At 39.6% G+C, this 138,463-nt stretch overlaps 38 protein-coding genes across 38 annotated transcripts; 18 read left to right on the top strand and 20 right to left on the bottom strand.

Annotated features, from left to right (window-relative positions):
• Window positions 1–38,514: 38,514 nt before the first annotated feature.
• EAF02_010718 (uncharacterized protein) lies at window positions 38,515–40,825 on the top strand (the record flags this gene model as incomplete). Its single annotated transcript, XM_038906766.1, has 8 exons — window positions 38,515–38,712; window positions 38,782–39,207; window positions 39,272–39,328; window positions 39,502–39,596; window positions 39,727–40,282; window positions 40,347–40,470; window positions 40,529–40,696; window positions 40,803–40,825. The coding sequence occupies 8 exons, from the start codon at window positions 38,515–38,517 to the stop codon at window positions 40,823–40,825; spliced, it is 1,647 nt and encodes a 548-aa protein (XP_038753636.1).
• Window positions 40,826–41,048: 223 nt separating this feature from the next.
• Window positions 41,049–43,553, bottom strand: EAF02_010717 (uncharacterized protein; the record flags this gene model as incomplete). The annotated part of the gene is made up of 8 exons (XM_038906765.1): window positions 41,049–41,514; window positions 41,575–41,758; window positions 41,851–42,090; window positions 42,142–42,285; window positions 42,337–42,540; window positions 42,593–42,768; window positions 42,821–43,176; window positions 43,234–43,553. The coding sequence occupies 8 exons, from the start codon at window positions 43,551–43,553 to the stop codon at window positions 41,294–41,296; spliced, it is 1,845 nt and encodes a 614-aa protein (XP_038753635.1). The 3' UTR covers window positions 41,049–41,293.
• Window positions 43,554–46,389: 2,836 nt separating this feature from the next.
• EAF02_010716 (uncharacterized protein) lies at window positions 46,390–47,045 on the top strand. The gene is made up of 3 exons (XM_038906764.1): window positions 46,390–46,609; window positions 46,681–46,777; window positions 46,831–47,045. The coding sequence occupies exons 1-2, from the start codon at window positions 46,460–46,462 to the stop codon at window positions 46,774–46,776; spliced, it is 246 nt and encodes an 81-aa protein (XP_038753634.1). The 5' UTR covers window positions 46,390–46,459; the 3' UTR covers window position 46,777; window positions 46,831–47,045.
• Window positions 47,046–47,550: 505 nt separating this feature from the next.
• On the bottom strand, window positions 47,551–48,647 carry EAF02_010715 (uncharacterized protein; the record flags this gene model as incomplete). Its single annotated transcript, XM_038906763.1, has 5 exons — window positions 47,551–47,658; window positions 47,720–48,024; window positions 48,082–48,251; window positions 48,331–48,469; window positions 48,524–48,647. 5 exons carry the CDS (start codon window positions 48,645–48,647, stop codon window positions 47,551–47,553), a joined length of 846 nt encoding a protein of 281 aa, XP_038753633.1.
• Window positions 48,648–50,687: 2,040 nt separating this feature from the next.
• EAF02_010714 (uncharacterized protein) lies at window positions 50,688–51,188 on the bottom strand (the record flags this gene model as incomplete). The annotated part of the gene is made up of 1 exon (XM_038906762.1): window positions 50,688–51,188. One exon carries the CDS (start codon window positions 51,186–51,188, stop codon window positions 50,688–50,690), a length of 501 nt encoding a protein of 166 aa, XP_038753632.1.
• A 1,705-nt stretch (window positions 51,189–52,893) lies between these two features.
• On the top strand, window positions 52,894–53,696 carry EAF02_010713 (uncharacterized protein; the record flags this gene model as incomplete). Its single annotated transcript, XM_038906761.1, has 2 exons — window positions 52,894–52,896; window positions 52,956–53,696. 2 exons carry the CDS (start codon window positions 52,894–52,896, stop codon window positions 53,694–53,696), a joined length of 744 nt encoding a protein of 247 aa, XP_038753631.1.
• A 1,907-nt stretch (window positions 53,697–55,603) lies between these two features.
• EAF02_010712 (uncharacterized protein) lies at window positions 55,604–56,599 on the top strand (the record flags this gene model as incomplete). Its single annotated transcript, XM_038906760.1, has 1 exon — window positions 55,604–56,599. One exon carries the CDS (start codon window positions 55,604–55,606, stop codon window positions 56,597–56,599), a length of 996 nt encoding a protein of 331 aa, XP_038753630.1.
• Window positions 56,600–58,329: 1,730 nt separating this feature from the next.
• Window positions 58,330–59,956, top strand: EAF02_010711 (uncharacterized protein; the record flags this gene model as incomplete). Its single annotated transcript, XM_038906759.1, has 5 exons — window positions 58,330–58,453; window positions 58,691–59,124; window positions 59,190–59,329; window positions 59,385–59,401; window positions 59,625–59,956. The coding sequence occupies 5 exons, from the start codon at window positions 58,330–58,332 to the stop codon at window positions 59,954–59,956; spliced, it is 1,047 nt and encodes a 348-aa protein (XP_038753629.1).
• A 2,500-nt stretch (window positions 59,957–62,456) lies between these two features.
• On the bottom strand, window positions 62,457–63,017 carry EAF02_010710 (uncharacterized protein; the record flags this gene model as incomplete). The annotated part of the gene is made up of 2 exons (XM_038906758.1): window positions 62,706–63,017; window positions 62,457–62,527 (listed from the first exon to the last, which is right to left on the bottom strand). The coding sequence occupies exons 1-2, from the start codon at window positions 62,941–62,943 to the stop codon at window positions 62,457–62,459; spliced, it is 309 nt and encodes a 102-aa protein (XP_038753628.1). The 5' UTR covers window positions 62,944–63,017.
• A 784-nt stretch (window positions 63,018–63,801) lies between these two features.
• EAF02_010709 (uncharacterized protein) lies at window positions 63,802–66,971 on the top strand. The gene is made up of 2 exons (XM_038906757.1): window positions 63,802–64,428; window positions 64,478–66,971. Exons 1-2 carry the CDS (start codon window positions 64,321–64,323, stop codon window positions 66,866–66,868), a joined length of 2,499 nt encoding a protein of 832 aa, XP_038753627.1. The 5' UTR covers window positions 63,802–64,320; the 3' UTR covers window positions 66,869–66,971.
• Window positions 66,972–71,743: 4,772 nt separating this feature from the next.
• EAF02_010708 (uncharacterized protein) lies at window positions 71,744–73,108 on the top strand (the record flags this gene model as incomplete). Its single annotated transcript, XM_038906756.1, has 2 exons — window positions 71,744–72,923; window positions 72,984–73,108. 2 exons carry the CDS (start codon window positions 71,744–71,746, stop codon window positions 73,106–73,108), a joined length of 1,305 nt encoding a protein of 434 aa, XP_038753626.1.
• Window positions 73,109–73,971: 863 nt separating this feature from the next.
• EAF02_010707 (uncharacterized protein) lies at window positions 73,972–75,671 on the bottom strand (the record flags this gene model as incomplete). The annotated part of the gene is made up of 2 exons (XM_038906755.1): window positions 73,972–75,062; window positions 75,131–75,671. The coding sequence occupies 2 exons, from the start codon at window positions 75,669–75,671 to the stop codon at window positions 73,972–73,974; spliced, it is 1,632 nt and encodes a 543-aa protein (XP_038753625.1).
• A 792-nt stretch (window positions 75,672–76,463) lies between these two features.
• On the bottom strand, window positions 76,464–77,363 carry EAF02_010706 (uncharacterized protein; the record flags this gene model as incomplete). The annotated part of the gene is made up of 1 exon (XM_038906754.1): window positions 76,464–77,363. One exon carries the CDS (start codon window positions 77,361–77,363, stop codon window positions 76,464–76,466), a length of 900 nt encoding a protein of 299 aa, XP_038753624.1.
• A 413-nt stretch (window positions 77,364–77,776) lies between these two features.
• Window positions 77,777–78,845, top strand: EAF02_010705 (uncharacterized protein; the record flags this gene model as incomplete). Its single annotated transcript, XM_038906753.1, has 3 exons — window positions 77,777–77,987; window positions 78,047–78,419; window positions 78,473–78,845. The coding sequence occupies 3 exons, from the start codon at window positions 77,777–77,779 to the stop codon at window positions 78,843–78,845; spliced, it is 957 nt and encodes a 318-aa protein (XP_038753623.1).
• Window positions 78,846–79,585: 740 nt separating this feature from the next.
• Window positions 79,586–80,233, top strand: EAF02_010704 (uncharacterized protein; the record flags this gene model as incomplete). The annotated part of the gene is made up of 2 exons (XM_038906752.1): window positions 79,586–79,636; window positions 79,784–80,233. 2 exons carry the CDS (start codon window positions 79,586–79,588, stop codon window positions 80,231–80,233), a joined length of 501 nt encoding a protein of 166 aa, XP_038753622.1.
• A 726-nt stretch (window positions 80,234–80,959) lies between these two features.
• Window positions 80,960–81,859, bottom strand: EAF02_010703 (uncharacterized protein; the record flags this gene model as incomplete). The annotated part of the gene is made up of 2 exons (XM_038906751.1): window positions 80,960–81,716; window positions 81,777–81,859. The coding sequence occupies 2 exons, from the start codon at window positions 81,857–81,859 to the stop codon at window positions 80,960–80,962; spliced, it is 840 nt and encodes a 279-aa protein (XP_038753621.1).
• A 1,463-nt stretch (window positions 81,860–83,322) lies between these two features.
• Window positions 83,323–85,216, top strand: EAF02_010702 (uncharacterized protein; the record flags this gene model as incomplete). The annotated part of the gene is made up of 3 exons (XM_038906750.1): window positions 83,323–83,544; window positions 83,657–84,619; window positions 84,849–85,216. 2 exons carry the CDS (start codon window positions 83,323–83,325, stop codon window positions 84,218–84,220), a joined length of 786 nt encoding a protein of 261 aa, XP_038753620.1. The 3' UTR covers window positions 84,221–84,619; window positions 84,849–85,216.
• A 3,795-nt stretch (window positions 85,217–89,011) lies between these two features.
• On the top strand, window positions 89,012–89,830 carry EAF02_010701 (uncharacterized protein; the record flags this gene model as incomplete). The annotated part of the gene is made up of 1 exon (XM_038906749.1): window positions 89,012–89,830. The coding sequence occupies one exon, from the start codon at window positions 89,012–89,014 to the stop codon at window positions 89,828–89,830; it is 819 nt and encodes a 272-aa protein (XP_038753619.1).
• A 1,835-nt stretch (window positions 89,831–91,665) lies between these two features.
• Window positions 91,666–93,665, bottom strand: EAF02_010700 (uncharacterized protein; the record flags this gene model as incomplete). The annotated part of the gene is made up of 3 exons (XM_038906748.1): window positions 91,666–92,544; window positions 92,594–92,958; window positions 93,017–93,665. The coding sequence occupies 3 exons, from the start codon at window positions 93,663–93,665 to the stop codon at window positions 91,666–91,668; spliced, it is 1,893 nt and encodes a 630-aa protein (XP_038753618.1).
• A 1,143-nt stretch (window positions 93,666–94,808) lies between these two features.
• Window positions 94,809–95,578, top strand: EAF02_010699 (uncharacterized protein; the record flags this gene model as incomplete). The annotated part of the gene is made up of 2 exons (XM_038906747.1): window positions 94,809–95,151; window positions 95,205–95,578. The coding sequence occupies 2 exons, from the start codon at window positions 94,809–94,811 to the stop codon at window positions 95,576–95,578; spliced, it is 717 nt and encodes a 238-aa protein (XP_038753617.1).
• A 171-nt stretch (window positions 95,579–95,749) lies between these two features.
• EAF02_010698 (uncharacterized protein) lies at window positions 95,750–96,600 on the bottom strand (the record flags this gene model as incomplete). Its single annotated transcript, XM_038906746.1, has 2 exons — window positions 95,750–96,059; window positions 96,116–96,600. 2 exons carry the CDS (start codon window positions 96,598–96,600, stop codon window positions 95,750–95,752), a joined length of 795 nt encoding a protein of 264 aa, XP_038753616.1.
• A 761-nt stretch (window positions 96,601–97,361) lies between these two features.
• EAF02_010697 (uncharacterized protein) lies at window positions 97,362–98,762 on the top strand (the record flags this gene model as incomplete). The annotated part of the gene is made up of 1 exon (XM_038906745.1): window positions 97,362–98,762. The coding sequence occupies one exon, from the start codon at window positions 97,362–97,364 to the stop codon at window positions 98,760–98,762; it is 1,401 nt and encodes a 466-aa protein (XP_038753615.1).
• A 416-nt stretch (window positions 98,763–99,178) lies between these two features.
• On the bottom strand, window positions 99,179–102,748 carry EAF02_010696 (uncharacterized protein; the record flags this gene model as incomplete). Its single annotated transcript, XM_038906744.1, has 9 exons — window positions 99,179–99,354; window positions 99,440–100,542; window positions 100,595–101,282; window positions 101,332–101,367; window positions 101,416–101,518; window positions 101,567–101,799; window positions 101,893–102,199; window positions 102,259–102,534; window positions 102,632–102,748. 9 exons carry the CDS (start codon window positions 102,746–102,748, stop codon window positions 99,179–99,181), a joined length of 3,039 nt encoding a protein of 1,012 aa, XP_038753614.1.
• Window positions 102,749–103,911: 1,163 nt separating this feature from the next.
• EAF02_010695 (uncharacterized protein) lies at window positions 103,912–104,599 on the bottom strand (the record flags this gene model as incomplete). The annotated part of the gene is made up of 2 exons (XM_038906743.1): window positions 103,912–103,983; window positions 104,126–104,599. The coding sequence occupies 2 exons, from the start codon at window positions 104,597–104,599 to the stop codon at window positions 103,912–103,914; spliced, it is 546 nt and encodes a 181-aa protein (XP_038753613.1).
• A 165-nt stretch (window positions 104,600–104,764) lies between these two features.
• EAF02_010694 (uncharacterized protein) lies at window positions 104,765–107,355 on the bottom strand. Its single transcript, XM_038906742.1, has 4 exons — window positions 106,470–107,355; window positions 105,578–106,393; window positions 105,230–105,518; window positions 104,765–105,177 (listed from the first exon to the last, which is right to left on the bottom strand). Exons 1-4 carry the CDS (start codon window positions 106,518–106,520, stop codon window positions 105,110–105,112), a joined length of 1,224 nt encoding a protein of 407 aa, XP_038753612.1. The 5' UTR covers window positions 106,521–107,355; the 3' UTR covers window positions 104,765–105,109.
• A 553-nt stretch (window positions 107,356–107,908) lies between these two features.
• Window positions 107,909–111,619, top strand: EAF02_010693 (uncharacterized protein). The gene is made up of 3 exons (XM_038906741.1): window positions 107,909–108,589; window positions 108,661–110,703; window positions 110,753–111,619. The coding sequence occupies exons 1-3, from the start codon at window positions 108,462–108,464 to the stop codon at window positions 111,039–111,041; spliced, it is 2,460 nt and encodes an 819-aa protein (XP_038753611.1). The 5' UTR covers window positions 107,909–108,461; the 3' UTR covers window positions 111,042–111,619.
• Window positions 111,620–111,858: 239 nt separating this feature from the next.
• On the bottom strand, window positions 111,859–114,054 carry EAF02_010692 (uncharacterized protein; the record flags this gene model as incomplete). The annotated part of the gene is made up of 4 exons (XM_038906740.1): window positions 111,859–112,073; window positions 112,336–113,143; window positions 113,401–113,687; window positions 113,952–114,054. The coding sequence occupies 4 exons, from the start codon at window positions 114,052–114,054 to the stop codon at window positions 111,859–111,861; spliced, it is 1,413 nt and encodes a 470-aa protein (XP_038753610.1).
• Window positions 114,055–116,431: 2,377 nt separating this feature from the next.
• Window positions 116,432–117,574, top strand: EAF02_010691 (uncharacterized protein; the record flags this gene model as incomplete). Its single annotated transcript, XM_038906739.1, has 1 exon — window positions 116,432–117,574. The coding sequence occupies one exon, from the start codon at window positions 116,432–116,434 to the stop codon at window positions 117,572–117,574; it is 1,143 nt and encodes a 380-aa protein (XP_038753609.1).
• A 607-nt stretch (window positions 117,575–118,181) lies between these two features.
• On the bottom strand, window positions 118,182–119,833 carry EAF02_010690 (uncharacterized protein; the record flags this gene model as incomplete). Its single annotated transcript, XM_038906738.1, has 5 exons — window positions 118,182–118,832; window positions 118,990–119,118; window positions 119,205–119,312; window positions 119,379–119,748; window positions 119,810–119,833. The coding sequence occupies 5 exons, from the start codon at window positions 119,831–119,833 to the stop codon at window positions 118,429–118,431; spliced, it is 1,035 nt and encodes a 344-aa protein (XP_038753608.1). The 3' UTR covers window positions 118,182–118,428.
• A 762-nt stretch (window positions 119,834–120,595) lies between these two features.
• Window positions 120,596–121,060, bottom strand: EAF02_010689 (uncharacterized protein; the record flags this gene model as incomplete). The annotated part of the gene is made up of 3 exons (XM_038906737.1): window positions 120,596–120,682; window positions 120,760–120,893; window positions 120,919–121,060. The coding sequence occupies 3 exons, from the start codon at window positions 121,058–121,060 to the stop codon at window positions 120,596–120,598; spliced, it is 363 nt and encodes a 120-aa protein (XP_038753607.1).
• Window positions 121,061–122,569: 1,509 nt separating this feature from the next.
• On the top strand, window positions 122,570–123,553 carry EAF02_010688 (uncharacterized protein; the record flags this gene model as incomplete). The annotated part of the gene is made up of 1 exon (XM_038906736.1): window positions 122,570–123,553. The coding sequence occupies one exon, from the start codon at window positions 122,570–122,572 to the stop codon at window positions 123,551–123,553; it is 984 nt and encodes a 327-aa protein (XP_038753606.1).
• An 881-nt stretch (window positions 123,554–124,434) lies between these two features.
• On the top strand, window positions 124,435–125,348 carry EAF02_010687 (uncharacterized protein; the record flags this gene model as incomplete). The annotated part of the gene is made up of 3 exons (XM_038906735.1): window positions 124,435–124,614; window positions 124,757–125,084; window positions 125,236–125,348. The coding sequence occupies 3 exons, from the start codon at window positions 124,435–124,437 to the stop codon at window positions 125,346–125,348; spliced, it is 621 nt and encodes a 206-aa protein (XP_038753605.1).
• A 345-nt stretch (window positions 125,349–125,693) lies between these two features.
• EAF02_010686 (uncharacterized protein) lies at window positions 125,694–127,470 on the bottom strand. Its single transcript, XM_038906734.1, has 4 exons — window positions 127,126–127,470; window positions 126,761–127,044; window positions 126,478–126,709; window positions 125,694–126,428 (listed from the first exon to the last, which is right to left on the bottom strand). Exons 1-4 carry the CDS (start codon window positions 127,295–127,297, stop codon window positions 125,788–125,790), a joined length of 1,329 nt encoding a protein of 442 aa, XP_038753604.1. The 5' UTR covers window positions 127,298–127,470; the 3' UTR covers window positions 125,694–125,787.
• Window positions 127,471–128,003: 533 nt separating this feature from the next.
• On the bottom strand, window positions 128,004–128,318 carry EAF02_010685 (uncharacterized protein; the record flags this gene model as incomplete). The annotated part of the gene is made up of 1 exon (XM_038906733.1): window positions 128,004–128,318. One exon carries the CDS (start codon window positions 128,316–128,318, stop codon window positions 128,004–128,006), a length of 315 nt encoding a protein of 104 aa, XP_038753603.1.
• Window positions 128,319–129,542: 1,224 nt separating this feature from the next.
• EAF02_010684 (uncharacterized protein) lies at window positions 129,543–130,591 on the bottom strand. The gene is made up of 3 exons (XM_038906732.1): window positions 130,105–130,591; window positions 129,978–130,042; window positions 129,543–129,909 (listed from the first exon to the last, which is right to left on the bottom strand). The coding sequence occupies exons 1-3, from the start codon at window positions 130,266–130,268 to the stop codon at window positions 129,692–129,694; spliced, it is 447 nt and encodes a 148-aa protein (XP_038753602.1). The 5' UTR covers window positions 130,269–130,591; the 3' UTR covers window positions 129,543–129,691.
• A 1,628-nt stretch (window positions 130,592–132,219) lies between these two features.
• Window positions 132,220–134,212, bottom strand: EAF02_010683 (uncharacterized protein). Its single transcript, XM_038906731.1, has 2 exons — window positions 134,030–134,212; window positions 132,220–133,974 (listed from the first exon to the last, which is right to left on the bottom strand). Exons 1-2 carry the CDS (start codon window positions 134,107–134,109, stop codon window positions 132,489–132,491), a joined length of 1,566 nt encoding a protein of 521 aa, XP_038753601.1. The 5' UTR covers window positions 134,110–134,212; the 3' UTR covers window positions 132,220–132,488.
• A 356-nt stretch (window positions 134,213–134,568) lies between these two features.
• On the top strand, window positions 134,569–136,506 carry EAF02_010682 (uncharacterized protein). The gene is made up of 4 exons (XM_038906730.1): window positions 134,569–135,200; window positions 135,259–135,988; window positions 136,041–136,090; window positions 136,146–136,506. Exons 1-4 carry the CDS (start codon window positions 135,036–135,038, stop codon window positions 136,344–136,346), a joined length of 1,146 nt encoding a protein of 381 aa, XP_038753600.1. The 5' UTR covers window positions 134,569–135,035; the 3' UTR covers window positions 136,347–136,506.
• On the bottom strand, window positions 136,487–137,653 carry EAF02_010681 (uncharacterized protein; the record flags this gene model as incomplete). The annotated part of the gene is made up of 3 exons (XM_038906729.1): window positions 136,487–137,336; window positions 137,385–137,430; window positions 137,482–137,653. 3 exons carry the CDS (start codon window positions 137,651–137,653, stop codon window positions 136,487–136,489), a joined length of 1,068 nt encoding a protein of 355 aa, XP_038753599.1.
• Window positions 137,654–138,463: the final 810 nt, after the last annotated feature.

Below are 138,463 nucleotides of genomic sequence, written 5' to 3'. Positions count from 1 at the left end.
GAATACTGAAAAGATCTTGAAACTAATAGAAAGCTAAAATAGATAGACTTGTTTGTAAACTTTGATGATCTTATAGAGATTATTTTATTTGTCATCGTCTTTTTTTATTGATCGATTAATCTTTATATTCTTAATACTAATCTATACTCTGTTATCCTCTTTGTATAAAGAAGTATCGATACAAGTCTTATTAATATAATCTTCATATTTCTGAATAGACTGAATAGCTAAAGCTTTCAATTTTGTTAGAATAATATCAAATCGATCTATAATCTCATTAGCTTTCAGGAACTCGTGCCTACATTGATATAACAAATTCAGGAGAACAGATAAAAAGAACTCAACACTAAAGCATAAATGAAAACCATAGTTAGCAAAGAATAAAGATATATCAATAGTCTCCAAGATTGTATTATTGAGCGCAAACTCTGCAAGCAGAAGCCAATTATACCAATCGTCTTAATAAAAATTCATAAAAACTCGAAGATATTGTTTCATCATAACATTTATTCTCTCTATTTATCCATCAAACTCAAGATAAAACGAGAAGAACCATTTCAAAATAATCAATAAGCGCTCGGATAGATATTTCCAAAATTCTGATACAAATTGCGAACCTCTATCGAATATAATATTATTAAATAAGCCATATAAACAATAGACTTTCTTAACAAACCGATCGATAAGCTCCTCTATAAAGAGTCCTATAATCAAAATGAAATGACACATTTTCATCAGACAGCAAACGATTATAACGATATGTTGATACTTCTTATTATAGCATTCGCTGATTGATAACGGTGTAATATAGTTAATGGAGATATCGGACCAGAAGCGAAATGATACAGACAGAGGTTCTAGGAATCCAGATACAGCAAGGCAGGAGACTTTAATTCAGAAACAGAGTTGACAGGCTTATATATAAGTTTCGATTTCTCTCAATATATTGAACCACTAATATATGCAGGAGACAAGATCAATAGTCTTAACTCGGCCAGAATGCCCGGCGGGTCCGGTAGAGTGCGTTCGGTATATGATCTGGGTGCAGAGTTTAGTGGAGAAAGGGACGAAAAGGTGGTTATAATAGAAGATCTTATTATTGATTAATCTACAATCTTGAAGGGCAATTCAAAGGTCTTTTCGGATAGATAGTGGCCAATAGCGAGCAACTGAGTTCCGAAGGGTTTCGCATATAATAGTAATCAATTTAGATGATTTGTATACTATATTGATAAGATCGTTCATACACAACAAATTTCGAAGAAAACTTTTTCTTCGAAATATAACCCTTTCGCAATCGATTTAGATTATAATTATTAAACCAAATTAATTACAATTGCTTCTAAGTGATTCTGACTAGTAGTTATTATAATATTATTATTATTATTATTATTATTATTAGTAATTTTCAACCGGGCCGTATAGGCGAGCCTCCCAGGGGGCATTACGGTTGGGCTAACTGCGGGATGATCTTCTAGTTTACATGATCCCCCTTTCCTAGGGATGGGGTCTCAATACCCTCAGTAGCCTCCCAAGCGATGGCTAGCGCACTTGCGCCTTTGTCTCCGATCCTCTGAGCGCCTCCGTGCGCGCTTTCCGATCTCCTATATAGTATTTGTTTGAAAGCTGCTTTATCCTGTAAGGGTAGCTTTTGTATACATTCTATTGCAACATGGTATGCCGTGTGCTTCAATTTTCTTCCACGTAGCTTTTCTAGATCTATCCCCTCCTACTCCCTGCTTATGTTCGTTATAATATTATTGTCAGCATTCCAAATACAAAATATATATAAAAATTCGTATAAAATTTTCACTTCAAATTATTAAAATAAGAATAAGATCCTCAATATAAATTGTTTCGATAATCCATTAACACTTAGAGATATAGTTATAATAAAGACTTCTTCTAAAGCCTCCATTATATCAAATACTTATTCTATTATTGTTCTAGATACCCTAATACCTTCAAGCCCTCCCCTGCCTTCTGAAAACCCTCAATTCGAAATCTCTAGCCCTATTCTACCAATCAACTAATCAATTAGTTCTAAAAGAAGAATTGAAGAATTCAATTTACTTAGTAACTCCTTCATTACTCAAGATATAATCAATACTATCTATATATTCAATTAGAATAAGAAACAATATCTTACAATATCTCTTAGTAATTAAAACAAACAATCTAGAATACAAAACAAAGCAACTACACTAAAGAAAGCGATCCTAAAAGCAAGAGATCTTATAATACTAGCCTCAACTCTTTCTCAATCATATAATGAATAATTGAAGCTATTAGATTTCCTAGAGATTTTTAGAGAATATACCGAAAAAGGAAAGCTCATTATAGCCTTCAATATTATCACATCCCAAATCATTTATCTCGAATCAATTATATGGAAAATCGAATCCCAAGCTAAAACACTAGTCAAAAACCCAATCCCAATTACTATAATATCAACTAAATCAACTTTTATAATTATAGCAAAAGAAGAAGAATGGAATCTAGTTAATAAAGGAAAAGCTATTAAGCCCATTCCAATAGACAAAAAGATTGAAATCATTTAAAGACATTTAATTCTGATTAAATCAGAGATTACGAATATTATTTTCTTCTTATTTATATCAATACGAGACTAAATAAACAAAGCATTTTAGAAAACTGGAATCAAAGGCCTAGTTGTAGTAGTAATAATCTTATCTCTAAATAGTAATATAATAATTACTACAAATACTCCTTTTATATTACAACTTCTAATAGAAAAGAAGACAATTTGGAATAATCTCATTAAATTCGAAAGAATTTAAAAGGATTAAGAATAGTATAAAGTTATTATCTACAAAATCCTAATAAAAGAATTCTCAGGATCGAAAGGAATGGATTTCATTTTAAAGGAAATCAAAATCTTTAATCCGGATTTCAAGCTTATAGGAATCCCTTTTTAACTTATATTATTATCAAAAAGAATTTATCAACAAAAAGGAGCTATAGTGATTGCTTTTACAATAAAATCAAAAACAGAGCTAGCTATTCGAAAACAATTATATATTACTAATATTAATACAAAAATAGAAAAGTTCTACAAATCCAAATCAATTATACAATGCCTAAAATACCAAGAATTTGAATATCAGAATATATATTGTAAAAGGGATCTTTTCTATAAACTTTGTGAAAACAAATATATAATATCAGTATACTTATATATAATATATAATATCAAAGGAAAATTCTATTAATATCTTACTATTCAATATTCGAATTATTAAGGAAATTATATAGCAAATTCAAAAACTTATAAAATCTACTAAACAATCTAATAAAAAACAAATAACATCAATATATAAGCTATATTAATATTCAAATCCTTTAAATAAATTTTAATAAAAGTTTATAAACTATAGAAAACATTTTATAATTTGTAATAAAACTTAATATCAATCTTATTATAATTTAAAAACCTTGAATTATTAAAAATAAAATCGATTATTCAATTTCAAGATTTATTATATATTCCAATTTCATATAAATACTATTAAGATTCAATTCTAACTTTCAATCTTGTATATTATTTTATATTTCAAAAAATTTTAGATTATAATCAATTTAATTTTTAATTCTTTAATAAACTCTAATATATAAATCTTTAATTATTAAAATAAAAATAAAACCTTTTAATTATTAATATATATAATGAAATTAATTAAATCAAAAAAAAAGATTTTATAATTGAAAAATATCTAATGTAACTTGACTAGAAGTGGGTCATGTCATGATATGGGTTACAAAAATCATATTTTCCTATTTGACCTTGTCCTATATACTACAAGGTGATCTACAACTATCACTAATCCAACTAAACTATTACTATCCTCTTCCTCTTCCATCTCCCTTTTTACCTGATCAATTTGATACTTGGATGGTCTACTACGTCGTCGTTTTGGTAAGGGTATCTGTTCAGCCTCTTCGATAATTTTCAATACTTTTTCAGTACTAAATACAAATTCACCTTTTAACTTTATTCTCTTTCCACTTTTTCATTTCTTTCGTATTTCAAGTAACTCTTTATGTTCTTGAAATTCCTTTCGAAGAATAGCATTTTCAGCATTTAAGCTTTCAATCTGATGAGTTATTCACTTTGCATATCTTTGTACTAAAGAAGTAGGCAGATTATTAGTAGATAAAGCTAAATTGAATACCTTATTTGCTTGTCACAGCTCAATATCATTTGGAGGAGAGTTATTAAGTAAAGAGAGATCTAGATCTTCTGGATTTATTAATATATTTGGAATGGAAGGTAGTAGTAAAAGCAGGATTAGAAGATTATTTAGAACTTGATGAGGATTAAATAGATTCAAACCTGCTCCTTTCCATCTGCTTTTGATATTTTGATAATTAAAATCTTTTTCTTTTATTTTTTGAAAAAGCTGTACCCAATCAGATTATTGTATTCGTTATATTCCTGCTCAAGAATATCGATCAACCTTTTAGGCATAATATTGCTTTATTGGTTTATACATTTCAACATTCAATAACTAAAGTAGATACAAACAATGAGATAATAGAATAAGAAAATCAATCTCCTTCTCAATACAAAAAGCAATTAAACTTCCTATAATATAATTAGAATGATTATCTATAATCAATAATCGAAACTGATCTCCTAATATTTTTCGAGATTCTGATTCAAAAACCTTACATATCCATTTAAAGCCATAACTATTAGAAGTCCATTCATTATTGCTTGTTGAGAAATACCAGTTTGGAGAAATATTAGTTGGAATCTATGCAATATTGGTATTCTGAACCTTGAAAATAATCATAGAGGGCAAAAAGCCTCCATCTGCATTCACACATTCCAATATAATTATCTACTCTTGCCTTTCTACTATAACCTTCCAATTCGATTTGAGAATAGAATCCACGATTATATATGTTGATTTTGTTTCTCTAATTGTATATCCTATCTTATCCATGTTATATATATTCTTGAGTTCATAATGTCGTTCTTCGATTTGTACTTGAAATATTAAAAACCACACTGAAATTATTTTAAATGTAGCTTCTTTATGCCTTACAGATTCCAATTTACAAGAATAAATTCCTTTAAGTTTAAAATATCGATTTAAAAACCTATAAATCCATCATTGATCTATATAATTTAACTAAAAGAATGGAGAGATAAATGGTGACGCGAAAATGACACATTGATTTAGAATTTCTTGAGCCATTTCTTTCAACAACCCAGAAGTTGCAGAATATCCAATAGCTATCAATTATAAGATCCATCATACTAGAATCTTTTTTTTCGCATTAGAAAGTTTTTAAAAGGATTCGTAAGATTGAAAGCATAATTGTTGTCCAATTATTCGATTTATCAAGATTGATTTTGGAATCTTAAAATAAATAGCAATACTTCGAATTGAAGTAAATTCTTTATTTTTTAGATTTTCTATAACCTTTTGAATATTATCTTCCGATTCACTACGATTTAATGACTTTCGATCCATTATATATTGAATAAACGTGTAAAATAAAGAAATGAGAGAGTGATTTTGACCCATATCATGATATGACCCACTTCTAGTCAAGTTACGTTATATAATATATTTATTTTATAAAAAATCATTTTATTAGATAATTTCAATATTCATTATTTCTAATAGAATTTCTTTTCAAAGAAAAGCAAAAACGCTAATTGATTAATCGAATGATTTGAAGATCAGAATTTTATTTTTTTGAATAAATTTAGAATTAATACTTTCTATCAAATTAATCTCCTTAATTCAAATATCTTTGATTTAATATTAATATTAAAAAGAATCTCTCCCCAAATTTACAATTAATAAGCTCTTTTAGATATAAAATCCAATTATACAGAAATACTATTCAAATTGAAAGAAAAAGAAGATTTAAATACCTTTAATTTAGAATTAGCAACCAGATTCAATATAAAGCTAATCAATTAAGAAAAATTTAAATAAATACTAAAATTGAAATCCCTATATTTGTCACGGTGTGAGCTCACGTGATATGCTGGTCCTATCGGAGAGGACCGAAAGGAGCGCTCGCACCGGAACGCAAGCGAGCTAGGGCCCGATCGGGCTAGTTCGCTGTGAAAATTCTGTATATCTTTAACTCAGAAGATTCTGTATTATAGCTCTTTGAGCTATATCTTAATCTTCAATCTAAACCTATTACCTGAATCAATATAACTTTGCTAGATTAGAGTAAAATTATTAGAATTCTATTCTATTTGTTTGTTTTGTGATATTATATAGTTTTTATTTATTAAAATATCGCTTTCACAATAACTATTTTGTATTTGCCTAACCGGTTTGGGAACTTTTTAGAATTTAGTGTTTTTGTATTAAAGGATCTTCAGGTTTGATATTAATATCTTTAGTCGATATTTATGTATTATACCGAGTTAAAGGAGATTAATAAATTGTTTGAATGCGAAATTTCCAAATCCCTAATTTGTGAATATATCCAAATTGTTTTGCACGAGTAGGTTACTATTTAAAATATCTGTTTATTCGATTGCTTTGCTAAATCCATACCTATTATATTTATTCATTTGAAAACCATATCCCCCAAAACTCCCACTAACTCTATCCCCGAACCTACTATACCTGCTTCGATTACTCGATTGAGTAAGCACATCCCCAATTCGAAAGAGTTTGATAGTATCTGCTCCGATTTGTATAGATTTGTTTAATAGATATACGGAAAATTGAGTATGAATAATAATAGATTTCCAATGATTTCTGTCTAATTGATTTACATTATTGAAAAATTCACTGAAAAAGCATACAAGCTTATATTATCTAAGATTTCCTATAGAATTCTCCAGTTTACTGATTATATTACACTTTTCGAATATTTCGAAAATATTTTTGAAAATCCTGATTAAATATAAAATGTATAGAATAAATTATATATACTAAAGTAAAAACACCTCGATTTTAATACCTTCTTTACAGAATTCCAGAGATTTGTTTTGAAAGGGGAAATATCTAATGACGCTCTAATTTTACTTCTATTTCAAGAAATCTCTTACAAACTATAAGATATACTATTACATAACCCTATTCCAATCTATAAATTTCGTTAATATACTAATTATTTATAATAACTCAATAATCGATTTCATTAATATTAATAACAAATTCATTATATTCATCCTATCATTTTTGAAATCCTATCTTGGAAAATAATTGTCACCCCACTTCTACAACCCACTAGCCTGAAGTTTATTTCAAGAGATTCAATAAACCTAAGCTTAGAAAAAAAGGAATATATTACTAAAAACCTAGATTCATAGTGGGATCACAGCGAATACTATTATTACAGCTCTACCAGCTATCTAATACAAAACTGTCTGTATCCCAATATTTATTCTATTCAACTTCGAGTTACTATTACTATAACCAGCCCTACAAAAACCAATCCTATACCGAACAATCCTTTAAGAGACTGAGTCCCTGTCCGTTTCCCACCTCACTCTCCTCCCCGCTCTCCAACCAGCTCTACCAGTTCGGGAAACGGGATACACCTGACTTAAACTGCAATCAGAATGATTCACTACATACCTTCCACTTGTTTGCTGTTGCTATTTATAACCTTTTTTTGGAAGATGAATTAAACAATCATGCGGATCTGATAATCCTATCTGTTACCCTGCTTTTGGAAAAAGATATTTTCCCGATATATGTTATAGTCGATAGCGAATATAAGAGAATTGTTTTTACAGATCAAAACTAAATGTTTTCCTAGAAAATATTAGTATACTAACTATCTACAATGTTCGAAGTTATAGAATTCGATAGAAACGTTTTACCCGATAATCGAGTTACCTTTTATATCTGAATAGGATTCAGAATCAACGATTATATTGAGAAGAAGATTGTTTTGTATATAACCAAGCTAGTCTATTATCCTATTATACTAAGGATAGCTTGGCTTAAGAAATACAACCCTCATATCGATTTTGCATCACACACAACAAATTTCGAAGGAATTATTTTCTTCGGAATACGACCCTTTCGCGATCGTTTTAGATTATAGCTATCAAATCAATTCCATTGCAATTATTCCCAATTGATTCGAACTAGTAGTTGTTGTGATATTGTCGTCGGTATTCCAAACACAAAAGTTACACAAAAAATCGCATAAAAATTTTCTTCAAAAACTTTATACTCTAAAGATACAATATCAATATGAATCGCTCAAACGATTTTATAATATCTAATAAGATAAAAATGGAAGGAGCTATTCCTAAAGCCTTTAACCCATTATCCTTTTATTCTACAATCATTCTAGACATTCCTGTTTCAGCAAACCCTTTTTGTTCTTTTAAAAAGCTATCAATATCGATTCCTAGTTTCTCAATTATATTCAACTTTATAGTAAGAATGGAGGATCTCAATCTATTTAGCGACCCTTTTATTATTCAAAGCCTAATCAAATCAACTCTATTCATTCAAAATAAAAAAAAAGACTCTTTGAATTCCTTTTACAATTCAAGTAAACAATTACGAATTCAAACTATATCTATTACTTTAAAAGAAGTTATTCTAAAAGTAAGAAATCTTATTCTCTTAGTTTCTACCCTTATTTAAACTTACGAAGAGCAATCTAAACTATTAGATTTTTTGGAAATCTTTCGAGAATATATTGAAAAAGGCAATTTCATTATAGTTTCCAAAATCATCACTTCTTAGATTACCTATCTTGAATCTGCAATTCGAAAGATCAAATTACAAGCAAAAGCTTTAATTAAACCCCCTTCGATTAATACTAATCCAATCTCGAAATTCTTTTATGTTAATATTACAAAAGAAGGAGAATGGAATCTAGTTTTTAAAGGAAAAAATAATAAATCTATTTCAATAGATAAAAAGCCCAAAATTATTCAAAAAAGACTTTTTGTCACGGTGTGAGCTCACGTGATATGCTGGTCCTATCGGAGAGGACCGAAAGGAGCGCTCGCACCGGAGCGCAAGCGAGCTAGGGCCCGATCGGGCTAGCTCGCTGTGAGAATTCCGTATATCTTCAACTCAGAAGATCCTGTATTGTAACTCTTGGAGCTACATCTTAATCCTCAATCTGAACCTATTACCCGAATCAATATAGCCTTGCCAGATTAGGGCAAAGTTATTAGAACCCTATCCAACCCGCCTACCCTGTAATACTACATAGCTCCTACCTATTAAAATATCGTTTTCACAATGACTACTCCGTACTTGCCTAACCGGTTTAGGGACTCCTCGGAATTTGGTGCTTCTGTATCAGAGGACCCCTAGATTTAGTATCAATATCTCCAATCAGTATCTACATATTATACCGAGCTAGAGAAAACCAACAAATCGCTCAAACACAAAATTTCCGAATCCCTAATCCGCAAACGTATTCAAGCTGCTCTGCACGAGTAAATTGCTACCCAAAACGCCTGTCTACTCGATTGCTTTACCGAATCTATGCCTACTATACTTACTCGTTTAGAAACTATATCCCCCAAAACTTCCACTGACTTTGTCCTCGAACTCACTGTATCTGCTCCAACCACTCAATTGAGTAAGCGTATCCCCAATCCGAAAGAATTTGATGGTATTTGTTCCGACCTATGCAGATTCGTTCAACAGATATACGGAAAATTGAATGTGAATAATAATAGATTCCCAACAACTTCTACCCACTTGACTTATACTGCTAGAAGATTTATTGGAAAGGTATACAAGCTTATACTATCTAAGATCTCCTGTGGGATTTCTTAGTTCACCGACTATACCACACTCTTTGAATATCTCGAAAACGCCTTTGGGGATTCTGATCGAATACAAAATGTACAGAATAAATTATATGTATTGAAGCAAAAACACTTCAATTTTAGTACCTTTTTTACAGAATTCCAAAAACTCGCCCTAAAAGAAAAGATATCTGATGATACTCTAACCCTGCTTTTATTTAAGAAATCTCTTACAAACTACAAAACATACTATTACATAACCCCGCTCCGACCTGTGAATTTCGTTAATACACTAACTACCTATAATAACTCGATAACTGATTCCGTTAATATAATAACAAGTCCACCGTATTCGTTCTATCACTTTCAAAACTTCATTCTGGAGAATAATCACTGCTCCACCTCTACAACTTGTTAGTCCGAAGTCTACTTCTAAAGACTTAATAAATCTGAACTTAAGAAAAAAGGAATACATTACTAAAAACCTAGATTTGCAACAGGAACACAACGAATGCTATCACTACAGCTCTACCAATCACCTAATACGAGATTGTCCGCACCCCGATATTCGTTCTGTTCAACTCCAAGTTATCATTATTACAATCAGCCCTACAAAAACCAGCCCTATACCAAACAGTTTTCCGAAAAGCCGATCCCTATCCGTTTTTTACCTTACTCTCCTCCCCACTCGCCAACTAGCTCAATCAATTCAGGAAACGGGATACGCCTAACCTAAACCGCGATCAGGACAATCCTCCACATACCCTCCATTTATCTGCTGCTACTACTCATAGCCTTCCTTTGGAAAATAAACTAAACAATCATACGGATCTGATAATTCTACCCATCACCCTACTCTTAGAAAAAGATACCCTTCCGATATACGCTATAGTTGATAACGGATGCGAAGGAATTGTCTTCGTAAATCGAAATTAGATATCTTCCCAGAAAATACCAGTACACCAATTATCTACAGCATTCGAAGTTATAGGATTCGATGGAAACACCCTGCCCGATAATCGAGTTACCTCCTACATCCAAGTAGGACTCAGAATCAACGATTATATCGAGAAGAAGATCGTTTTATATATAACCAAGCTAGCCCACTATCCTATTATACTGGGAATAGCTTGACTTAAAAAATACAACCCCCATATCAACTTTGTAACAAACTCGTTTTAATTCGATAGTTCATTTTACTACAAATTTTATAACACTCTGTTCCACCTGTTTCGTATAAAAGCTCTGCCAAATATTCCTCCAAAAGCCTGATCTGTACACCTGCCTGCCCGCCCAAAAGGTTAAAGAATAAGGATATAACTGTGATCTCTCTGAAAGCCTGTTCGACTTACACCCACCGGAAATATGAAATGTTCTAGATATCGATTGAACAAATCGATGATATTCTAAATAAAAAAAAAAAGTATTCGACCCCAAAGATCTATTACCCGAGTTCCGAAATTGAAAAGATATCTTCTCCCCAAAAAATGTAAAAAAGCTACCCCCTCATCGACCATACAACCATAAGATCCATCTTAAAAAAAAAGCTGTTTCTCCTTTTGATACCTTATACTCCATATCCCGCCCCCGAATTAGAAGCCCTAAAAGAATGGCTGGAAAAGAATCTTAGAAAAGGATTCATCTAGCCGAACTCCTCCCCCACCACTTCCCCTGTTTTGTTTATCAAAAAAACCAATGAAGGCCTCCAATTTTGTATAGATTATTGTGCTTTGAACAACTTGTCAATTAAAAATCGATACCCCTTACTATTAACGAAAGAATCTCTAAACAATCTAAAAGAAATAAAGTATTTCAATAAGATCGATATTATCTCTGCCTTCAACAATATAAAAATAAAAGAAGGGTAGGAATATTTGACTGCGTTCCGTACCCGATTCGGATTATTCGAATCCTTAGTTATACCATTCAAGCTAACAGGGGCTCCCGCAATTTTCCAGAGGTTTATTAATGATTCCTTACAAGAATACCTGGATATATTTTACACCACTTACCTGAACGATATTCTGATATACAACCGAACTCGAAAGAAACACATCCGCCATATCTAGAAGGTCCTGCAAGCATTGAGGGAAGCCAGCTTGTTTGCTAAATTCAAAAAGTACAAATTCCTGAAATCCGAAACTAAATTCCTAGGCCTTATTGTAGGAAGTGATGGTATTCAAATGAACCCAGAGAAAATCCGAACAATCGTAGATTGAAAACTGTCTACTAGCATAACCGACATCCAAACATTCATTAGGTTTTCGAACTTTTATCAACAATTTATTAGAGATTTTTCGAAAATCATCAACCCGATAATAAACCTGACCAAAAAGAATGTTTCATTCCTGTAAAGCCCTGCCTGTCAAGAAGCATTCGATCGATTGAAGCAAGCGTTTACCGAAGTACCTGTCCTGGCTTCCTTCGATTAGGAAAAAAAAATGATTGTAGAAACCGATACCCTCCGATTACATATCCGCCGGAGTACTCTCCCAATACAACAATAATAAAGTATTTAGATTTATTGCATTCTTCTCTAAAAAACATTCAGCAACTAAATACAACTACGAGATTTATAACAAAGAACTGCTAGCTATTATCCATTGCTTCGAAAAATAACATCCCAAATTGGAAGGCGCCGCATCACCAATTCAGTAATCACCGATTATAGGAATCTGGAATACTTTACCACAACGAAACTATTAAACCGCCATCAAGCCCGCTGGTCCGAATTTCTGTCTCGATTTAATTTCCGAATCACCTATCGCCCCGAAAAGCTAAATGCCAAACCCGACGCGCTAACCAAGAGATCAGAAGATCTCCCTAAAAAAGGAGATGAACACCTCCTGCACCAAAGCCATATTATCCTGAAACAAGAAAACCTAAATCCCAACCTGTTTCTTATTACTATTACCCTAATCGAACCCAAGATTGTCAAGAGAGTATGCTTCACTATAACCATCTATAGCTAGAGAAACCCCAATTCTACCGATACCACCAACCACTTAGATTCCGACAATACCGTAACTTTGCCAGAAAATGGTAAAGTTATAAAGTTTGCAATTCTATGTGCTATATTTATACCCAACCCTGCAATACAACTAAAGGATCCAGAAAACCCTCTAAACCTTCCTGCCAACCTGCTTATCCTGTTTCACGAAGGCTATCAAGCCGACCCTGTACCCGAATCTATCCTGAAATCCCTATGAGAGGGATCCCCGAAACATTTGAAAATCACTTTTGCTGAGTATACCGAAAACAACAATCTGTTGTATTACCAAGAGAAACTATACATTCCCGATCATGATCTTCTGAAAACCTACCTGCTCTGTTTATATCATGAATCGCCTGCTGCTGGTCATCTGTATCGTATCCGAACCTTCAAATTACTGTTCCAAAACTATTATTGGTCTGGATACTATGATTATGTTACGCAGTGGGTCTGTAACTACCATAATTGCCACCGCACTGCCCCGAATCGCAAAGGCCAAAAGGGAATTCTCCACCCGCTCCCGATCCCGCAGAGAGCTTGGCAAGATATCTCAATAGATTTCATTACGCACCTGTTTGAAAGTACCGGTTTCGATGCTATTATGGTAGTAGTCAACCAATTAACGAAAATAAAACATTTCTTGCCCTGCTATAATACCTGCAACTCCAAAGAGGTCGTCTGCCTATTCCAAAAGAATATCTGGAAGTTCTACAACTTACCCCTAATTATTATATCTGATTGTAAAGCTTAATTCGTTTCTGAATTCTAGAAATATATCTGTAAACGTTTGGGCATAGCCGCCAAGCTTTCAATTGCTTACCATCCTGAAACTGATGGACAAATTGAAAAGGCTAATGCAATATTAGAACAATACCTTTGGTTGTATATAGCCTACCTACAAGACGATTGGGTAGAATAGCTTCCACTCGCCAAATTCTTTATCAACAACACCTAATCCGAAAGTACCCGAATGATCCCATTCTTCTCGAACTACGGGTTCTATTTTCACCTGGGCTTCAAGCTTGTATTGTCTTAAAGTAATTATCTTGCCGTACAAGATACCGAAGAATTTGTTACTAAAATAGAAGCTATCTCTTTACACCTATAAACCAAACTAACTATCAGTCAAGCCTGATACTCAAAAAATACCAATGCCCACCGTTCCCCTGCCCGTAGATATTTGCTCGGTGATCTAATCTGACTGAATACCAAAAACATCAAGATTCTGTGCCTATAGAAGAAGTTTGATTAAAAGAACCTCGGGCCCTTCAAAATCCTGAACCTGATAAACCCCTATACCTATAAACTGAAGCTTCCGGTTTTGATAAAGATTTATCCTGTTTTCCATATCAACCTGCTATATCCTGTATATGATGATTCTGTTCCTAAACAACATAATCCGTTACCACCCCTTATAGAAGTAGACGGCCTTGAGTGTTTTAAGGTTGCCAAAATCCTGAACTCCCGCTGAGAAAGAAGAGGTCGTGGAAGACCTCGCCTGAAATACACTGTCCGTTGGGTCGGCTACAATACACCGACCGAAGAATCTGCGAGCTACCTGAAAGACACACAAAAACTGATCTATAACTTCTATTGTAGATATCCTAACAAACCCGGTTCTGTTTGATTGGGCCCCGTTTGTTTGTAGATTGTAAACCATGACATACCGCCTCGACAGAGTTCGACCCTTAGAAGAAGGGTAATGTTACAGTATGAGCTTATATGATATACTGGTTCTATTGGAGAGGACCGAAAGGAATACTCGCACCGAAGCGTAAGCAAGTTAGGGCTCGATTGGGCTAGCTTGCTGTGAGAATTCTGTATATCTTCAACTCAGAAGATCCTGTATTGTAGTTTTTGGAGCTATGTCTTAATCCTCAATCTGAACCTATTACCCGAATCAGTATAGCCTTGCCAGATTAGGGCAAAGTTATTAGAACCCTATCCAGCCCGCCTGCCCCGTGATACTTTTCTTAATCAAACTAGAAATCTTCAATTTCAAAACCTTTTTGTTTCTAATAATACAAAACAAGATTAATAAGGTTTTTCAAGAAATCGAAATAAAAGGACCAATAGTTGCTGTAATAACATTTTTCTTTAATAACAATATTATTATTACCATCAATAATCCCTTTACATCACAATTTCTAATTGAAAAGAAAGTTATCTGGAAGAATATCATCAAATTCGAAAGAATTCAAAAGGATTAAGAATGGCATAGGGTTATTATTCACAATATTCCTATAAAAGAATTTTCTGGATCTAAAGGAATGGATTTGATTATAACCGAAATCGAAACCTTCAATACAGACTTCAAGCTAATAGGAATTCCCTTTTGGCTTATTCTATTAGCTAAAAAAGTTTATCAAAAGATAGTGCTATTATAATAGCCTTTGCCTTGAAATCAAAAGCTGAATTAACTATCTGAAAGTGGTTGTATATTGTAGACACTAATATTAAAATAAAGCAATTCTATAAATCCAGATTAATTATTTAATACCAAAAATGCCAGGGCTTTGGGTATTAAAACTCGTATTACAAAAAAGATTCTTTTTGTAAATTATACAGAGGTAAATACATTATAGCAATATACCTTTATATAGTTTGTAATCTGAGAGGAAAAGCCTGTTCCCATATTATTATCAAATACTCCAATTATCAAGGAAATCACATAGCTAGTTCTAAAAACTATGAAATCTTTAAAGCAATTCAACAAAAAGCTAATAGCACTAATTAATATATTACAATAAGATCAGATTTCTCCAAATAAATCTCAATAAAAGCTTTCAAGCTATAGAAAATACTTTACAGTTTGTTTTTGAGCTCAATATCAATCTAATTCTAATTCAGAAACCTTGGATTCAAAAGAATGGAATTAATTTCTCTAATTGTAGATTGATTATACACTCCAATTTTATATAAATCCTTTTTAATTTCAATCCCGAGTTCAAATCTCGAATCTTTTTATATATCTTCAAAGATCTTCAAGCTATAATCAATCTAGTCTTTTATTCGCTAATAGATCCGGATATACAGATAATAAATCTTCAAAATAGAAATGAAATCTTTTAAATCATTAATATATACAACAAAGCAGATTAAGTAAAAGTTTAAGGATATATAATCGAAAGATTCTTATACAATACTTCCTTAAGTCAATATATTATTTTATTAGGCGACTTCAATTCCTATTATTCATTATAGGACTCTTTTTCAAAAAAAAGCATAAATACCGATCAGCTAACAGAGTGGTTTGAAAATCAAAATCTAATTCTATTGAATAAACCAGGAGCTAGTACCTTTTTTCAAACTAATTTGACAAATCCAAGTATACTCGATCTGATATTAGCTTCTGAAAGCATCTCTTTAAGGATACAAGATTGGCAAACAATTTCTAATATTGGATTCGATCATTCAGGAATTCTATTCGAATTTAAGGGAAAAGATAATCCAAATATTTCTTTCTAAGAATCAATTATCAGATATTATACAAAACTAGCTAACTGGGAGCTATTCGAATCTATTCTATAATTCAAAGTTAGCTATTTGTTTATTTTAGCCGAATTAAATATGTTTATAATAATTATATAAGATTTGATTGATTTCCTTTAAGAAAACAATATATATCATTCCAAATTAGATTAAGCTGCTAGCAAACTTATAAGGATTATCCAAAAGGCAATGGAAAGCTATATTTCAAAGGTTATAATAAATAAAAGAGCTAAGCTATAATGATCACTGGAATTAAAAGCTTTCCGAAAAGAGCTAGGAAAAGCAAAATAATAAGTTAAATCCGATCTCGAAAACAATAATTCAAAAGAAGTCCTTCGGATTACTAGAAACAAATACTTTCAAGCTATTAAAACAGCAAAGAAGAATTATTGGAATGATTTTCTAGAAAAAGAGAGTATTCAAACTATTTTCAAAGCAATGGCCTATATAAAGGATTATCAAAATCAAAGGATCCCTGATATTGCTTCAAAAACCTTTTTTGAAGGAAAATGCTCTGTTTTCCGAATTACCCTTTTCCCTCAACCCCCTATTACCTTGGAATCAGAATGGGAAGGATATCGACAATCTAACGAGTAGGAATAGCCTGTTCTTTTTCAAAACGAACTAAAGAATGCCTGTTCGGCTAAGATTTAAGGAAAAACCCCTGGTTTAGATGGTATTATTTAGGAAATCATTATAAAAGTATATAAAGCTATTTCACAAATCTTCTTTACTTTATATAACAAACTTCTCAATATCGGATATTATCTACAATGCTGGAAACAAGCTATTGGAGTAATTCTTAAAAAGCTTTGAAGCCAGATTATTCGATATTAAAAGCTTATAAAGTTATTATATTTCTCAATTATTTAGGAAAAATAAGCGAAAGGATTTTAGTTCAAAGATTAGGATATCTAACGGAAACTATTTATCTCTTACATTATAGCCAAATAGAAGGATAATAAAAGAAATCAATAATTGATATAGCTCTCCTTTTGAATATAGAGATTATTATTATTATTATTATTATTATTAGTAATTTTCAACCGGGCTGTATAGGCGAGCCTCCCAGGGGGCATTACGGTTGGGCTAAATGCGGGATGATCTTCTAGTTTACATGATCCCCCTTTCCTAGGGATGGGGTCTCAATACCCTCAATAGCCTTCTAAGCAATGGCTAGTGCACTTGTGCCTTTGTCTTCAATCCTCTGAACACCTCCGTATGCGTTTTTCGATCTTCTATATAGTATTTATTTGAAAGCTACTTTATTCTGTAAGGATAGTTTTTGTATATATTCTATTGTAACATAGTATGCTATGTACTTCAATTTTCTTCCACATAGCTTTTCTAGATCTATTCCCTTTTATTCCCTGTTTATGTTCGCCTGGATCAATCGATCCCTTTCCTTTTCTCTTTCTATTCTTCTGATAGTGTTTTAGGGCATATGCTTTTATAGAAATCTGTTATAGCAATGAATTTAGCGAATTTGGCTAGTGTATGTATTAATTGTTTCAGTAATCATTCTTGAACTGTTTGATTGCAGAATAGGTATTTGGACTTGATATCTAGAGGCCAGGTTTTATAGGTCGCGAGGATTTTGCGGCAATATATAATATGCTTGGGGGATTTGAATATTCTATATAAGCAATGGATTGTTACTTCCTTGTATTTAAATCGTTAATAATAGCTTTCAAAGTCACTATATGCTGAACGGATTGCTAATATGCGATAGAGAATTGTTTATAAGAGTTCTAATTCCTTAGAGCATTTGTTTGTACTCTTTGAATCCCATTTCTGATATTGTTTGGAAAGTATTAATATTTATTTAATCTATTATACCTGTACTGTCGATTCCATAGCAGTTTTTGCTATAAAGTAGATACCGTTTGTTATAAGTCGATTCGTATATTCTAAGGCTGATTTTCTTATCCCTTTATCAACAAGTATATCCGCACACTCATTCCCTTCAATCCCTATATGGCCTAACAACTATTTGATCTAGATCAAGTGCATTTGTATTAGTTTGTAACATTTGAGAAAAGCCCATTACGATATAATAGAGGCTGTACCTCTCATTCCCCATATCACCAATATGCTATCGATACATATATAGATTTCCATTTATTTTATATCAATAATATTTCTAATTACTACTTAAAAACCTCGATATACCCTAATCGCTTCTATATCAAATACATAAAAGTTGTAATACAATCTACTATTTCCTTCATATATTATTGTCTATCCTCTATATACAATATATCCATATCCTACTCGCCTACCATCCTTATCAATCTGTTCCAATCTATTAAAGAATATAGTAATCTGATTGTATATACACTTGTTCCATTATTCCTGAAACTGCCCTGCCGCTACCTCTTTCGTAAAGTCTTTAATGGGATTCATTCGACACCCTAATATATAGTTGGGGCCCTGCTAAGTCGTTTCCTTGATTTGGGAAAAGCACTGACGATCACCTGAACCTTTGTTCTGGCTGACTGCAATTAGTCTTCCCTACTGCCAAAGAAGTAGGTAACTCTTATTCTGATAATAAAGCAAGTATTTTGGATTAATAGTTTAAATATAAAAGGCTGCTCTCTATTTTATTTATTTTAATATTACTTCTGCTAATAGAAGAGCGCTATCTCTTATTATTACAATCCGATTCTGAAAAGAAAATCTTTGTTTCAGCTTTTCATCTATCTAAAACACAGATTTCACACACGAGCTTATAACAACCATATCTACGGATATCCCGAAATCATATTATACAATACATACCAGCGCGATCGCTGTAGCGCTCCGAGCTGCTTGGCTCGAGAATGCTGTCGCAGCAGAATCAGAGAGGGCCGGCGAGCCAGCCGTCACCTACAGGGACAACGGGCTCCCCGATCGATCTCGATGACCGCTCCTCAACCATCGCTCCGAAAAGAGCGCGGATTAGCAACAAAAGCGCTGGTCCCCTCTCAAGCTCATTCGAGAGCGGCCAGAACACCATTGAAACAGCTGTGAAGACAGCTATTCAGAAGAAGATCGATACACAACGGAAGCGTACTGCAGACGAGGCTCTAGTACTCACCAGCTTCGAGACGATCCTCGTACAGTTCGCAGCGCAATTTGCGGAACAGGATCTGAGCCGACTGGCAGGAGAACTGGTACGCAGAGCATTAACAGCCATCACAGACGGTACAAAAGGGACCTTCAACTCGAAGCTAGCAATAGAAAGCGTGAAGCCAACTACGCAAACGTATGCGGGGATGCTTCGAACCCCCAAAACCGCGACTGCTACTCCCTCCGGTGCAACTGTGGAAGCAGGGGCTGCAAACGGGCCCAAGCGGGGGATCAGTGGAGCACCGAGATTAGAACGCACAGACGAAAGACTCTTCCTCCGACTCGACGAACGAACCAAGATGGAGTCGTCCTCATGGGGGATCAGACAGGCGCTAGTAAAGGCGGTCCCAGAGATTGCTACTCTAGGGGCTAGAGCTATTGCGGCAGTAACATCCACCCGAACTGGGTGGGCAGTCACAGCTTCCCCAAAAGCCCGTATAGTCCTTCTTGCGAACAAGCAACAGGCTATAGCAGCTACTAAAGCTACAGATCTTGCGATCAGTGAGCCATGGTATACATATATAGCACCAGGGGTCCCGATGATCATTACCGATCTCCTGGGAATGCCCACAGAGATTGGGGAAAAACAAATGAGGAAAGAAATCTGGTATCAGACGGGACTACGTCCAGTACGGGTAGCGAGATCCAAGCTCGGAGCAGATGAGCAGAATCGGATCACCTGGATACTATCCTTCCAGGAGCAGCCACCTCGTTGTAACCTATTCAACGAGATCCGAATATTCCCAGCAAGTAGAAGACGAGCCTTGGGAAGACACGACCCAGGGTGTCAGCAATACTGTGAAAGCTGGAAATGCAAAAGAGAAGCGGTATGCAGAAAGTGCGCACACCCGCTATCTACTCATAAGCCAATCGGGGATTGTAATTACCCAACACAATGCGCAGGATGCCGCGGGCCCTTCCTAGCGGACCATAACAACTACCCTATTAAGCCCCAGCGGGTGAATAGCAAGACAGTGCGCCCGGATCGAAAGCAGATCCAGATCATCCGACGAGCAGGGGAAATCAGTACTACTATCGCCTCAGTACCAGCAGTAATAGTTCAAATACCGGTGATAGTGTAAGGAAGGAAAAGGAAATCTAGAATGGATGCAGTCTCCCGACACGAAGATGGCAGCAACTCGGAAAGCGATACTGGAAGAGAGCAAGCGAACGATATCTCGGGGAGCTCAACGGATGAGGAGCGGGATGCACAAGGTCAACGTATCACCTGTAGTAGGGCAGCAAAGATCAACAAGAATCTCAACCTTGAAGCTCTGAGTAATCAGGCTATGACTGGGGGACATGATACAACAATGGAAGATCTATATGAATAGATCGAATCCGCTATCTATTGCCTAAATAAACATACGGAAAAGCCTCGCATTGCATACAGCAGCATTGCAGCGAGCGTTTGAGGAAAAGATCGATGTAATATGTATACAAGAGCTCTGGGTATCCAATACACATACTCAAACACATAACGGATACCAATGTCTATCCCCAGTGACCTCCTGGAGGGGGAGCGGGACATACGAGGAAGGGTAGGGACACCTATGAGTAATGATATATATCAAAACTGAGACTAGATTATAAATACTACAATTAGTAGGAAAGGAGTATAGAGATTATATATAGCTTTCTATAAACAGAATTAAACTACTAAACCTATATAGAGAACCGAATACCTCAAGAGTTCTGGAGATGATCCTTGACCTAATATCAACTGGGGACACGATCATTGGGGGAGACTTCAATGTTTACCATACACTATTCGAGCCAGGTATGAATACAGTGCATGGTAGTAATCGGCTTGCGGAATGGTTCAGCGATAGAGGCCTCAAGTTCATGAATATCCCGGGTCAAGCAACACACAGAGCAGGACACGTAATCGATCTAGTCTTTTCTAATATCCCAGGAATATATATAGAAGTAAAGGCTGATATACATTGTGGATCCAATCACAATACCCTTCTCACCATTATACAAAGAGCAAGCTCAGCACCGAGATCCCAATATGTATATTGCATTAGGGAGGAAGACCTATTTTTATTTCAAAGAATAATATCAGCTAATATAATAGGAATCAAATAGGAAGCACAAACAATAGTTACAAGCATAGCCCTAGATCGAGCTGTCGAAAATATACAGAAGGTATTACAACAGGTAATCAAAACAACAGAAAGATCGGATCGGAAGACAGGAAAATCAGCCCCCTGGTGGACACCCAACTATACGATCGCTCGAAATGTATACCTCTGGAGCTGCATAACCAATAGCGATTACTCTATAGAATACAGAGCATTCTTATTGTGCATACAACAGGCCAAAAGAGGGTACTGGAGGAAATTCCTTAATGAGATAAAATCAGATCGAGACCTATATAGAGTGATCGGATGGCACGACCTGAGCCTTACATACCGCTCTCTACCGATTATAATAGACAAACATACTGCTATATCGAATAAAGAAAAGGCTGAGTTGCTATGCTTAGAGATTCTATAGTATTTCAAAGCCACCAATAATCTCCCGGACTCTGAATACAATTAAAGTAGGGAAAAACTATTTTGGGGGGAGTCTATCTCTATAAAAAAAGTGGAATGTAATACTATAGGGGTTTCGAGTATATTCCTGGGGATAAACCGGATCACAGTAAGACTACTGAAGGTTATCTGGATGGAAATAGACCCAGTTCTATATACCATTTTCAATAAATGTCTATAGCTCAATCACTTCCCTATAGTATAGAAGTAAGCAAAGATAGTTATACTATCAAAAGTGGGGAAGACAGACTGAACATCCCTACGATCATAATGGCCTATCGCTCTCCTTTTTTATATTGGAAAGGGCCTTGAAAGGATTATAGCAAGACGTCTAGCGTGGATAGCCCTAACACAAGAAATACTTAGCCTACAATACTACAATACCCTTCCAAAACGATCGGCTATAGACTTAGTAACATCGTTTGTTCACAATACAGAAGTAGCGCTCAACAAAGGCCACGAGATCATAATGGTTACACTAGATGTACAAGGAGCGTTCGATGCTCTACTTAAAAACAGACTCCTGAGACGAATGAGGGGATAGGGGTTCCTACAGAACCTGATTGCTCTGATCGACTTCTTTTTAACCTAAAGGCAACTCAGAGTTAGACTTAACAAAACAATAACTGGCTACAGCATAATGGAATGTAGTACCTCACAAGGCTCACCCCTCTTGCCAATCCTGTATATACTTTATCTCGCAAAACTATTCTAGCAAAACCCTAAACTTCGATTCGGGTATACAGACAACATCTATCTATACCGATCATCGGCAAGCATTCAACAAAACGTCGCAATACTAGCAAGAGATATGAAAAGCATATTCCGCTAGGGAGCTAGGAACAAAATAATCTTTGCATCTGAAAAGATGGAGATGATCCATATAACATAGCACAAGTATTCTATCAACCCAGCATACGAAATAAACCGCGATTGCATCATTTCTCCAATCACACCAGGATCAGCTTTATAATAACTAAACATATAATTTGATTGCAAGCTTACATTCAAATAGCATATCGAAACACAAACAGCCAAAAGCCGGAAATTGGTTTATCACATTCAAGAACTAGCTTGGATTACAAATGGACCCCCAGTAGTATCCTTATAGAAAGCAATAATTATTTGCTTATACCCAGCCCTATTTTATGGAGCAGAGGTATGATACACAGGACAAATAAAAATTACTGAATAGCATTGAGATGGGATATTAGTAGTAATAAACACCCAATTAGAAGAAGCAATTCTAGCTATCAATAAGATTCTACGAATAGTGATCAGAGGAGTCCTCCCAGTCTGGCAAACAATCCCGAATACAGTAATAATGAGGGATAGCGCTCTCCCACCAGTAGAAATAGTACTAAAACAAATAAAATGAAGAGCAGCCCTCCATGCCTAAACTATTGATCCAAAACACCCTCTTTATTACCAAGGGATAAGAGCCACCTACTCCTCCGGCAACAGGGAAGGCCAATTGCAGTCAGCCAGAACAAAGGTCTAGGTGATCAGCCAATGCCTTCCCTGAATCAAGGAGACAACTTTAGTAGAGTTCTATTATATACTAGGGTGTCAAATGAATCCTATTAAAGGTTTTATGAAAGAGGTAGTGATAGAATAATTTCAAGAATAATAGAATAAGTGTATATATAATCAGATCACTATATTCTTTGATGGATTGGAACAGACTGATAAGAATGGTAGATGAGTAGAATATGGATATATTGTATATAGAGGATAGATGGTAGTATACAAAGAAAACAATGGATTGCATCACAACTCTTATATATTCAATACGAAAGCAATCAGGGTATACCGAGGCCTCCAAGTAGTAATCAGAAATATTATTGGTATAAAACAAATGGAAATCTGTATGTGTATCAATAGCATATTAATAATATAGGGAATAAAAGGCATAGCCTTTATTATATTGCAATGGGCTTTCCTCAAATATCACAAACTAATGTAAATGTACTCAATCCAGATCAAATGATTGCTAGGCCATACAGGGATTGAAGAGAATAAGCGTACGGATATATTTGCTGATAAAGAAACAAGAAAATCAGCCTCAGGGTATACAAATCGATCTACAACAAGCAGTATCCGCTTTATAGCAAAAACTGCTATGGAATCAGCAGTACAGGTGTGGTGGATCAAACAGAAACCAATGCTCTCCAAACAATACCAGAAATGAAATCCAAGGAGCATAAACAAATACCTTAATGAACTAGAACTCTTATGAGCTACTCTCCATTGCATACTAGCGATCCGCTCAGCACACAGCGATTTCGAAAGCTATTACCGATGATTTAAACACAAGGAAACAACAATCCATTGCTTATGTGGCACATACAAATCCTCCAAGCATATCGTGCATTACCACAAAGTCCTTACGATCTACAAAACCTGGCCCCCAGATATCAGGCCTAAATACCCACCCCGCAACCAGGCGGCTCAAGAACAACTACTGAAACAGCTAATACACACACCAGCCAAGTTCGCTGAATTTATTGCTATAACAGACTTCTACAGGAGCATATGCCCTAGAACGCTACCAGAAGAATAGGAAGAGGAAATGGAAATGGATTGACCGATCCAGGTAAACACAAATACAGAATAGGAGGCGATCGATATAGCAAGGCTATAAAGAACAAAATCGATATATGCAATACTCTGCGCTGCACTAGAATACATATAAAAGCTACCCTTACAGGATAAAGCAGCTCTCAATCAAAACATTATATAAAAAATCGGAAAGCGCGCACAGAGGCGCTCAGAGGATCGGAAACAAAAGCGCAAGTGCACTAGCTATCGCTTAGAAGGCTACTGAGGGTATTGAGACCTTATTTTTAGGAGAGGGGGATTATGTAAATTAGAGATTATCCAGCAGTTAGCCCAACCGTAATGCCCCCTGGGAGGCTCGCCTATACGGCCCGGTTGAAAATTACTAATAATAATAATAATAATAATATCTCTTATTATTACTATATTCGGAATCGTTCGCCAGACTGGGAGGATTCCTCTGATTGCTATTTATAGGACCTTATTGATAATTAAAATCGCTCCTCCTAATCAAACACTCACTATTACTAATATCCCATCTTAGTATTGTTCAGTGGTTTTTGTTTGTCCTGCATACCATATCTTTGCCCTATAGAATAGGGCTGGGTATAAGTAAGTAATCACTATTTTCCATAAGAATACTACTAGAGGTTTGTTTATGATTCAGGTTAGCCTTTGAATGTGATAAGCCAATTTCCGGCTTTTGGCTGCTTGTGTTTTGATATACTATTTGAATGTAAACTTGTAATCAAACCACACACCTAATTATTATAGAGCCGATCCTGATACGATTGGAAAGATAATGTAATCGCGATTTATTTTGTATACCGGGTTAATGAAATACTTATACCGTGTTATATGAATCATCTCCATCTTTTCGAATGCGAAGATTATTTTGTTCCTAGCTCCCTAGCGGAATATGCTTTTCACGAATATAGAGATTGAAAGTAATAAACGAGTCAATATTAAGATCTCAGTCTTATTTATGGATATAAAAGGTATTTTTGATTATATTTCGAAAATCGGCTTTTAGAGATTTATAAAAAATTACAATTACCTACAAATCTCATTACTTGGACAGTCTCATTTCTACAATATAAATAACTAAAACTATTCTTTAATAATCAAACCGAATTTTTCAAACCGATCTTTACAAATATACCACAAGGTAATCCGATTTCGTCGATTCTCTTCTTAATATATATCCAAGATCTCTTTTAATATAATTCAATCAAATTCCTTTTCTATATTGATAATATTGTATTTATCATTAATTCAAATATTTGAAGAAAGAATATCAATTTATTAAAAAGAGCTACAAAACAGTTATACAAATTTAGCTCAAAGAATGTAATTTAATTCGATTTAACTAAAACAGAGTTAATGTATTTCTCATTATCTAAATTAACAATCCAATACCCAATTACTCTACCTAATTTAGTATTGTTTTTATATAAAAAATAATATAATAATATATCTTTTTATATATATATATAGTTCTATATTCATATAGTATACTAAGAGCGAATCACAAGATCACATGATCAAATCACATGATCGTCGCTTAAGAGAGCTCTTAGCCTAGAACGGCCTGAAAATCAATTCTTTATTAGCTCTTTATTAGTTCTTTCAATCCATTCGTAGTAAGATCGACATAGTACTAGCGAAATCGAATAAGGAATAAGAAAGAAAAGCTTTATTTGATGGAATGGCCGGATTAGGAAGAGATCTACGAGAAATAAACGAAAGTGGAAAACTAGATTAGTAGGAAAAAGCATAAAATAAGGCCTTTTCCCCTCGAATATAGAAAAAGAAAATAAGAATATCATATACTGTTTCATGAAAATCACGTGTTTCATAGCTATTTAGTTGTTAATACGAGCCAGCTTCCCATAATAGACTAATATTAGTCTATTCCCTCTTATATACTATATACTCATATACTAGCTCATGACCTACGATATTTAGAAATAGTAATACTTTAATCTTTAATTAGATAGCTTGATATCTGATTCGATCTGAATCTCAAATTTGATTAACATATCAATATCAGAGTAGTACAAGCAAAAAGAGCCTTTCAACAAATGGCCCAATTAGTTAATATAGAAAAGGATCTTAGCCCTAGAACTATAAGACAGCTATATTTAGCCTATATAATAAGCATTGTGGATTACGGATTAAAGATCTAATAGAAAGGATAGATCAAATTTAAGGATATCCTTTAATCACTTCAAAACCTAACTCTTCGAAAGATATTTGGAATCTTTAAAACTACTCCAATCTTTTTAATAGAAATCGAAACAGATTTAAAGCTAGCAAAAATCCGTTTAGATTTAAATATAAAACGATACGCTTTCCGATTAATAAAACTTTCTCCTAATTATTTAATCAATATCAAAAAAGAATTACTATTTCAATACAAATTGGATTCAGAAATAATAGCTATTTTTTGAAGGAAACAATATAAATCACTCCAATTAGATAAAATTAGAAAATCAATAAATCAAGACTTCAATCCATCCACTCTCGAAAAGATTATACACTTCAATTTCCCCCCTTAGAAAAGAGAAACTTTTTACAAAATCAATATTAGTAAAACCTCAAAAAAAAATACAACTACTCTCCATAATATTATATTCAAACACAAAAACAACAATACAATTTATATATATATCAATACATTTTTTACTATAAAAGGAATTGGAATAAGAGTGGGGATAGTTGCAATACAATCAAACGAATCAACTTCTTATCGAAAACAAATCAATATTAGCCTAAATCAATTAGTTTATAATAGAGAACTCTTTAGAGTTATAAAAGCTATTGAATATACTAGTATTATAACATATAAAGACCAGAAATTTAAGATCTATTTGGATAATCAAATTAAACTTTATTGTTTCAAAATTCTTTTTGATTATCCAGGGCAAGTTTATCAAATAAAAACAATCGAAGTGGCAAAAATTATTAGAGCAAAAGGAGTCGAAGTCTTCTTAAATTGGATTCCAGGCCATACCTCAATACAAAGAAACGAAATAGTGAATAAATTGGCAAAAGAGGCAACTTCGATACGGGTTATTTCAAGTGAAACCAGTATAGGGCTATTTGGTATGATAGTAAAGGAATACGATTCCAATCAATGGCTAGAGATATTCAATCAATACGAATCTAGATCGAATTAATCCGATACAATCTATTCGAAACTCTTTTTATGGAAAATTGACTCCAAAATCAAACTACCAGAAAACACCAAGCGAAATACCACTAGCACCTTTTTTTAATTTAAAATTGGCCACAGATATATCAAGTCCTATTTATATCGATTCAAGCTTTCTAATAATAAATATATTTACAACAATATCGAAACTGCCACTCATCTCCTGATTGAATACCTGATATACAAAAAAGAAAGGAAAGAAATTTTCAAGAATCTATCAATATTCCAAATCAATCTACAATTCCTGTTATATACAAAAATAGGTATCGAACTAACAACCAAATTCATCAATACTACCAAAATTACTATAAGAACCTAACATCTAGTTAGAGCCGAAATTTAAAACAAAACAATTGAAGAGGAAGATTCAATAAACAAAGAAAAGAGAATAATTAGAGAGCTAGAAAGAGAAATACAAAAGAGAAAAAAGAAAAAAAACAAAAGAGAAAAAAAAAAGAAATAAAATCCCTTTCAAAACCTATTATATGGATTATATATAATAGTGGGCGCTATACCCCAGTATTTGTTTTCACTTCCCCCATTATTTCATTCCCATTATATATTTCAAAAGTTATCCGCTAGCGCTCTTATAGCCTAACCGTCTTATATAGTCATGGACTGAAGCGGGACGTTAAATTAAATCAATCAATCAATCAATCAATCGATTTTGCATCAAACTCGTTTCAATTCGATAGTCCGTTTTGCTATGAATTTTGTAATACTCCATCCCACCTATCCCACATAAAAGCTTTACTAGATGTTCCTCCAAAAGCCCGATCTGTATACCTACCTACCCGCCCCGAAGGATTAAAGAATAAGGATATAACTGCGATCTCCCTGAAAACCTATTCGACTTATGTCTACTGGAAATATGAAATGTTTTAGATATCAATTAAACAAATCGATAATATTTTAAATAAAGAAAAGAAAATATTCGATCCTAAAGATCTATTACCCGAATTCCGAAATTGGAAAGATATCTTTTCCCTAAAAAATATAGAAAAGCTATCCTCTCATCGATCATACAACTATAAGATCCGTCTCAAAAAAGAAGCTATTTCTCCTTTCAGCACCTTGTATTCCATATCCCGCCCCAAATTAGAAATCCTAAAAGAATGGTTAGAAAAGAATCTTAAAAAAGGATTCATCTGGCTAAACTCTTTTCCTACCGCTTCCCCTATTCTGTTTGTTAAGAAAACCGATGAAAGCCTCCAGTTTTGTATAGATTACTGTGCTCTGAACAATCTTTCGGTTAAGAACTGATACCCCTTACCGTTAACAAAAGAATCTCTAAACAATCTGAAGGGAATAAAGTATTTCAATAAGATTAATATTATCTCTGTTTTCAATAATATAAAAGTGAAAGAAGGACAGGAATATCTGACCGCGTTTCGTACCCGATTTAGACTATTTGAATTCCTAGTTATACCGTTTGGGCTGATAGAAATACCTGTAACCTTTCAGAGATTTATTAACGATTCCCTATAAGAATACTTGGATGTATTTTATACTGCTTATTTGGATGATATTCTGATATACAGCCGAACCCGAAAGGAATATGTCCATTATATCCAAAAGGTTCTGTAAGCATTGCGGGAAGCCAGTTTATTCACTAAATTCGAAAAGTACGAATTTCTGAAATCCGAAACCAAGTTTCTAGATCTTATTGTAGAAAGGGATAGTATCCGAATGGATCTAAAGAAAATCAGAATTATTATGGATTGAAAACCGCCTATTATTGTAACTAATGTTCAAGTGTTTATTGGGTTTACAAACTTTTATTGACAATTTATTAAAGATTTCTCAAAGATTATCAATCCGATGATAGATCTAACCAAAAAGAATATCCCATTCCTATGAAGCCCTGCCTATCAAAAAGCATTCGACCGATTGAAGCAAGTATTCATCAAAACTTCTATCCTAGCTTTCTTCGATTGAAAAAAGGAAATCATTTTAGAAACTGATGCTTCTGATTATATATCTACCGGAATATTTTTTCAATATAACAATAAGGGAGTATTGAGATCTATTGCGTTTTTCTCTAAAAAATATTTAACAACTGAATGTAATTATAAGATTTATAACAAAGAACTGTTAACTATCATCCACTGTTTCAAAAAGTAACATCCAAAACTAAAAAGCACCACCTCCCCAATTCAAATCATCACCGACCACCAAAATCTGGAGTATTTTATTATTACAAAACTATTGAACCGTTGTTAAGTTTGTTAATTTGAATTTCTGTTTCGATTTAATTTCCAAATTACCTATCGTTCCAAAAAGCTAGGTATCAAATTCGATACACTGACTAAAAGGTTAGAAGATTTTCCTAAAAAAGAAAATGAATACCTTTTACACCAAAACCATACTATCCTGAAACGAGAGAATCTAGATTCCAACCTGTTTCTGCTGCTATTACTCTAACCGAACCTAAGATTGCCAAGAAAATACACTTTGCTATAATTACTTGCAGCTAGAGAAATCCCAACCCTACCAACACTACCAATCATTTAGATTCCGATAATACCATAACTTTACTAAAAAATAACAAAGTTATAAAACCTGCAATTCCATTTACTATATCTATACCCAACCCCGCGATACAATTAGAAAACTCAGAAACCCTTCTAAACCTTCCTACCAACTTGCTTATCCTGTTCCACAAAGACTACCAAGCCAACCCTGTACCCAAATCTATCCTAAAATCCCTACAAAAGAAATCCCCGAAATATTCGAAAATCATTTTTGCTGAATATATCGAAAATAATAATCTGTTATATTACTAAGGGAAACTATATATTCTCGATTACAACCCCCTGAAAACCTATTTATTCTATTTGTACTATAAATCGCTTATTGTTGATCACCCGCATTATACCCAAATCTTTAAATTATTATTCCGAAACTACTATTGATCTAGATACTACAATTATATTATATAATAGATTTGTAATTGTTATAATTGCCACCATACTGCCTCTAATCGTAAAGGCCAGGAAGAAATTCTCCACTCGCTTTTGATTCTATAAAAGCTTGGCAAGATATTTTGATAGATTTTATTATATACCTATCCAAAAGTACTGGTTTCAATATTATTATAGTAATAATTGACCGATTAATGAAAATAAAACATTTCTTGTTTTGTTATGGTACCTACAATTCCAAAGAAATCGCCCACCTATTCCAAAAGAATATCTAAAAGCTCCACGATTTACCTCTAACCATTATATCTGATCGTGAAGTTCAATTTGTTTCTAAATTCTGAAAACATATCTATAAGCGCTTAGGTATAGCCACCAAACTTTCAATCGCTTATCACCCCAAAACTGATGGATAAACCGAAAGGGTTAATACAATATTAAAGCAATACCTTCGATTGTATATAGTATATTTATAAAATAATTAGATAAAATAATTCCCATTTACTGAATTCTTTATTAATAATGTCTAGTCTGAAAGTACCTGGATAATCTTGTTCTTTTTGAACTACAGATTCCATTTTTGCCTAAACTTCGAGCCTATACCATCCTAGAGTAACCATCCTGCCATGCGAAACGCCGAAGAATTCGTTACTAAAATGGAAACCATCTCCTCACATTTACAAACCGAACTGATTGCTAGTCAAACTCGATATTCGAAAAATGCCAATGCTTATTATTCCCCTGCTTATAGATATTTGCCCGATAACCTGATCTGACTGAATACCAGAAATATCAAGACCCTATGCCTACAAAAGAAACTCGATTGGAAGAACCTTGGGTCCTTCAAAATCTTAAACCCAATAGATCCCTATATCTATAAACTAGAGCTTTTGGTTTCAATAAAAATTCATCCTATTTTCCATATTAACCTGCTATATCCTACATACAATAATCCTATTCCTAAATAGTATAATCCGCTACTACTCCCTATAGAAATAAATAGTCTCGAGTATTTTGAAATTGTCGAAATCCTAAACTCCTATTAGGAAAGAAAAGGTTGTAGAGAACCTCGCTTGAAATATACTATCTGTTAAATCAACTACAATATACCGATCGAAGAACCTACAAGCTATCTAGAAGATATATAAGAACTGATCCACAACTTCTATCATAAATACCCTAACAAACCCGATCCCGTTTAACCAAGCTTCGCCTACTTATAGATTGTAAATCATAATGTGCTGCCTCGACGGAGCTCGACTCTTAGAAGGAGGATAATGTTACGATATAAGCTCACATAATATACTGGTCCTATCGGAGAAGACTAAAAGGAGCACTCGCACTGGAGTGTAAACAAGCTAGAGCCCAATCGAGCTAGCTCGCTATGAAAATTCTGTATATCTTCAATTCAGAAGATCCTATATTGTAACTCTTTAAGCTACATCTTAATTCTTAATCTGAACCCATTACCTAAACCAATATAACTTTGCCAGATTAGGGCAAAGTTATTAGAACCCTATCCCGCCCGCCTGCCCCGTGATAATATTCCCTTATTTTTTTTATTTTAAATTCAATAATTTCTATAAAAAAGGATTCACTAAATTTTTTAAAAAATAAAAATAATTATTATTTAATTTTAAATTAAATAGTAAGCAAATTTATTAAGATTATTTAAAAAGCAATAGAAAGATATATATTCAAAGTTATTTTAATCAAAAAGATTAAATTATAATAAATATTTGAATTAAAAAATCTTTGAAAAGAGTTAGGAAAAGCAAAGTAATTAATTAAATTAAATCGAAAGAACTTTAACTTTAAGAAAGAATATTGAATTGCTAGAAACAAATATTTTCAAGTTATTAAAATAACAAAAAAGAATTATTAAAATGAATTTCTAGAAAAGGAGAATATACAGATAATTTTTAAAATAATAGTTTATACTAAAGACTTTTAAAATTAAAGAATATCGAATATTATAATAAAAAGCTTTTTTGAAGAAAAATACTTTGCTTTTAAATCAATTCTATTTCTTTTTCCTTTTATTATTCCAAAATTATAATAGAAAGAATATAAACAATTCAGAAAATGGAAATAGTCTAATCTTTTTCAAATCGAATTAAATAATATCTATTTAGTAAAGATATAAGAAAAGATCTCTAATCTAAATAAAATCATTTAAGAAATTATTATAAAGGCTTATAAAGCAATTCTATAAATCTTTTTTATTTTTTTCAATAAACTTATTAATCTAGAATATTATTCTCAATATTAAAAACAAATTACTAGAATTATTTTAAAGAAAACCTCAAAACCAGATTATTCAGTTCCAAAAGTATATAGAGTTATTATATTATTAAATTATCTTGAAAAAATAAGTAAAAGGATTCTAGCTTAATAATTAGGATATTTAGTAAATGTCACGGGATTATTTCTGGGAGTATTCAGAAGCTTTACCGCTGAGCTAAACGCCCAAAAGACTAGGAGGTAGAACTGGAAGTTCTACCTTACTCTCACATATATAGCAGGACAGGACAGGACAGAAAGGGCTTAGTGTCACCCCGTGACAGTAAAAACTATTTACTTTCTATATAAAAATCAAATAAAAGATTATTAAAAGAAATTAGTAATTAATATTATATTTTTATTAATTATAAAAATCAAAAGAAATAAATAGATTAACAAAAAGATCTCAATATTATTTATAAATATAAAGAAAGCCTTTAATTACATTTCGAAAAATCGATTATTAGAGATTTATAAGAAACTAAAACTGTTTACAAATCTCATAGTCTGAATAGCTTTATTTCTCTAATAAAGATAACTAAAACTATCTTTTAATAACCAAATCGAATCTTTCAAGCCAATTTCGATCGAAATATTACAAGGCAATTCAATTTCTCTATGTTATATGGATATATATATAGTAGTAAGCTATCAGGAAACAATCCCTGATACTGTGCCTTTTGGACAGATTGCGTGTGTGGCGTAGTGGTAAAGCTTACAACTCCTATTGTGTCCGCTTACGTAACACTCTAATCCTTTTTCTTATATATATTAAAAACCTCTTTCTATTTAATTTAATCAAATTTCTTTTTTATATTAATGATATTACTCTAACTATTAACTTATCTATATAAAAAAAGAATATCAAATCGTTAAAAAAAGTTACAAAACAAATCTATAAATTCAGTTCAAGAAATACTATTCAATTCAATCTAGTAAAAACAAAACTAATATATTTTTTATTATTTAGATTAACGAAAAACTATTTAATTATATTATTTAATTCAGAAATAATTATATTTCAATTTCTAATTAGATAATTAGGAATATAATTCGATCCAAGCCTTAAATTCAATCAATATATTAATATTCGGATTATATAAGCGAAAGAAGCTTTCTACCAAATGATTTGATTAGTTAATATCGAAAAGGGCCTTAATTCTAAAGCTTTTAAATAGCTATATATAGTATATATAATTAGTATAGCCAACTACAAATTAGTAATTTAATAAAAAGATCAAATCCATTTTAAGAACATAATATAATCACTTCAAAACCCAGCTTTTCGAAAGATATTAGGAATATTCAAAACTACCCCAATCCTTTTAATAGAAGTAAAAGCAAATATAAAGCCTACAAAAATTCAATTAGATTCAAATATTAGATAATATATATTCTATTTAATCAAACTAATATTAAACTATTCAATTAATATCAAAAAAGATATATTAGTTCAATATCAAATTAATTTAAAAATGATTTTTATTTCTCTAAGAAAACAATATAAGCCTATTCAATTAAATAAAATCAGAGAATCAATAAATAAGAATTTCAACCTTTTCTTATTCGAAAAGATTATTTATTTTAACTTCCTCCTATAGAAAAGAGAAATTCCTTTCAGAATTAATATCAGTAATTTGTTAAAAAAAGATATTACTATTTTTTATAATATTGTTTTTAATTATAGGAATAAGGATATTATTTATATTTATATTAATATTTTCTTTATTAAAAAGAGAATAGATATTAGAATAGGTATAATAACTATATAATCAAATAATCAAATTTTATATTAAAAGTAAAGTAATATTAATATTAATCAATTGATATATAATAAAAAGCTTTATAGAATTACAAGAATTATTGAATATATTAACTTAATTACTTATACTAATCAAATTCGATGGTGGAAGGAAAAGAGAGGCCTGATCTCCGAGACATACGATGCATGGAAACCAGCATATGATACCTCGGAACCGGGGAACCTCAAGCTCCTCCACGGGGTACTCTACAGACTCATAGCGATGAGGATTGGATATAATGACTTTGCAGCCTATCATATTAAATTTAATTACGAAAATAGCATGAACACCTGTACATACGGGACTGAGAAAAGCTTATTATATTTCTTTCAATGCCCGATCAATAATCAGATATGCAGCGACTAACCGCTTACACCAAATCATTTTCGATCCGAATGGGATACGATAATATACATCAACCGTATCCTGCAGATACAAAACAGTTTCACTGACCTCCTCACCAGATCCAAATTCTATATTAGGATATACCCAAACTACACAAAATCACGCAAACACCAACTTGCTCCGACACCTCGAGGATGAGCTCTCCACCCCGAACAACCTAAGACCCACACCGACCAGCCATACACACTCCAAGCACACTCCCGATCGATAGCGATCGACCTGATCATCCGCCAACATCCGAATGATATACGAAACAAGATCCTCTAAAAGAGAATCACAAACCCTTAAACAGAACAACCATAAGATCGCCACAAGCAACACTAAGCGAAGGAACACCAGAGGCAACAAACTTCTGATTAGCTAACATTACACTACTATGAGCGGCGGGAACGTCAGCGATCCGTAGGCCCACTCCTTAGTACGTCTAGAATACCCTTCGGGAGGTCAGACATTAGACGTTAATCACTATAAATAAAATAAAATAAAAATATACTAATCAAAAATTCAAAATTTATTTAAATAATCAAATAGATTTATATTATTTAAAGACATTTTCAGATTATCCAAAATAAATATATCAAATAAAAACAATTAAAATAATAAAAGTTATTAAAACTAAAGAAACTAAAATATCTTTAAATTAGATTTCAGGATATATTTCAATTGAAGAAAATGAATTAGCAAATAAATTAGCAAAAGAAGCAATCATAATATAATCTATCTCAAATAAAACAAGCTTTGAATTATTAGATATAATTATCAAAGAATATACTTCAGATTAATAACTTGATATTCTCAACCAATACAAATTCAAATCAAATTAATTCTTATCAACTTACTCAAAACTATTTTTATAGAAAATTGGCTCGAAAATCAAGTTATCAAATAGAATTACTTGAAATATTATTAATATATTCTTTCAACTTAAATTAGATTATGAATATATCAAATTCTATTTATATTGCTTTAAACTTATTAATAACAAATATATTTATTTATTTATTTATTTATAGTGATTAACGTCTAATATCTGACCTCCCAATAACAAATATAGATATAATAATATTGAGATATCTTAATACCTCCTTATTAATTATTCGATATATAAAATAAAAAGAAAAAAGATCTTTAAGAAAATACTATTATTCAAAAATACTATACAATTCCTATTATATACAAAAATAGATATCAAATTAACTATCAAATTTATCAATATTATCAAAATCGCTATAAGGATATAGTATTTAGCAAGGACTCTTGAATAAGAAATAATAGAGAAAGGAATAGTAATAAAAAAAGAAAGAAAAGAAGAGAATGAAAAAGAAATAGTTAAGGAAATAAAAGAGGGATTTGATTTCCTTATAATTTCTTGATTTTCAAAATTTTTTTATTATATATAATATATATAATAAACGGATATTATTCCCTAGTATTTATTTTTACTTTTTCAATTAGATTATATTCAATATTATAAATTAAAAAGTTACTTGTTAGGCCCTTAGGGTCTAGCTGTTCTATATAGTCTTGAACTAAAGATGGACGTTAATAAAATCAATCAATCAATCGATAAGATCGTTGATTAACTTCTCGATGTCGGGAATGATTATACCCATAGGGATTACGATAAGGTTGATATTATTATTAACTTGTTAAATGAGGTTTTTGAGTATAGCATTATCAAACACTTTTTCTAGAAAAACTATCTATAGGCAATTTTTGATCCAGTCGTCGTTAGGATCGATATGAGCAAAGCAGTCTTCTGCCTTTCAGCTTAGTGTATTAGGGTGAACTGTCTTATAGTTAGGATGATATATAATACGAAAGTTGAAGCTAGATAGAAATTCAGTTTATTTAGCTTGTTTTTGATTCAGTATCTTTATTAATATAAAGTACTCTAGATTCTTATAATTAATAATAATTTCAAATGACTTTTGGGTTTTATATAATTCGGATTTCCATTCTTCTAAAAACTTGATAATAGTGTCACGGGGTAACACTAAGCCCTTTCTGTCCTGTCCTGTCCTGCTATATATATAAAAGTAAGGTAAAACTTCCAATTCTATTTCCTAATCTTTTGGGCATTTAGTTCAACAGTAAAGCTTCTAAATACTCCCAAAAATGATCCTATAATATTAAATAAAACTACCTTTGATTATAAGTAAAGCTGTATGGGGAATCCACTTATAACTTACAAGCCTTCATTGGTTTGAGAACTAATATATATAGATCCTGTCTGCCTGTTTGAATACCTAAGGCATTAAAATCCAGAATCCTGAAACCTTCTAATAGATAATGGTATGAAGATTATATCTTAAGGAGGGGGGTAGTATTACAGGATAACATTAAGCCCTTTCTGTCCTGTTCTGTCCTGCTATATATATGAGAGTAAGGTAGAACTTCCAGTTCTACCTTCTAGTCTTTTGGGCGTTTAGCTCAGCGGTAAAGCTTCTGAATATTCCCAGAGGTGATCCTGTGACAGCCTGCCCTGTGATAAGCTTATAAGAATATACTTTTGAATATAAAGATTTATATATTTCAAAAAGCAAATAAAGCATTAAGCAAATATCGATATACAAAAAAAACTCAATTATATTAAAAAGCAATATTTATTGAATAAAAGGCTTTTAATATATTATTTCAATAAGAGGTTGATATTTAGATTCAATATAATGAATATCAAAATAAAAGGAAATCCTAATAGGAAAGCATTTTCTAATAAGTATTGTAGTAAGTGTGGAAAATCAGGTTACAATTTAAGAATTTGTTAAAATAATATAATAGATCTTAGATTATTAGATTCTTAATAGTTTCAATTAATTGATTTAATGGTTGTGAAATAATATGGATTTGAATACGATAATTGAGGTGAAAGTGGCCTATATGATGATATGGCCCACATGATGATAAACCACGTTATACAAATAAACTGAGTGAAATAGTTTTAGTAATCATGGGAATGAGTACTCTCCGAAGGAGTACTAGGATTAATACTGTAGGGTTTATACTATATGGGTGAATTCCGTGACAGCAAATTTTTATAAAAATTTAGAATTTTCAATTTTAACTTCTTTAAATCCTATTTGAAAAATTAAAATAAAATTATTCATTTTTTTATAAGATTTGATTAATTAAATAATATTTTCTAAAAGAATTCCTAATTTTATCTTTTATAATATAAATAAACTAGAACATAAAAAGTTGAATAATCCCATATTTTAGTCAAAAAAGCATTACATATACAATGAGCAGAAACCAGAACTCTTACTTAAAGAAAGATAATCGAATAATAAAATCTTCTATGGGTCAAACCTCAAGTCGAGGTCCGAGCAGATCATCATCACGTGATAACGTCTTCACCTTCTTTTCCAACTCTGCCAGGGCAGAATCACTCTTGCATTCACGCACAATTATCAATCATTTGGGGTTTGCTTCTCACGATCGTAAATTATGGCCACGGTACCTTCTAAAGTAATTCAGGACTTAGTCACTATTCTACGCCACGACTTCACTGTCGAATTGAACGCTTCATTAGCTTCGTTGCCACCTCAAACTTCCACTTTTCTGAAGATACATGCTGAGATCTGCATCGATCCATGTGTGCCACAGGATCAACTTGGAGGGTACAAGCCCCAGCCAATTTATTTAGTAAGATAGATTATCTAGATCACATCTGTTCAATTATTCCATCAGCAATTTTTCTAAAATGAGGCTTAGGGCTCAATTTCTCTAGATCAAACCGAGTCACATGAATATTTAAACCAACAATGCACAATACCTGTGGTTATAGGTCCTTCCCTGTTGCGTGATGATACAATAATGAAGGGGGTCGAATTAGCTAATAAAGTGCCTGAGCTGCCCAGCATTCATCAATCCTCCTCCCTTGAGAAGAGGCGAAAGACCATCGGAGGACTAACGATCAGAAGAGGCGGCTGTGATGAGATGCCAGATGACTCTAGTACATCTTCACAGGCAGGAAATTCGACTGTGAGACAGTTACAGACAGAATCCCGAGTGTTCCCTCAAAGAAAAAAAAGGAATGACCATGGCATTCATCAATTGCAGCCATCCTCGGTTGAAAAGTTTGTTGCTGGAGTATGGAAACAAATATACAGTAACGTCGAGCTTGCACCCATTTTACTGGTATTTCCTCCACCCTCAAATCACCGATTAATATGCTTGAAGTCTAGACTGATGAGTTTAACAGGATAGTGACTGTGTACCAATAATCGCAACCGGAGGGCCTAATATCGAGGTTAGTCTGGTGAGTTAATATCTAGTTCAGCTTCCTGACATTTCAACAGGACGTTCCGAGCCATCAACTCGCTCTGTCTAAAAATCACAACAGTATCACGCCGGTGTCGCTCCTTAGAAACGATCATTCAAGCTCACTGGGTCGACTGCTTTGATTATCGAGTCAAAGAAATCGGAATCCAGAACCCATTTCTATCCAACACAGATACCAAAATGCTTGCTCTCCGGGAGGCCTGTACAATCCTTAAATGGTCAGAAAAAGAGCTGAGGAACAGACTGTGCGTATTACCTGACGTCTACATTTTCATATCCAAGATCGATGATTGCATTATATGTGTGATTACTCACTTGGCACCAATGAATTACCAAATCCTTCGATATTACGAAACAATAACTGACATTTGGCAGAGCAATCTGGCGAGGATACAAAGAAATCAAGGATGCAGGTGGCTGGGCCTGCTTGGCCTTTGCCGGCTCCGGAATTTATCGACTCTGCAAATATCGTGTAGGCTTCGAAAAGAATCTCACAACAAGACTTGAACGACTCCAATCTGGCCTGGAAGTAGCAGCCGATACAATCCATCCAGAATGGCGCAAACTCCTAAAATTCATAGGCATAGAATCTCAATCGGCATATACTGGACATCCACATGACTGGGTTGTCTGCGATACAGCCAAACCTGTTACGCTCAAATCCACATACATGCAGTGGGACCCGGATTTTGAGTTTTCCCACATTGAGGAGTCCGTAATGGATCAAGCTGCTTGGGGTGTTGAAGATCCGCGTATGGTGGAAAATTCTAGTACTGTAACTTGTCGTGATTGCGGACGCTTGCAATCGAACAACTCTTCTGTCAATGAATGCCGTTGTTTTCCAGAGTTATACGGGTGCTGCAAAGCACCTCCTCCTGTACAGGTTTTTCGTACTCCACTGGGAATGAACAACGGGATTATCGCACGTTGTGTAAGTATTTTGCTAGCATAATCTCAACTTATTCAAAGTCCCGCTGACAATACATGCGCCCTAGGAATTTGCTCGCGGTTCGGCAATTGGCGAGTTCGTAGGACTGGTTACTAAGGGAATGGAAGGTAAAGATGTAATGCAAAGCAAAAGCACTGAAAATCAGTACCAAATATACCAAGGACGAATGGGTTTGTTAACCTTTGCCTCAATTCTTTCCTTCTATATCTAATATATTTGTTTCAATAGGTAACTACACGCGCTTTGTTAACCATTCCTGCGCACCGAATAGCCAATTCCAGAAATTTTACTGGCTGGGAACTGAACGTATTGTCTTGGTCTCTAAAAGAATTGAAGCTGGAGAGGAGATAACGGTAGACTACTCACATGAGTATTGGAAGGATCTCGATAAAGATTGTTTGTGTGGAGAGTTATGTTGTCGGTACGCAAGAAGGCGGGCACGTCCATCTGCCACTTGATTTGGTTTACTTCAATCTTCATTACTAGGTATACAAGGATTTAGATTCATTAGAGGTCAAAGTTTAAATATGACACGTGAATTTTTACGGGTTTGATCACATGTTATGTTGATCAAGAGATGCCCTTTCCAATGTTCGTCCGCGAAGGCTTAAGGAAAATCCCACATTTCTTTTTCTCCTCCTTTTTATTCCTACCTTAATTTCATATTCCAAGGATAAATTGGAGTAACCAATTCGCTTCGTCACATGTCTTCCTATCTTCTTTGGTTAATTTAAAAGAGGATAATGAGCTTTATATTTATTCTATTTCCAAAGTCAACGAGAAGGTAAATTAACCCAGGTGCGTGTAGGAGTCTACCACTCCTGAAAAAGTCTGTCTAAAAGTAAATTCTATGTTTATCCTAATCTTATTCCGGCTTTCATGCAAGAGGGAGAAAACTATCGAAGTTCTTTGACCCTTCAACCACTAGAATTATCTATCTCTCACACACTCTTCGGCATCATTCCTAACCTAACGATGACAGCTACCCTCCCTCTATCTTGTTATCCCGCTCATCCTTTCATTATATCTTCCCTCTAAATTATACTCCCCATGCGTCGGTTTCTCGGTAAGCTTCGGTGCACCGCCTAAACTTGCCAGAACGACTTTGTTATTGGCTGTTAGGTCGTCCATGACCTCGAGCTCTGCGACAGTAAAGAAGCGTGGCATTACGGCCCATCGGAAGGGAATGAGAATGCAGACTAGGATTGGAAAGCCTATAGAAAGATTGTTGTTAGTGTGTTGAGTCTCTTGGAGGTCGTGTGATGGAAATATACCAATTGCAGCAATAGTTAGTGAGATTGCTACTGGGGCAGCTACACCAACTATTTGACACAGTAAATAGAGCCAAATCTTGCTCCTTTTGACTCGTAGAAGAGGCTCCCCTTTCTGAATGAAGCGGCGTTCACTGAAGAGAAATAGTAGCTTCTGCGTTATGCCGTTGGTCTCAATTGAACCCCACTATTGGTATTGGATTATGGTTAGATATCTTAAAACAGGAAGGGAAATTTCGAAGTGGAAAGAGTTTGTGTTGAGAGAAGGATGCTTCTTACACCGACAACAAAGAAAACACCACTAAATAGTGCTCGTGGCATCGTGTGCAGCACGATTAGGAGGGGTCCAGTCATGGTGCCAATTATGCCGAGACCCATCAAGAAATGCGAAACGCGCTGCTCAACTACACTCGCGGCTCTGACGATTGGGCGACGGATCTCGTTATCCGAGCCTTCTTCGATAGCAATAATCTTCACTTCGGTTTCGTAGACTGTGAGTGATTCTGTGTGTACAGGTGCCTGCCAATGAGGTCAAAGATTGATGTCTTCAAAGGGTGGAATCTAACTTACTTGTGGCACGAGGCCATTTGGAAGCGGTATACCTAGGATCCCTGCGATAAATGTTGTGCAGCCGAGCAGGAAAAAGTCCCAGTGAAAGCCGCCTGGCTTCTTGAGAGGGAATTGCTTTGCTTGTGCAGTCAGACTACTCACGTTCTATTATAAAAGTCAGCTCTGTGAACCAAGATTCGAGGAACAAACACAAACATGATCGTAATAGAATAAAAGCATAACCAGGAATCCAAAGGGCATAGCTGCAAAGACCCATTTCGCATCGAGATTCCAGAAATCAATAAGCCAATTTCGAGGCTGCGTCGGATAGAAGGAGCGACTGATGGGTAAGACACTGATATTTGCTCTTTTGATTGTTCCTGGAATGTGTGAAAAGCCAACCCAAAAGATGGTAGCAATCTGGAAAGGATATCAGGAAACAACTCAAGGTAAAATCCTTACTGGAACTCACAGGGTATGCATAGTCAGCAAGTATACCTCGAGCCCATGGCTTTGCCAGTGTTCCACGGCCAATTTTCTCCAAGGCATATACGGTGCCAAAATATAGGATTGCAATAACACAGCTCAGATATCCATCCGCGCTTCCGTATGAATCAAACAAGCTGACCAGCTCCTCGACCCCCTTAACTGAATTACCCTCAGCATCAAGTTTAAAAGAGGAAAATGCCGGAAAACTCACTCATATAGATAATGCCGACATACATGCCAAAGGCTTCGCTAGAGAAATCGGTGACATAACGCATGTAATCACAAAGATTCCAGATGGCGACTAGCCAATGCCAAATTGCAGCCCAAATAGCGGTCCATGCCATAAACTGAGGATATATAGAGACATCATACATCTTTATTATGTCGTATATAGTGTAATTGAACAATGAGATCAAACCGGTGATACCAACGATAGTCAATGGCTGAGCGGCAATGGTACTGAACACCATTGCCGCAAGAGCGGATGAGAAAAGTGCTTCGTTGATCCCGTAGAAACCGCCAGTTCGGCGGCTCATATCCAAAGTGTAGGCTAAAGCAGGAAGCAGGCTTTTTTACACTCTGTTAGTATGGATTTCTAAAAGGGGCTGTCTTGGGGGCTCGAACTTTACAAAGTACATTCTCACAGTACTCGCAAAAGTGCGGTAAGTTGCAGCATCTGAAATATCACTTTGGTAGTATGGTAGTCGACGGCGAATATCATGATACATTCCTAGACCAGGACGCAACATTCGGAACCGCCTCCATCCCGTTAAACCATCGAATCGGTAATTGTCCAAATGTTGAGATGAATTCGAGTCTTGTTGCTGTGAATTGAAGCACATTTTCTCTTCGGTGGGTAGCTTTGCGGTCGCTATGTCGCCTGCCGAGCAATCTGGTCCGCTACTCAAAAGGCCGTCGACCGATGTAGCATTAGATCTCTGCATTTTTGAACAATTCCAGTAGATACAATCGAAGCGGAGAAAGTTAGTGTTCGATGAAGTAGGAAGAAAATACTTGGACTGGAAAGAATGATACTTTATAAGTAAAGAAAGACACCTAGGCTTGAGTTATTAGGGGGAAATGGTGAATGCCAAGCCGCTAAGATTTTTACGGGCTCTTCACTACCTAACCCAGATACATCCTCCACCCTCGTACCCTCTATCTTTTGCTACGAGTCACAAATTGATCAGCACTAGATAATCATTAATTACAATTGATTGCACTAAGTTACGTGTTTCGAAAATTAGTGGTTCCGATCCGTGATGGTAGATGGAAATCAGAAAACTACGTAGAAACGTCATTTTTCTGCTTGGGCAGAATGACATACTCGCTTACTGGTGTTCTCAACGGCTGGCTTAAAAAAGCAGAGAACTTGATACAGATTTTGAGCATGTATTATATTGGCCTTCAGAGTATTAACATGCTTACAAGAAGTGTTATTACACCAAGCCCGCATAGAAATTCATTATCTCACCGAAAAAAATCTTAATATGTACCGGTATTTTACTATTGCCAAGCATTTCTTGCACCCAGGCGAGCCGGGCAAGCACCGACCCCAAAAGATACTTTACGATCTACATTACCACTGAGCCTATACGCAATCGCTCAGGAAAATGCGCAGCAACTCGCTTTCGCTCTGGGTGACGACTTACTGTAAATAAGAGTATCAATCGTTTGTAGAATTTACTACAAGGTATAAGAGTCCTACTCTAGGGGTTCTGTATAATGAATTACTGGTTCTTATCATCTTCCTAATGCTGTAAAGTGACGTTCCATACGAACTCTAGTGGGTGGCGCTGTTCGGGAAGACATAGGACAACTGAAATCATAAGGGTGCAACGTTTCTCCACTTTTTGTCTGGAGCCAAATTGATTTCATATATCTTAAATTCCTGAAAAAGAAAGCCATTGCTAGCGAAACACTATGTGACATCTCAATTCTTTAAGCGAGCATGTTGATATTCTAGATAAAGTTCCTGATGGAGTCCGCTTACTCATGAGATGCATTGCTAACCTGATTGAAAAGAAATTATTAATGAAATAATGAGTTAAGGTGGAGTTTAAAAATTGATATGAGAGTATGGGTAAATATTTGTAAGGAAGGTGATGAGAACCTGGCGCTAGACAAATTTTGAGAAAACTCTGAGACAAAATTGAGAAAAGGGGAGTGAATAAAAGGTACGGAAAGAGAAGTGTAGAAGAGAGCCGAAGCAGTAACAAAGCAAAGCCATTGAATTTTGTCGAAGGTAATATCTTGCTTGCTTTATCACTTGCTATACATCATGAATAATCAAACTATTGAAATAATTCCCCGTGAGGTCACTAGCCATTGGATGACGGACAAAAAGAAGGCTTTGCCATTGAAGTACAGGGAAGCCTGAGGCCAGATTTGTCAGGCTACCCCGTGGCCTGCAACCATTACTTGATTGAGAATTTACACAAAGTTCACACCACCATAGAAAGTCGGAACCCAGAGGCTTCATTGAAAGGCATCTTCTTCGGTAACGAGGTTTTTAGTGAGGTCAATGCGGAATCTCTTTAAAATACCTTGGTCTTCTCTACTACGCCTGTTATAAATATCACTCCTCCGTTCACCATTGAACAGTAGCTCTCCGTATATCACAAAATGAAACATGCAACTTTTCAGGAATAAGAGATAACCTTGAGTACATGTATGTGTTGCACTCCTACTGGGATGTTATTTTTCAAACACCAGTGGACATATAAGTTCCGCGGAGACAAAAATCAGTAATGTTTACAAGCATTCCTATCATGATATCCCTCCACCCCTTTACCTCCACGTGAATATCTATGATGACCAAAATCTCTTGTTATTGACAAGATTGTGAATCAAGATGGGTATTCATAGCTTGTTCCTCCGAATTCGCTACTAGCTGGATCGCTGCAATATCTGCATCATAATCTCTCTTTTTTTTTCCTTAGTAAAGATTGAATCGATAAAGGTAGGCCATGACAGAGATGGGAAGGATACATAATACGATCTCAATTATATATCAACGCTATCCAGGTACTCAGTCATAGTCACATACGTGGAATCTTGATTCATTTGTATGTTGAAGACCAAAAAATGTTTACTTGCAATCACATGAAAAATACTTTCTGGGGCAGCGCACATTGATTTTGTGAATGAATACGAGAAGAGGGGACGGATCATTCGTATAATTTCCATGATCTGATGATCACTGACTCCACTGTGAAGTCCTTGCATGTAAAGTAGAAAAGTCAGTCATTCCTTTGATCTGGGGGTTGGTATTAGGAATGCATCGGAGTCTTTCAAACCTTCGATGACAAATGAAGAGAAATCATCCCTACACCAAGCCGGAGATATTTTTAGATCTTATACTACCTCCCTTGACTCATTGAAGATGAGTTCATCGAGAAATATCCTATAGTTCCGTGAATAGTAAGTGATTTGTTGAAACATATCACGATAACCCGTCATCAGTCGTATATGATACTCATTTCCCTGGCGGAAGCATTCCTGTGATTCATCATTGACTGTGTTTGAGATGAGCTCAGCTCTAAGTTAAGCTTTTAGTGAAAAAAATGCGCTTTCTCAGTCTGAGATTCGAAGCCATCGTGATCTCGGAAAAAGGAGAATCTAGGAAAAAGAAAAGAATGTGGTACCCTCATGAACAAAACACAAAGAATGCAGAAAGCTCGGTAAATGAGAGAAGAATGTTTTAATTTCACGAGTTAAGGGATAGCAAACCGGCTTCCTCTATATATATTGCAAGCTTTTCGCTTTGTCTAGTCATCAATCACACAATCCTTGACCTCAATCACACAATTCATATTAAAAGCCATTCACTAGCAGCCCAACTTTCAAAATGCAATTCTACATCCCAGTTGTTTTGGCCTTTCTTGCCGGCAGTACCACTGCGCAAATTAGAAGATGTCCCTTCAATGGAGGCAGTATTCCATTTGGTCAATATGTTTGTTCGGGACCTCGTGTAAACGGATTCCCAGGCAATGGCATTGTAAGTTTTATTCAGTCACAAACAGACTCTGTCTTTACTTGATATATCATCAAATGCTAATGAAAATGTAGTCACAATGTGCTATAAACGGGCAGATTGTGCAGATTGGTAGTGGTCCATGCCCTCATTACTGCAACTACATTTCAGGAATCCCATACTGCTTCTAAAGTAAGAGTTCATTCTCCCCAGACTTGTATTAAAATCTGCTAATTGTTTTCCAGTTTCTTATTGGCTGCAATTCATCAATAGCTTGATGATTAGCAATGGATTCAGCGGATGCTGGGCCTGAACGGGGGGATTATTTTTCTTTCTCAGATTGAAGGTGGAGGATTTCGTTCGTTATAGGACAAGTAAAGTAGGACTATCAACGAAATGTATTTTTTGGTGGATTTGAGTTAATTGGTTTTGGGCAGCTTCTAGATGAATGTTGACTAACTCCCATCTCGCTTGCTATTGCAAATTGCTCGATTAACCATGACATGCGATCCATGAGTGAGCTCTGACAATAACGAGTACTTTGGTTCGACTGAAAAATAGAATTTATAACGTGTTCCGGCATTAAACATTGACACAAATAAGAAAATGTACGAGAGAACCGCTAGTGAGGTCATTTTGGTAGCATTGAATATAAACCTTGGACAATTCACAAAACGAGCGGTGATGATTGTCAAACTTATCATACAGGGTGTAGCGGTAAGTTATGCTGCTTTTCTGTTGATTGGAGTGCATTAAAAGGCACTGAATGTTTTAGAAAAACACTTCGATATTTATTGGTCCTTAAGTAGACACGATAAAATGGACAAATATCTCCACATAATTTTCATTGCTATTCCGCCCCAATGTTTACCGATCAATTTCCAGATAGGACAGTAGGGGTTGCGAACATCCTCTTAAAATCCATCACTGAGTATTCCGAGGCTGAAACACAAAAATACCATATCTCACAAGCATTGAGAATAATAAGAATTTGAATACTTGCAGGTCCCAGATGCACAGCATTGAGAGCCTGTAAATCCAGCTCCACCACATTGGCTGTATAGAGCACCGCACTAAATCACATCGTGTATTAGTAAAAAATCTTTGACATTCTCAAAACAAGATGAAACTTACGGTGCCACCTGGTGATGTTGTAGGAGAAGAAGCAGGAGCCGTGGTAGTAGTTCCGCTCCCATCACCTCCTGTTGAACTTCCGACAGTTATATCGGATGACCCACTGGAGAAGTAACCTTCTGTTGCGACTATCATGTAATCAAAAGTACCCATGTTCATTCCTAGTGCTTTCCAAGCATTGAAATGATTTCCGGTTGTTACGGTACCACCAGTTCGCTTTGATTGTCGAACAGACCAATATTGATAAAAGGTAGCAGTACCAATAATAGATGGTTGGTTGACGCGTTGGGTCTGATAGATTTTATCTGGAAGTTGTTATTATGAGTCACTGTGTGGCTAGGCATGAGACTATTTTGACTTACAAGTTGCTCCGTCACTAACCACGGTACCTTTCAAGGTAGCTCCAGTGCTTGGATCATATGTACCGAAATTCTCGACAACATAGTATTCAATAAGAGGTGATGTTGTCCAACCATAGAGGGAAAGATAACTGTTGCCATTTGGACTGTACGTGCCACTATAGGTGACAGCCCTGAGAGTAATTGAGATGAAGGTCAGCAAATGCAATAGTCATAGTCGTGATGGAAGATCAAGAGAAGATTTGCACCAACCTAGCACTTCCAGGGTTCCAGCCCTTTCCACCAACAAGATTGCCATTTCCTGACCACTGTATTTTGTACTCGCCACCAGCACCATTTGTGTAAGTAACATCTGCGCCACCGTCTGTCCAGAAGGAATAGTAGTATCCGCCTAATCATTAAGGTCAACATAAAGATAGTTGCTAGGGGTAAGAGGGATACGAACCACTGGTTCCAGTGGAGCTAGGTGTCCCACTTCGATCGACGAGTTCAATACTTGAGTTGGCTGGATATGCCAAGACCCTCGTAACAGCAGCAAGAGTAATAAGAAGAGCTTTGTATGAAACCATGATGAATATGAAGACCAATAATTTGATGTTTAAAAGGTTCGAATGGTTGATGTTGAGCCTTGGACTTGATGGGAGAAATTATCTTCCTTTATACATTTTGAAAATCGGCGACGGAGGCGAAGTATCAGCCCAGTCAATACCAAATGTCACTCTATTCATCAATGAACGAATTGGATGATGTGTCGCCCAGTCCATTTGTCCGAGCGAAATTTGACATAGGTGTTATTGCATGTTCCCCGCAAGTGAGAATCATCGACGGTAACCTTTTTGAAGTTTGCTAGTCACAAGATATTAGTGTTTTGGGTACAGCGTCAATCATGCACCCCGCAATGCAGTGAGATGATCAACTCTTACCTATTAAAGTAGATTAGACCCTATAATATGAGGATTGTATTACCTAGGTAGAATTGATAGCAATATCAAGGCTCTTTGGATAAATTAGGCGGGTAAATGCAACTCTGCCATTGCCCGTAAAGCCGACTGTGATTATGGATATTATGTATGCTGAATAGTTCATTGGATTATCTTCTGAAACAGATAAAGAAAGCTAATTGGCATAAGAGGATTTATCAACTCCCTAAAAGAAGAGAGATGTGAGGTAGTTTCTTAATTGCCATGCACTGCCGCCTAGACAAAAACAAGAGATGCGATTAATGAATCACTCATGCCTAATCTTCACCCTGAAGGATAGCATACCATTTGATCATTCTGAGACTCATCATTGGCTTTCCTTTAATCTAGATTGGAGCCTTCATCACGGCTTAGAATCTCTTCATCAAATGCAATGTGTTGAATAAGTGGCAGTATTACAAGAGCTCGTCTTTTTCACCGCGACCATAGAGAGATCGATCTGAAAGTGGGAAAGACATCCTAGGTAGATATATCTCGAAGATTGGCCAATAAGTATCAAGGTTGACTCTCAAATGTGACTTTCCTCTGGCAGTGATAAAGCATCTATTCCCGAACACGACTGTCTGGCATTGACTACAACTCGGCATTTCACAATGCTACGCAGAATACACACAAGATCAGACTTTGGAAGGAGCAATTTCTGAGAAGAGAGAGAGCAGACGGCAGAAGAAGGAGATAGATTAATTGGGAGGTCTTCGCAAATATTCCAAAGCACTCACTATGCTCATGCTCGGGACAACACGCGAGATTCAAAAGTATTTCCATTACTAAGATCTGAGTCGGAGTTGCCCATCCATGATAATTAGTTCGACTAAACGAGTAGAGTCGACTCTCAAGCTGCGTTCTTATCGCTAATGCTCTGCTGCATTTTCAAAAGTCTCAACGTCCCCCCTCAACTTTTTTCCTAGAAGAGCACTTTGTGACAAGGGTGAAATGTTGTGAACGGATCTCGAAGGGATGGACTGAGAATGACCGACACATTGCCGTACTGGTACCTTGAGTCAGGCCAGCTCCTAAGGTAACTTGGAAAAGGAAAATTGATCCAGAACAACCGGGAAAGATGAGGGACAGTTCGCTCCTGACCTAGTGTCTAATATTCTGACAAGCTATGTGACGATCCAAACACTCGCTCAGAAATTGGTAGCCTGTTTAAAGGCCCAAATCACCGAGAGCCTAGTCTCGAATTCAGAATAGTCGAAATTAATCAAAAGTCTGCATGTAGCCGCATTGATCATTCAGGCTCAAGAGATATTATGTCCTTTTCCGGTCACTATACTCAGCCGTTGAATTCTTGAAATTGTTAGTCCATCTAGATTTGGCATATATATCAACCATAGTTTTCAGCTAAGAATGCCGTTCACTGTCCAACAATCGCATCAGAAAGACAGAATATACCGATATTGATTGAATGTGATAGGCCATGCTTTATTCTTAGGTATCAGCTCCAATTAACTCCCCAATGCATATTCCCTTCAACCGAAGAAACAACAACACCAAACCGTCATGAAATCGTAAGAATCGTAACAATCGCTTCTACCAACCCAATAATTTTGCCTGGTTTTGCAGTTTCCATCTATTACATCCCTTCCAAAAACGCCATACCAGTCATGTTCGTAAAAGTTTTCATCATTATACAATGATCTCCTCTTCGCTCGTTTCCGTCGTATTCCCATCACTGGCCTCCAATACTTCGTCATGTCGTCCAAGGTCTGCCTTTCCCAACATACCATTCTCTACTTCACAAATGCCATCCAGCCCATTCGTTAGTTTCGCAGATGTTGATTCGGCCTCAATAGCACTTCGTTCTCTGCGTGCTCGTTCCCTTTCCATTCTGCCTGCTTTGGCATCTTTCATCGAAATCCTGTTACCACTCACCCGACCAAATATCCACATTTGTATGACTACCATGACAGCTGTATATCTCCAACACAACGCATCATCTTCATGCATATCAAGTGCCCATTGCGAACCTGGTAGTGGACCAAGACTTTCGAAGATCGGATGTGGAGATGTCGACATTGTCGGAGGAGGTGGTAAGAGATGTGAAACGAAGGTATTTATGAGGTGTAATACGAAGGCGGGGTTGAGTAATATCCCGGGTATGAGATAAGTCGTCGAAAGGAACGTCATCTTGAGTTCGAAAATGGAGGGAGAGGCTCTAATTTGGAGAAGTCAGTAAATGAGTTCTCTCAGAAGGAACCGGATAAATATACGTTTTGCGACCACTCGTATTGGAAGCCCCACGCGCACTCAAGTACCTCTTCTTGGCTTGAAGTGCTCAAAAATGGGAAATGCGTCGTCGTTATACAATATCAGAATCCAATGACGAAGCAAAAGCAAAGAATTTTCGGGTTGTGCAAGGGGGAGCTGAATGAGTTCAATGTACTCCGTCGTTTTGGGAGAGGATATTGAAGGGATGTAGCAGATCTTTCGATGTTTGCGAAGTGTGTAACTGGAAAGTTTGGCTTTTCTACCCCTCTATCCCAAGATCAAGAGGGAATTGACGATATGTGAATAGGCGACAATAAAGGTATTGTGTAGAAGTATTTTGTATTCTCATCCGTGTGAATAAAATCAACAAAATCTAACCGGAGTGTAAGAATGATTTTGGAATTAATACAATATCTAGGGAAGAAAATGAATGAATGAATGAGTGGATGGAAGAGAAGAGAAGGGAAGAAGATTGAAGTGTTGTACAATTGATAGAGATAAGTCAATTGTACTAGGTAAAGTGCGTAGTATCTGTTTCTTGTTTTCGAATCAAGGAAAGGACATACCTACCTATACTCTATATATATATATATAAAACCTTATATATGTACAACTTTTGAGATTTGAGGACTTTCCTTCAAAAAGCTTGTAGACTTTAGATAGAAGGAAGGGAGGAAGAGAATAACTGAATTGGATGTATACATGTGCAAGGGAAAGATAGTAGGTAGGTATCCAATGCTCGAGGTGGGTAGCATGGAAGTGTGTACTGGCCAATTTCCAAGGAGAGATCAACTCATAGTAATAACCTTGGAATACTAGGGAAGTACCCAAGTATATAGATACAATTGAGATCAATCGTTTTTTTCTCCCGTTGCACCTACCTCTCGTAATCTATTGTCTTGTCGTTTGTACATACGACAGTACCAGTAGTACCTAATCTACTAATATAAAATGAATCAATTGTGGGATTTGATGCATACTCGTATTTTAAGGTGCGCCAGTGGATAATGAGACCTTAGTAATAACATGTGGTTTGTACGAAGAAAGGTTATGAACCGAGGTTTGCTCGATACGCGGATTGAGTCTGGTATTCCATGTACAGGTTCTTCCCGGTATTGCTTGCTTGTCTGTCGGTGTTACCTAATGAGTAGGTAGTATGGTTTGATTGTATACTCCGTATGCTGTCGTTGTACACGTTGTCGTTGCATATGTTGTCATTGCTCGAATAGCCTCAACTTTGTCAAATCTGTCAAATTGAAAGACCCCTCATGTTCAGGATTTTCGTCTGATCGATCGGACTACAAGTAGAAACTAAGGCGCCTAGGGTACACGGACGGACCTAGGTAAACTTCGTCCAAGTCTAAAGAATACCTAGTGGCAAAGTTTAAAAAATCATTGCTCAGCCTTGTCTTCAGCCTTATATTACTCTAGCCACATTCCGAACTCAATCAGCACCGCCACATCGAAAGAATTCGAGTAGCTGGAGCCCTGGAGCCACGTTTAACTTTCAAATAAGGCTACTAGTTTCATCATTATTGAAACTGCGCAACTGTAACTCGAAAAGCGCATCACGCACTTCTTTTGACTACCTAGGTACAGTCAGTTACTTTCAAGGGCCTTCATCATGGTATGTATATGTATATGTATTTCTCGATTGCCTTCAGAATCCCAATCTAACAACCATAGAACACTCTCTTCAATACCGCACTCAAACAATCCACCTCCCTCCGCCGAGATCTTTCCTCGCTTTCTCCACCCGAATCGCAACCCCTCACTCCATCTCTACTTGGTCAAATATCTTCATCTCTAACCTCCTTTTCAAGAACTCTTGATTCTTACGCTTCCCTTCAATCGGCCGAACTCAATCCTTCCAAAAAGGAAAAGGCCTATGAACGATTAACTACATTCCGTTCTGAACTACACGATTATCGCTCCCAGTTTGCAACTCTCAAATCGCAAAATGAAGATCATCAAACACAGATAGATAGGAGTGAATTACTTGGAAGAAGACCACATCATGCATCAACACCCGAAAATCCTTATGCAAATACAACAAGTGCGACCGCTGCTCGGGATAGTCCATGGAGACGAGAGGGTGGACCCGGTGGAAGTCAACTTTCTATGAATAGTGGGGATTATACAAGAGAAACGCATGCTTTACGCGAACAATCATTCTTTCAAAATACCCATAGTGCGTTGGATGAATACCTAGCTCGCGGACAAGCAGTTTTAGGTGATTTGGGACAACAGAGAGAAATGTTAAAAGGGACACAAAAACGATTGTACAGTGTGGCAAATACCTTGGGCGTATCTGGCGATACGATCCGCATGATTGAGAGACGTGCGAAGCAGGACAAATGGATTTTTGGAATTGGGGTGGTGATATTTTTTGCCTTTTGTTGGGCCGTCTTACACTTCCTGAGGTAACGTATTGAGTGAAATCAGGTCATCCTTGGTACGGGAAGAGCCATCTTGATAGTTATGAATCTAGGTTTGGGAGTGTGTATGAATATTTGGCAACTGTTGTTTTCTTGGTAATATAAGCGTGGAGTCTGGAGTATGGTTCGGCACAAAAAGGGGCGGCTGTTCGTGCGACACTGAGCGCCGAGAATTTACATCTAGGAATCTAAACATTATTCATTAATGTTCATCGAAGTATGCGGACTATTTCCATTCGACTCTCTGTGCATCTTCAAAACTTAATTGTCTATTTCGACCTTTTGATCCTCCTTTGCATCTTTTGATCATCCCCGACATCCCCGGCACATGCCACACTATCACCATGAAGCTCTCCAGTGACATCAAAAGACCAAATGAAGATCGTTTTTCTCGAATCAGCTCCCAATCATGCATTCCGGAATGATAGCATCAGGGTTTGATTTCATGGCTTTGCTTCCTCGCTTGCCAGTGGAAGATGATAGGATTTCACTGTGCATGACCGTACATGCACAAAATTTGACTCGTAATCTTAACAAATCCTTACCTCTTTGCAAATTTACTATCTCTCTTGAGAAGTGTTTTTGATTTCGTTGTTCCTGATGGAAGACTCATAAATGGATTAGACTTCTGGTAAGCAAGTGCTGCATACATGACTGACATGACCTCATTGTTCATATATATCTACATGGCATGGCTAAAAGCTGTCATCTAAAGTTCTCATCGTCCTGTTGTAATTTTCACTAATTCAATACTTCTTCCGTGTATTAACTCGGGAGTTCATAAAGACCGATCTTTTCCCCTACGAGATGTCAAGGTTTTCATTGGTTCTCTTGTTCAAGGATGAATTTCTCGCTTCCAAACTGTCGGGTCTCCTTTTCCGCACCTACTCTTTTAGGAATCCTCCTTGTAGAGACAACAAATCACACCTCATCAAACCCCAGCTGTTTGACCTGACTCCAATAGCTAAACTCCATTCATCTATTGTCTCATCTCATGATTCGGGTATTACCAACGGCTCCTCGTCAGCCTGTTTTTGCACTTCACAATCACTGCAGAATTTAGCCCCTAATACCAAACTGCCGGATTTTGAGTGCAGAATGCTTATCGGTAAGCGCTTTCCTGGTCGGAGCACCTGTAAGCTAGCCAGTTACAACAATTGATGGGCTCTCAGAATCAAGTCTCTAATCCTCTTGCATGTGGATAAATAGCCTTGTCATGCTTGGATTATTCCCGGGCGGTAAACTCAATCAGATGCAATCACTAAGTCCAGTCTTTGCTACAGTCTCTTTCAGTCATGCGTGGACATCTGTTTTACCTTGATCATACAGAAGTTTAGGCGCTGGTGGAGTAAAAGTAATGTTTCGGGCAATTCAATAAACCTATCATAAATCAGGCGGCTTCAACAAAATGCGGGTTAAGTTCATAAACATATCATACGAGCCGCAATTCGCCAATTGAAGTCTCACTAGCTTTTGCTCGCGGGAATGAGGCAAGATATAACTATGAGCGAAGGAACTTGTTACACCAAGAATGCAATGTTCATCAGCAGGGCAAGCATCACTCCAGCTTAAAACAATATCTCGAAAGCTCGCAAGTCTCCGCTTTCCCAAACATCAACGGCATTCAGATCAACCGGAGTTATCATCGAAAATTCACCGACGTTACAACTTGTGGCCAGTTATTATTGATTACTCACTCGGAGGTGAAGTCCGAGGAAAGCTAGTGACTACTTTGTCGCGACAAGAAACAGTTTTAAGAGACTGTATTCCGCAAATCGGTATGCTTTCTTTTACCATAGCTCTAAAACTTCCTCCTTTTTAACTTCATCTAATCAGGCGCCTATTTTCGGGTCAGGTTTTTGAATCCACTCGAACCTTTCACCTTTCTGGCACAAAATGACGTCTCACATACTCCGAAACACTCGATTATACACTCGCCAGCTCAATGAGCAGGAGATGGATATACTCGCAGCCTGGCTCGAGACACTCGATCCGGTTAATCCCGGTGAAGAAGCAGCTGAGATCACTGTCGTGTTACACCACTCTTTAAGACAGAACAATAGAGCCAACGCGTCATCCGGCAATCACAAAACTCCACCACAAATCTCTGCTACTTTTACTCCACCTCATCATCCTAAATCTCATACAGGATCACAAAATGGATTTGGCAACAACTCTACTAGCTATGCAGCGACGACGAGATCTGAAGGTAACAGTTCTCCTGATTGGAAGTCCAACTCCCGACAGATCAAAAGCTTCAGACCCCCTCCAATTTTTATACCTGGAATGCCAAACTTGCCACAAGTGAAAACATACAACAACACGGATAGTATTGATGAACGAATCTCTCCAGAGATGGCCAGAATGAAGAATTATGGTACGACTCCTGTAACGGCCATTCGTACACACTGCCCCCCATCAGTGTTATCGAACGATATGACAAAGAACGGGGTACAAAGCGTTTCGAACAGTTCTGATCCTCCAACACGTCAGAATGAAAGGTTAGACTCTAGAGTGGCAAATTGGATAAGAAATACGTCTTCAAATTCTTCTTATCTCGGACATCAATCTCAAAAGAATCCCTCCAAGGGTACTTCTACCTTACCAGCCAAGCTTCTTGATCCTGCAAATGATCCTGCAATTCTAGCATTAATGACGGCAGTTGTTGAAGAGAAAAAGGTTGAAGAGGCTAGAACGTCCCCGCGTCTAATGGGGAGTTCGGAACGTGTTATCTATGCCTCTTCAAACTCAAGTTCGAGCTCTCGGGATCGAAGAGTACCCTCTAGTAGTCGACCGAGAGGGTACCCATATCTCAAAAGCGACCTGCATCGAGATACTGGCAGACTCGGAATGTATCAATCCGATCTACCATTGACGTACTCTCATATTTAGCCATGCTATCAAAGGAATCTTGTGTCGACATCTTGCTTCATCATAAGACAATTTTTAAATGAATCTTACGCAAGTTCACAATTTGCGCGTTCCATACACAGCATCAATACAGGAATATCTGTAGATCGGCATACTAGGAATATCCATGGGCTCGCTCTTAGTTCATCGCCACTTGTGATAACATCGGTTGTCTCCCGGAAGATTCTGTCGATAATTCCACGGCCAGCTTCCTGCATGCTGGCACAACCTTCTCGCAAAATCAAGCTTCTCATGATTTCGTTCAAACAAAGGTATCTGGATATGACCTTGAAAAAAAGAACTGAATTGTAGACCGGTACAAGTTCTTATCAGAGAAGACACAAGCTCTAATTAATTTACTTGCTGCGGGAGGTTTGACGGTGTATTATTTGCTGTGCAATAAAATATAAGCGTTGGGATAGTTACGTTTTTTATCTTGTATATTTTTTTGTGTATTTAACAAGTCTATCTGAATTTAATTTAATATCATCCATCATTTCGTATGCCATGTATAATGTACATAATTTTGGCTGAGTTTCTTTGTGAACGTTGAGTTAAGGCAGGGTTCCTCACGCTCAACGCCTAAATAATTTGATTAGCCGAATAAGGATCGTAGCTATTAACGTTGAGAATGATTATTATAGGTACCAAGTGTTTGATCAATTTAGCTTCAATTAGGGAGAGCATCTTTCTCGCAGTGCCAGTGAACTAGAGTCAGAGAAAAATTGGATGACTGGTTGACACTAGAAGTGACAATGAGAGGATCGAGTGAAAACAGCATGAAAAAGGTCTTTCTATCACCACAAGTATCACTTGTAAATTGCTGTGTTCTGGGAAAAAGTGATCAATTCTTGATCCTAAGTTAAAATGTACCAAATCTGGAATGGGAACCTTTACAAATACTATCGATCTTCCTTTTTGCTTGCCATTCTACGAGCTAGAGAGGATATCATCGAGCATCAATTGTGCTATCACACTCAGCCAAATGCGGAGCCTGAACAATCACTTTGAGTTGTATACCATCGGACGCGCGGGTATCTCCAGCTGTCATGTCCTGTCTTTCGTCTCCCCATCTTTTATCTGTTCACACGCGTAATTTTATGATTCTCAACAAAATTGAGGAAGCAGATGAGCTATAAGAATGAAAATTTCAACCCCACACAAAAAAGAATTGGGTCTGGGGAAATCGTGGCTTTCTCCTGAATTAAGTTCCGGCCAATGAGTGAGGGACGCTTGATACAAGCTTAAATTTAGGACTTCGCTAGTCATTACGTTTGACAGATGAGTGAAAGGGCGAGGAATTCGCAAGGACGTTCTATCATGAATAATCTAATCATAAAATAATACTCAAAGTACTTGAAACGTACAATCCAAGTGAAAATTGACGAATGGCAACTCTCGAATTGATGTTCCTTGGCTCGACATGTTCCAACTGACTAGTCATCGCAGCGTAGAAGTTAAAGGGACTAAAGCGAATTAAGAAGCACTAGCTCGAACCATAACATCATGAATTATCTGAGTAGATCTTTAGACCTAATCCATGCCAAGGAAGGTGTGATTGAGGGCAGTTCAGATAGGAATTCCTAGAACATAAATAAATATTCCCCATACCTCAAGTGTCTTTGTTCAGAACAATCCGAAAGACCTAGACTTAAGAAGCAACATCATTAATCTTCAAGACTCCATCCAATACGATTACCGAGAACCAAGCAATGGACAATCAAAATACATCTAGGGATACTTCGTCTACCGAAGAAATAGTTTATAAACCTATGCAATGGCGAAATTTGGCTTATACTCCGGCTACTTCAGCTCCTTCTTTGACAGCAAATACTGGTGAGTTTGAAGTTTAACTTTATCTTCGTATTATCCCCTCTGTCGTTCCACATCAAGCTGTTGATTGAACCTATACATGTCATTCTCTGTCTTTTATAAATTCAATCATACCATTTTACTCTAATTTTGCAGATGTTTGTGGAATAGACTTGCTGACTTCTCAACATCGTAGGCGCGAACCAGTTGTCGCTTAACTTTGGCAGTTTCGACTCAGCATCCAAACCCCAACTCTGAAAGGAACAACTCGACGCTGCCCCCAAAGACAGGCTGAACTGCATCGAGGTTCGCATCTCACTACCTTCAAGCAAGGTCGTCTCATTGAAGAATCATTCTGCGAAAAATATAGACCTCTTAAAGTTATTGGTAAAGGCGGTTTTGGACTTGTATATTCCATTGAGGAGAAAGCTACAGACAAGTTATTTGCCGTCAAGATGGAATTGAACCATACAGAAAATGCATCTCTTCAACGAGAGTGGAATTTGCACAAGAAGTTGAATCACCCATCGATACTTCGTGTTCATGATTTCTACGCATGTATAGGTGACGGTCCCGGAATGGTGATGGATTTGGGGGAGAAGACTATGTCCGATATGGTTCACGAGCAAGGATACACCGAAGAGACTCGAATGAAGATGTACTTCATGGACATTTTATTGGGGTTTGAATACTTGGTAGGAACACCGACTCAAGAAAGCCAATCCGGAAGTCGAAAAGAGTGTGCTAATTACATTTATAGAAATCTAAAAATATCTTGCATCGCGATATAAAGCCAGGAAATATGATCCTTGGGTGCGGCTCGGGTGGTCGTGTGATGATAGCAGACTTCGGCTTGGCAGACCATTTGGTAGGTGGCGAAAGAAACAGGAAAACCTCAAGGTGGGCATAATATACGATACAAACTCTCAAATATTATTTGCTAACTTTGTCACAGAAAAGGAACAATGACTTGTAAGTTCTCATCCTATCCCATCTGAAATTGATATTTGAGAAGATATCAATATTTGAAGGCACATTGGTGGTCCTAGTGGATCAAAGATTTCAGTTTGATACTACCCCTATTTAAAGAGAGTCAGAACCATCGAAACCCTACCCTAATCCCAGTACCTCTGTACGAGTTGGTTACCAACTGGGGCACTACACTTGCTATCGGTTCATTTACTAACTTATCAAGATATGGCACCGGAATGCTTCAGGAAGAGTCTTCATATTACTGGTTTAGGATTCGAGGTAGACATTTGGGCGGCAGGGGTCTCCCTTTTTCAATGCCTACTGGGCTATCATCCTTTTGATTCCGCTGAGCCAGCGGATGATGAGAAACAGCGGAGGAGAAACACGATATTGATGATCATAAACCCCAAAGCGTCTCTCGATTTCGAGAGCGGTCCGCTGCGTCAACCTATCAGTCAAGAAGTAGCAGATCTTTTGGTGGGAATGTTGGAAATAAACTTTGAAAAAAGATTGACAGTTGAGGACTGTCTTGAACACGAGTGGATGTCCGGATAATTTCACTTGCATGTTACATAATACAATTTGAAGAGCATATGGCTAGGCTATCGGCGTTAAAAGATATCATTTGGAAACAATAAAAAGGCCTCATTAAAGACTGGTAGATTGTGCTCGATTCTCCATATGATTTTCAACAGCTTTGAGTTTTGAACCTTACATCGTAACAACTGCAGAGAGTTGCCGCACTCGAACTGTTCATATTGGGGCTTGATATTTATACTGATATGTTATCCTAGGTAGGGCTGATGACCCTCAAGTACTATGAGTAGCTAGCTACCTGTAGTGCTAGCCATACTTCAAAGTTGGAAGATACTCTCGTACATGGCCCGTGGGTTTATGGTGCAAAGACAGTAGTGTAGAATACTGTGCAAATGGATAAGTTTTGAAATATATGGGTAGGATCCTCTCAACCGATTGCAATAGTAAATCGGGAGCATTGTGAAAAGTTTTTACCACTCAACTATGAAGACGGGTGGAACTGAAATCTGAGTGACCCGGATGAAACTCAACCATTATGCTGCAAACCATGAAATTCGTAACCGATCCTCTCATGTACCATAACACACAAAGGCAATGATGAATGTGCATCGCACTCAGCTAATCATGTTCCACTTCAGATGATATATCATATGGGGAAAGTCGCAAATATGACTCAAATCGTGAGACAGGAAAGGCGAATTGGAGTGTTGAATTCTATCAGAAGACACTTAAACCCCGATACTTTTGAGAAGCTCTTCTTCAGATTAGTCCACTAGGAAGTAAATTGCTCTTCATAGACTGCAATAAAGAAGTTACTTTTGATAGTCAATATGCCATCTCGTTGGTCCCATGTCTACAATATGAAAGAGGTACGGAGTTTGGCTTATGATGAACAGAACTAAAATCATAATCAAGTGCCATGATTTCAAAACATAGATATGAAAATTTTCATATATAGATTGCTAATCCACTTCATCTACCATTTCTCATGAGATGTGTCATCTGTCTTGAGCTGGAAGCATGGATAGAAATTCTCAATTGCTTAGGACAACGAAGGAGAGAACAACAATAATCATACCGAAAGTTCTTAGGCTATACCAAGTATTAGAGTCAAAAGACGCACCAACTCGGCCCAGACCGTGATCAAATAAAATCTATCATATTCCAAGGCTGTTAGATATACATCCAAATGGATTGCTGACAGGTTATTATTCATGATCCGATTCTTTTGGGTGATATTGACCAGCCAGGAGATGATTTTGTTCCTACTTGTATATTTGAAAAGGGGTTTGGAATAAGGAGGGTCGAAATTAGGAAAGCGAAAAGATATCAATAAGAGATTGTTCATGGGCTTCTTGGGTTCTTCTGAATCGAATCAGAAGGCCAACCAAAAGGTTTTATTTTGCGATTGTAAAGTTGTCCAGTGCCAGCTATCTGGCAGTCACTTCTTCCATGTATACGTATATACATATATATACACACCAGATGACTGGAAGCAGAATATCAGTAACGATGATCTGTATCGCTGTTGGATTATCACTCACTACCTCATCACTGCACATACGGCTGTCGCATTCTGATTGTCAACACGGAAAGTATACTATGTTCACCTGTGGATAGTGTGTTTATCCATATATTTGATGTCCTCGTAAAGAGTTGTGCTTCTTCAAAGTTTTCATCGCCTAACATCGTAGCTTGTTCAATCTCTTCACAATCTGATAACGTCTATAATCACGCGAGCATTCTCTTCAACACGTGACTCGTGGTGGTGACCTAAGTTCTGGGTGTATTCCACACTATTATGATTGAAAAATATTAACTGTTAAGAGGTCTACCCGTTATACCCATTGGTTGACTGATTAATGAAAACGATAAGAATTGGTACCTACACCTAGTGTCCTATTTACTAAAGGGTTCTACGCGACCGTAAGCCTGAAGGCACTATAAAATTTGCGAAAATGAAAAGTGAGTATTTCTCCTAGATCCTAACGACAAATGGGAAGGATTTTCGTTCGACCCTTCCTTCTGAACCACTCAATTATAATATGGTAACTCTATTGATCTCAGGTCTTCTCTGAGATTTATCCCCAATCACTCCAGTTTTCCACTGAAGTCAACATAGCCTTTTCCAGCCACGAAAGTGGCATCCCAAGTCAAAGGCTACTCACTCGTCGCCAATTCATAGTAGAATTCTCCATGTGCTTCGTCATCAATTGCGTTGCCTTTAGGCCCTCCCTCTGCCGTCCGTTCGTCCGCCCAATAAACCTTTGATATGTTAATCCAAATTCACAATACCGTTTGATTTTCACGCCCCTATATCCATCTTCTTATACACTTTGAAGCACTTTGGATAAGATGAGCTGCGCCAGACTTTCCAATGCCAAACGCAAGTAACGATGGGATGACTTGACGATTCAGTATATTTTCCGGTGTAAATAAATGTCTTGTTAGTAGCTTCAGGAAGAGTTTTGAATCCCTCTACAGCCCTCATGTGCAGCAGCATATGCTGAAGTAATGACTACATTGAGGTCTTCATTGAACTTTCCAATGGCACAGAGAGAGGATCAGGAGTGACTGTCAACGCTGCGGCTTTTCTATTCATCACTAGGTGTCATTGATTTGGCTTCGGTGTGTTCAAGATTTCAGACTGCATAACAATCTTGTATGAATCCATCATATGAAGCAACTTAAAAAGTTTTTATCGTTTCGAACAATCGAGTTGTAGTCCGGATCATCAAGACCCCGATCCTAGAATAGAAAGACTAACCATTATATACAACAACATTTGGAACTCCCAAGTTCTGTCTCACTTCATCAAAGATGCGTTTGATGCTTTTGGGATCAGTGAAATCGGCTTGGAGGGAAAGATCAGTCGCCTTGATGAGCTCTTCTTTAGGATTTCGTGATACAACCACGGTCTTGTATGATCCTTTCGATGGGAAAACACGAGCGATATTGAGTCCAACATTGGGTCCACCGCCAAGAATAAGGGCAATTTTTGACATGACTCAAGAATGGTTTGATGTTAATACGGGATGTTTATATCACAGGGATGTCCTAAATCCCAGAAGTGAATATCCAAGAAGGACCTGACATGAGACTTATTGAACTGTTGTAAGACTTCTTCGGGTGCTCTTCCAAGTTGATGGAGATAGATCTGTGTGTATATACAACATCACGAACTGCTTAGAAATATATTTGCTTACGAACCATCATTCAACAATGTCGTGCTTAGAAATGGATATTTCCCCATAGTGTATGATTGATGTTACTGAAAGTAGTCAATGGTGATCTTATTGGCTGAGAAGGGGAGCATTTGTTGATCAGATATCCTTGTGGCTCGATATTACCATAGAAAAGTCGTTTCCTCGTTCCATAATTATATAGATAAGTTCCCATGTATTGATTGGTACCGGCGGATTCAGACTGTTAATTTGCATGTGGTGGCTTGTGGCTTGTTTTTCAATTATAAATTCAAATTGATGACACAATCCAACTTATTAATCCTGGCACTCGCCATGAATTTCTTTTTAACAGGTATTGTGGAGGGTCTCAACACGTTCTGAAGAGAATAAACAAGAACACGGAATAAATCAAGCGAGGGGAAGAAGGGGTACCTAGTGGTTCAGAAGAGAGGGTTTGAACAACATGAGGAAGTGAATTTGGAATATTCTGCCACGACGGAATGATTCACCGCTTTTCAAACGTACTAGATCATTACTCGCCACAAACAACGAATAGGACATCGCCACACCTAATGGAGGTCTTCTCTTTATCCGCTATTCGAGCACTTCTTAAAGATTTTTTATATAAAAGCTACACAGTAGATACACCTTTACAGCTTTGAATCTTCTTAAAGTCTATACTTTTCAAACTCAGGCTGATTATCTGTTCATGCCTATCCAAGTAAATATGACTCAACCGAGAGTTTACCATCATTCTGTCTTACATTTTCCATTTTTACTTCGTTTCCTTGTTCGTGTGGCCTCGCAGTGGAACATAGCCGCGGTTTCCAACGTGATGTATAATTGTTGATTGGCCACACAAAATCGTAAGTTCATCAATATGCGGGGCAAAAGGTAAAGCTTTCAGTTGCCTGACATCCACTGATACCCTAAATTCTACCAAAATATGAACATCGGACGTCAAAATTGAGCGTCGGGCGATAGAACGGAATATAAGGATCTGAGGGAAGAAGCAACTTTTCGTTTCTGTTCATCCTTTTTTTCCATCTCTACTCTTCATCAAAAGCGACTATTAACATCTGATTATCGCACTCTCCTCATTACCCGTGAAATTTTCTGTAGCTGAATGCCCAGCGGAATCCCCACTCTACAACTGGTTAACACGCGTCGACAACAAACCCAGAAAATTGGGTAAAAATGTCAAGCAAACAAGAATTCCGTGTTCGAGATTTAAGCACTCGAAGTGTTTTGATCTTTCCAACTAGAGCTCAGATTGTTCGTGATATCAGAGATATCACATTACAGGTAAGAAATGTGAATACATATCGTGGTTCGTTGTGCTGACGGAGTTTAGACCGGAACCAATCAAATCATCATCGATGGACTTGCTCCAACCATTGATGAACACTCCATCAAGGTTGAAGGAAATGGTTCCGCCACCATCACTGAGGTATCTGTTGATCTTCTACCTAATCGTGATGTTTACGAAGAAGTTTATTCATCCGACTCTGAGCTTGAGGAAGAAACAGATGATGATTCCTCGGACTCTGAAGATGAATCGATGAAGCTTGTCGATACCAAAATCAAGCAAGTGAACCGTTTGCTCGCCCAAGAAACCGAAAAGATTAATTCTGTTGCGAGTCGTCTGCAGATTTGTGAGGATTATGGTGCTACAGTTCGCGATAATCCCCCATCGCCCGAACAGTTCGAGAAACTCATCAAAGCATATCGCGATGAACGTGAGAAGATTTATGTTGAACACGTAGCTGCAACTGCTGCTTTGGAAGTTACGCAGGATGAAATCGTTAGATTGATGAAAGAGAAAAGCAAATTAACAAAAGCACGAACGAAGGCACAACGGAGAGCATTCAAGCAAAAGGTTAAGCTTCAAGCGACCAGATCTCGAAAGAATGCCGAGTCGGCAAAGGAAAAATTACGTATCAAGTCAGAGAGAAGTTTGTTCTGGCCAAAGAAAGTTTATCGCGTTACTATCAGTATCGAGCCTACGAGCTCTGCCATGACATCTGGATCATCCCGTCCTAGCTCGGTAGCTAGTGACATGACCGTCAACAACTACCAAGTCTCTAGCCGTCGAGCTACGGATATCATCAGCCTCTCCATTTCTTACATTACCTATGAAGTGTCGTGGTCTCCACGCTACGATCTCAGCCTTAACACCTTGACTAGCACGGGTGTATTAGAATATGCGGCCGAGCTAAAGAACATGACTTCAGAAACGTGGCGCGATGCCAAAGTTCTTCTCTCAACTTCTCAAACATCCATCACTAGTTTTAATGAATCGATACCAACCTTACCCCCATGGAACGTGCGACTACTGAAAGGGGGGAGTAGAAACGCCGAAGCCGCTCTTTTCAGTACCAGTGAAATTGCGGCCAAGAGAACGGAATGGGCTGATAAAAATAATCAACATCTCCAGCAACCTCGATATCTCCTCTTCGGATTCGAGCCAACTAACAATATATTCGCAAACAAAGGTAGATTCCCGAGTAACAATTTGTTTGGCAACGCGCCAGCCCACCATAAACAAAATTTGTTTCCACCAGTTGCGGGATTCGGATCTACTGCACCATCTCAAGGGCCCAGCACCGGTGCTATTTTTGGATCTAATTTATCGTCCCAGAATCCTGCCCCTACTGGTGGCTTATTTGGGGCCCCTGCCCCATCCCAAAATCCCGTCACCAGCGGTGGTTTATTTGGTGGCTTGCGTACATCTACAGCCAACAACTCTGAGTCTGTTGCCGAGAACTCTGCCAATCAACCAGCTCACGGTAACCCTCTCCTTAGTAGCGTCCAGCCTCTCATACATTCAGAGCATAGCGCCAATATTTCCGCGCCTGGATCAGATATAGGTGATCCTACCGGCACCTTCGAAACACCTCTAATTCAACGTCTTCTTTCACCAAAACCCACCCTTACATTCGAAGAAGGAGCTTGGGAGGAGTCCGGCATGTCTACCACCTATGATCTCCCTGGCCTTAAAACTCTCATGCCTTCAAACTCTGTCCTCAAGCACAAGATTGCGAAAATTGAGTTTAAGAATATTGGATTTGAACACGTGGTTATACCTAAGCTTCGGACGGTTGCATTTCTTAAGGCCAAATTACGAAATTCATCGAAAATTCCATTGTTAGCAGGCCCAGTGGGATTAAATTTGGATGGCAGCTTTCTGGGTCAAGCTACCTTCCCAAGATGTTCTGTTGGCGAAAGCCTGAGTTTGAATCTTGGTGTTGATCCAGCTATCAAGGTCGTGTATAACAAGCCCGAGGTACGACGTTCGCAGAGCGGAATCTTCTCAAAAGAAGACAGCAACGTCTTCTTACGTTCTTTGTCCTTGCGCAACACGAGAATGCAAAGAGGTGTCAGTCTGTTAGTTATGGATCAGGTGCCTGTTTCCGAAGAAGAGAGACTTCGAGTCGAGGTTTTGGTCCCTCGAGGTTTGAAACCTGACGGTGATAGAATTCCTACGGGCTTGAACTTGGATGATGAGATGCTTCAAGGAGGTCGGGAGCGGGAAAGAGATAGAGATAGGGAGAGAACTTCTAGTAGTGGGGGCGAGCTTGTTCGTCGAAGCAAGAAATCAGATGCATGGGGAACGGCCGATGCAGAATTGAAGAAGAGTGGAGAAGTTCTTTGGAATGTGAGGCTGGCACCGGGAGCAGGTGTTAAATTGGTGTTGCAATATGAGGCTGGATTTCCAAGTGGAGAGACGGTGGTTAATGCATAGGTGCCGGAACATGGTTGTGTTATGTTAGATAAGGCGGGAAGCTTGTTATGATAGGATATAGCAATAGTTTATGTTGGTAGCAATTTGACAAACAAATTTCTCTAGACATGCAGTTTTCAAGGACACTCCGCCTCTCCGTCCAACGCTCGTAGAATGCCCCGGCTAATAGTGCAGGACAGAGTCTTGAATCAAGCCATCAAAACAACTTGGCGAAACAAAACAACATAGAAACAAATATGGTTTTACCACTAATAGTAAAGTTACAAGATCTCGGATACGTTTACAACCGAGAAAAACATCTATGTTACAAATGGAGAACGAACTGACCTTCTAATGGCCAATAGCTGATCCTTGACGGCCAGTCTTTTCTGTGTGTGGCAAAGCCCAAAGCTCAATACTTGTGCCGTACTTCGATGTTACATGCTACAGTATTTACATATCGAGGCAACAGCGACATGATTGGTCCAATTCATACTTCTATCCCAACGACAGCTTGAAAAACTCCCACTCTAATGTAAGATGCATCGTACATCAAAAGACAGCTTTCGATTTTAATAGGTATGACTGAAGAACCAATGATGATTTTGGTCCTTCGACATTGTCTTCCGGTGGGCAAGTATCAACTCGCATACCCGCGATATCCCGAAGAGTTTTCACATTGCCGGGAAAGCTTAGTATACGGCTATCAGTCGAAACAGATATAGTTTTTGAGGGATCGAGGCAAATTTCAAGAATTCAATGAACACAAAGGTAGGATCTATATTGTCTCTACCGTGTGGAAATAAGTAAGATCCACAGTATCCGTGAAGATAAAGCTAGTCAAGAATAAAGGTGTTCAAACATCGACGTAAAATGAATACTTGATTTCAATAGAGTAAAGAGATTGGGTTGCATTGTTGCGAACACAAGACGAATTCTAGGTTGGTGAAATGGTCGTTGACAGGAATTCAGAAAACTTTCTACTCATCATTGAGATTTCCGTCATAGAAAATGCTAGGCTTCTACAGCCCCAAAGAAATCTTCATGGTCAAAGAAACTGGAAGTCGTTCATGGAATCCGAGCACGCCATTTCTCTCCGAATCCCAAAACTAGACCCCTCGACATATGATCCGACTATAATGGGACCCGGGTAAATAATAAAATTCAGTGAGGCGGAGATGACTTACCTCTGTAATCAGAATTCAGACCGTATACGAGTAATAGATGCCTCTGCCATCTCAATCAAGCTTTGTGGGGGTGGGTTCGTGGTAAAAACTGGGCCGATGTAACAACAGTTGCGTAGTACCTATTGCCTACATTATGGCTGATATGAATTGACATTTGAGGAACCAGAAGACTGCCGGAGGGCCCTGTTGGATCAAAAATACGCAACCACAAACGTTCTACAAGGTGGCTTGTGCACATGTATCAAACGGTCTTGTATCGATAGGGTCATGTTTTGTGATTCATCCGAGCCATGATGATTGAGAAGTCAGAACCTGAAGCCTCTTCCAGCCTTCGAAACAGAAATAACTCATGCAGAATACTTCTGTCGCTGATGTGCCAACAAGAATGAAACATTGATTGAGTAGATAACTTTGTCCTCGGACGAACCAGAACATTCAAGCCTCAAAGGTACGAAACAGACCCTCACTCAACACAAACACCCAAGGAGGCGTGCGATGCTTCTTGATCAATGTCGAACGATCGTAACATAATGTCCCTGCTCTCTGGTACTCAAATAAAGTTCCAAACAAGCTTTTGATTCATATCAACCTCATTCTTAATTTGCACAGCCATAGCAGTTGCGGATTCAAGCTGTGTTGTCGTTTCAATAGAAGGCTATGTTTGACGCGTGAATGCACGAGGATATACCTCGACGTTTGATCTCATCCCATCTCAGTAGATCTGCCTTTTCGAATTCAAATCTTAGACTCAGTCAAGGATACGCATGCTTCGTGGCATTTGTATGATAGCCATTGTGAGTGGTTATGGGGTGTATTTAGAGACGATAACGGTTTGACAATAATTTGGTGAGATGGTGGCCTGTCCGGGCCTCCGAAGCGAACGCACGCACGCACAACGTAATCTCTCTTTCAAATGCACACTAGGAGCACAACGAAGACGGAGTAGACTGGGTGGGATGAGTGGCTAGTTCTGTATGGATAATCTTTTTAGGTAGATATGATCATATCATAATGAAGGCATGATGGCAACTTTACCAATTTGGAGCAAAGGATTGAGAGGAATATTACAATCAAGAAAGTAGAAAACATAACGAGGAAGGGGGCTGTTTGGGTACGACTTCGAAATCAAATAAGCAAGCAAGTCAGACAAGTCATGAACAATGCAGATCAAAATCACGAAGAGAGATACTGTGGTACCATGATACCATTGTCTGATTCGGTTCCTACAATACAAGGTCTTGTGAAATCATATAGAAACTCCTCCATGTGATTTCGTACAGCGGAAGAAAGAATTGAATCGAAGGATCTACATATCTTTTAGTAATAACTGTGTATTTTCCCCGTTCATGAAGAAAGAATATGGGAAAAGAAAAAAACAAATCTGTTATCCAATTAACGCGAGACATTTCCAAGAATTCGCAAACCCCTTTCAGATACACGCTCCGATTTGATCATTGGTGGCCAAGAGCTGACGTTTCAGATTATAGTACATGTAGTTTCAAGCTTAGATGGCGGGGGGATGCTTTCACTTTATGATCCTGTAGACTTAATTCGTCAACCGATGAGATCTAACAATCCTTGTCTTTTTGTGAATTTTAAAAGTACTGGCCGCTATGTCGCGGCCACAATCATATCAAGTTAACGAAGCGCCAGAATTTTAAGATGTGATGAAGGAGGTACGCGAAGGTGATGATGAGATGACACGAATACAAGTATTTTAGTTCTTGAAGGATGACACATTCTGCTTTGTATACACATACAATACAATGGCTTCAAAATCCTTCCATAGCCAGAACAATCCAATCGATACAATGATGTTTCTAGATCTGATCACGGCAGTGGCGTGCGGAATCAAATTCCTACCGTATATTCTGAAATTTCGAAACAATGCACAATCACATCTAGATAATCTGAGAATGAAGAAACGTATCCGAGTCGACTTGGATGACAATAGGCGCCTCCATCGTTTTGCATTCATCTGAGAATTCAGAAATGGAGTTGTATCGAAAAGCTTAGCATCATTTGAGTTTATTGTTCACGTCGGGTAGCTTTTTTGTGATTACACGGAAGACATGATTAAATCTGTATATCATTACGAAGAGATCTGGAAATGGATTCGACCAAGCGAAAACTTATATTGCGGCGAGAATTAGTAGTTGCTGGGCATTCAATGTGATACTGATGTGGAAATATGTATTAAACTCCATACAAATTCATGGGGAAATAGTTGATCGTGATTTAAAACAGAGGCCTTTTCTCTTGGTATTCTCTTGGTATCGGCACATTTACCGCTCTAGAATCCCCGAATGATCGGTATTGATTTCGGAAGAATATATTCGAAGTTCTGGGTATCTCCAACGAACGGAATCTAGCATATGAGTCGATGCTTTTCAGTGAATCCTTCAAATACAATTGGCTCATGAATGTTCAGTCTACCAAACCGCCCTAACTGCCCTATTTTCAGGGGGAAGTAGACGGTGCCAATTTTGGAACCAATCAATGTGTACTAAGACATTCATCGCTAAACACTTCCATTCATATCATTTAGTATTGAACTACGAATGAGTCCGTCGCCCTCAAAAAGTTTGGTGTCTTTGAGGTAAACGTCAGCCTCAACGCTAAGTCTATCCCTATGGAAAATCAACAGCCACTTGAGTACGAATCAGAGAGGCTAATTCGATGATTTTCAAAGACTACTTTCCTAAAAGTAAATCCTCATCAACCAAAGAGAATCGTCACCGGTGACATTGCCAAGCTCCAGGATATCTTAGGGCTCCCCTGAATCTCACAGGGTCCATAACATTACTAAACTAACCATCATTTTGCCTCTTTGTACTCCGTTCAACTCCATTTCACAAATTTGGGTCTACCATGTTGTGACTTTCCAGGGCTCTTCATACACGATCCAATTATGAACTGTCTCCAATGTCAGATTGCCCAAAAAATATACCAAACTCTCCGTATTCAGACTTGACTGGGTGCGACTATTCCAATCTAGGTATAGTCATCGAGTTTCTGTAACCTTTTCTCACAATCCACAACCTCCACTTCCACTATCCATAACCCCGTACCTTTAAAATCTTTTTCCGTACCAAAATCTCCACCATGCAGTACAGACCAGAACAAGGGTCGAGTAGAAAGTCATGCCAATCCCAGAGCCTTCGTCAAAGCACAGACAACGCCATGAAGGCCAGGAGAAAGATCAAACACGCATACCCGGCTACTCAAGACGTTAGGGAATTTTCCTGAATAAGTATCATTCTCCACCATTATGCCGCAGCTTGTGTCTGGCATCCAGCTTTGGCGTTTGAACCTGGTCTTCAAACTTGCATATCAAGTAGTCTTAAGCTTCATGCGCAAACTTCATATTTCTTCTACTTATTGTTCGTGAAAAGCCGCGTGTTTTCGTTTTAGTTTCCATTACTCTCTCTATCTCTATCCATCTCCATACCCGGAACACTCCAGGTTTCTTGGCTTGTTTTTTTATAGTTGCATTTCCAGTCATCGTTCATATATCTATTTACATTTCCTTCATAATAATATTGGGGCCGGCATCCATTTTTCTTTCTCAGTTCATATTTTCCAGCGATCTTCTTTTCTCTTGTGGTCTGGTCTATCTCAAGCAACAGCATTAGTCTTTCATTCACACAAGCCAACCACCCTTTTCTTTTTATACAACCACCTGGCGTGGCTCTACCAATCATTCAAGATGCCTTCATTACTTCAAGCATTCTATGTCCTCGCACTCATCAACTTGGTCCTCGCCGCTCCACACCCAGCACAAAAGCGAAGCTTCAAAGTCGAGCGAGTCGCAAACCCTAATTATGTCGGTCGAACAGCTGGTGCCGGTACAAGAGCTCTCATCAAAGCATACAACAAGCATTCCATGACTCTCCCAGCATCATTGGTCGCGGCCATGAACTCAGGTGCCAACCCTGCCTTCCCAGAAGGAAACTCCAAAGCCGCTACTGGAAGTACAACGGCAGTAGCCGCAGCCGCAAGTGGTAGTGGTAGCGCAGCCGCAGGAACTGGTCTTGTTACTGCCACACCAGAGAGTGGCGATGTTGAGTACTTGTCGCCAGTCAACATTGGTGGACAGGTCATGAACATGGACTTCGATAGTGGATCATCTGATCTCTGGGTTTTCAGCACTCAACTCGCAACCGCTTCCCAATCTGGTCACCAAAACTACGACGCCTCCAAATCGACAAGCTTCAAGGCAATTCAAGGTGCTACTTGGTCCATCTCATACGGTGATGGATCCGGAGCTGCTGGTAACGTTGGTACAGACACTGTCAACATTGGAGGAGCCACTGTCACTGGACAAGCAATTGAGATGGCCACCGCAGTCTCCGCATCCTTTGTCTCCGACACCCAATCCAACGGACTTGTCGGTCTCGCATTCTCTAAACTCAACACTGTCAAGCCCGCTCAACAGAAGACCTTCTTCGATAACGCCATATCCCAAGGTCTCGCTCAGCCAGTTTTCACTGCCGATCTCCGCAAAGCCGCTGCTGGATCTTACGAATTCGGAAACATTGATTCTACCAAATTCAACGGATCCCTCACTTGGGCTGCTGTTAACACCAGTCAAGGATTCTGGCAATTCAGCTCCGGCAAATTCTCCGTTGGAGGAGGTCCCGAGACCGCTGTACCAAACGGACAAGCTATCGCTGATACCGGAACCACTCTCATGTTGGCTGATGCCAACATTGTCAACGGTTACTATAGCAAGGTTCAAGGTGCTGTCAACAACCAAACAGTCGGTGGCGTCACATTCCCTTGCGCTGCCACTTTACCAGATTTGGCCATCGATGTTGGAGGAACCTACATGGCTACTGTCCGTGGTTCTGATATCAACTATGCTCCTGTTGATAACACTGGTACCAGTAAGTTATGACCTGATCTTCTTTCTTCATGAACAATATGCTAACATTAATTCCTCACAGCCTGTTTCGGAGGTCTTCAAGCCACTACTTCCAACCTTCAAATTTACGGTGACATTATGTTCAAGTCTCAATTCGTCGCATTCAACGGAGGAAACAACTCCCTCGGAATGGCACCTCATCAATAGAGTCTTTTTCTCTTTTCTTTTTAGATAATCGTTCCCGGTCTTTGTTGTATAAAGTAGCATAATAGAGGCACATAGATGTCGAGCTACTGTTTCGGGTGTTGGGAGATGGGAGATGGGAGATGATCAAACAGGCTGGAAGGATTTATGGAGAGGAGGCTGTGCATAGGAAAAAATGGAGATGTATGGAAAGGAAACAATCAAACATTCACCAAGGATAAGACTGAATGAATATATGATTTCATGTTTTGTATCTATAATAATTGAACTTTATCTTGAAACATTAGGTAATCATTCTTTAATATATCATCGTCTTGGAAGTTAGGGACAATGCGTCGGAGTCTATATTTGGTGAACATGAAATTCCAAGGTTATCCTGGCCATCCATATTGACTGTATTTACGAGGGCTCGTGCCTACCTACCTACTTAGGTACACCTTGAGACCTGTACATTCAGCCGTAGATCCAGCTGTCTCCTGTTTTCATGATTGGTCGGACGTGAAATCTCCCTCAAGCCATAATAATACCTTCAGGTCCTAGTATTCGATATGCCCAAGATTTCTATCATAACCCTTCATGCTCATTTGTCCGCAGAACCAGCGGGTAACGACACGTAGAATCGATTCCTTTTAGATACAGATACAGATGCAGATGTAGACGTTTGCTCCAAAATATATCTTCATTATCCATGCTCCTTTATCTTAAATCGACTGCCTATCATACACAATCACAAACTCACATAGTGTTCGAATTCTTGTACTATGATTTCTTATTTTTTTTTTTTTCATTCTTAACACCGATTGGAGTATCTATAATCTTAAGGTATACATGTACCAAGGTAACGCCGAAAACACAAAACTTGATATTTATTCCAACTCGATAGTTCCAGGAGGCTTGCTAGTGTAATCATACACGACTCTGCAAACACCGTGGACCTCGTTGATAATTCTTGTAGAAACCCGGGACAAGAATGCATTCTCGAAAGGATATGCGATGGCAGTCATGAAATCGGTTGTTTGAACTGCTCTCAGGATAATGATGTTTCCATACATTCTCTTGTCACCCATAACACCAACAGCTCTACTTGGATCAACAGCTGCAAAAGCTTGTCCAATGTTGTCATAGAGACCCGCCTCTCTGATCATAGAGATAAAGATATGGTCGGCCTTTCTGGCCATTTCGACACGTTCCCGAGTAACTTCTCCCAAGACACGAATGGCAATACCTGGACCTGGGAAAGGATGACGCATAACTAGTTCATGGGCAATGCCCAACTCTCTTCCCAATTGTCTAACTTCATCCTTGAACAATTCTCTCAAGGGTTCGATAAGCTTGAGTCCTTGACCCTCTGTCATGCGTTTTGGAAGACCACCAACGTTGTGATGAGTTTTGATAGTCGCGGAAGGGCCCTTGAATGAAATACTTTCAATAACATCTGGATATAATGTTCCTTGCAAGAAGAACTCAATCTTGCCTGCTTTGTCAGAGTTGGCTGCTGCGTCTTCAATCTTTTTGGCTTCGGCTTCGAAAACATCAATGAATTTTCCTCCAATGAATTTTCTCTTTGCTTCTGGCTCATCAAGTCCGGCAAGGCCATCGAGGAAATCTTCAGATGCATCTGCGACAATCAAATTGATGCCGAGATTTTCTGTCAATGTCTTTCGTACTTGTTCGCACTCATTCAATCTCATAACACCGTTGTTGACGAGAACGGCATGGAATCGGTCTCCAATAGCCTCGTGCATTAATTTCGCAGCGACTGTTGAATCAACACCTCCACTGACAGCACCCAAGACTTGACCCTTCTCTCCAACCAATGTACGGATTCTAGCGATCTCCTGATCCACGAATTTTGCCATAGTCCAGTTTGTTCGAGCTCCGCAGATACCGACGGCGAAGTTCTTGAGGAGTTGAATTCCATTCTCGGTGTGAGTAACTTCGGGGTGGAATTGAAGACCTAGAGTTTGATTAGCTTTGGATCAGGGGGAAAAGACTCTCCAAATAGATAGATCTAAATTCCCATACCATAGATATGTTGACTCTCATGCGCAATTGCTGCGTATTCAGAGTTTGCAGTTGTAGCAATAGTGTGGAATCCATCTGGCAATGCGCCCAACTTATCACCATGACTCATCCAGACTTTAACATCGTCCTCTAATCCTGCGAACAATTGGTCGACGTGTCCATTATCGATTTTCTTTGCTTTCAAATCAGCGTGTCCGTATTCGCGGGCTGTGCCAGCAATGACATTGTCTTTGCTAATTCTATAAGCAATCTCTTGCATTCCATAGCATATACCGAGAATAGGAACTCCAAGTTCGAAGAATGCGGGGTCAACGTGTGGTGCACCCTCCTCATAAACTGAGTATGGTCCTCCGGACAAAATGATACCTTTTGGCTTCCATTCGAGATCTGCAAGCTTTTGGGTACATGGAAGCATTTCAGAGTAGACATTGAGTTCGCGCAGACGTCTAGTAATAAGATGAGTGTATTGGGATCCAAAATCCAAAGTGAGAATAGTATCATAAACCTTATGAGGTTCAATCTCAGCAGCTGTAGAAGCCATTTTGAATTATTGTTAGGAGGTTGTGAGAAGATATGCGGATATATGAGAGAGCGAGGGTGAAGATTGAATAAAAAGGATATGGGTTGTGAAGGTTGGAATCAATCGAATATGACTCTGAAGGAAAAATATTGGGAAGAAGAAAAATTTGGTTGTTGCATGCTTATCGGGATAGTGGGCTTAACCTTATCGGAAGGAGCTAACCTAAGAATAGTTTAGGGAGGGGCAATGGGCATTGGCAACATGGGGTTTTTCGTGGAGAACGAGAGAAGAGAGATCTGATAGACATTGGATCAAGTACAGTCTGACAGTATTATTGAAGAATATTCCAAAGATGTATTTATATATGTGTAAACACTCAATACTGTTGTCAAGTTGGGTTTTAACTCAATCAATTAATACAGATTCTCTAGAAACCTTTTGTTCGGAGAGTAAATGGTGACGGAGTAATTTGTCACCAAAGGTAAACAAGCAATCGAGAATATACAACAAGGAAGACTTTATATTCTAGGAGTCTAATGGACAAGACGGGTATCTGGGAGAAGCGCATATAGGCGCGTGAGACTAATACTAGGTAGGTAATAATAGCGCCTAAGACTAAAGCACACTGGTCTCGCCTCATTGCTCACCCTGAACAATGAGGGGTGTAGATAACATAAACAAGATTGATCCCGCTTTGCGAGAATCGTCTTAAAGAGTATTCGGCAAATCGAGAGTGTGGGCAGTGGAATCATGTTCAATCCTCTAATTTCAGGCCCCGAGATTATCGAATCGCTCGTCCAGGCGAAGTTGATCTTATTCATCCATCTTGTTGAGAACAAAATCGATGGTGAATACAACATCCTTCGTCGTTTCAATGATCGCCCAATCCTCCCTCGCATGGTTGCTGGTACTTATATCACCTCCGAATTCTGTCTTCCAATCTGTTACATCCCACTCTAAGCCTTGCGTGGTTATGATCGAAGGTTCCTTGACCGGTAATATTCCAATATGTTTTCCCAATTTCAGCAATTTGCCCTCTTCCTTGATCTTTATTTTGTGTTTTCCAGCCTTGAGAACAAAGGTTATAGCTTCACTAGAAACCAGGTACATCTTGCCCTTGGAATAGTTTGATTCTTGCTGAAACATATAAAGATGATGAAGTTGTGAAAGAGCCTGATCAACTCTTCCACCTAAACCTCCCAGGCAAATGATATCGAGAGGTCTGGGCAATTGCTTGAGTTGATCGAGTTTCTTCTGACGATGGGAACATGGAGGAGTCCTTTCCGAGCCAAAAGGTTGCTCAAAACTTTTAACATATCGCACTGCTTTGGTGAAGTCTGTGGAATACTGATCCCCGTCCCTAATGATTTCGGTGCCATCATCCTCAAAATATTTGAAGAGATTGGGAGACATGGAGTCGAAGTCGCCAATGATAGTATCAATGTCAAGATGGGTTTCAGCCTTTCTTTCATCCTGGAGGGCTGGGTCTAAGGAATTTCCATCAAATGGATTTTTGTGATTCCTGTTATAAACTTGGTTTGCGCCACCATCAGCTGCGATATGGTAGACAGCATTATCCCATAACTTCTTGTAGATGTTAGAAGGCAGCTCCAGAGGCTGGTTTAGGACAATGAGCGCAAACTCTTTATGATCGGCTGGATGATCAGAGAATATATCAGCAGGATGCCAAGTGACAAAATCTTGGGATCCCATGATTTTATTGCGTTGGTGAAGGTTCTAGGGGAAGGTGTGTAGATGCTGAGACGAATTTGACCATTAACCTTTCAACTTGTAAAGTCCTAGCAAAGAGAAGAAAACAAATAGACTATATCCAGCAGTGTAAACTACTTAACGCTGTTATCATGGGGGGCTACAATAAGGAAGTAAGAGAACACATAGACATTCTGCTTGGTGGAGGAGAAAGTTAAGAAACCTACACTTTTGCGACAATATCTTATCTTATCATCAATCACATGATCCAGATATTTTCTCGAATCGGTGATTCGGAAAATCCAGAGATGCTTACAAACACGGCGTTCATATTCGAGTCTGCTATTCTTTGAGATTCCTAATATTTCGTTTGAGTGTTTTCATCTTCACAGACATTTTCTCGAATTTAGCCCAGCATGTTCAAATCAGTTTTGAGAGTTGCGCCGAAATGCTCACGACCACAGTCTAAATCTGTCATTAATACCACTTCTGCTCGACGATTCTTAAGCACAGCACCACCCTCACAAAAGTCCCGAAGTTGGAAAAGCAGCGCTGCAAGATGGGCATTGGCAGGTGCAGGAGTATATTGGTATAATACGAGCAATGTTTTCGCCGAAGAACCAGAAGGTATGAGAATACTAGCAGCTAGGAGGCGAATCTCAAGGAGATGCTGATTGGCACAACAGCAATTCAAAAATTAGATGAATCAATACACAGAGTTCGAGAATCAGATTTACCCACTCTCGATGCGGTAATTGAAGAAAAGCGAAAGCGACATGCAGAATTAGCAGCAGAACAAGAGAAGAGGGAACACGAGTCGGCCGCAAAAGCAGTCGCTGCTGAAGGTGGAGCTGAGGAGGAAGGAGAGATGGAAGGACTTGAAGATGAAGCTGGCCAACAAGGCGCATTCAATCCGGAAACTGGTGAAATCAATTGGGATTGTCCTTGTTTGGGAGGCATGGCACATGGACCTTGTGGAGAGGAGTTCAAAGCTGCGTTTAGCTGTTTCGTTCACTCCACTGAAGAGCCAAAGGGTGTTGAATGTATAGAAAAGTTCAAGTGAGTCTGCGGGTCTGGAACATCGACGATCGATCAGGACTAACAATGTTTAGGGGAATGCAAGATTGCTTCCGAGCTCATCCAGAGATGTATGCATCAGAATTGGAGAACGAGGAGGATGAGATAGAGGAGGAGCTTAGAGCAAGAGAAGCGGCAAATGGATCAGAAGAAGGTGGCTCGGAACCGTTGTCTCAGAAGACCGCAGTATCAGGAAAACCCGAAGAAAAATCCGAGAAGAAGCCTGAAGAAAATTCAGAGCCAGCGAAGCCAACTACCCAAAAAGCTATCGAGTCCAATTCGGAATCAACGGAAGAGAAACATAGGGATAGCCGAAACAGCACAACACCTGAGTCTACACAAAATTCTGGCGATGAGGGGGGAGAATTATTACCACGAGCTGCTCACGATGCTACAACAAAGAAATAAGTCCTTTTAGACTGTAATTTTATTGTACAAATGTAATACCAAAAAAGACGAAACCATTGGGCATTCTTGTTATTCTGTATGTATGATATATGAAAACTCAACTCACCTCATGATAGTCTGAATGGTGTTCATTTGTACCTATGTAGCAGATAGGAGGTATAGTATGCAGGATGTAGTGTTGTGATTCTTTGTTTCCCCGAGTTTGAAAGCTTTGATGAGAAGAGCCTTCTATCACTTTAGAGTACTCAGTAATTAGTCACAAGGGAACATACAAAACTGCTATTACTATCATTTCGATATCGCTGGCAACTTATATTGAAATATAGATGTATTTTGTATGGTTTGTGCTATGACATTTTCCTTGTTGGTGATTGCGTTGTATGTGTGAGTGCAGGTGGTTCCATATCAGAATCTAGAGTCGAGAGAGTCTAGATTCTAGAATCTCTCTCATTCCACTTGAGCCGCCTACGTCAACAGATGAAAAACCCACTTTAAGCGAGAAGATCCAGCTTGAGCCACATCCACAAGCCACAGCCACACCTTCATTGAAATCTTTCCCGGTTTCTCACATGAAGGTTTCCCTTGTTCGCACACGACATTTTATCGTTTCCATACTTCTATTTCTCGTCAACTTAAAACATCCATCTTGATATATTCACATCCTCTCGAAAGACACCCGCAAATTCCTACATTACACCTACATCTTTCCACCCATCATACCTACTCATATCATATAAAAGATGTCTTACGCACAAGCAGCAGCTTCAGGTCCACAACAGACTGATGAGGAGGTATGTTTGAATTTCTCTTAAACTCCTCTACATTTACTTGTATCCTCTCAACCCATGTCTCCTTTCTCATCGTCGTCAAAGGAATCCCTTCTACCTCCGACGATATTTACTACTCATTCAGGTCAAGAACTAATCATCCCACCACAGAAACGTGCTCCTGCCCCACCATCTGTCATCCCCACCGAAAGTGCCTCCACCTCCTCCTTAATTGACGTCGACACCGATTCCGTGCACACTGTTCCTTCAGACTTCCAATCACAACCAGTCCAAACCGAGACACAAGCCAACCGTCTTGAGCAAGAAGCTGAACAAATCGAGGCTAAGCTTCGCGCTGCAAAGGATGCCGCTTCCAAGAAATCAAAGAAGGGCAAGAGCCGTGTTCAAGAGAACAGTGATAACCCAGTCGTGATTGGAAATGCGATCGCCGTCGCAGCATTGAGCACTGGATTGGGATTCGGAGCATATTCAAAATACGCAAAGGGAGAGTTGACATGGAAGATCGTGGGTGCGTGGGCTGGTGTTGTGGGTGCTTTGGCTGTTGGAGATTATTACTTTAGCTCGTACCTTTTCAAGACCAAGTACCCAGCCAAGAAGTAAAGGAGATGGAGAGGTGAAGAACTACGGCTTGGGAGGAGGCAGGATATTCAATGGATCATAACTATTATGTGTGATCAATTGGCTTGTGGTGGTCAATTTCTAAATGTTACGACATGGAGATACTTTGTATTTGGTGGTGTTACTGCGACTGCGGAACTCTCCCCTCTTTGCGCTTTTTGGGATTGATATCAGTGCGGTTTGTGCAGTCTATATCGGTGGGATAATGCACCTGTTCATAGATCAAGGCTTGCACTTCCAACAAAGGACGATTTACGACATTGTTTGCTTTTCTAATTGGTGAAAATCTTCCATGTCTTTTCAAACAAGCACTATTTGATATGAGCGACGAACACTAGGCGTCAAATACTTCCTCCCAAAAAGAATCTACGAGAAAAACCGTAGTTGACTTACAAGCTTCTTTCGGCGCCGTCCAAGCAAGCCTACTTCTATCTGGAATTGGAACATATCTTTGTAGTCCCCACTTGGCTACAGACACTGGGTGACGTAAATTTGATATAGCTATCTATATATGTAACCTTCACTGTATTTGGGCAAATGGATTTTAAGGAAATGGTATCTTAATTTTTTGTAGGAGTCGTACCCCAAACTCTTACATATCCAATGCTCAAACTCCAAACGGGTGTCATGCTCGATATCAATTTGTACGCCATCCTCCCACCCAATGCGCCGTCAAAAACCATAAACCTACATCCATACAAATCCCTCTTAAACTTTTCCTCTGCTCACTGACATCCACCCAGCCTCGGTCTCCTTACTTCTGAAAATGCCCCAAAACTTTCCAACATCTTCACAACTTCTATCTCCAGCTTCATGCTCATGAAAAGAACATACTTTTTCGTCATAGAACTTAGTCCTAACATCCTTCCATCCTTCCGCCCCTCTTAAAAGTCCAACCACACTTTTGTACAGAGACGGAAATCTCAAACCTAAATCAGCCAAACTATCCTCCGAGATACTGTTCCCCGCCGTAGACGAAACTCCTTCTGGAAAAAGTAGCATAATAGCATACCACCTTGCCATCCATCTCCTCAGTCCACAATCCCGATCTTTTGGGCCCACCGGTTCCGTCAACTCAAACGCCAACTCAATTGCAAAAACATTCGGCGTAAACCTCTTCTCCACATATCTTCTTCCTAATCCGGTCAACACTTTATTCATCATCTCTGTCATTCCCAATTGATGCGCCAAGGCGTAGACTTCTATTGCTGCACAACTTGGTTTATTTCCTTCGTTCTCGAATCCGGCGTCCAGACTACCGCGATATAGCCATTTCATGATGATGGAGAAATGTTCCGGGCTAATTTTGGGTAGATAGTGGTCTTCTTTTTCTTCGCTGAGTTCATCATTGTTTAGGAAGATGTTTGCGAAGAAGGGGGATTTGGCGCAGAGGAGTCCGCGGTGGATGCTGAATTTCTTGCGTTTGGGTCCGATGTAGAGGTCTATTATGGGACTATCGAGCATGCTGTTGGACTTTTGTTAGATGTGATATTCTAATGTACAAGACAATGTTGAGAGAACCTACTCTTCGTAAGATGGCTTTGGCTTGACATTCTTGACCGTTGACATCCTTTTCTTTGCAGACTCGGAATGAAGTCGATGCGTCATCTTGTGTGGATTAACAAGTTCTTGATGTTACTTTTTCCTTTGCCGTACTCGAAGTTGTACCATCAGAGTTGTTTAGATATAAATATCAATCACAGACTAAAGTGTTGTACGCGTCAATATTGTTAGAGACGCGTCGTACCGTGCCGAGGCGCTTGGAATTGTTTTTCAATCTAATCTGGTATTCTCATAGTGAGGTATGGGGTGGGATAGAAACTCATAACACTGTTTTTAGTGAATGATTTTCTATGAATATTTATCCTGGGAGGGCCATTAAGAATCATAATATACCTACCCAGCACGTTCCAAATGCATTCCCCTTTGTCTAATGTGATGTGATGTGTAGCTCAACAAACTTTCATCAAACTAAAGGTAATGAAAATTGCCAGAGAACTCTGGAAGTAGAAATAAGTGTGGTCATCATGCGAGGAGAGCTTCTCTGAACCACTAGGTCAGTAAACACATATAGCCATCGCAATTCAATTATCTAGTACATCTCATGCAGTGCACCTCGATTCCATGGCAGATTTCTCTGGTATTGCCATCTTACTTATACTCCAGTGCTCCCTTTTACCACAAATGTTTCTCGGCATCTAGGGCCGGTATGCCACCACTTTGTTAACGTGTTATTGATCAACAGAGTGAGAATGAGATCCAGAAGTAGAGTGAGGGGGGAAGATTGGCACATTGTAAGATACTCGTATCAATGAATGTCATCATACTTTTCACAATCGCGTCCGTGTATGAAATTCATTTTTGAACATCATATGAGTGAAAAAATCGATCTAATCCAGTAGGAGTTTCTCACTAGAGGAACAAAATTTGGCAGCGATTCGATGATCAGAGCCCTTCCAACTAATTGACCTCAGGCGTGGGCGGCCTACGTCAATGAGGGGAGTCCATCTACCCTCTAGTAACTTCAAACTCCCGTCTAATTCAAGCATTTTGAGTTGAACCCAGTGAGGAATGGTGGTGGAAGGTACTAGGCTTCAGTCCATCTGTTCAATGTCAAACACAGGAACATCCATGGCTCAACCATTGATACTTGATTGTACTTGGTAGAGAACATCTGAGCAAAGCAATTCACGTTTCTCTTTACTTGCTTGTAAATAATTTGCACAAGTAACAAGTTGTATCTGACTTATTAGCATGAATCGGTTATTGGACCGCACACAATCCCATCACGTCGTTAAAACAAACGCCAGCCTATATTTAGCCCCTATTAGATTTATCCCTTGCAGGTGCAGGCGTGATACGCTGACGACATTGATTTTGGTTCTCCTCTTTCCCAACCTCGCTCTTTCTCCATCTCATTGTTTATGCCTTTTACACAAAATTCCATCTATCTCTTATCTGTAATTAAAATTAAGGATATTTTCATGTGCATACAATTCCCATTCATCGCATTTTATCATTGACAATTTCTCTATATAAAACTTTGGATTCATATCACCGCCATCGCAAATATGCCTTCTGCTAAAGGGAAGCCAACTGATCCCAAGCTCAAGAAGGACATTACTGAAAGTAAAGAACTTTCTTTTCATTTTCCCCCTCGTGATCCCGCGACCCCTTTGAAATCTCCCTTACCTTTGATTGTGTCCGATCCTTTCTTAACATCTACCAAAACAGAAGTCAAGCAAGAAACGAATAAAGATGGTAGTGGTAAAGGAAAGATGGCTGCATGGAAGGTAAGTCATCTGATCCCACAGCAACCAGTATTCTGAGGTTTCAACTATCATTATTTTCATCTCAAACTCTTCTTACGTGGTGCCATATACTAATTACACACCATCACTTCAGGCCAAAAAGATCGGTCAAGAATATGAAGCTGAAGGAGGTGATTACGAAAATGAACCCGGATCTAAAGACAAACCCACGAAAGGAACACCTGAGAAGAAATCCGAGGAGGAGAAAGCTGCTGAATTGAAAGATTCCGAGAAGGAGAAGAATGGCCATGGCAAGGAAACTGCTGATGAAGAAGCAAATGGATCGGACGACAAGACAGCTGATAAAGAAGTCGAGAAGAAGGCACCCGTTCAAAAGAAACAAGCTGCCCCGAAGAAGGAAAAGAAGGTACAAAGACAAGGAACGCGAAGTAGCGCTCGACAGCAAGAAAAGTTAGATCCAAAGCCCGCAGCAGAGAAGAGAAAAAACGTTAGTGATGAGGCAGCGGATGAAGATGATGAAGCGACTGAAGAAGAAAAGAAGCCTGCGGCAAAGAAATCCAAAAATGAGGAACCAACTTCAGAGAAGCCAAAGTCAGAAGAACCAAACGAGGAGGAAGAAAAAAGGGATCAAGCAAAAGCAGAGCCAGAGGAGAAAAAGGCAGAGCCAAAGAAGCGTGGCAGAAAGGCCAAAAAGTGAAAGTTTCACTCATCATTTATTCTTCTTCTATACAGTGTTGAACGGAAATATCATTGGCGCATAGGGTATCACACAAGTGCGCACACTGGGTTTGGAATGGAATAGGATGAATACGAATTTGCATTTTGGAGCGTCTGTTTACTACTCTTTGCTTATTGGGGCTCCATCTTGGGGAGCATTCTCTCTCTATTGTATGTGACGAAGCATGTATCATTATTGTTGATCTGCTTTTGCTGCAATAGCAGTTATTCAAAAATGGATATTACCCTTCATCATGAACATCTGTCTAGCTGTTCGCATCATTTTGGTTTTCATTCTGTGTAAGTGAAAAAACTTCTTTGTCTATGGTGGCTGATGTATGGACAATTGGATTTCAGGGTAATGCGAAGAGGCCTTCAGGTGAGTCTCATTTCCATTACATCAACACTTTCATCTACGTTCACTCACTCTCCATCAACTACTTGTCCCCACACCACCTCCACCCCTCTCTCATCTCTTCTTTATGGCTTCTTTGGTGTTTTGTACATATACTTTCCTGATGTCCAATCTTCCATTAAATCAACCAATAATTCGGTCGCTTAGCTCAGTTGGTTAGAGCGTGGTGCTAATATCTCATCTGATTCATTAGATAGGTTTGGCACGCCAAGGTCGGCGGTTCGAAACCGCCAGTGATCAATTTTGTCATCTTTTGATGCTCATGTTGACCTCCAGGGTTTATTTTATGTAAATAAAGTCTGGTGTTGTTGTGTTGAAACACGCCAATCTTTCTGGGGAGAGTTTGATACTTGAAGTGATCATCAACAATTTTGTTCATTGGGGATTACATTCGGTCGACTCCGGATATATGTGAACCGGCAAATCGTTTTCTGGCAAAGAGTCTAATTCTCGTAGTAGTCAATTTCTTTTTGCCCTTTCCATGAGGAACATTTTGATTCTAAACTACTTGAGTATAATGAAATTGAAGGAGTTGTAGTGAATTGAAATCTTAGAGGGGTGGCTTTGGGGGACCTATGGTGGGGGTGGTGAATCGAGTCAACTAATATTTTACCCATCAAAAAAAGTAAAGACAAAATAATTTTCATCACCCATAAAATCTCCACATTAATAAAATGAGTAGAACTTTTTCCTTTGGAGCACGCAGGAAAATAACAGACAATCAAAGCGAATTCAAAAAGAGACTTCGTTCCAGGAAACAACAGCAAATAGAAATTAAACTGCCAAAACGACATGTGCAGGATTTGAACCTACGAGGCCGAAACCATAAGATAACCGAATTATTCATTCAAGTCTTACCCATTAACCACTCTGGCAACATGCCCGAGTTTAGGAAGCAATTTGCTTCATTTGATAATAGGGTATGGCTTAACCGGTAATATATTAATGCTATATGAGGAGAGCAAAATCTTCGAAGTTTTCTCCTTGAATCGCCATGCGTTGGTCCTATAATAGTTGGATGTACTCTTCTCATATAGATCTTGTGTAGGCAAGACCATCTCCCGTATCAAGAGGGTGTAAGTTACACGCCTGATATAACCTGACACACGTCTACAATACAATGACTATCTTGTCAAATAGCTAAAAGGATAACACATAGACGATTCACACTTCACGACAAATCAGTGAACAATAGCGACCACCTCGTATGATTAAAATTACATTTCTACTAATCCATCCTACATTCCGCTGCAGTAGTGTGTTTGCATTCCCAATAGACGTAGGCTGGTATCAAAATGTCACCATGAATTTGTCTATGTATTTGTTATCCGTCGACTCCATCTACTCTGCAGAATATGCAAAAAGGATCTAGTAGTGCTCTACGGGACCACTTAGAGGGTCAAAATATTTGCACAGTTTTCCTTCCCACTCGACAGAGCATCTTCAAAAGCAAAAGAATATTGGGATGGGCCTAATCCGGGATCGAACCGGAGACCTCTTACAATTTAGATTTGGAAACCCAAAGCAAGAATTCTACCACTGAACTATCAGGCCTATTTGTACAATTGGGGGCTGCATTTGAATATCTATACCATTAACAAATACAAGCTTCATGGTTAAGCGAATTGGTTGGTCGAAGCTTTCCCAGTGGAGCTGAGTTACAACCCCGCTGGAACGGCAGAACGACTCCACCTAAATGCTTCTAGAAGCCTTCTAAATCGCTACATGATTCTCACTTGAAATGGCATTGTTGTTCTTGAGAGACTTTTTATCCTGAAATAGTTTCAATATTGTTGATTGAACTTGATTCAATAGCGAGCGCCTCTCATTTTCTGTGCTCTAGTGCTAGAAAGGTCAATGTTAATGCTAGTGATTGCTACTTGTTATTTGCTTCTACCTTGAGATATGCGAGCTTTCCATTTCTATTGAGCTTTACAATCATCTCGATTCTACTTCATCCATTGTCTCTAGCAATCCTATTGTCAGGGCATCAGAAACCCGTTTCGCGTTAAATTGACTTGGGGCCAATACATTTCATCGTCAAATGACTGACTTCGTCATCTTCGCTGTCTCGAAAGACACTGTCTTGTTCTTAAAAGCAACTGTACAATCATACGTACCCGATGACCAAGTGGAAATGCAACAATCAGCCTTGAACTAAAAACTGTGAAAGACTGGAGCTAGCGCGTCCAAATAGAATGAAGTTCATTTGATGTTTAGGGTTATTCCATTGATCTGACTTGTAATATGGTCCATAAAATTGATTTATATTATAGATGTCTTCACGAATAGACTAATCTGAACCTCGGGCAGACTGTCATAGTTCGGACTGTAGTCCAACAATCAAAAGATTTGGAATATTCAACTTCTTCCAATAAATATTTACATCATTTCACAGGTGCACATAGTTCTGTTATCTAATTGGTAGAAAATATGAATGTCTGAAGTCGACAATAGTATCTTCAAAACCCCAACTAAAATCTTGAAATGAACTGCAGAAGACTGATCTGGAACGAGCTTCTCGTACAAGGTTTAAGTAAGTTTCTCAGTTATTTGATCTCTATTAATTACTGCGGTCATTCTTTACTATATATTAGATTGAAATCTAGTGGGCTCATCAAGGTTGATATCAATATATTGCTACTCTTTCTACTCAAAAGAGTTGGTTGTGCAGCTTCACCCTACAAGTTTTTCATCTACACTTTGGTCATAATATTTCGGCACAACATCATGGAAGGACAAAATTCAAATTCGTACGCTGTCAAGACACAGGCCATGCATTGACAATGTCAATGTCCAGTATTTAAAGTTAATGGCATCTTAAATCGTCATTGGATTTACAGTTATCACCAATTCACTAGCTGATGTTTCATAGTTTAACTTTAAGACTTCGAACCTACTCTATATGATTGTTGACCTTGGTTCTCATATCAAAATAGCGAAACAGGAATGGCCGAGGAGAAGGTCAGAAAATAATCGGCAATACAAAACCTTTTATTGTTATTAATAGAACACCTCTACTTGCATACCGGAACTCAATCCAGCTCAAGGTATCGGATACCGTCTCCATCAAGCATTGTCAAAATACATTGACAATACTATATCGTTCAAAAATGACGTCTATATGGGCGATGGGATTATGATCTATCTCGATTGATGCTGCTTAAAAGAGTATCTTAGTGAATACGGCTTTTATACTGATGGATTGATATCGAAAAAGAGTAATTGTTCGTCGAGATACCGACATTATAGGGCTCAAATAGCTTGGCTTTGACCCATTAGATCCATCCAAAATACGAATACCCGAGCGAGAGAAGGAATATGCTTTTGCGAACAGCTTAAGACAGTTGGTGGTAAATGGCGAGATGGAGAAAAAAAGGTTCGATGGAGTACGATGGAGTACGAGGTGCTACGGATGATTGAAACAATACGGAGCCAACCGTTTACGAGCTGATAAATGTTCGACTAGTGTGGTCAAAAGAAGACGGTTTGCTTGACATTCAGTAAGAACGGGGTACGATACTTGCTGATGTTAGGAGATCGATGATGACTACAACAATGGAAAAGTGTATGAGATTAGAATAAAGGTATATAAGTATCCAGTGCTAGCGTCTACGAAGATCCAGATTTTCCTGAAGAAATGTCGGTGCGGAAGTCACAATAAATAGTGCCGTGCTAATATCAATGTGAATGCAGAAGATACCAAATTCGACAGAAGATACACATCTAACCGGTGCCCGGCAAGACATCCAGATTCAAGATACATGGCAGTTCTCTAAACAGTGCCTTGGTGTGGAGACACAAGTCTCGGCCTATGCGGGAGCAAGGATTATATTCTTCTAGAAGTATTCTAAGCGTTGATCACCAGGCTGGTCAGGATGATCGGTTGCCGCAAATGCACAGAAATGGGAATGCCGCCACTACCTTACTAGGAAGTATTCATTATATCTGTATGCTATTGGTTCTATAATCACTCCGTGATTGTTTTCCAAATTCGAGCAATATTACTTACCCCGCAACCCATGGTAAACTTGCCAGCCTTGCGTCTCCATTCCCTCTTGTCTTCTTCTCGGCAAGCGATATCCGTATTCCAAGACATCAGCACCACATTACACTTCTGAAATATTCACCATCTCCAGTCTTATTTGTGACGTAAACTTAATCAGGCAGAGTATAATATTTCTTGGCTTCATGTATGGTGACGTCGATTTGATTCGCTGAGCCTCGTGATAAACATTTACGTGCAGCCATGGTGTATGAGTTGAAGAACGGTATTTATGTTAAAGTCGTAAAATTCCCAAAATAACCTGAGAATAGAATCAAGATAGATGAGAAAATCTAACTTCAACTATCACGATGGCGGCACATGAATATTACAATCCCTCTTCACAAGCAATACCAGGTCCAGGTATACTGAAACCAACTGCTGAATATCCTACATCGGCATATCATCAACAAGCACAACATGATATTGCAATGAATGAACGATCAGCATATCCGACTCCTGCTGTCTACAATCCTCAAAGTTATTCACAACAACAACCATATTATCCACCTCCGCCACAAGCTATGGACTACAATTCTACTCAACCCCCAGCTTACGGGTATCAAACTCCGACTCAACAGTCTCATCAAAGGGATGAACGTCATCAATACCAGGCCATAGAACCACACTCTTATCGAAACCTCCCCCCTCATCTTCGACCCCGACGTTCTATATCTGAACCACCCGATCCCCATTATCTCGCTCAACACATCCCCGGCTATCATCACCGCGGACGTTCAAGATCTTCCTCAGAAAGATCGCGATCACGATCGAGAAATCGAGCTCATTCACATTCGCGAGCTCGATCGACAAGATCTATGAGTCGATCTCATCATAGACATTCACATACACACTCACGAGCATCCAAGACTCGAGCTCGGAATACTCATAAAGATAGAAATACATTTTTTGGTGCATTTGGTGGGGGTTTGATTGGAGATTTGATAATGCCTGGGTTAGGAACATTAGGGGGGGCGATATTGGGAGGGGTTGGAGGAAGGGAAGCGAGTAGGAGTGGACGTAAGAATGAGAAGGGCGAGAAACCGGAAAGGAGGAGAATCTTTGGAGGAAAAACATATGAGGAGGAATGGAGAGAGGGAAGGATTGCGAGGGGTGAAATAAGTGGTTGATGGTTAAGGGTGTGAGAGAATTGGGAACGTGTATAAAAACTTTAGAGATTCTTTTCTTCGTGTATTATTGTTTTAATAAGATACCATTTGTCGTTGCAATGTTTTACTCTCGAGATACCTGTATATCATGCTCTTGACCATCAGTTTAACATCTTGTGCTACATGCAGTAAGGTTATGTATGTAGTTGCCATCCTATGAAGGGACGAGGGTTACTCCCCATAACGCATTATGCTTTCTTTTCCAAATTGCCGAAGTTAAATTAAAGAAGAGATACCTTATCAATGGACCAACTTGTAGTACGAAGTGAAGAAACCGTTAATAAGGTTGAAGATCTTCAAACTCCCGGACCTTGCGGGAGCCAATACTAGTTAGCGTCGCTTAGCCTAAAGCTAGCCCTTTCATTCTCCATTATAATGTCACGGGGTGACACTAAGCCCTTTCTGTCCTGTCCTGTCCTGCTATATATGTGAGAGTAAGGTAGAACTTCCAGTTCTACCTCCTAGTCTTTTGGGCGTTTAGCTCAGCGGTAAAGCTTCTGAATACTCCCAGAGGTGATCCCGTGACACTTAGAGAATCGATTAATATAATTCTTTTTGAATTATCTCAGAAATTGAAATTTATATTTAATATAGAAATATTCTAATGAATTTGAAAAAATATTAAATTTCAACATTCAATCTTTTATTCTTTAAATATTATTAAATTGAATATAAATTTCTAATTTTTTTCTCTAAGATTTCTATAAACGCACTATATAAATTTTAGATTTTTTGTTTGCAACAGACAGAAATCTATTTTTAGGTTTTATATCAAATGCGCGTTATCGACTTCGATACTAAAGCTAGCCCCTTCATTCTCCACCGTAATGTCCAATTAATCCCCATCTCATCTCCACTCACACCCTCTAAGAAATTCACAGAATAGATTACACAGAAAATATTTCCATTGATCAAGAAAGACTCGGCAAATCGAGATTCATTAATCACCAGTATCAAAAATGAAAAGTAAAAAGGTAGCATGTCAACGGACCCCACATTCACCTCGATTCCACCCAAGCAAACTGCAACTTTGCAACGTTGTATTCCTAGGGATAAAAATGAAGCTCCTGAGCAGAGCAAAAGAAAATTGATCACTGGCGGTTTCGAACCGCCGACCTTGGCGTGCCAAACCTATCTGATGAATCAGATGAGATATTAGCACCACGCTCTAACCAACTGAGCTAAGCGACCTGGTTCTTTAATGGAAACATGCTACTTGTGTGTCTATATATTAAAATCATCAGCTTGGATGTGTAGTGAATGCAGTGGGGTTCTGTATGAAAAATTGTTCGGATGGTGGGTATGAGGGGCGATATCGGGACAGGCGGATGGAATGCATTAGTCGGGCATCATTCGGCTTGGCACGGGAATGCACGGAATGGATATGCAAGTAATCTGTTGTTGTTCTGATATGACGGCTTGGATATATATTCAAGAGAATTTGGGCGGAGGGGAAGGGCCGGGCTGGAGGCTCTATCAAGGTCTCGCTCGCGAGGAGGTAGGATCTAGGTATACACCATACTCTATACACCATACTCGAGTCGAGTATATGAGCTCGTTAAATGTTTACGGGATTACCAACTTCTCAAATATGAGGTTCTTGGATTCTTAGCCACTTTCCTGAACATGAGTATGCAGTAGAAGTCGCCCGACATGTCAACTTATATAACCTTAAGTGGAATGTTCGAGGAAGTGAAGAAGTCATTTCTGAATTAGTTTGATGATTGAAATTTAATATCCCACTAACTAAAGCTATCAGCTCCATTATATATCCTGTCGCCGTCGCCATAAATAACTCAAATATCATCATACTTCGTTATACCCTCCACTAATCCCTTAATCAACAACGCCAACCTCTTACTCTGCCATCTACACAAAGCTAAATTTCCACCCATAAACCAAAATCCTTCATGACCAGTCTTCCTCCACATAGTTCTAACTTCTCCTTCTTCGTCAAATCCCCAAACATCCTTAACTCTATCCGCCACTTCATCTCCAAAGATTTTCCTGCATTGTGTTCTCATATTCAGGTATCCTGTTGCGAATACAATTTCGTCTGCTTCGATTAATGACCCATCTGCAAACTCCATACCATTTTCTCTGATTCCCGTAATTTCTTGACCTTGCTTGACTTTGATTCTTCCATCGATAATAAGTTGAGAACATCCAACATCCATATAATAGCCACCACCGCGTTGAAGATATTTGATCCAAAGACCTGCTCCATCTGGTCCTTTGTCAAGTTTGAATCCAGCCTTTTCAAGACCTTGAAGTAATTTCTCATCAATCTTAGCCACTTGCTTGGTACCTTCAACATTCAACTTCTTGAGTACTGGATTCGGCATGCTATGAAAGACCATATCGGCATCAAAAGTCGGAATGCCATTTTCTCCGTAAAGACTTGATTGAGCATCTGCACTTGTTTCTGTGCCAATAACATATGTAGTTGATCTTTGAACAATTGTTACTTCATAGCCATGTTCATATAAATCTTGAGCAATGTCATGACCAGAATTACAACAACCAACCACAATTGCTTTTTTATTTTGACCACGAGATTCGGTTGCTCCAGGGAATTTGGATGAATGAACCACTCGACCTTTGAAGGTGTCGATTCCCTTGATATGAGAAGGAAAGTTTGGCTCTCCACTTGCACCGGTTGCTTGTATGATGTGCTACAGAGAATCAGTAATTATTCACTGAGATCATTGCAAAATAACATACTTTTGGATGAACAATCCTCGTTTCCTTCTGTCCATTTCTGGTCCTTTCTAGAGTGACTGTCCATTGCTTGGTTTGATCACTCCATGAAGTGGTGGTAATGGTAGTTTGAGTCCAAGCATTAAGTTCTAATAAACTCACATATGCTTCAAACCAATCCCCTAATTTATCCTTGGGAGTAAATACTGGCCAATTCTCAGGGAAGGGTAGATATGGGAGATGATCAAACCAAACAGGATCATGAAGAACCAGTTGATGATATCTTGTTCTCCAGTTATCACCGATTCGTTCTTCTCGATCAACGATGAGTGATGTAACACCAAGCATTTTTAGTCTTGCTGCTACTGTCAAGCCACCTTGTCCAGCACCTGAAGAATGTTAATATTGCACTTAATTTTCTCAATCATCTACAATGGAAGTACTTACCAAGAATCAATACCGTCGGCTCACTTCCATTACCAAGATCTTTCTCAAGATTTCTTCTATCCAGCCAATTTTCTTTCTCCGTCTTCTCCCCATGTTTCACACCATAAGGCCTCTTCTTTCCTACATTCTCCTCGTAGCCATTCAAGTTTTCCAGGAAAGTATAGAGCGTAAATACTTTCCACGTTCCATCGTCATTTACTAATCTAGCAATTCCAGCCCCCTTACCAACATCCGTCTCGACCTTTATGAAAGCCTGAATGACATTCGTCTTTCCATCAACGTCAAGCGGCGTTAGTTTGGGTGACCGAAATTCCGAGCTTGAATCAAGTGCGATGGATTTTACGCGTGAGCCGTTTGTTTTACTGAATAATTCAAGAATTTTGGAAGGGCCATGGAGAGTGTGAAAGTCCCATGAAAGACACAATTGATCGCGCCAATATGATTCTTCCAAGAAGAGTGTAGAAAGTGATGAAATGTCAGCAGAGTTGATTGTTTGATTACAGCGATCAACGAAATCTGAAGCAATCTTTGTAGTATCGATGGATTTCTCAGCTGTAGATTTAGGGAGGTTGGCGAGTCGTAATTGGAATGAGCCATGTTCGACTCGTTGAGACGATGGTATAGGGTTTTCAACTTCAATGCTTCCCATGTTGACGTGTTACAGTAGTTTGAGTATGGATTAGTGGAGGACGTGAAATAGTATGTATATTTGTGAAATACCAGGTGATGGATGGATATTTATATGTTTAACAACGCATTTGTGACTATCAAAGAATACTCCTCTTTTCGGTAGACCTTCCTACGCATATTGTCTTGTAATCTGTATAACATAGAACTATCGTGCGTGATTTCGGTCTACGGGTACAAAATTCTCTTGTACTCGTATGACGCCGTCGTGCTTGTGAGTTTAGTCTCCTCGAGAAGCCAATAGTTGAAACATTGAAGGAGTCTCGAGGTCTGGGGAAAAATTACCCCGCACAACATGACATCGGCAAACCTTCCATTTCTAGAGGCATTCTAAAGGTATCCTTTCGACCACACAGGAACCCTCCGGTACCTGAGCTACCTGAGCTAATAAGTGTTACTGAACAAGTATAAATGATGTTCACTTCGAGAATGGTATTACTATTACTATCATGCGATACTCTCACATTAAGCATTTTCCTGGGTGTAAGTATATCATTGGTAGATCGTATGGATTGAGCCACTTGAAAGTGTTTCAGCTCAGATCACAGTTTGGGTAGTTGAAAGGACAATCCCGCCGACCCGAGCATGTTCACTAGATGCATCCCGCCCCTCCGCTTTTAGTAACTTCGAAGTTCGAATGCAGGATCGAGACTATATAACTTCTGCCCTAGATTGTGTTTTGGCTGTTACCAACCAACCCGAGTCTTGTGGATGTTCTTCATCTAGCCCACAATTTCTGATAAGCATCCACATCGAAGCGATGACTCCCTAATATTTGTAACGATCAGGTCATCTTCGGCCTTAGCTGTTTTGAGGACTTGAACGCTTCCTTTGCATTTGAATTTGAGTTTGAAATATGAGTAGAAACAACTATGACTTGCCCTTTCATATCTATCAGAAGTGGGATGAACGAGGCATCCATCTGTATATATGAATCCGATAATCGCAGATGAGTCATACGTTTCTCAAAATATAAGCATCTTGATCTCCTACATATCTATATCACATTAATAAATCTATAAGTTGGATTAACTCTCAAACTTTCTCACCAGACCACTCTATCCATTTTACATTAGCGAGATAGTCTCAAGTCCTAGCTCTTATAATGGCAACACCCCCTTCAAACCCCATGGCCAAATCACGCATTCGTGAAGCAGAACCCAAAGATATCGATGCCATCCGAATTGGTATGATTGCGTCCCTGACCTCTGATCCAACATGGCGATATCGATACATCAATCGTGATAAATATCCCGAAGATCTGTTCAAGTATTCTCGTCTCTACATTGAGCTTATGGTTTCTGGAAAGTATCCAGACTACCTAACTATGATTGTGGAAGTTGAAGAAGATTCGGTTTGGAAAGTCGCTGCTTTGTCTATATGGGATGCTTCGTATGTGAATAGGCGGATATGTAAAGCAAAAGGAGAAACATACAATCCTCCAACGCGTACGGTTCTCCCCCCAATAAGTTCAGACCCTTAAAAAACTAACTTCAACAAGCGGGAGAAGCAATGAAAGCAGCTGGTGCGGACACTCGAAGAGACAAAGATCCCACTTATGATGCAGCTTTTATAAAAGCTATTGGTGAAGCCCGAAAGGAATTTACTGAGATGTTTAATGGTGATGAATTCTATCTCAATTTGATAGGCACTCATCCAGACTTTCGACGTCGAGGTTATGCTACTCAACTCTTGAAATGGGGCATTGAGAGATCGATACGCGATAATGCACCTCTCGTTTTGTCGGCGAGTGCAATGGGGGAGCCAGTATATCTTGCTACTGGATTTGAGGAGTTGGAGAGGGTTCCTATAGTTGCTGAGGGTGATTATGAGAAGCAGGAGTTCGTAAAAATGGTTTATAGGCCTAGAAAATGAAGATGGAATAGAAAATTGTGAGCCAGTAGATAAATACGATGTTATTTTTTAACCACCCTAGACAAGGTGTCAAGAGAGGAAGCAACTTGTATATTCTTACGTGCATCTCTATAATTCTAATTCTAATGAACAGTCTATGTTCTATGGACAAAGTATTGAGCCCAACGTAGTCTATGCCTTGTTTTCACTCTCGAAGTCCTTGATACCAGCAGCGTAGACTTCTTTAACAGTCGTTTTACCAGCAACGACATCCTTTACTGTTGATAAAATAGAAGTCCAATCCTCAAAGATTGTGAATGGAACCTTTTCTCTAACACAATAGGTAATGAGATCATGACCCTTTTTGGCGAATAACAGATCAGTCTCCTTAGCAGCCGAGAGATCTGAGACTCCATCTCCAGCGTAAAACATGGTTGGTCTTTGATCATCTGGGAGTGCGGCGTATGGTCTAATCTCTCTAGATTTATCATGTCCGAAATGACTATTTGGAATTAGCTTTGCCTTTAGTAAGTTTTTTTCCTAGGGCCAAGACTATACCTTTCGTCATGGTAGACAATATTCCAACCTCCCTCCTCATCAAGACTCTTGAATCCTTCTCTAACTTCAACTTGGTTACTGACAATCTGAATTTCAGCAGCTTCTTTCTTTCCCAAGAGATGTTCCAATAATGCTCTAATAATTGGTTCCATTCCACCACTCAGAATGACAACTGGCATATTGTTCTCTCTTGCCCATTCGAAAAACTCCTTGAATCCAGGATCTAACTTGATGTTTTCGATAAGAGTTGATATACACTTGCTATATGGAGTCTTGATGCTATCCATCATTGATTGGAACGAATCGCGGAAGGTCTTTGTACCATCGAGGACATCTTTGTTTCCTTGCTTGCGTAGTTCTTGGCCGAATCCAAGATTATCCGTCATGAAATCGTTGGAATCGCGGGTTGTGATTGTGCCATCGAAATCGGTGAAGAAGATGTATTTAGGGGAGGTTTGCATGGCGGGGAGAGTAGTTGATCCCATTTTGAATAGGTTGAGAGGGTAATGAGGTCTGGGTGATATTATTAGCGATTGATGCTGGCTCTCGTCGATGTGTCTTGGGAGTGTGAATCAATGGCAGCAGAGTTGGTAGTTGGCAGTTGGCAATTGGTGGTAGTTGGTAGTTGGCAAACAGGATGAAAGGTAGGAAGTTGAGATGAGATAGACATCGCCATTGTTTGAGTCTTGTTGGGACTGCGAACTTACATTGATAGGAAGAAGGGATTCCAAAAGTCTATAAACAAGCAAAAGAATGAAATATAAAGAGGAATCTTTTATATACAAATAATCCGGCGTATTGAATGTATTGATGAATGTATGTGAATGTATGTGAATGTATGTGAATGTATTGAAGTTGGTTGTATAATGATGATGATGATAAAGTTATCGTAGTGGGGTTATATAAATTTATTTACCAGTACCTACTACTCGTACCTATGGATGTAATAATACCCCGAGTTTGCCCCTCTATCACTCATTAATTCACTCGACATCATCATAAAAGCGGTGAAGAAATACAGTCAAGACTCGTTCAGACATTATTTACATTATTTACAGGGCGAGCAGGGTTATTCAAGCCCACAACACCATCCATCAATTGGGTCAGAGCTCCACTGGGGAATCTTGACCGAATATTCTCTTTTCTCTCTTGATGTAAGGTAAAAAGGTCAAGGGAAGAGAGTAACAAAGTCCTCAGCTCGACTCAATTTCCTCACCAAAAAGAGGAAAGATAATTGTCAATTGCAATGCAACCATTGACAAGACTCGTTCCTCGGTTTGCAATCGACTCAGGTTCAGTCTCCATATCGAAAACTCTAAGAATCTCTCCTCGACCTGCGGTCAAATCGTCAATCTGTCTACAATGTAGAATCTATTCTCCTAGTCTGCGGCGACATTTCGCAGATGATCAGAGACCTATAATAGAACCACCTCCTCATCTTCGACCCAAGGTTACACCTCCGCCTGAAGAACCCAAACCCCAAGTCGAAGAAAAGCCTACTCCTACTCCCGAGTCCAGCGAACAAGATGTCTCTCCCTCTCCCAAACCCGAAAAAGATGGAGAGCTCCCTTCCACACTCGAAAGTCGACGTCTGGCAGTCACAAAGAAACTATCCCACCTCATGGATCATATGCAAGGCAACATATTCATAGCATCTCAACGGATCAACGACCTCACAGGCTACTCCGGCATTGAAGCCCTCAAGAACAAAATCACCGAACTCGAAACCCAAGTTGCCAATTCCAAAGAGCAAGTCCGAAGCACTCGATTACACTACAAAACCACCGTCGCAGATCGTGCTTCTTCTCAACGTGAGGTTACAACTTTGCTAGCGAGGAAAGATACATGGACACCTGCCGATCTCGAGCGTTTTACACATCTATACCGTATGGATCATACCAACGAACAGGCAGTTCAGGAAGCAGCTACTCGACTCGCAGATGCGGAACGCGAAGCTGAGAAAGCAGCAGGGGAATTGAGCAGTAGTATATTATCCCGATATCATGAGGAACAGATTTGGAGTGACAAGATACGAAGAATGAGTACATGGGGAACATGGGGATTAATGGGAGTCAACGTCTTATTATTCTTGGTATTCCAATTTGGGTTTGAACCGTGGAGAAGGAGAAGATTGGTTGCAGGATTCGAAGACAAAGTTAGAGAGGCACTAGAGAAGGAGAAGAGCTTTGCCATGTCGACAGCTATTCGAGGTGCTGAAGTTGGTGGGGGAGAGGGTTCAGAAGTAAGCTTGGATGAGATCGTCGCATCTAGTGTCCAGGAATTGGAAGAAGAGATCGGAGAAAAGGCCCTGGATGAACCGGCGGTAGAAGCAGTAGCTGCTGTAATGGAAGGTGAAGTATCACATCACGAATCAAATAATGAGCCAGCTCCAGAAATTGGCGAAGCAGCAGCAGCAATGGATACTGCAGAATTGAGCATACCTTATTCTAAGCCCGCATTCGATTACCGAAACGTAGAATCTTGGAAAGAAAAAATGGAAGCCGGGAAAGCTGCGGCAATAGATTTATGGAGTACACAACAAATTTCGATACCAAAAAGAGATATAACGATCATAGCATTAGAAAGTGCCGCTGGGGGAGCAGTACTTGTAGGAGCCATCTTCACTCTTATTATACGTCGTTCATAGATTCGAATCAGATGATCGAGAAGGAATATGAGGGAATTGTACAAATCATCGCATCTTGTCAGATTTTTTGTACATTATCATATGCATTTGTGCTAGCGATATAAAGGATATGTAGCATATTGGCGAAAGAGCCAGATACTCAATTTTGATACCTCTTACGAAGAAGACTGTTGTTTGAAACCTGTCATGTTTCTTTTCTTGTTGCATGTTTGTTACGTACGATTATTCATTCAAAGGTGAAAGTCATCGCATCGGAGAAACGAGACTGTGAGTGAAAACTGACGACAAAAACAAGTGGCTGAATATGTATAATTTCTCGTGTATATATATACCTAATACCTCCTCCATACACTAACTAGCATTCCTTTCGCCGCTATTTCCAATTCTCTTTCGCCTCCCAAAATTCCACTCTCAAATCAATAAGCACCTTTCCTCTTACTCCAAGCCGGACTATGCACCAAACTAGGCGCCTTCAAACTCGTAAGGACGGGAGTTCCAGCCGTCAATGTGAAATTGGATAATGCCGCGCCTGAGGCTTGTTGAGCCCAGAGTTCAATGGCGAGGGTATTTTGACCGTTGTAGTTGAGGATTCCTGCGGAGAGGGGCGAGTTAGTAAATTCGTGCACATATATAAGAAGGATGAGTGAAGATGGGGAAGAAAAATGAAAAAGACATACCCTGTGGTACTGGGAAGCTGGTCTGCGGTCCAACGTTGTTGACGTATTTTCCAAACTGCCATCCGTTAACCCAAAGCTGGACTCTATAATCACTGGTTCCATTCGACGTGGTCGAGTTTCCGAAATTGAATGCAAGGGGTACATCATAACCCTTTGGCATGTCCAATTTAAAGGTACTTGTCCAGAATCCCACGCCTGCACTCTTGATTCCTTGCAAAGGTGATCCAGCACTCCACGATGAAGAAGGAGGAGAAGGTTGCGTGTATCCTTGACGTTCGGCATAGAGACCACCCTCGTTCAATGGTCCGCGCACTTGATCGATGTATTGTTCTCCGCCGAGATTTCCGGTGAGTTTCCATGTTATGGAGTCTTTAGCGTGGCCGGATAGAACGTAGTTTAGGATTCCTCGTGGAGATTTCATTTCCTCGGTTCCTACGGTCCAGTTCTCATCGAGACCGTTGTTGTCGATTACGACTGTGAAGATGTACTTGGAGCCAGCTTTTAGGTTCGGTAAAGTGTAAGTAGAGTTTTTGGCTTCGGCATAGTCGGCGCCGACCCAGGAACCGATGTAGGTTGAGTTGAGCCAGACGGATGAGCCGAAGGCGGAACCTCCTTGGGTGGAGATGTAAAGGGTGGATTCATTGCCGGTTGCGATGAAATGGCCGCGGAAGATTAACACTCCGGTGCTGTAACCGTAATCTGGACCATTGAGAACGGTAGGGGTTAGGAGAGGAGTGAGGTAGGGGTTAGCTGTTGAGTTTTTGTTGGCGACCGTCCAGGCTGAGTCGTCGTAAGAGGATTGGATCTCAGGGAGATTGTCGAGGTATTTCCAAGAGAGAGTTGAGAGAGATGGAAGAGAGATTTTTGGGGCTGTGTAGGTGAGGGTTGATGAGAGTTCACCAGTTGTAGAATCCGTCTTGTAAGAGACCTTTTGGGAGTTGAAGTAAAGGTTCTTAGTTCCTTTAGGGGCACCAATTACTTTGAATGGGACGGTGGCGTTGAGATCACCGTAGATATGGAGATCTGAACCCTGGGTTGAAACGGATCGAACGAGGTAACCTGCTTCTACGATGACAGAAACTGTGTTTTTGATGCTTGAGGCGCTGATTTTGTGTTAGCAGCTATGTGAGACCAAAACTAGATTAAAACACTTACAATGCACCCCATTTGTCGGTTCTGGCAAAGTCTGGCACCCAATAATTGTACGCAGTGTTTCGGTCCAAAATGTAGACAAATACGCTACCAATCTTGACCACTCTACGTGTAGTAGATGTTTGCCAATTAAGAATCGTCGAACCATTAGTACTCTTGCTTGTAACACCTGAGCCCTCAATAACTTGTGCTGAGCTCTTTGAAACTACAGCCAATTCATGAGATTCTCCTGGTCCACCATAAACGACCAAAACAGTCTTATCATTAAACTTCTTCCAAGTGAAGATTTCTGCTGTAGAGTAAAGGAGTGATGTTCCTCCGATGTCATAGTCTGTTACATGCCATTTTGAATCTCTACCATTTAGAGTAAGACTTGAGTTCAATTGAGGGATAGTAAGAGCGCCTTGACTTGTGGTAACAGTCAACTTATAGTTTGTAGAAGCCAAAGTTTGATAATCTGAATGGCGAACGATATAGAAGTTTGTGACGGTTCCATTGCCAAGAAGGGGAGTTGTGGTGATGGCATTACTGCTGGTGTATGTGCCATTGGCAGCTGCACCAACAGATGTAGTGAGATATGCAGGGCTGACTTTCAAAAAGTTGGCTTCTAACTTCAGCTCGCTGTACTTCTCACGAGTGATTTCACGGTTTTCAGAAATGGCAGCGCCATAGTCGTAAGATGTGTAGCCACCTAAGAATGTGAGTAATAGCTAACGATAGAACAGAATTTCATTGCTTACCGGCATGACCAAGATTTCCCCAATTTGTGCCACCGTCTGAGAGACAATCAGTATTATTCATGTGCCATAATATCAAAGACTCACAGATCATATATAAACTCAAAAGGGCAACGCCCGCAGCAAAATCATTCTTGTTGAAGACTCTCTCGAATTGTTCATTCAAGAGTTGAGCACATGCTTCAAATCCCTATTAAAGTTTAGTGACAGCAAATAATCCACAACAAAAGAGACTCACAAGACCACCCCAAGGATCAAAAGCACCGCCTTGGAATTCGTTGATGGAATAGAATGTACTTGGACTTTGCTCCTCATGACTCGCCGCAAAATAAGTCGGTAAATTTCCAACAGGCCAGGTAGTTGGATGTGCGCAATCGAATCCTAATGGATAGGAATCATGACCGTAGATATCAACATCTCCAATGGTAGTTCCATTAACCACGTCACCTGGTGCAAAATGTCCACCCGCATCTGTTTAATGTTAGCTCTGTCGATACCAGCACTAAAAACCTCTCTCTTCCTCGTTGATTTCGCATGATTTGATAGAAAAGAACAATAACCTACAAGCGTCATTACTGATAAATGGCACCGTAACACCCGCGTCCCTAGCCTGTTTCTTCACGTATGCAAAGTAAACTGGATCTGGCCATCCACCTGGAACATATCCTGAGTATCCTGAGTATTCATTCTCTGGTTGATACAGAATAATTGGTCCTCCTTTTGTGATTTCGTATTTCGCGATGAGGCTGGCGATGTTTGCCATGTAGTTGTCGGTTGCTTCCAGATAATCTGAAGCTTGAGATCGCAGAACACCACTCACACGTTGAAGCCATCCTGGGAATCCACCTCCAGAAACTTCAGCGTTGATGTACTGTATTGGCATATATTAGCACGAGATTGGAGTTGGAAGACAGAGAAGTATGAACTCACAGGACCTGGACGAGCAATAAGATAGATACCCGCTTCCTTTGCGGCATCAAAGAAAGGCTCAAAAGCAAACACTCCATCTGCAGTGTAGTGTCCTGGGTTTCCTTCTAGTAATGCCCAATCGACATAAAAGGAAATTGTATTGAATCCAAGTGATTTCACTTTCTGAAATATATCAAGCCATAGATCAGGGACCGGCAGTCGATAGGGATGGAATTCTCCCGAGAAAACAAATATACGTTCTCCGTATACTTTGAGAGAGTGTTCATCATATGTGACCTAATGAATTAGCTTTGATAATATGCATTGGTAGCCCAATTAACCAATATTTGATCCAATTCTTGAGGAAGGGATGCCAATATGTGTCAAAACTTACAACATCCTGAAGTCCAGCATCTCTCTCCACAACCATTGTCTCACCACCAATATTAATTGACAATGCTGCAGCTTGAGCCGCGCAGGCAATTGCCGTAAAAGCATGTAGAACCCTCATGATTGCAATATCCCAATTGCAATTGCAGTCTGAATCACACACATGTAATGGAAGACAAAGTATCTTAACAAGAACAATGCGAATATACACCGGCAGTAACCTTTATATACAATACCTATGGATACGAAGAAGTTTATCCACTTTCGCCATCTTCCCCCTCACCGACCTGCATAACATTCTCCGAATAGAAAACTCCAATGCCCCGTCCGAGTGAGTACACATCACTCACTGCAGTCCGAAAATTAATTTTTCTACTTAAACCCATGATATATGCCAAGTACCAGGAATCTCCAGGCACAGGCACATATAAAGGTTCAACTCCGAACCACAGCATGCGGGGTAAACAATGTACACGATCGTCACTCGACCCATACAACCAACCAGATTCTTCATTACAACGGAGCACTTCATTTGGCTAAAAGCAATAACATTTTCCCGACCGAGCTGCCCCGGAAAATTTTGATGAAATAATACAAAGTACAAATGACGCCAGGCCAAAAATCCAGGAAAACGTTGATCTTGGTGGAGAAACAGGCCAATGTCTTGCGCACCAACCGGATTATTCGGACGGAAGCATTGAGACACGCTTGCGGTATAGCTTCATGTCCTTGCATCAGATTCTGAAGGGAAAGAGAAAATAAGTTTCTCCGGACCGAAGTGCTCCTTGATTTTGATCACGAATCAGATGCCGATCGATGTCGTATTTACCTTCTCTTCTGCCAAACGAAAGTTCTGCATAAAAGTAAGTGATGTGATGGATGTTATTCAAATGGCCAAAGGCGAGTCAATCATTGAAGCCACGAGTATCTGTAGACTTCATCGGTCTTCTGAGTGTGTTGAAATAATTTCCCATAGACACTTAACTTGAGACCGATTGAGGCATATTGTTCCCCAGCGTGTTCCTCTGAACATTTGATTTTATCCATATTTATGCATAGCTCGTTGAAATTTTGTGTAATGTACAATCGTTCTCGATGTCCCCAAACTACGAAGCTGTAGATCCTGTATAAACCACCCAGACACTCGGTTGATGCCTCCGTGTATTCCAGTGGCTATAGCTCTCTTACTGTTCGATATATTATCGTCCATTCTCTAACTCTTTGGTGGGTGACTGTTCCTCTAAATCTCATCTTTCCCCTCCGACTGATCTTACGTCAACACTCTCATGCAGTCGCCTTCTTTGGTTTCTTCGTTCCATATTTCGACCGTGATGTTGCTCTATTTCCTACACCTCCCTATGATTGCGAATACGTTAGCATAGATTCAAGACGCCATGACATCCTTTTCCATTCTTTCCATTCCATTCGACTCCCCAAATACACAGCACACCAATTCAATCCCCTCCTAGAATTCCCAAATAAAAACAAATCTACTCACCAAATCTCCCGCTCCTCTAACCAAATGATATCTCACACCCGGACAATCTTGACTCCTTCCTCCTCTGACCAATACCACACTATGCTGCTGCACGTTATGTCCTTCACCCGGAATATAACACGTAACCACTCTCCCCGTACTCAATCTAACTCTGGCCGTTTTACGTTCTGCCGAGTTAGGTTTCTTTGGTTTGGTGATTCCGACTTTCAATGCTACACCCTTGAGTGCTGGAGCCTGGACTGTCGACAAGGCAGGAGAAACAGATTTACGCATGGCTTGCGCAGTGCGGCAGCCGCGACGGACTTGGTTGTATGTTGCGGCGTGGGAGGGGGTTGAGGAGAATGTCCGCGATGAGGAGATTGTGATTGATTTGAGCTGATTCGTGATGGATTGGGTAGTAGGACGAGGGGTAGAGATTGAGGTTGTTGACCGTATGGACGGCATTAAGAACCGTTGTAGTATTGAGGCGGCCATTGTGAGGACTGAGGGAGAGAATCGTTGAATGATCGCGTTCGTCGACGACGAGAAGGTGAGGGGAGAGAAAGCTTCGATATTGCCAAGACCAGGTTGTGATCGATGTGGCTCATGGTATCACGTGATATGGCTGAAACCACATTTCACCACAGAGGGGTGCCCAGATTCTGGTGCATGTACAATCATGGACTTAGACATTATACAAAAAGAGTATATAATTCCTCTCACTATGCAGACATTGCCTTATTGTAAAAATCTATCTCAAAATTTGTCTACCACCCCATGAGAAACCAAGAGATGTTACTTCCCAAGCCAGATCCTATCCCAGGCCATCCTAACATAGATATACAGCGTTTCGATTGGATTTTTACCCCATGCAAACGCCCGTACCTCCTTTCCTATCATGCCAAATAGTACCTAGTAGATATATCATCGATCCTCAAACCACCAATGCTACTCCCTAGAAAATGCATTCGATCATGAATGCTATAGTGAATTTAGACTATAACTCTAGTCTTGTTGGTTTTCATATCCTTCCGGCTTCTCCATCTTGTTGATATCGAAGAATCGTGATGTACCTATTGGATAATTAGGACAATGTCATATTTTAGAAAGAAGAGGAAGACTTACATGAGTATCCTTTCCAGTCAAAGTTTTCCTTTGGATTGCAGTGACACTTCAAATCGAGTCTTGTTTGCTCTCCTGTTGGACAATGGGTGAAAGGAACATGGTAATAAGCAATATCGTTGAAGAAATGAATTTCTTCTTTCTTCAAGAGAAGACCTGCAGCGATGGAGTGGACTGGTGCATCACCCCAACGTTCATAGAAAAATCCTCCATCTTGGTCGAGTTGCTCGAAGTAGTCCGTGTAAGCCTTTGATCGAAGCCAATTGAGGTTACCAATTTCAAAGTTAGACCACTGCAACACTGTATTAGTAAAAGATTCACGGAACTCATCATTGTATGACCAGGACGTACCATGTGGCAGTGGTTGTAAGTTTCACCACCATCATCACTTAGGAAACCCATTGAGTTGCCTTCGGCAATGTGCTCTGGGTGGGCCTTGATAAACTTCTTGACACTGTCCCACAAAGTTGGAATAGTCTCGACATATTCGTAAAGACTCAAAACAAAACTGTACTTTTTCTTGTTGTCGGCCATGAATTTGAATGCATCATAATCGATATCGCAGAAAAGTTCAATGGATGGCTCGACTCTCCAGTACCATTCGTAGTTCAACATCAATTCTTGTTGGAAGAAGAAACCAGATTCGAAGCGACACATGTGGCGATAACTAACAGAATCACCGTAGATGATTTTCCTTTGTGCCATATCTTCACGGACCTTGCGAGCCCTGTCGGTATCGATATGGTCAGGGAATGACCAATGTTTCTCTGGGATCTCTCCATAATGAGTCTTTCCGGAAACAAGGGATGCGGTAACCTTCTTGAAAGTGGCATCAAAGGGCTTGTCGTTCAAGAAAACCCAGTCGTAATTGAATTTCTTGTTGAATCTATCCTCGACTTGACGAATGGATCGTGCAATTTCCCAAATATCCGAGTTTCTTGCCAAAGTGACGAATGTCGCATTCATACGCTCTCCTGGGATGGTCGCAGGTGGCAGATCATGAGTATTTGGAGAAGTCTTAGCATCGGATGTCGTCGAATCTTGAGCAGAGTGTCCTGGTGAGGTGCCTGCCTTGGTAGGAATACCAGTTTTATCAGTGAAGACTTGCTGCGCCGTCTGTAATCTTTGGTCTGATGAAGATGATATAAAGTAGACGATGGCGAGACCCTGTGGAGAGAAATCATTAATAGGTGGATCCAAAAGACTTTCTGGCATCCCAAGAATGTCCCCCGAGAATACTTACAAAGAATGCAAAGAGAATATATCTCAAATATCTGGCTGTTCCAGTAGCCATGATGAAATAAGTTTATGGTGTCGAAATTTTTGAAACTCTCGTTGATGCGGCTTTCATCAATCCAACAGTTATTTCACTAACCAATTGGACACGAATGGAATCTTCAGCAGGTGTAGACTCCTTTTAGCCGCAAACGAATCGAAAGTCGTGAAAGCAAGTGGTCGTCTTTTCTCTGTTTTTTTCAATTGCACCTTCAACGTTATGAAGATATAATTAAATTCCAAAGACAAAGAAGATGGAGAAGAACAAGGGGAAGAAGAAGACAAGGAACGAATGATAGAAATTGTGTGATATAACAAACACACAATGTAGAAGAAGTTGAAGAAGGGAGAAGGGAGAAAGAGAGATGGATGGGAGAAGAGGATAGATGGAGAGGTACGTGTAAATATGAATAAAGGAGGTCAATCTTTCTCGTGTACAGTAAAATAAAGTAAAGTAAGTAAGCAATGGGTAGTAAGTAATAGGTAAGTGTACCTGGTGTGGTGTACCTAGTACTTGCGTATTCCCAAAAGCCCCCCAAAGCCAAAAGCATGTAAATTATTACAGTCGAGTAAGATTTATTCGTTCTAGCCCAAATTGATCCTGGTTCGATTCTTTTTCTGGAAAGATTACGCAAGGGAGGATTTCCCTTTTGCTTCGAGAGGACCGATAATACGTGACTACTAGGTACCTCGTAAACCCAAGGTCCCGCCAGCTCGGAATTGCCTTGTGAGTTGCTGTTATTATTGAGGATCTTTAGCTTCCCCCAGATAAAGTTTGATAATACGAGACAATCAAGCCCTTGAAAGAGTGGCACAGTTAAATGGTAACGTGCTTCTACCGTAGAGCAGGAGGAGGTCGACGAGTACCTTTTGTGAATACAGTATAAAAAGACTTCAAGATCTAATGGAGAAAACATGATGTTGATGCAAGTAATCACCTGATCTTGATACTATTTGACGATTTCGACAAACAATGATAGATGCTGTCAAGAACCTACTAGGTATATAAGGAGAGGCTTCTAGCACCTCGCATGTATTAGCAGAAAAGGTCTAATAAATACTTCAATATTTAGTATTCAATTGACTACCTAGTATATATAATTTCCATACAGATTGGGCATTACTCTGATTGAAAACCATGTCCAGATGTATGCCCAGATATGGTCCAAACATCACGATCCGCTGTCAAGTAACCTCAGATGTCAGTTGAAAGTTTCCTGTAATTAATCTACCTAGTATCTAGTCTGCCTCCACGGCAGTGGCTCCCAGAGGGCCAGCGGAGCGTCATTCTTTGTCTACTTCGTACATGATATAATTATCTGCCAGAATCATCAGTAGATGTAATGTCATTGATACTACCATACTACTATCATGAGGGTATCATGAAGGTATCATGAGGGCAAGCCCCCAAACCCCCATAGCTCGCTGCGCTCGAATTCACTTCATCTAGACCCACGGCCACGACCGCAAGGCTAGAACCAAGGCATCAATTTTCTTACTTCTCTCTGCTCTTCTCTCTTCTGTCTTCTCTTTTCTCTACCCCACCCCACTTGACTTGGACCTTTCACTCATATCAGCTACCACCCGTGCCACCCACGCTTAATTTTTGAAGCTTTATTCCCTTCTAGTAACATCTCTCATCCTCCACCTTTTCCATCTCGTCACCCTCAATCATCCCACCAACGCAACGAAAACCCTCCAAAAATTAAAAAAGACCGCTCTCTTTCTTTCTTGTGTTCGTTGTATCACTCAACTTCTTACCACTCACTTACCGCTCACCAACAATTTTGTTTCACCAAATCATTGGAGCTTGTATTATCTATCTACTATTTTGATCTAGCCTTTTCTTCGAGACTCAAAGAAAAGAATTGATCTTTGGAATTGCAACTTCACGCGTCAAATACTTTCTTGATCTTCGTATCTTATTAATGGAAACCACGGCTGTGCGATTTCTTTAATCATGTCTTTCTTTGGATTTGATCCCAGTCAAGCTCCTCATGAGAGGGGCCATAATACTGCTGCTCCTGGTTTTGGTCAACATGCAGATCCATTCGCAAGTCTTTCTGGCACAGGAAACGATAATGAAGCGTACGTTTTGTTTGGACATTCTTCCATTTGACTTTGATCGAGAACGAAAGGCTAATGTTTCTACCCTGCAGATTCGATTTCGAGGATACATATGATGGTTTAGGAGATCAGCTTCAAGAAACCGGTGATGATTTCAATGATGATACCTTTGGTGGTGGTGCAGGCGATTCTATTGCAAGCAAGCCAGTTGGAAACAACTTTGACTTTTTTGGACAAACGGCAAAGGTCTCCGATGCTATCAATGAGGAACAAATGCGATACACCCGCCAACAACCAGTAGTATCTAGGACAACTCCAGCCGCATCTTCATACTCTCAACAACATACGTCAAGACCCGCTAGAACTGGCTATGAGAGATATCAAGAGTCGGAATATGTTCCTGATATGCAGGTGGATGCAAACCTTTGGGGCGTTGCACCAAAGCAAGCTCCAAAAGCCGCCACTCCTCCAGCTGCCGGTACTTCTGCACCGAGCCGAAAGATGATGAGCTTGGAAGAGGTTGAAGCAGCTATGAGAGCTCAAGCTAAGAAGCCATCGCAACCTCAAGTCCCTGCTCAGCAACAACCAATGCCACCATCTCAACCACAATATCAACATCCCCCGCCACAACAATATCAAAATTTCCACCAACAAGCGCCATTACAAGCTCCACAACAGCAACAGCAGCAATTTCCGATTCAAGCCAGTGCACCACCTCAATCGGAGCAACGCCAGCTTCCTGTCGAGCAACAAATTCACATTTTGCAACGTCCCCAAGTTCCAACCAGCCAGGCAAATGTCCCATCTATCCCAATCCAACCGGCACATATGCAAAACATGAACCGATTTCCCAACCAACCCCACGGTGGGCAACGTGGTCACCATCATCCACATGCTTCTGGAAATCGACACGTTATCACTCACCCACAACAGTTGGTAAACTTATCCGAAGAAGAGCGGGCCGCATTTTTGTTGGAAGATGCCAAGAGAGCAAAGCGAAACCACAAGATATTTTTGTTGTCGAAGGACAATGGCTTGATGACGCCCCAAGACAAAAACTTTATTACTCGTATTCAATTGCAGCAATTGGTCACCGCTACTGGGAATCCAAATGAGCATGGCATAGATTCTTCTCTTTCTGAGGACTTCTATTATCAAGTTCATAGCCAGATTCGAGGTGGACCGCGCCAAAACCCACATCAACCTCTGAGCAACTTTGCACAAACATATCTTTTCCAAACCGGTAATCGTCATAATAACATGCGAAGACAAGCTCGTGGTGGCGACAACCATGTACAACGTATGGAACAGCAAGTGCAACGAGCTGTGGAGGCTGCAAAGAACAAACCAAAGAACAAGCAATTGGTCATTGAAGGAAGTTTAGGAAAGATCTCATTCAGCAACGCAAAGACACCTAAACCACTGTTGAACATCAAACGAACCGATAGCAATGAACCAAGACCTGGAAATTCACCCAACCCTCGCAAGGCCAACCTCGTCAGTGGTAGCAATAGAAAGTCTATATTGACTGATATCGAGAATGTTTACAACACATTAATGGAGCTGGAGGACCATGAACGCTCAAAACCCAGACCACTGGGTCATGAAGAGATCAACCCACAAATTGCCGGTTTGAATCAAGACTGGAATGAGCGACAAGAATTTCTCAACAGGCAATTATGGCGTAATTTGAGGATTCATGAACCAATTGGCGCAACTACCGTTCATCCTTTCATTGCCTTCCTTTCATTTAACAAGGGCAAAAAGGCAATTCCTCGAGTTTTCAGACATATCTCTGATGAGCAACGCGCTACCATCTTGACCATGATTATTCTTCATCTTGATAAACTTGATGTCGTTCGATTGGCTGTGCCTAGCCCTGACGGAATTCAACTCAGTGCTGAGACTCGTGAAAACATTGATCTCTTCCAAGTCACAGTCATGTCGAGCCTTTTTGGATTCCTCCACGATGCTGATTTCCAAATTACTACTGGTGTTTTGGGACTTATCCTTAATCTTAATATTGATTTGATTGCACGTACTAGAATTGGTCTAAGTCTGTTGACTATGATTCTCAGTCGGGCTGAGATCACCAAGCAAGCTGGAGATGTTGATGAGCGTGGATGGAATGACTGGTGAGTAATGCCCTACCCTGTATTCATACAACTCTAACATATTCCTTAGGTTATCCACTCACAATGCATTTTTCGATGCTCTTGAGCCTACCCTTCCAGAGATTTTCCCTGGGACCGTCAACACCGGCGAAGATGTATATGTTTGGCAATTCCTTGCCGCCATTGGTATCGGTGCCAATCCTGAACAGCAACAACGTCTAGTTATGGCTGTCAAGGATCGTGTTATGGAAACTGTTGGTCTTGCAAAGACATTACCTCCAGCTATGTCTATTCAACGACTCGCAAACGTTAACCTCTTCATGCGTTCTATTGGACTGGATGTTGAGTTACTCGCATGAATGATGGATTGAGGTTTATTTCTTTTAACATTTACGCATATTGAATTTCTTCTCTACTATGATATTTGATGGTTGAACCACATGAAAGGAGCTTGTTGGTATTGATTATAGTGGTATACTACATTTTGCTTTCGCGTTTTTGTTGCGTGGCGATCACGAAAGTATAGCATTGAGCGATCTCTCTCGAGAGAACTGATATTTATGAATGGGAGCGTCTCACTGGATGGTGGATTACAAAAAATGAGTACTATTATTATGATTTGGGAAGAAAGCGGCTATGGTTGGTGGCCAGCATTATTCTGTCTAGGGGCAGGATGGGATACTTCAATATCTGGATTTTTTTTTACGAGATGAAGGACTATAGGCGGATTGAGGATACCATGATAGTAAATGCAAACAAAATTTAACGAGATGATCATTCATGGCATTGGCCTGCGAACAATCTTGAACTGACAATTGAAACATTTGCCATTTTTCAGGGAGCCAGGTCGTCAGCCCAAGGGCAAAAGGCTTGGTTTTTTAGGTTCTGTTTTGCTTCACCCGATGTCTCAATTTCAATGATAGTTATTGCCTATTACTGTATTTTCATTATTTATACAAGGTTGTAGTTTCATCTGATACGTATATGTACAAGCTTCCATTGCCCCACCATACTTCATTCGACATCTTCGATGTCATTGATATATACAGAAATGCTTATAGCGATCCAAAAGAATCTTTCCGTTCATCTACAGGTAACAATCGAGACATCTCCAAATTTCTGAGCCCAGACTCAAAACATCGAAATCTAAATTTCGATGTTCAGACTTCCTTCCTATCACGCTTCCTCCACTCCCTTACTGTCAGAATCCTCCTTGGCATTCCCTCTCTTATCCATGGTTTTCTCCTGACCCTTTAATGTTTGCCAGCGCATGAAATAGCAGCAGAAGGGGAAGAGGAGAGTGTTGATTGCGACCCAGGCGAATAGGACGCCGAAGTTGAGACCGATGCGGGAGTAGAGATCGAAGAGGAGTTGACGACTGGCTTCGACGACTGGGGTGGGGTGGGATTGTTAGTTATGGGTTGCTTGGATTGGTCGTGATGTTTGATATGCATAAGGGGCTTGGATTGCTAGGAAAGAAGAGGGTTGTTTGAAGAGATTTAATGTTCTGAAGGCTTTCAATACTACCATGAAAGGAATCATGGAAATGAATTCGGTGATTAAGTAAATTCAATGTGTTGGAAAACACAATCGAACACTCTAATTGTCCCTCCCTCCCACTGACCAAAGACAAAAACAAAGAATTCAACTTACTATTGTGCAACGGCCAAGCATACCCCCAATAGAAGAATTTCGGCGCCAAATCAATCGAATAAAAGCTCGTCGAAACATTTGTGATGACCCAGAACACCAACCAAAGCGCAGTCCACGGCTGTCCGATAATCATAGTCACATTCTCACAGGCAATACCCAACGCGCCCATACCTACCCAGTTGAGCATCCAGAAAACCACAAATGTGCCTTTTCCATAGGCCGTGGCGCTTTCGACTGACGTTATAGATTTGTGGCCGGTTGAGAAGGGGATCTGGAAGGCGAGGGAGAGCAGGGAGTAGAAGAGGGAGAGGAAGAAGTAGGCGGCAACAGTGGCGAACCAGCGCCAGATAACCATTTGGTAGAAGTGGAGGGGTCGATGGCCTTGGGGGGTTATGTATTTTGTGTGGACAGGGAGGTAGAAGGAGAAGGAAAAGAAAGAGATGATGATTAAATAAATGAGACCGATGCTGACCGCTGGCGTAGCGACAGGTGGGGTGAAAGGTCGCAGATTGAAAGTCGAGAAACCGATAGCGGGCGAGATTGCCTGGGGACTATTTCGTATATTTGACAAGATGGCCGGATTGGCAGCCGCTTGATCCGCTACTTGCGCAGCCCATTGCTGGCCAAACATGGCGGTCACAGAGGACTGGAATTGGAGTAGCTGTGGGGTCACATAGTTGGCGTAGGTCGTTTCGTCTCGTGCTTGTACGTAGACTATTTGTGCAATTCCCTTGGGATCAAAAGTCGAGTTGCCGTTTTGGACGGCATCTTGCAGGAGGGCTGTTGCGTTTGCATTGATTATTACTGCCTGGGTGTTGTTAGTATGGAACAATCGTAAGCACTTCGAAAAGTCTATATTGTTCCGAAGGAGTCCAATGTGTCTAATCTTCAGTCTGGACTACAGCCTGATGGGACCATTGCATTCTCCAAGATCACCTGAAATGTTCAGTGCCACTCCAATAACCTAAATGGCTTCAACATTCAAGCTTCTCACATTGTTGACCTGCAATCCAAAGACCGAACACACCGCGCCAAACCAGAAAATAAAGAAACCACACAACTCACAGCCCAAGCTCCAAACTCCCAAACCCTCCTTCTAACCTCCATTGGATCATATCCAAAATCACTAGCCGGTAAACTTCCCCACCCCAGCGCACCTTTAGGAGCAATAAGTGCCTCGGCAGCCTTCACAATCTCGGGTCCAACAATTGGAGTTGTGTCTGTGTAAGGTGCAACTTGTGCATCGAAATCTACTACCCAGACTACTAGCGACGAGAGGTTTTTCTCAACGTGGAAAAGGACACTCCAGTAAATAGAAAGAATGGATAGGATTGCTATGGAGAGGATGACGGCTAAATTGTGTTAGTGAGAGGGAGCAAGATATCAGACCACACGTTGTCAAAAAGCACAGCGATACGGAACTTGAATCTATAGCAAAGCAGAGTAGACGCAATCATCCACCACTATTTTCGCAAAGACTTTCAGATAACCAAGATCCTGTACCCATCCTGAGTTCTCATGTGATTGAACTACAATCTAGCAATCGAAAACCCGCATACCCAATTTCTACGCATCCAACAAACATACTCAAGGACCTAGAACTAGAAGAAACATACTCGTAATAATCCATTTCTTGATAACATGTTTCCTCGTCGCGTTCAAATCACGATGCCAAAATCCCACCGGACGAGTATCTTGCTCCTCTTCATCATTCCCCATTTTGGGCTTTGATGTTCTGGAATCTTGGTTATCTGTTCCAAAATGAGGGTTGGATGCGGGATATCGATGTTGAATATATGTAGAGGTTCTTGATAATAATACAGGTGAGATTTTCAAAGGAGTTTACTATTGTCGCTAGAAATTAAGAATACAAAAATCTCACATCGCCTCCTGGAGATTGGAAATGGCTAGAATCATATCAAAACTTTGCAATCTAGAAGGAAATCCAACATGATCGATCATGCTTGGCAGGCATTGTTAGGAGAACTTCCCCAATACGACACTTATCTAAGAAGCCAATAAACGATCTTCAAAAATACAATTGGTGTAGAGTCTCGATATCGAAGCGATCGGATTCTCATCAGAAAGATACAATTATCAATGATGTCACTATATAGTTGATGTGATGTGATGGACGTGCGAGTGATCCTTGACCTTTGTTTGTTCCATGGAATATGTCATCGAAGGAGAGCGGTTAATAAGTGGTTCGGCATGGAACAATTGTCATCAATCGAATGAATCGTTTTGTTATTGACATTGACATCAAAATCATTGGATTTGGATTTGGATATGGCAATCCCGCATGACTTCAACGTCGCATCCGAGATTACTCCAGAGGACGTTGAGATCTGGTTTCTAGAAAAAAAAAAGGCGCTGAACCATTAAGAGGCTAGAGATTGTCTGTTATTCAAACTTGAATTTTGGAGTTCAGAAGAAAAGATCCTTCCAGACTCCGAAGACATCTTGAATGGTGGAGGGTGGAGTGTGTGTAGGTATCGCACTGGTGTTCGGCTATTCCTCCTAGTCGCGAGGGGGTACCAAGCTTTTCTATCCGATCCGCAATCAAGCTCTTGATCGTGATTCCGTTGCCAAGAACATGCATTACCTACCTATGGTAGGCACAAATTTTGTAGGACGATTCGTCATCTCAAAGGGTTGAAAATGAAGATGGGACGAGATGTTACACTCGTTGACGGTTGTTATACCATACTTTTGTGACCATCCGATGTGAACCTAAGGTCCTTTGATGGTTCATGCAATGTTAAACGGTTAATCTTTGATTTTTGGCTATCGTCCACTACCTAACAAACATCGATCTGATATGAGACATGGAAATCATCAATATCTCCACTAGATCCTAGCTTATGAGATATTATCATCCAGATTGACAGAAAGATTAGATTGTAATCAATTTAACTTTATTTTCCCGCTTGTTAGTGACGATGCAGGGTAAAGAAGGGATGATTGACCAACATGATGTACATGTTAAAGATATGGATGTGCCATCAATACTTCAGATAGATTACGGGTACTGCCCTACCCATATTACAACCCAAAGTAGACGCGAACGAGTTTCATTACCAGTTGCATCTGAACTCTGCGACATCGTCATGTCAGATAAAAGGCAAGGCATAGTGTGAAAGCTTGCAAAGATATTGAGGAAGGTCACGTGTGATTACCCCAGACAGGGTTTGGAGACATCGCTTGGAATCAGATCGAACATCTGCGACAAGCCTCGTCCCATATCTACGCCATCATATCAATTTATCCAATCACGAATATTTCTTGAAGCTTGATATCTTGATGCGATGAGACGGTTAGAGGACTATCATGCTTTCGATGTCCCAGCTTTTGACGGCGGTTGACTTGACGCGAATGTCCTGTCATCATTCATCTCATCTTCTTCAGATATGTCAGATTTGGACCCTGAATGGTTGTCAAAACGGCCGTTGAATGGCCCCGTATCATCACCTGAGACTGCTGGTGAAAAAATCTGAGTGTCAAGGGAGCTATTTACCATGCAAGAACCAACTTCATCTCATGTACCATGGCCAATCCGGATAGCCACCGATACATCTTCTAGACTTCAGACTTACGTTCGATATACTAAAACGTATTAGTCCAGTGCTCAAAGATTCTTTCATAGCACTTGCTTCGACAAGCAGGATTCATCAGATGAAAATTAAATCCTTGACCATGTTCTTCTCCCTGTGTGGTCTACGAATTATTTCAGAAATCCACAAGTGTGGAAACTCCGGGTAATAGGGAGGAAGCATGCGACCTCGTCCACGTCGTCTAGATCTTATTGAGATACTGAAGCGTTAATGATTCAAGATATAAGATCTACCAAGTCGCCAAGTGAATGACTTTTTTTCCTCATCACCTTCGCAGCCTTTCTTTCAGCTCTATCTACATTCTCTTTTTGTTCAGTTCTGAGAACTTTGACTCTTATACATTCTTTAAATCTTAACTTTTACAATAACTTTACATTCAACTTAGGCCGGTCCTTCCTTTTACACTTACTTTAGTCTATTGCCATCCTTCTACAAGTTGAAATTTTTCATCGCTATAAACTTTCATCACCAATATCATCATCATGAAGTACGAAACCGCAACCATTTTGATCGCCGTTCTCGGCCTGGTATCTGCTGCTCCCATTGCAGAACCAAAGAATACATTCACTCTTCCATCCATACCAAAGCGAATGCTAAGAGGACGTGAGGTTCCTCAAGAACATTCCCACAATCGATTCCTCGATGGTGTTCGTGTCAATCTAAACATCAACAATCCAAACAAGATCCAAGATCCAGTCTTTGGTCTTTTGGGTAATGCTGCAGCCATGAAAGGAGCTGGAACAATTACCAATCCCGATTGTCTTCACCAAGCTACCGCTGATCAAGCTTTCACCAATGCAAAGGCGGCTAATAATGTCACCGGTATGGCTGATGCATTAATGTATGCAGCACTTGAAAGAAATACAGCATCAGTTGGTGTTGCATCTGTCATTTGCAACGAAACTGCCGTCAATCCCGAGATTCAAGCCGTTCAACAACATCAAGATCCAGCCTCACCAAACGCTGCCGCTACCAATAAAGCTATTGTTCTTTCACTCGCTAAACAACTTGCTTCCATTGGGGCAGATCCTCAAGAAGCTCTTCTTTCGGGTACATTCGCACCAGGAACTATCGGCGATCCAACTGCTGCTGGCAATACTTGTGACGACGAAGCCGATTCATCTGGTTGTATCTTCACAAAAAATCTTATCGTTAACGATGCCACTGCCGATGAAATCACCGCAGCTGTCGCAGGAGTTTCGGCAAATTCAACTTCTACCGCTACTATCAGTTCTATCTCCTCGAGTAACTCAACTTCAAACTCTACAGGTAGCGAATGTGCTGCCGCAGTAACAAGTACAATTACCGCCGTCGCCGCTGCAGCATCTACTGGAACCAGTGCCACAGGAACAAATGTTCAAACTTTCACCGGAACACTAGGTGGAGCACCTCCCCCAGTTGTTTCCTCTGCAGGCGATCGTCCTTTCTCGGTTAACGGAGATTCATTTGTGGGTGAAGGAGCAGCACTTCAAAGAAGTTGTAGCGTACAACATAATGCCTGTGCGAGTGCTGCTAATAGTGGAAGTATCGCGGGTGGAGTGGCACAATGTGAAACGCAAGAGACGGCTTGTAATGCTGCATCCGGAGTGTCGAAGAAAATAAGACGACAGGCTATGATGTTTTAGATGAAATATGGAGCTAGCTTGAGTTATTAATACTGGTGGATGGGGTGGTGTGATGGTGGATATGTACATGATATGATGTAAGAGGAATATTGTGATTGTGAAATCACGGAGATTGTAGGAAAGAATGAAGATGAATGAACATACACGAGATGATATGATATGGGAAGAGCGAAAGGAAGGTTGACAAGTTGTGCGGCGTTCAATCTGTAAGGATATAGGTATAAGAATATACAATTTATACCAAACAAACACTTTTGAGATTCTGTTGACAAATTATCTAACACCTCCCGAGTTTGATGTCATTACATGGAGGAGATATACTTTTCGTTGGAGAAAAAACAGGCCGCAATTGATCACTGGTAAAGCCCTTTAACAATCTAATTGTTTTATTTCAATTTAGAGAATTGAATGTTTAGATAATTTCATGAAACAATAATTGTTCAAGGTTTTATTCCATGTTATTAACTTTTGTAATTTTATTATCGATTGATTTATTATAGAATTTATTAGGGCGATTAATTTTGGCCTCTTTTTTCTCCCAAGTAGAGATATATTCAGGAGATCGAATTGTCCACAGGGATGTTGAAGATTAGATTTGACCGAATCATTTGTAAATAGAAATTTATGATATCATTATACATATACTAATTTTGAAAGAGTGAAATATACACAGAATAGCAGAATCTTCAAATCATTATACAACAGCGCACCACCTAAACGTACCGCTGTGTATCAAAAAATATATGGTATCACCGCATCTCAACCTATTCATCCAACTCCTTTTCAAGTCCAGTCCTCAACATACTAGTTTTCGTTTCGCTCGTCCAGAATTGCCGTCTCATCACTGTGCTCAATTAAACACTTCCACTGCTTCCCTCACTCCCCTCCTTTTTTCTCCCCAAACTCTCGACTGCACCAAGATGCAATTCCTTGGCAATTCCACTTCTTGCGTTGTTTCCTGAGTTTGGAACTACCTCGGGATTTTGGGCATGTCCATAACCTGTTCCTGCTCCCTCAATTGTAACTTGTCTTTGAATTGGACCACCTTGTTCATAAACTGCCGTGTTTGCATCGACAGTATCGAAATGGATTGGTACAGTTTCATGTGCGAGGAAAAGATACCAGTATACACCACCGCAGAAGACGCCACCGCCGATGATGTTACCGAGGAGGGATGGGATCAATGATTTCCAGATGTAGTAGTTTACTGTAAGGGGAGCAGGTGCTCCAAGGAAGATGGCGAGGGGAATGAAGTACACTGTGAGTGGTGACGCGTTAGTGGCTTGGACTAGTAGGGCTGGTGCCAATGACTTGGCAGGGGAATCATGCTTGGCGCCTGATTCACTTGCAAATATGCGAGATTTCATACACGAAAAGAAAATGGAAAGAAAATGATAAGGAAGCGGAGTACGAACTATTAGCAATAACGTGATCAGTTCCCAAACCGACGAAGCACATCACAGGAAACCAGATAGCGACGATTTTGGAGAGAACTTCGCGGGACGAGATGGCGAGAAATACGGCCATACAGACGAGCCAATTGCCTGTGTAATATCGTAAGTAGAGATCCTCAAAGCATTGTTCATGTTCGTGTGGAATCGAAATGTTACACCGGAGAGGACAAACGTACACATAATTGCCTTGAGGAAAATTTGATGCCATTCTGGGGTAACTGCTTTTCCCTTTGCAAATGAGAGAGCTTCCGCTTTGTATGCTCCAGTTTCGAATGTGCCGCCATCTAATTGTCTATTAGCATCCGATAACCCACGGTTCCGATCGAACAAAGTTGAGCACGAATACTTACAACCAGTAAGGACAGCCATGAAAAACAAAGCTCCCGCCAAATTTCCGAAGAAACTGACAACCCAAGTCTTCAACAAATCCAAAAAGCTACAACGTCTATGCAATAAAGCGACCACACTGTACATGCAATAACTTGTGAACAAATCGGCTCCCGTAAGGACAACCATGATCAATCCAACAGGGAAGACCATCGCAGAGATGGTACGGATAAGACCTGGAGCATTTGTTTGAAACCATGGGGAAGAATTGGTGGAGAGAGAAAGAGCGCATCCAAAAGAAATGAGACATCCTCCCATGAAAGAGTTGATGAACATTTTGTCAATTCTCATACGGGCTTTTTTGGCACCGATGCGCGAGACGAGCTCGGTCGTCTATCGTTGCGAAACATGTTAGTTGAGAATGTGTGAAGCTCTGAAACGTGTATAAACTTGCCTGTGCTGGAGTAAAGGCGTCCATGGCTTGAAAATGTGACGAAAATAGCTTGTCAAGATGTGATGTGCCGAAACCAAAGTCAAAGGAAAAAGAAAGTTTTGTTTTAAGAGAGAATAAAACAATAAGAAAGAAGACGGCCAAGACATTTTGAATAACGGTTACCCGTCAGAAATGATTTGGAGATCTCGCCTCGCGGTAACCATTATTGTGAGATAAGACAAGGACCCATATCAAATTTCTCAAAAGTGTACAGGGCTAAAAGTCCTTAAGAGGCACAGTACATTTTGACGGTAATGATTATGAGCTTAGTCCCACAATTACCCCAGTAGAGAGAAACATCATTCGTTGAAAGTCTTGCCGATGGTAAAATACCCTAGTAACAGCTGCGGAGAACCATGCAGATATATTTCCTCAATTGACATTGGCTGTAATGGATATTTTCATTGAGCGCTAAGTATCTTTAAGTAACATTGAGTCCTCTCGAAGAATAAAGTAAGAAACAGATGGGTGTCATTTTGAAGCAATTTTTCCCGAGAAAACTCGCTAACGATGAAGGAGGTGAAAACTTAGATAAGAAATAGTGCGGGGGGAGACGACTATGGCAGTTTAGCGCTGACTATACTGGCGTAAATGATTCAGAGAAAGCGATCAAAAAACTGAAAAAATCATGCAACCAAACCGAACTTCTGTTTCTGTAAAAACCATGCGTCAAACACCCCTGGGTATTGGACCTTGGTCCATCAACTTGTGGGGCGGGAAGACATGATCCCTCTCCGGTACCTCCGCTTATCCGCCCCCGTCACTTTGCTTGTCGAAGTTCCCACTCGCATAGCCGGATTGAACGATGTACATGACACCAATTTCGACTCCTATCTATTCAAAATTTGAAAGAATCCACTGAAATCCAAAGAAAACGCGCATGCGGCTCACAGTTCATGTGTTCAACTGACTGCAATGCATGAAGATCCCCTGAGATTTTCATTTGTTGGTATCCGACAGTCAAAATCACTTGTCGGGTTCGCATTTCGATTTTGCCCTTGCACCAGTCCTTGCTGTCTATCATATAGTGGTGGAAATCGGTCGTCTATCCATATGAAGTAATTGCTTACCTGTCATGCAGAAACTTGCTGCTGGAAATCCCAACGGGCCGGATATAACTGCCGTGTCCCTCTCGTAATCCAATACAGTCCTTGACATGAATCCACACCGGCGATTCGTCTTGCAAGTTGCCACCTCAGACCACTCAAGCATATTTAAATTATTGGGAAGCTGGCAGGTCCTCGGTAGGATAAAGCAAATTGGAGCTGGCTGCATATCGGACATTCATTTCTCAAAATATATAAGTTCCGAGATTCGTGGGCATCGGTGAGAGAACAATGCGTGTGGATATTGAGTGAATCGTTTCGTAATCCTTTGATTTCGTCGAGGTAGGTAGGCATATAGCCTTGTCCAAACCGACGAATCGCAATCTACGCACAAAGCACACAGCGCACAACAAGATAATCGCCAGATTGGGTCAGGACATCGACCAGGTAAAAGTGTCCAGGCTTCGAAATTATTTGGTAGAAAGCTTTGGAGAAAGTGTCGGATCGGCAATTGAACAGGCTCGCGGATCGCAATGAAAGATTCGATAATGTGCGGATCGAATGGATATATATCAAGTTTCAATCTGGAAGGAATCATGAGAATCCTGAAGGTGCTATTGAGTTATCAGTATCGTCGTCATTCTCTGCGCATCTATGTATGGATTGTCAGTGATAATCTTTGAAGCTACTCGAGTGTGCTTCGCACAGCAAACGATGTATGAAGCTGGCAGATAGTCTGAGATCTCAACACCCACAAACCTTGATACTTTCATACTTTTCATGCAATTCTCAGCAAACGAGTACTCATTGTCTCTTGGAAAAACTGGTTTTCTGGATTTGCTTCGATTCTTATGTTTTATTTGTTTAAAAAATTCGAAATGAGATTATCTTGGTGATTTGACGACAATACCGAATCCCGAATACCGAACTTCTTAGGGGAAGCTTGGGCCGTCAATACCAAGAGTCGATACTGTTGATACCTCAGAATACCTCGATATCACCCAGTTGAGTTGATTTCACTTGACCTCTACAATATCATGCGGGTATATTGTACAAATCTATCCGTCGTGGTTAGGTCTTGAAGAGTATTGCCATCAACCCAGCTTTGATAGGGAATGGAACATTTATGTATGGCCTAACCCTTCCCTTCACTACTGGGGACATGATTTTGATTATCACTGGTTTACAGCAATTTGGGATAAGATAGGCACTTTCAATATTGAGAAGAATCGTTCGCGTTGAATATCTAGAACTAAAGTTCTCAAGTGCTGACAGATATGAACTTCATCTCGTCAGATCCATTAACCAGATTAGCACTTCAACATGTTCGAAGCTGCCATCCAAATGTTAGGTTTGGGTAGGTTTACTTGGGAAGTAGCGACACCACACAAATCATGGTACCTACTTCATTTCATATGAATGATACTGTATATTCTTCATCCTTCAAGTTATTTAATTGCGCGTTAGCACAATCAACCCCGAGTACAATTGCTTAAGCATTCAATAGAGAGATTGATATAATCGACCTCCGAGTGCATCTTTACCTCTTCATATCTAACCTAGCATTGGTATAACAAACTTTGGACGCAACAAACTGATATCCTTGACTGTCAGAATTCAACTGATCAACATCTCAAACATCGATCATACTTCTGAAGATTGAATTCGAATTGCAATGGATACAGCCGCCGAACAAACGAACGAACAACCCCCGGAGGTGAGAAAAGACTCAAAAGTTGACACAGATGATATTAAGACAGAAGAATCCACACTTCCAGAGGGTTATGTATATCCGGACGGATCTGTGACCATTCCTCGAAAAACCGGGACTTATCATACCCGTTCTGTCATTCTTCTTCATGACGTCTTTAATAGTGCCGAGGGCTGGGCTGAAGAATTCATGGGAGCAAGACTGAATGGTGAAACCATTATGTCCATCTTTCCTGGAACAAATTGGTGCTTTCCTGATATTGATTATCCCTGGTTAGTGCAGGATATAGAGAGCGAAACGACTGATGACATGGTCGATTTATGGAGTGCATTTTCAGCCACCGATCAAGAGGGAGAGCGATTAAAGATACTCGGAGCGCTATTTCAGATTCTGAAACCCATCCAACAACTTGTCGAAAGAGAATCAGATCTTGTAGGTATACGAAATGTCTTCATAGGTGGTTTAGCAGATGGCGCTACTGCAGCAATGCATTTGTTTCTAATTAATCAAGTGAACCAAGGTGGTGGAATGGGAGGGTTCATAGGAATGAATGGCGTGCTTCCATTTCAATCGGAGATCAAGCCGTTGATAGATAAGCCGCCAAACTTTGAGGAGTTGTCCCTGGAAGAATATATAGACGAACAGATACAAAACCTTGAGAAAGTGGTGACTTTTATGCGAAATACTTTGGGTCTGCCAGCCGTGGGGACGTTTGATAGGACAATCGCATATCTGGGAAACCCAATTTTCCTTGGTAGTATCATGACACGCCCAGCCGAGTTGGAACTCAGGCAAAAGAGGGAGGATATGATAGAGATCCTTCGCCGCTTGAGATGTTTTCACCCTATATACTTTACAAACGATTTCAAGGAACCAGATCTCGCTGGGCAAGTTGAGAGCTTGGTTGATTACCTCCGAATGACTGGCTCTATCAGAGTTCCTGGATGATTCAAGTAGACGAAATAGAGAGAGAATGGATGAAGATTGGTTTTATCAATAAAGAAAGATTGAGGAATTAATTGGATGTCACTTAGCAAAGCAGATTGGAGACGCTGGACCGGCATTTCCCTGGGAAGGCATCGACGAATTCGAGTTGCGGTTAGTGCGAAAGTATAATAGTATACATCTTACTATCTTTCATTGACAACTTCATTCGTGTATTAATTCTTGTACGTTTCAAGTATATTCCAATTCACCACCACCATCAAATGCACCTTCTCCATGAAAGTTCACGGCAATCATTAGGCGGCGTCCGTACGCCAAGCACTTCCCCACCTTCCATATAAGGTATGAAATATAAGCAGCCAAGACCATGTGCCGAAATGATTTGATGCTTATCAACTTTATCTTCAACTCTAAAGGACAATGCCACTGTCACGAAAAAGGGTCTCCAAGCCTTATGTGTGCCAAGAAGCAGTAAATGGAATCATTGGGGTCAATTGCCTTCTTTGGGAAGCTCAACACCATCTCAAAGATTATGGTTCACAGGCGTGTGGGTGAGATTATGTATGATAGGATAAAGGAAAAATGGGGCTGGGAAAAGGTAAAAGTGATATGAATGGGGTGGAGGAGACGATAAACATGTGAGTGCTGATTAGAAATGCTTCCTTTTGATAAAGACTCCGGAGTGAAAGCAACAGTGTTCGCATGCCGCCGTGCCCAGAAATCTGCCCCAGAAATTAAGATGGGGATATTTTGATATATCCCATTGTTCTAATCAGTATGAATTGGTTATAAAAGACTGGTGTTGCCATCTCATGTTCTTATCTTCATCCTTCTTCTCAATTCAATAATACAAGTATACTCTCACAGTTAAACTTCATCTCATCATGCTTAAAGGTCTTTTCCTCACTGTTCTAGCAACAGGACTTCTCGTCCAAGCAACTCCAGTTCCAGTGCCAGCACCACCCGGAGTACCAACCACAGCTACTGCTAATACCGAGCTTGCTGGTTTGACTGTGGCTGCGGCCGGAAGTCAAGATGGTTATGCGAGAGATTTGTTCCCTACTGTATGTTCCTCTGTTCATTCAATCATCTCCTCATCTCATTCCTTGCATTTCACCGTCCTCTTTCTCTTTACTCAACCTTCTCCAGCCTACTCAAATACCTCCCCAATTTACCCAAAACCCAATCTAACACACTCACCTCTAGTGGAACACTATCTCCGGCACTTGCAATACACGTGAGACCGTTTTGAAGCGCGACGGTAAAAATGTCGTCGTTGACTCCGCCTGTGCTGCCACATCGGGAACCTGGGTTTCTCCATACGATGGTGCAACCTGGACCGCCGCCTCCGATCTCGATATCGACCATCTTGTTCCCTTGAGTAACGCTTGGAAATCAGGTGCTTCCGCGTGGACTACGGCTCAACGCCAGGCTTTTGCTAATGATCTTGTCAACCCGCAATTGTTGGCGGTTACCGACAATGTCAATGAGAGTAAGGGAGACCGTGGACCGGAGGAGTTCAAGCCTTCTTTGAGTAAGTCCCTTTCTTGTCTTGGTCTTTCGTTTGAGGGGTTGTTTCCGTTGTCGTCTTATCAGACACGCATGGATTCGGAGCTACATAGAAGAAAAAAGCGGAGAGAGAAGCGGGATATAGATGAACGGAAGTATACTAACTGGTTCAATAGCTTCATACTGGTGCACATATGCAAAAATGTGGATCAAGGTTAAATCTGTCTATAAACTTACGGTTACAAGTGCGGAGAAGGCGGCATTGGTTACTATGATGGCTACTTGTTAAACATTTTTCGGCTAAATGAAGGGGTAAATGTATATATGTGAACGAACTTGAGATGATTTACGATGGAATGAAATGAGAGTAGTAAGGCAGAATCTAAGGAATTGAAGTTGCAGTGGGAGGGAGCGGAAGTGAAATGATTTAAGATGGCTGACGGCAGAGGAGTTATGGTGTTCATGTTCAATTTATTTCCCGCAGAGGTCTGACTGATGGAAGACATGAGGAGTGAAAAATTACACGGAATTTGTAGAAATCGTGACAATTTTACCCAAGAATTATGGTCCAATGAATTATTGAGATGGGTAACTACCCGTAGTATAAGATGCGATCTCTCCATGAAAAAATCCTTGCTTCGTAATAAAATATTGATATATTGCTTTTTGCTAAAAAATACATGTTTTCATCATCATTATCAACCTTCATTAAACATTCCATTCATTCCTTATTTCTTATACGTTGTAAGACTTGGACTTCCCGGAGCAGCTGGTGCAGAAAACTTCGTCTGCACAAAAACTTTCTGCATTCCATCTTCCTTCTTCTCGAACTTATAGTAGACATCGTCAAGTTCATCCAATGAGACCCGATGAGATACCATTTGCAAAGGATCAACTTCATTCTTCTCAATCATTTCAAGAAGTTTTTCCCAATACATATGTACTGGAGCTTGTCCATTGCCAATAAGTCGGATACCGCGTTCCATCAAAGATCCGATGTTGAAGTGGTTAGTGTACCCGACGTAAACGCCGGTAATACCACATCGACCGTAGCTCTTAACGGATGTGATCATTTCGTTGACAATCTCGGATGTGTCTGTTTCCATGCCGAGCATCATCTCGAAGTAGTGGGCCCAGCCTTTGGCATATTCGCCTGCTACGCACTCGAGTGCGACATCGGGTCCTCGTGGAACCATCTCCTTTAGCTTGGAGGTGACAGAGGTTCCCCGAGGAAGTTTACTATAATCGAGGAGTTCGACCTTGGGGATTTTAGACTTGACAAAGTCTAATCTCCAGTTGCTATCGATCATGATGACTCGTGATGCACCGTTCATGAAAGCAAATTCTGCACACATTTGTCCAATTGGGCCTAGATATGGTTAGAATGATTGACTGATTGGTTGATAATAAATACTTACCAGCACCCCAAATAGCAACCACGTCTCCCTTTTCGACTCCGGTGTCTACAACACAGTTCCAAGATGTACAGATGACATCCGACAAGAAGAGACCCTTCTCATCTGGAACATTTGATGGAAGCTTGAGAAGATTGACATCCCCTAATGGAACTCTAACATATTCTGCTTGACCACCTGCAAATCCACCAGTGAAATGAGAGTAGCCAAACATTCCTGCTGTTCTTCCTCCATACTATTGAAGTTAGCACCTGATATCCTTCCAACGATCAAGATCTGAACATACCATTCCGTTTTCAATAGTATTACTATTCGTCTTTTCACATTGAGATGATTGTTTCTTTTCGCAATAGTAACAATCGCCACAAGCAATCTGGAAACTGGCAACCACACGATCACCCTTCTTTAACCCCTTTACAGCTGGGCCCATAGACTCAACTTCACCACAAAACTCATGACCGAGAATATCTCCCTTCTCTAACTCTATAACCGAGCCATGAAGTAAATGAAGATCGCTTCCACAAACAGTACTTCCGGTAACTTTTAGAATCACATCTCTGTCTTCAACGACTCTTGGTTTGGTACTTCTTCTGTTCATTGAAGAGAGATATTAGATGTGTGATGATTATACTCTTCATTAGAGAAACTTACGCATCTTGACAGTATTTTTCCCCATCCAACATAGAGCTTTCATAGTCTCACCACTTGGATCCGCATACTTTTGACGGTCCCGTGCTGGATTTGTTATATCTTGCTCGGTGACGGCATTGATATCATGACCGACGACTTTCTCGAGGAGAGCTGCTGCTTGACTAAGAGCCATATTGAATTAACTAATTTGATTGGTTATGTTGTAGTTTTCGAAATCAATATGGAAAAGAGAAAATAGATGTTGAAAGTATGGTATTCTTATATCGAAATGTTAAGCGCGGGGAACCACGATCGATAAAGACCTCTACGTCATATCGTTTAGATCGTTAATCTAATCAACGACGTCAGTAGTTTTAGATTGTTCATACCTTGTATATTCTCGTTACATCGATGAAATATACTTGATCTCTTTGCTTTATAAGTGATTTGTAAAATAAAACCTACATATTCCTCTCGTACTGTACGAGATATATATTTGTTTTATTTGTTATTTATGACAACTAATACAAGGATTCAGATGTGAAAGACTCGGTTAAAGATAAACGTGATAATCACGTGCTATTTTCAGTAACATGACACGATATAGTAGTCGCATCGCGCAGTCAACTTGGAAGATCTGATTTTCGTGACATCCATTATATCGATTCTAAAAGTAATAAATCCCACAGTCTCTCGAGCTCGAGATTTCGTCTTGAGGTATTTTCTCGCCGAAATAGGATCAACCACCTCACCACAGCTTACTTTATAAGTCCATAAGGAGAAATGAGAGTAAAGAAAGTTGAGAGTATTCAATCTTTCGCTGGACAATTACTTGGGTCTCCAAATTATCGTTGACTGTATAGCGCAGAGAACAAAACATATTTCTTTTTCCCACATTCTCATACATTCTTCTGATACCATCCTACCTTACATCCATGATACTCACTTCCTGTATCCAAATTGAAGGCACGCAATTCGATACAATCATCATTTCCCCAACTCAGGTCTCTCACTAACAAATAGTCATTATCCCATACCACCCTGCCTTGAAGACAATACCGGAAAATTATGTAATCCGGGATTAATGGAATCGCAATTACTGCTGCAGCTACTTGGTCTGTCAGTTCGTGCTCAGGTACAGGGTGTGATGTAGGATGATTACACTGTAGCTCTTTGATAATTTCCGCCGTCGTCTTTGTGCGCTTGACTGCCATTACGACCTTTTGTCTATCAGATGGATCTCTACTGCACTCCCAAGATCTATCGATCGTAATCGCGTTAGTTGATTTTTGGTAGATACACCGGAATATAGAGGAGATCTTCAGATTAATATAATTGTCAGCAGCCAGTACATTTGTAAGGGGTGAATGTAGAATCAAACCTGGTTCAGCTAAATAAGCACTCCTTGGAAAAGAACAGAACTTGTTTGACTTGACACATTCAAAGCAAGGCTCGACTCCACTGCATGGTGGACCAGAAGGAAAATCACGACTGCAGTGAAGGCATGGTTGCGAGAGAATCAGTTTGGGGGGAATCAGCGGGCCAGGGTTAAGTGTGTGTCCATCTGATATTGGAAGACGAAGATTTCTTTGATCTGTAACACCAGAGTAATTCTAAACCATGGGGCCAAAATTGTAAGGGGCTGGAGGTCTGAAGTTATTGGGAACCAAAGGATTGGGATAGTTTTGAAGCTGAGTACTAGAGTTATTGGGAGGCAGAGGGTTTGAGGACCCGGGAAGTGTAAAATCAGACCTATTGGAATCTGAACGAAGAAATTCTGAAACCCTGGGAAGTCCAGTATCAGACCTATTGAGATCTGGACGACCAAGACTCGGCATCTTGGGAAGTGTAAAATCACACCTATCGGAATCTGAACGAAGCAATTCCGAGACCCTGAGAAGTCCAATATCAGACTTGTTGAAACCTGGAGGACTAAGATCTGAGATCACGGACTTGTAGCATCAGAGTCATTGGAATCTTGTGGACTAGAGCCGATTGAAATTGCGGAATCAAAGGCCATTGTCCGTGATTCTCTTTGGATAGGAGTACGTTATAAGTTATGCCGGCCTGGTAGATGAGAATGTTTTTGATTCATGGTTCCGAAATAATTTAGAGTTGTTTGTATCTGGTTTTTAGAGGTAATAGATTTTCTATTTAAGTTTTGATATTGACATGGAAAGTGCTCATGACGGTTGATATGATGATAGCAAGATAATTGGTGAAATGTCACGAGGTAATCGCGACCAAGTACTTGATTTTCTGGCAAGAATATTTACAACTTCGTAATCCACGCGAGTATGTCAATTGAATTTAAAGGATCGATCAAATCAGTAGTCTATTCAGGAAGCGAAAAGAGGTAGGGGAAAGAGGGGCATGTCATGAGATCCGAATGTTTTTGTTAATTAAGAATTTTGGTCAGTTTCATGATGTTCAAACTCAGCTGGGATGAATGAACACAAACTCAAAGCTTCCTCGACTTACAAATTACAAACTGCGAGTTGAAATTTTTAGGATTTCGACTCTGACTCACCCTAACACCATCTCGTTACAGTCGACTCCATTCAGCTCACCAGCTCGACATTGACTCTCATCGTCCACCCCTTCTTTCCTTCGCTTGCCATACGTTGTCAAAAGGTCCACTACAGACGAATTCAATGCCTTCGTCGTCAAACACCTTAGCATACACTGTTTCTCCCCCATCAAACACGCTTCCGACCAATGCATCTTCACCTATGATCTGTGTTCTGCGAAGAAAAAACTCGAAGTGTAAATTCTCCGGCAATTCGTATTCCCTTGATAATTCATCTATATGAATTTATGATCAGTGTTTAGTTGCTTTAGAGCCTGCTTATATTATAGGTAGATTTACTTACTCTCAAGACCATCGAGGAGATCATGCATGTTTGCTGTCTCAAAGGACTCAAAGTAGCGACTGAATCTATAGAACGCGGCTCAGTAACAACCTTGGTGTGGTCTTTGGATTGAGCCTGCCGCACTTACCCACGACCAGAAGAACAGGATCGATGTAATTGAAAGAACAATATATCTCCACCTTCACGATATCCCTTACCATGCCATTGAGGCCTACGAAGTCGAGCGCGTGTGTCTTTTGGATATCGAGGATTTGGTCTGAAGTGTCGACTAGATGTGCGTGCTCCATACATCTTGGAATGCTTTGATAAAATTTGGTACAGGATTTATTGTACTTAAGTTTGAAGAGGAGGAGAAACTTTATCTGAACTGGGAGGAGACCTTCGACTTATATTGCAAAGCATACCGATTGAAATGGAACCTGTTGGGGTTGCAGACTGCAAAAAAGGAATCCATGTAAGTCAATGCAAAGAACTGCTCGGTTCCAAAGATGGTTGCTTTCGATTAAATGATGCATCGCTTGATTTAACACATCTTTCTTCCTTGAAATTCCTCGGATTCTCCGTCTCTTTCATTCTCATGGATAGAAATTACTAGCAGCAGCTTCTTCTTCAAGTGAACATCGCCAGCAACTGAATTTGATCAAAGTTAATGATCTTTCAATAACATCCATATTCCATTGTTTGTAGCTTGGATCCGGCATTCGGTTTTTTTGTGCCGAGAAGCGCTTACCTTAGAGGGAATGGGGGGTTAGAGCTTCTGCACTACATCCATATTGCATCCAATTGAATTGTTGTATTCAAAGTCATATTTTGCATCCAATTTAAAAATTTAAATCCATTGTATACTAGATTAAAAGGTATATCTAATTCACTTTTCAAATTGAAAATGAAATGACCCCAATTGAATATATTGAATTAGATGTACTTCAGATTTAAGATTGAATCTCTATACATTCAATTATAGCTTTTAAATTGACAAAAGTTTGATACTACTTCACCTCCTACAATCCAATTGCCATACAATATTCGTAAGACAATATATAAAATTTATATCAAACTAATAACGCTTACTCACAATCACTATACAGCTTCAAAATCATTACCTAGGTATATTTAATTGATTTGAATTCAGAATAATTCGAATTAATTAAAGTTTATCTTAAATAGTATTCATTACATCGTGGTTATAGAGAAGTATAATATATTATATCTAATAAATGATTGATTGAACTCCTTGTATTCTATATAATTGTAAATAACCTCAAGATTAGGAATTAATCAGTATTTGGAATTCAATCTACATTCAATTCCCTTTCCACATTTGATTTAAATTTATTTCTGATTTAATTTATAATATATAATACTCCGATTGAAAAATAATTCAATTCATCCATCAAATCAAGTTTATAGCTGATGATAAACGGAAGCTTTAACCCCCATTTTCCTCCTACGTAGGTGCAGTTTCGCAAATCTGCTACCTTCTCAAATAGGAAATTGGTGCGGGGTTAAGGAGGAGATCTTCCATTAACTGATACTGATGGCACTCTGTTTGATCTGTTCCCCTGAGTTACGGTACTTGAACTCAGGCTTTTTGAATCTCTCGGCGCTCCTCTATTCATGAGGCCTGCTATATGCAGGAGGGTTGCATTGTAAACTTCTACTTTGCTTCACTCTGCTCCTACAAGCACATGTCGAATCAAAGGGAACATTCAATTGACGTGGCAAAAACCCAGACCATTTTTCGATGGAATATTCATCCTCATGTTGATACTTAAGCGAATGGATGGATCTATACCCAAATTTGACCACAAAATGCACCACAAATTCGCCTCTCCCATCACATTCACAGCTCTCTATAATACCATAACCGAGTACATATTTGCCGATATAATTCCCATCGTAGCACCTCTCACGTTATATTCTGCGTTTGTGCAACCTGTGCACATATTTGCTTTTGCAATATTGCTGCTGTTATGTATCTGATCAGAACCGCTGAACATAGTGCTGATGATTTTGCGCAACCGTCTCTTACAAAAGCGCATAATTTGCACCATGAGAAATTTTGACATAAGGTTATTATGCAACTCGGCATTTTATGGATCGGCGCATGGCACTGACCAGCCACACATTGATAAAGAGAAGGAGAGCGAGCTCATAGTCCTCGGAGAAGATCAAAAGAAGAGGGAAAAAGTAGATATTATTGGCTCAGAGGATAGTTTTTGAAGCAGTCAGTTGGAGAAATGGTGAAGCCTGCTGGATATTCATTTTGTATTTCGCTAGATATTCATATACATTTTAAGCAATCCAGAAGATAAATCTTGAGTGATGATGCACTAGCATGTAGGGTTTAATCTAGCCACTTTACTACCTCGAGCTTAGCCAGATGCTCTTTCCCCCTGCATGCCTCCCAACCTCGTAACCATTTTAAGTTGTGCAAACAACATTCAAACGCCGTTTCCAACCAACGCCACCCAAGGATATAAGAGAAATACCATCAGAGAATCATTAAACTCATTGTTGGTCATTCATGTTGAGTTCATCAAACTCGTCCAGTAACTCATTCATATCAATCTTTGGTGTCTCATCTTCACCATCACTCGTCTCGGCCACACTCATAGCATCCGCTTCCTTCTGTGCCTGTTGAGCCTTGTACAAAGCAAGTGTCTGTCTGAGCTCAGGATCTTCCTCAACATCCTGTAAGAACATCTCATAATCTCTGTCCATTTTTTCTTGATCTTGCTTCCTGGGTAAGACTTCTCCTTCTTCTTTACCCATACGCTTGAGACGCCAGTTCCTGTTCTTGGACTTCTTCTTTCTTGCGTACAATTTCTTGACAAGCATCACATCAGGGATTTTCGATGCGTAGTTATTTGATTCTTCGAGGGCGTCGTATTGGGGGTTGTTGAAATTAGTACCAGTCATCATATATCCCATGACAGAGTCTCCAGGATGGACAACATTTCCGAGATGTGTTCTTGTGTAGAAGGTTTTGTCATTTGATCCGAGGTCAGATGCACGAGCAACGGTAGCCTCAGCAAGAGCCCATCGTCCCTTTGTAGGACCCAAGGGCTCAATGTCCATAATGATAAATTCCACCAATTCCTGAACATCAGCCAAAGGTTTGAATGGTGCACGCCAGTATATGGGGCAACTGATCTCCGCAGTCTGAAGGGATTGTGGGTCAAGGATATTGATAGAATTACCAATTCGGTAGCAAAGACCAAGAGGGGAAATGTTTCCAGCTGACTTTGCTAACTTGATTGGAAGCGCAACCAAATCATCCTTACAAATTGGCACCAACTCGACGGAAAAGGAGAACTTGTAGGATTTAGTAGATGTGTGAATATCCATGGAGATAAGTTCTTGAGACTTCTTTGCTGTAATAGGGGCAACCGAGTTCAAGAAGTCGACAAACTTTTCGGCCGAATTTCGTGCTGCGAAGAAAAAATCTAAACCATCCTTGACTTCCTTGATGTTGATAGTATCCTTGTGTGCGCCATGCTTCAAGATCAATTGTTCCAGGTACAAAAAGGTTCTCTTGTGGGGAACCTTTTGTCTAACTTGCACACAAGCTCTCCATGTATTCGCGGTATAAGATTTCGCACAATCGGGACATTGCTGATAGGCAACCACATATTCGACCTCGAATGACTGTTGCAAAACGACACCTTCAGATACCGAATCTTGTATAGTAAGCTTGACCTTGATTCTTCGAGAATGAGGTTCCGTCCAGATGAAACTTGCATCGATAATTCGAACTTTGTGTAAACCTCTGAGTTTCTTTAGGCAAAGGGCAAGGAGTTCTCGAGATTCGAGGGAGGCTTGGATCCAGGTTTGAGGTGGGAGTAACCATCTTTCGCAATCTCGACAGAAGTGTACAGTGGCTTCTCTTTGGATACCTTGCGATACATCGACGGTAAGTTTTACGCAATCATAGCAGAGAGCACCGGCGGAAGTCGTTCCATCGATAGGAGCGCCACAGTTGCAGCAGAGAATACTTCGAAACTATCAGCGATAGGAACTTGGAGAAATTTCCTGAAGAAGAAACTTACGTAGCACCAGTTTTTGGTTCTTGTGCCTGAAATCGGGAGGCAATAGATACCGGCGCGTCGTCAACATCCATAGCAGACATGATGGCGAGCTTTTTCTTATATTTTTTCTTTTGATGGTGGGATTTTGATAAAAGAGAAAAAAGTTGCCCCGCAGAGATAAACGATAGAGAATGACGCCGCTAGGGCACGCTAGTGTGGCTCGGATTAGTACGGATAGTCTTAGCGACCATAGTGGCAATTGATTTCTCAGCACTCAGGTCAGGCTCACAGGGATTATGAGCCATAATGAGTGATCGAAGGCAACTCAAAAGCCTGTCCTCCTGCAAATCAAAGTTTTCAAGTTTGAAGTTTGAAATCTGACCAGTGTTTGTTGGAACAAGCAGAGAGCTGGTTTCGAAAATACACGTGACTTGTATCAGCTGTAAATCACGTGTAGCATCAACACTCCTATGGGTAGGGTAGTTAGTGGAGAAGTCTGGGGATGGGATCCCTAAATATCTGGAATTTTGGTATTGATTTAGAAAGAAATTGCTTCTATAAGTGGCGAGTATGAGTGTAAACTATCTACCTCTCGATTCCCGATATATCCACTCTGTTATCACATTTCCCAAACAACATTCGTGATCGCTGAGCACAATTGCACCATCATTCACTGACCAATAACCACTCTAATATCTCAACGATCAACTACACCGAATTGCGTGTCATCTGTCTATGCTTGCGTATTGGGTGTCCCGAGCGTGCTACGATCTGGTTGTTATCTATGATTAGATCTTGCGGAGTGGTAATTGAGGAGCAAGCTCCAATAAGAACCTCGTGTGATGTCGTTATCAGGAATCGGCGGGTTGAATGTGGTAGGTTTGGCGAATGAATTATATTGAAGTTGCGAACATGCGTTATGCCCAGATGTATTTAAGTCCTTCAAATTCCGGTTTGGTTAAGAAAGTCCGAGTTACACTTCTACATCCAACAATTGAAATATTACAATAACAACCACTCAAACACAATGGCGCCTTCAGCAACAGAAACAGTTGCTCTTCCAACTCAAGTAAAGAAGTCTGTAACTGATAGATTCAGTCGCGATGAGCTTGGAAACTATAAAGAGCTTGCTCCCATGTCGTTCGATAAAGAAGCCGAAGAGAAAGGTCTTGGCAAATTTGCTGCTGCGTCGGTAGGTGTTCTCCATAGTTCATTGCGAGTATCGAAATGATTCTAATACCCAGAATCAGTATCCACATTATCTTCCAACCTGGGACGATATTACATACCCACCTCTTGAATCTTTTGAGCACAGAGACCATGGATTGGATGCCGATACAACATATCCAGAACTACTTGCACCGGGCGTTGAGGCAGTTGAACTGACACCCGCGATGGGCACAGAAATCAAAGGTGTACAATTAAGCAAGCTGAGCAATGCTGGCAAAGACCAATTGGCTCGATTTGTCGCAGAGAGAAAGGTCGTAGCTTTCAGAGATCAAGACTTTGCAGATCTACCGATCGCAGACGCTGTTAAATATGGCAGTTATTTCGGACGACCTCACATCCATCCCACATCAGGAGCCCCACTGAATCATCCTGAGGTTCACCTAGTACACAGAGCAGCTGGTGACAAAACAGCTGATAGCTTCTTCGAGACTCGAACAAATAGTGTAGCATGGCACTCCGATGTCACATATGAGAAGCAGCCACCGGGAACAACTTTCTTATATGTTCTTGACGTCCCAGAAACCGGAGGGGATACTCTCTTTGCTAATGGTGTCGAAGCATATAATCGTCTTAGTGATGCATTTAAAGAACGTCTGCATGGACTTTCTGCGACACATTCAGGTATTGAGCAAGTGAACGCCTCTCGCTATAGGAATGGCATTGCTCGCAGGGAGCCTGTCGTGAACGTTCATCCTATTATCCGAACGCATCCTGTAACCGGAGAAAAAGCGTTGTATGTTAACAAACAATGTAAGTATACGCGATCTCCACTCAGTGTGTTCATCACTGACCTGTCTTCAAGTCACTCGAAAAATCGTAGGGTTGAAACAAGAAGAAAGCGATGTACTATTGGTAATGTCCTCCCCAATGTTTGCAATATATCGACGATTATCTAACCGTTTCGTAGAATTTCCTGTATGACCACATTGCACTAGGTGCCGACTTTCACGTAAGAGTCAAGTGGGCACCAAAAACTGTAGTTGTTTGGGATAACAGAGTGGCGACCCATACCGCTCTTGTTGATTGGTCGGGTGGAGCACGCAGACATCTCGCGCGTATCACACCACAAGCTGAAGCACCATACGAGACGCCTTTCAAGGCATCATAATGTGCACAAATATCTTGTAGTTGCGATGATCGTAATAAACAATTTAATTAAAAGTTCATGAATGAATCTTTCAACGAGGGCAGTGAGTCATATGTGATGTAAAATTGTGATGATAAGTTCAACATAGAGTTGTTGATTAATCATAAGAATGTCGGTATGATGTCGAGTTTCTTTCTGTCTTCCTCCTCCTGTTTTCTTCTGAGTTTCGCCTGTGCAATTCGTCTTGCTATCCTATCTTGAGTGGTAGATAAATGAGAGGACGAATCAGCAATCGGAGCTTTGGTAGATTTATAAATATTGGCCTCAATAGTCACAGGGGTCCTCGAGCATTGTAGCTTACTGGGAGTTGCTGTAGTTGATGTTTTCGGTAATTTGGCTTCTGACTTTGTATCAACAGCATCTTTCCCATCAATTGGTCTAGAGAATGAGAATTTTGGAGCCGGAATAGGTGCATCCAGATCATCATCGTCTTCGGACGCTGTAGCATCTAGATCCAGATCCACAGCTTGAGTCTTACTTTTGATAGTCAGAGAGGACGCGCGCTGTGAAGTTTTAAATTTAGTGGGATTGCGAAATCCCGCAGCTGCTCTTGTAGTTTTGGTTGGAGAAGAAATGTTCATGAGTGATATACCTCGTTTCTTCGGACTTGTCATCAGACCATAAAGTGATGTTCCGACAAAGGGCAAAGTTTCTTCGTCACTATCACCAGAAAGGCCATCTTCCTTTTTGCCAACTAATTTCTCTAGAACGTTTCGCTGATTTTTCGACCTTTCAACTTCTTCGGCTTTACGCCTTGTTGCATCTGGCATTCTACCAACCACAGGCCTTGAAATCGAATTAATAGCATCAGCATTTCGTGTTTTGGCCATTTTTCCAAGTCTTTTATATTCGGCTGTGTGTAGATGTACAGTGAACGACTTTGCAACTGTCAAAAATTCGTCTTCAACAATACGATATTTATCATCATGCTCTCGACCTTCCTCCATGAAACTATTAACGGGTTAGCCATAAACGCATAGATTATCAAATCGAACAAACCTTTCAGTGGGAGGTTCTGGCGGAGGCGATGTAGATGGTTCACGACCTTGATCAAAATCAGAAAGAGAATCAGAGCACTGCTTATAAGAGTACAAACTATGGTTTATGGCTTTGATCTGCTTGGGAGGATGGTCGGAATTATAATCGCTGTCAGAAGGAGAAGCTTCAACACGAGGGCGCTTTGTAGATCTGCCGATAGATGCAATGGTTTTGTTTGGAAGAGTTAGTGTAGTCGAACCATTCTTTTTCTTCCATGGAAGGGTCCTCATGATTCGATGAGAATCCAAATACTTGACGTGGGAGCAAGCCTTGAAATTAGAGGTGCTGCCCGTTGGTGATTACGGTGAATAGACAAGACAAGTGGAAGACCGGGATTTTGTACAAGATAATAAATTCAAAGTAAACGTGAATAATATTAGGTATACGATTATTTCATTACCGACAATGGCTTGTTGTATAAATTGGTCCTTTGTTCAAAAATGTAGTAAGGCCATCAACAATATGGCGGGAATGGAATCTGCTTGTATTCGGTAGAATTCGACAAGCAACAAGTGAATGGTTGATTCCTCCTGGGTGTTTCAATCACTTTCAACTTTGAACCTTCAGCCGGAAAAATGGCCGAGCTGGTCAAGTGGTTTTCGTAATGAAAGTAATTCTTTTGTATGGAGTGCAGCGGCGTGACTGAAGAACAGTACAACGAAATGCTCTGTCTATTCTCGATAGTCGGTATTATTGCTCTTTGATATCATCAAGCAACATCAGAGTGTCCAGTGGATGGGATGTCATGAAGTCGTCCGTGTGCCCTCACCGTCAACCTTCAGCGCGGCGTTTCCTGGACGCAGAAAACTTTTTACTGGTAGAAAGACTTTGGGTGACCAAACCAAAGCTTCAGCAGACACTGAGTTGGGTGTAGCGGAATCGTCTGAAGAGTGTTGTAAGATGAGACGATAATGCAATGCGCCCTATCGTCAAGGAATACATTCACCACGAGTGCTTTCTTGATGATAGACCCTTGTCGAGCCTTCAATGGCCAATAACTAGATCACTGTCTTAAGTTCTTCGATCGCAGTTCTGGTGGT

This window comes from Botrytis sinoallii (genome assembly GCF_014898435.1).
Source record: "Botrytis sinoallii strain Bc 23 chromosome Unknown BSIN_026, whole genome shotgun sequence".
Classification (NCBI taxonomy): Eukaryota; Fungi; Ascomycota; class Leotiomycetes; order Helotiales; family Sclerotiniaceae; genus Botrytis; species Botrytis sinoallii.
The sequence above is the reverse complement of the archived record's forward strand: the minus strand, read 5'-3'. Positions and strand labels throughout refer to the sequence as shown.

Excerpts from the sequence above, each read along its gene's own strand:
- EAF02_010682 (XM_038906730.1), top strand. The coding sequence starts at position 135,036 with ATGGCGCCTTCAGCAACAGAAACAGTTGCTCTTCCAACTCAAGTAAAG. Across the intron at positions 135,201-135,258 it reads GCAAATTTGCTGCTGCGTCG|TATCCACATTATCTTCCAAC; the intron begins GTAGGTGTTCTC and ends ACCCAGAATCAG. Across the intron at positions 136,091-136,145 it reads AAGAAAGCGATGTACTATTG|AATTTCCTGTATGACCACAT; the intron begins GTAATGTCCTCC and ends ACCGTTTCGTAG.
- EAF02_010693 (XM_038906741.1), top strand. The coding sequence starts at position 108,462 with ATGTCTTTCTTTGGATTTGATCCCAGTCAAGCTCCTCATGAGAGGGGC. Across the intron at positions 108,590-108,660 it reads ACAGGAAACGATAATGAAGC|ATTCGATTTCGAGGATACAT; the intron begins GTACGTTTTGTT and ends TCTACCCTGCAG. Across the intron at positions 110,704-110,752 it reads GAGCGTGGATGGAATGACTG|GTTATCCACTCACAATGCAT; the intron begins GTGAGTAATGCC and ends CATATTCCTTAG.
- EAF02_010683 (XM_038906731.1), bottom strand. The coding sequence starts at position 134,109 with ATGTCTGCTATGGATGTTGACGACGCGCCGGTATCTATTGCCTCCCGA. Across the intron at positions 133,975-134,029 it reads GAACCAAAAACTGGTGCTAC|TATTCTCTGCTGCAACTGTG; the intron begins GTAAGTTTCTTC and ends ATAGTTTCGAAG.
- EAF02_010709 (XM_038906757.1), top strand. The coding sequence starts at position 64,321 with ATGTCAAGCAAACAAGAATTCCGTGTTCGAGATTTAAGCACTCGAAGT. Across the intron at positions 64,429-64,477 it reads TCAGAGATATCACATTACAG|ACCGGAACCAATCAAATCAT; the intron begins GTAAGAAATGTG and ends GACGGAGTTTAG.
- EAF02_010716 (XM_038906764.1), top strand. The coding sequence starts at position 46,460 with ATGCAATTCTACATCCCAGTTGTTTTGGCCTTTCTTGCCGGCAGTACC. Across the intron at positions 46,610-46,680 it reads GATTCCCAGGCAATGGCATT|TCACAATGTGCTATAAACGG; the intron begins GTAAGTTTTATT and ends ATGAAAATGTAG.
- EAF02_010694 (XM_038906742.1), bottom strand. The coding sequence starts at position 106,520 with ATGGCTACTGGAACAGCCAGATATTTGAGATATATTCTCTTTGCATTC. Across the intron at positions 106,394-106,469 it reads ATATTCTCTTTGCATTCTTT|GGTCTCGCCATCGTCTACTT; the intron begins GTAAGTATTCTC and ends TTCTCTCCACAG. Across the intron at positions 105,519-105,577 it reads CTTACAACCACTGCCACATG|TGGTCTAACTTTGAAATTGG; the intron begins GTACGTCCTGGT and ends ACAGTGTTGCAG.
- EAF02_010686 (XM_038906734.1), bottom strand. The coding sequence starts at position 127,297 with ATGGCTCTTAGTCAAGCAGCAGCTCTCCTCGAGAAAGTCGTCGGTCAT. Across the intron at positions 126,710-126,760 it reads ATACTATTGAAAACGGAATG|TATGGAGGAAGAACAGCAGG; the intron begins GTATGTTCAGAT and ends TAACTTCAATAG. Across the intron at positions 126,429-126,477 it reads GGTTGCTATTTGGGGTGCTG|GCCCAATTGGACAAATGTGT; the intron begins GTAAGTATTTAT and ends AACCATATCTAG.
- EAF02_010684 (XM_038906732.1), bottom strand. The coding sequence starts at position 130,268 with ATGTATGGAGCACGCACATCTAGTCGACACTTCAGACCAAATCCTCGA. Across the intron at positions 130,043-130,104 it reads TCCTGTTCTTCTGGTCGTGG|ATTCAGTCGCTACTTTGAGT; the intron begins GTAAGTGCGGCA and ends CGCGTTCTATAG. Across the intron at positions 129,910-129,977 it reads TCTCCTCGATGGTCTTGAGA|ATGAATTATCAAGGGAATAC; the intron begins GTAAGTAAATCT and ends AAATTCATATAG.